Here is a 115594-nt window from a genome sequence, read left to right as displayed (position 1 = left end):
GAGCTGCTGTTGACATAGTTGCACCTGAAAAGACAGTTAAAAAATCTTCTAGCATTGGTATACCATGGAAGACCAAAAGAGTGTCTGATTTAAAGAGAACATGCCGCAGAGCTGAGCGTCAATGGAGGAAGACTAAACTTACTATCCACCATGAAATATTAAAAGTCAAAATAACAGAATACAATAACACTGTCCGTCTTGAGAGACGCTGCTATTTCTCCAAGATTATAAATAACAATGCTAGTAATCCCAGAGTCTTATTTTCTACAATTGGTCGCCCACTAAACCCAGGTAACTCAAAGGAATGCCTCCAAAGTTCTTCCAGTAAAACCTGTGAGGCTATCACTGTATTTTTCAATCAAAAAATGAATGATATTAGAAATAACATAGTATATCCCTCCAACACTAAGGATCCTCCTATACCCCAGCATCCTGTTATAAACAAATTAAACTCTTTCACTAGGATAGATTTACCTGATTTACAAAAAATAATCTCTCAATTAAAACCCTCCACCTGCGTCCTTGACCCGATACCAACCATGTTTTCAAAGAAGTATCAGGTGTGCTAATTAAAAATATTCTGGACATAATTAATTCGTCATTAGATACGGGGGTCTTCCCAGACATGCCTTAAGACTACTGTAGTTAAACCCCTTCTTAAGAAACATAATCTTGACCCCTCGGCTCTTGAAAATCTTAGACCCATCTCTAACCTGCCTTTCTTAAGTAAAGTTCTAGAGAAGGCAGTCATTATGCAGTTAAATGACCACCTCAATAAACCTGCTATTCTTGATAAATTTCAGTCGGGTTTTAGAACAAATCACAGCACAGAAACTGCACTCGTTAAAGTAGTAAATGATTTGCGAGTGAATGCAGACAGAGGCCATTTATCTGTTCTCATCCTCTTAGATCTGAGTGCCGCATTTGACACCATTGATCACAATATTCGTAGAAATCGCCTTAGTCAATGGGTGGGCCTCTCTGGCAGGGTCTTAAATTGGTTTGAATCCTACCTGACAGGGAGAAAATTCTTTGTTAGTTGTGGTAATTACAACTCGAAGACACATGATATCCGATATGGTGTTCCACAAGGCTCTATCCTGGGTCCGCTGTTATTCTCAATCTACATGCTTCCGTTAGGTCAGATTATCTCAGGTTACAACGTGAGCTACCACAGCTATGCTGATGACACACAGCTGTACTTATCAATAGCACCTGATGACCCCGATTCTCTTGATTCACTAACACAATGTCTGACTTGTATCTCAGAATGGATGAATAGTAACTTTCTCAAGTTAAATAAAGAGAAAACTGAAATCTTAGTGATTAGCAATAATGGATACAATGAGGCTGTTATGAAGAAAGGCAGAAGGCAGACTTGCAATACGCTGTAGTCGCTGTGGTGTGTCGGTTAGAACCAGGAACTAATCCAACCATTTCAGGAACATCACTTTAATGTTGAGATGCCAAAATTTCACATGAAGTAGAACAACTGTACAGGTAGGTGAGTAGGTGTATGTGTGGTTATTTGGTCAACAACGCACAAACTTAAACTTTCTCTAGTGGCTCCAGTAGTTCCGGCTCTCACGAGGTACATCTAACAAACGCACATGCTCACTGCACACGCCACGGTTTTCACGTGATCATGCTTCAGTGCCTTAAAGGCACAGGAGCCTTTTTTACAGCCGCCCCCAAATTTGGTATACCAAATTTGACCTCTTACGTCATTCTGAAGGTTTGTCACTGGAAGGCTCATCGTCAGATATTTCTGGAAGTTCTATAAGTCGGGTCACAGGTCGAGTATACACTCTTCCATTAATCCTTACTTCAGCTGTTCGAACTCGTCCATCAGCTCCTGGTATGACGCGCAGCACTCTACCTACAGGCCATGAAGCTCTGGGTAACTGTGGATCAAGAAGCATTACTACCTTTCCATCAGCTAGATTAGCTGCCTCTTTCTGCCACTTCTGACATGTTTAAAATTCGTAGGTAATACTTAAGAAAGCATGACCAAAACGATCTGCCAGCACCTGGCTGTGTCTCCATCTCCTTCTAGTCAAGAGATCTGATTCAGGATAGACAACCTGAGGAAGAGATGAGTCAGGCCACCCCATAAGCAGATAGTTGGGGGTCACTGGGTCAAGATCAGCTAAATTGGAAGAAACGTACCCCAAAGGTTTTGCGTTTAAGATCCCTTCTACTTCCACTAGAATTGTCCTCAGCACCTCTTCAGTAACTGTTTGGGACCCCAAGGTTATGTTAAGTGCAGTCTTTATCGAACGAATCTCCCGCTCCCAAGCACCACCAAAATGTGGTGCACCTGGTGGATTGAACTGGAACCTAATTTTTTGTTTGGCCAGAAGCAACTTAAGATCATTTGTTAAACTTGCAAAGGCCTCACACAACTTTCGATTACTTCCACGGAAATTTGTACCTTGATCACAAAGCAGTTCATAGGGTTTTCCCCGTCGTGGAATAAAGCGTCGAAGGGTCATTAAGAAAGAGTCTGCATCCATGCTATTAAATATGTCCAAATAGACACACCTGGTTGTAAGACATTTAAATACTACTCCCCATCTCTTTTCATTACGACGGCCGACCTTCACAATAAAAGGCCCAAAGCAATCCACTCCAGTACTATAGAATGCTGGCTTAAATAAACGGAGCCGGGCTAGTGGCAGATCGGCCATCTTAGGCATTTGAGGTTTAGCTCGCCATCTTTGACACTCTCTGCAAACATGCTGATGTTTCCTAATTGCCTCTCTTCCTCTCAGGATCCAGTATGTGCGCCTAATTTCAGCAAATAAACGTTCTGGTCCTGGGTGACTAAGTTGTTCATCATATCTTTGAATCAGCAATTTTGTCACAGGGTGAGTAGGATCCAATATAATAGGATGCATTGCATCACATTCCAACAGCTCAGCTCGTCGCAGCCTACCACCAACTCTGATAATTTCACTGGAATGGTCAAATTCTGGAGATAAGGTTATCAGTCTGCTACTAGAAGAAACAGGTTTACCTTCTTGTAGTTGATTGAACTCATCAGGAAAACTATCTATTTGAGCCCTTCGTACAAGTAGCAATTCAGCCTTTTGGTAATCAGAGGCACAAGGTTGATGATCTTGCTCAGCTCCTTTAACTAATCTCACAGTGGCTTCCAACAACTCACCATAGGTGCGAAACTGACTAATATCTGGAATAGCTGGTACTAAAAGTAGGAGGACTGTACAGGGTTTAGGAGGCTTTAATTCAGCTATATCTTCAGCAACATTGGTGCAAGTCATTTCAGGCCAATCCCTTTGGTGCTGTAGGAGAAAGGGTGGTCCAAATCGCCAGTAACCTGGTTTTGCTATCTCTATTAAGGTCTTTCCTCTAGTAATGTAATCGGCAGGGTTATTAACGGAGTCTACATAGCCCAGTTATCATGTTCTGTTAGCTCTTGAATCTCAGCTACTCTGGTGCCCACAAATACCTTAAACCGGCATGAATTAGAATGAAGCCAATTAAGAACAGTTGTTGAGTCTGTCCACAAAGTGACACTGCTGATCGGTATGGATATTTCTGTTTTGAGTAGCTTGGAAACTTGAGCCCCTGTCAAAGCGGCACAAAGTTCTAACCTTGGGATTGAAAGCTGCGCTTTGGGGCTACTCTGGATCTAGCCATTACAAAGGAAACCTGCCGGTTGCCTTTACCGTCTTCCATTCTAAGATAGGCCACTGAACCATAGGCCCGTTCTGAGGCATCACAGAATATATGCAACTCCCGTCTGGTTTCTGGGACATCCATATCAGTTGTTTGGTAGCACCGGGGTAATGTAATCTTTGACAAGTGAATTAGCTCTGCCTCCCATGAGTTCCAGGCCTGAAGTAAATCTTCAGGGAAGAGAGGGTCATCCCAATGCGCTCCTTTTGCCAGAGCTGCTGAACTAATACCTTTGCCCGAGTAGTGAATGGAATAAGGAACCCAAGTGGGTCATACTGACTTGCTAGAACTTTATAAATATTCCTTAGTGTGGGCCTGTCATACTTAATTTCCCGATGCCTGTAGCCTAGAGTGTCAGAAGAGCAATACCAGCATAAACCCAGCGTAGGCTCTGGAGAATGTATTCGATCCTGAGTTAGCCACAGTTCACTCATTTCAGACTGTGCTTCTTTTGGTAAGTGACCTATCACAGTAGGATTGTTACTAGCCCACTGTCGTAACTGAAAACCTCCTAAATTAAGAAGATTTATTAATTTATCCACCATGTCCTTCGCCTCTTTAAATGTGGAGAAACTCTGTAGAAAATTGTCAACATAAAAATGCCTCTCAACTGCTAATCTTATATCATCACCAGGTTCACTATGATTATGAACATGAGTTTGCAGGGCAAATGTAGCACAGCACGGGCTACAAGTCGTGCCAAATGGCAAAACTTGCCACTCATAGATGTCAGGATCCATCCTTTGTCTAATATTTCGCCAAATGAATCGAAGGAGGACCTTATCCCTTTCTAACAGGCGTACCTGGTGGAACATAGCCTTAATGTCTCCACTAACAGCCACAGTATGCTCTCTAAACCGAATTAACACTCCTAATAGTGACGGGCCTAAAGTAGGGCCAGGTAACAAGTATTCATTTAGCGTTGATCCTCTGAACTGAAATGAGCAGTTGAAAACTAGCCTGTTCTTACCATTATGATGAACCATATGGTGAGGGATGTACCATGATTCCTGACTAGCTACTGCTTCCCTTGGTATTTTAGCGATATAGCCTGCTTTCTCCAGTTTCTCTACTTCCACAGTGTAGATGGCTGCAAGTTGTGGATTTTTTGCTAGTCTTTTCTCTGTACTTCTGAGACTTGGCATCACTGCTTCTAATGAAGAACTCAGGCAGGGCATGTCACTTCTTCGTAACAAAGGGGTTGCGTTTCGCTGAATTCCGTCCACTTTTATTCGAGAAGTTTGACTTTGAAGAAGAAGTATGGTGTATTTATCCTGCTTGGATCGAGTGACTAATTCAACATTCCTATAGGGCAAACAATCTAGTTGCCAAAGTCTTTCCACATTTTTAAACAGTTCAGTATCTGGGGACTGGAAGGAGGAAAACAAGCACTGCGTGGAAGACATCTGATGTTTAAGTCCCCTTACAGGTCCTAGCAATGTCCATCCCAAAGAAGTCTTGATTGCTGCTGGCCCTCCTGGTGGGCCAAGGCGTACAGGCTCGAGTGGGTTGAGTAAGTGGGGATGGTCAGCTCCAATGAGTAGAAGGGGCGCATTTTCAAAATGAGGAATATTCAAGCCTTTAAGGTGTTGATACTTCTCCTGAAGAGTAGTCATCTGGTAGGAATGTTCACCCAATGCTAGCCGTGTTGCAGTAAAGGCATGCTGGATCTTAAATTTCCTTTGTGGCTCTGTTGCAGGAGTTAGCATAAATGAAACTGATGCTCCCTCCAATGTCTCAATGTCATGTCTAACTGTCCTTAACATCATCTTTTCAGATTCTCCCTCTAAGCCAAGCTCTTTAGCTGCTGCTGAAAGCAAAAGAGTCCGTTCGGAGCCGTCGTCTAACACTGCGTAGGTTTCTAAGGCTCTGTTGCCATTATAAAGCATTACCTTAACTACCTTAAGCAATACATAACTGCCATCAGTGGGTCTGTCGCCATAAAGAGTCTCAGTAGATGAACTCAGCACACAGGTATCCTGTTTTGGGGGGAGAGTGTTAACTTCATGCAAGACCTTAAGATGTTTCCCTTTACATATATTGCAGGGTTTTTTGAGATTACACTGAGCTGCTTGATGCGAACGTCCACACCTCCAGCATCGTTTCTTGGTTTTGATCCAGTCTATAATTTGCTCTTTCGTGAACTGCTGGAATGTGGGACATTGACTAAGGAAGTGCTCTGTATTTTCACAATATGGGCAGTAAGGTTTAGGCTTTTCTTTCTTCTTCTCTGATGGCTCATCTATAGAAGGGTTGGAAGTCTCAGTCGCAGAGCTTTGGTTTGCTCCAAGTAAGACCGTAGTTGGTTTTGGTCCACGTTTAGGTTCTCTGTATTTCTCCACTTGTCTGGGCTGTCCTCCTGAATCGTGACACCACACTTCAAATTTTAACCACGTTGAGAGATCAAGTAAAGTATAGGTTGCTCCTGGTCTATGCAGCATGTGTCTGCGGAAGTTCGCCCGAAGGTCTGGTGGAAGCTTTGTCAACAGACGAGCTACATGAGATCCACATCGGAGTTCAATGTCACCCTCAGGCCCTATGGTTCCCAACATACCTACTAATGCTTGCACATTTAAAGCAAACTTCTCAAAAGCTTCTGTATCCCCACTACGAATTGCTGGAGAGTTCATGACTGCTGAAATTTTCTTCAAAGCCAATTGATGAGGTTGTCCATATTTCTCAGTAAGAGCTGCCATGGTATCAGTATACGGGTAAAGAGAGTTCAGGTATGCATCAGCTATTAAACGGGCTTCCTCTAACTTCAGGTGCTCAACCAAAATCTGGTACTTGAATAGCTCTGTACTGCTTGCAGGGAGAAGGTTAATTAGAGCTATCTTAAGCCGTGCAAACTCACTGGGATCTTTATGGATGAAGTCTGGGATTGAAGGTTTAGGTCCCCTATAGAAGGTCTCTTGTGCCTGTGGAAAGTACTCCCGCTGGGGATGATCAAGAGTGTACTGATCACATTCTGTGGATGTAGGAGGTTGCAGGATATACTGGTGAAATGGCTGCGGAGGAGGCTGGTGAGGCAGACGAGGAAGGTGAGGAAGAGGAGTAGGAGCAGGTGTGTTAGGATCTACACAGTACTGATGTAAGGGTGGATGTTGCCTGGCTGGTGTCCTTTGGGAAGTGCATCATGATTCAAATGGGAAAGGGAATCTGGTCTAGGTGGAGAAGAGTAGGACGGAATTCTGGCTTGTCTACTTTGGGCTCTCATTTCACGTATCCGTGCCACCATCTCTTCCATTATGTCAAGCATCGCATCAGACTCCTGGCTAGGTTGAGGATCCTCCTGCTCGTGGACAGGTGATAAAGGTGCACTAAAACTGTTATTACTTACATTATCTCCTTCCCACTGTTTCTGCATTCTTGGCAGGTCCTCATTGTAGTTGTAGTTACAAGGGGCATTTGAAGTCCTAGGAGATGGCACTGGTGTTCGATAGACAGTCCGTGGTGCAGGAACTGGTCCAGCCCTTCTTAATGAGTCAGGACTAATATTAGAAAGGCTAGCTGTCTTTGATTGTGAGTGTTCATAGTCTCTCTCAAGCTGTAGCTTTCTATGAGAATTATTCAGTGTTCCTGGTGAAGTTATCGCTAGTTCTCTACGATTTGGTGTTGCTTGAGCTTGCAGAGTTTGAGGTAACAACATTCTGCTGGCATCATAATCCTCCTCTTGGTAAATTGTGTGCAGTACTCCTGGCCGCAGTGAAGATGATGCTTCTAGAACCCTGTAGCCTGCATAGCTTAAATCATAATCCTCTAAGTAACGCGGAGGGCGCGACTGTCTTCTTGGATAGTTCGCTCCGGCTTGCTGGTTGGAGTAAGGATACATGTTCCACAGTAACCACTGCGATTCCGGCTCGAAGGACCAAAACTGTTATGAAGAAAGGCAGAAGGCAGACGCAATATGCTGTAGTCGCTGTGGTGTGTCGTTTAGAACACAGGAACTAATCCAACCATTTCAGGAACATCACTTTAATGTTGAGATGCCAAAATTTCACATGAAGTAGAACAACTGTACAGGTAGGTGAGTAGGTGTATGTGTGGTTATTTGGTCAACAACGCACAAACTTAAACTTTCTCTAGTGGCTCCAGTAGTTCTGGCTTTCACGAGGTACATCTAACAAACGCACATGCTCACTGCACACGCCACAGTTTTCACGTGATCATGCCTCAGTGCCTTAAAGGCACAGGAGCCTTTTTTACAGAGGCTATTAGAAATAAACTGGATACATTAGGATTAAAAGTCAAGACGGAGGTAAAAAGCTTAGGGATAATTGTTGACTGTAATCTGAATTTTAAATCGCAAATTAATCAGATCATTAGGACAGCATTTTTTCACTTAAGAAACATAACAAAAGTTAGACCTCTTATATCACTGAAAGATGCTGAGAAATTAGTTCACGCGTTTATTTTCAGTCGACTAGATTACTGTAACGCACTCCTCTCAGGACTACCCAAAAAAGACATAAATCATTTACAACGAGTGCAGAATGCAGTTGCTAGAATCCTAACTAGGAAAAGAAAATCCGAACACATTTCTCCAGTTTTAATGTCACTACACTGGTTACCTGTGTCATTCAGGATTGACTTTAAAATTCTGCTTATGGTTTATAAAGCCTTAAATAATCTCGCCCCATCTTATATATCGGAATGTCTGACACCTTATATTCCAAATCAAACCTCAGATCCTCAAATGAGTGTCTCCTTAGAATTCCAAGTTATCATTATATTTCTGAAGGAAAATGGCTCCCAAACCTGTTTGAGATGCATCAGATGAAATTGTAATTGGTATTGCCGGATCATAAAATTTCAGCACTGGTTCTTTTGTTAGTACTTTCTTTAAATGTTGTCATGTCATTTCTTGCTCGTGATTCCATTCCAACTCATTTTTTTTCAGTTAGCCTTTTTAGTGGAGCTATTTCTTCAGAAAGGTTGGGTATGAATTTTCCCATATAATTAATCATTCCGATAAACCTCTGAACATCTTTTTTACTTTGTGTTTTTTGCATAATTTCAATAGCTGACAATTTCATTAGAGCAGGATGGACACCCCTACTGCTGATTGTATTGCCTAGAAATGTCAGTTCAGACACCCCTATTTTACATTTGCTTTTATTCAGCTCTAAATTGACTCTACGTGTAGCTTCAAATAATTTCTGAGTCTCTCATCATGTTCTTCTTTGTTAGCTCATCCCATATAATTATATCATCCATGGGAGTATCAAACCTTCAATGTGCTCATAGATCATATGTATAGTTTTATGGTATACCTCTGGTGCAGAAGCAATCCCAAAAGGAAGTCTCAAAAACCGGTATCTGGCAAAAGGGCTATTAAAAGTACACAGATTAACACTGGCATCATCCAATTTTAGCTGCCAATATCCTGTAGATGCATCCAGTTTACTAAAATAGCTGGCATTTGCAAATTGAGACATTATTTCTTCACGTGTAGGGAATTTAAAATGCTCTCTCTTAATTTCTCTATTCAGACAAATTCTTAAATTTCCATTTTTCTTGTCTACAATTACTAAAGAATTAACCCATTCAGTTGGAGTATCTACTTTCTCAATTACTTCTAGGTGTTCCATTCTGTCAAGCTCATCCTTTAGAGGTTCTTTCATAGAAATATGAACTTTTCTGCATGGATGGGATATCAGCGTCTGCATAACCTTTTACTTTCACATGTGCATTATCTAGTTTTGGTTTTGGCCTCAAGGCATTTAATACATTCTCTGAAATAACATTTGTGCTCCAGTGTCCAGCTTAAACAAAACAGTTGCACCATTCACCTGCCAAGGAATAGCCCAATCTTTTCCATTTTGTCCTTTCTCTGACAAGACATTTACAAAAAAATTCTTCTATACCAGTTTCTGTAACACTATTTGCTTTACTTTGCTGTTCTTGTTTTCTACAGCATCGTGCAAAATGGTTATTCTTGCCACAGTTATTGCAGGTCTTACCATAGTCTGGGGACTTCTTTGGTTTATGCAACATTCCACATCGTTTATACATTGTTGAACGATACTTTCTGTCTGCCTTGTTTCTGGAACTTTCTGTTCGTGTCGCTTTCTTCTCTTCGGGCGCCTTTTGTTTATCATGCTTTTCGAGAACATCTACAGTGCAACTTTCACTTATCAGTTCTCTGGCTTGTGACTTTACCGTTCCAGCAGCCCTGCGTAGCACTAAAGCTTTGCCTAAATCTAGGTCTTGTTCTCTAAGCAACTTCTCTCTTAGCGTGTTATCAGGTATTCCACATACAATTCTATCTTTGATCAAAGAGTCTGTAAGCTCACCAAATTCGTATGTTTTGCTGTGGTTTCTCAGCTCCGTCACATATTCATCAATTGTTTCCCCAGGCCTCTGTATGCACGTAAAAAATCAATGTCTTTCGTATGTCACATTTCTTTTAGGTATACAGTATTCCTCAAACTTTTCCATAATTGGTTTTAGTTTTATTTCGCCCCCATCTTCAAAGACAAAATGATTATAAATTTGAAGCGCTTCATCCCCGACAACATGTAAAAATGACGAAGCTTTCATTTTTTCCACTTTATGATCTGCGTCAATTGCAGACAAGTAGAGTTCAAAGCGCTGTTTGAATCTCCTCCAGTTTTCAGCTATATTACCGGCCAACTGGAGCTTTGGAGGAGGCTGCAGATCTTCCATTTCTTCTTTATTATTTTATTTATTGTTTTTGTTAGTGTTTTTTTTTTTCAATTCCTTGTCTCAAACTATCTTGTCCAAACTCACACTCCTGATACCATGTATTGTTTTTACTGCGGGTTCCAATAACTCAGTGACACGTTGTTTGGAAAAGATTAACTCTTTACTTGAACAGTCCAAAACATGTACAACAACTTCTGCCAAAACACCAAATCCTCTTCCTGTAAGTAACTTAAGACATTACTATTAGCTGTCAAGTTCAGAGATCAACATCAACTATCATTATACCATACGGAATCGAATTTGAGTGAGAATTATAGAAGCTGCTAAATGAGTGATACACTTAGGCTTTTCCAGAGCCTTACTTCTTTTCTGGTTCTACTCTTTGATGTAAATAGTAACTTGCGCCCTTTCATTCATGTGGGAAAACGGTGCATTTGGTTGTTTTATGTTGAGAAAATAATAATAAAAAAAGCCTGAAAGCATATTTTTATATATCCCTGTCCACTCTGTGTGCCGTTTTAAATTACATAAACAAATATTTTTATTCACAAATTAATTCAAAATACAATCAAGTCTTGTTTGATTATTCTGAGACTAGATTTCCAAGATTACTTTGCCCTCTTTTGCTGGAGCCTTTCCTAGCAATTATCATGCACAAGGCAGGAACAATACAATACAATACAATTATTTTTTTTTGTATAGCCCAAAATCACACAAGAAGTGCCACAATAGGCTTGAGCCTCTTGACAGATGCCTTGACTCTCTATAAAGACAAGGAAAAACTCCCCATAAACCCCTTGTAGGGACAAAAAAGTAAAAGACACCTTGGGAAAGGCCCCTTTCCAGGTTGGTTAGGCGTGCAGTGGTTGTTAAAAAGAAGGGGGTCAATACATTACAATACAATACAGTACAGAGAACAGAACAGAAGTAATCCTCAATACAGTATAAAAATAAAAAATGATTAGTAACAAATTATAACTATCATGTTACTTATGTTTTAGTGCTAATGACTAACAACAGAGATGCCTTTTGTACAGTTAATCAGCAGCTCTATCCAGGGTGTGCTAAACTGAAGTCGTGAGTCTTCAGTCGTGATTTAAAAGCTGAGACAGAAGGGGCATCTCTTATAGTAGCAGGCAGACCACTCCACAGTTTAGGGGCCCGGTAAGTAAAAGCTCGACTCCCACTTTTATTTTATTAACTCCTGCCCACTTTTATTTTATTAACTCTTGGAATCATAAGCAGACCAGCACCTTAAGATCTTAATGTGCACTCTGGTTTTTTAGTCACGATAAGTTCAAACAAGTAAGCCAGACCTTGGCAATTTAAGGCTTTATATGTTAAAAGGAGGATTTTCAAATCTGCCCTAAACTTAACTGGCAGCTCAGTGTGAGGATTTAAGAACTGGAGTTATGTGTTCATACTTTCTTGTTCTTGTAATAATTCTTGTAGCAGCATTTTGGATTAACTGGTGGCTGTATAAATAACAATTTGAACATCCAGTGAACGCCGCATTGCAGTAGTCAATCCTACTAGAAATAAATGCATGAAATAATTACTCAGAATCCTATTTATTTAGAAAGTGCCTTAATTTCCCAACATTTTTAAGGTGGAAGAAACGTGATTTGGACAACTTTGTAATGCGCGGTTTAAATGACATGCTAGAGTCAAAGATAACTCATAGATTGTGGGGTGATTCAATAAAATTAATTGTGATTCCAACTGAGTTAAATGAAGACAAAATATTGTTGAGATCAACATCACTCCCTCCAATAATTAACATCTCTGTTTTATCTGTGTTTAAAGATAAGTAGTTATCATCCATCCACTCCTTTAATTCACTAACACAACTAATTAAAGACAACATTGGAGAAACTTCCTTTGATCTAAATGAAAGGTATAAATGGGTACATGGATGTCATCTGCATACAAGTGAATATTAACATTATGTTCTCTAATGATAGATCCCAGTGGAAGCATGTAAAGTGAAAACAGTAAAGGTCCCAGTACTGAGCCCTGCGGGACACCATATCTCACTGCTGTGTATAATGATGGAGTCCTGTCAGCACATTTCTGTACATATTGGAATCGATTTGATAAATAAGAACTAAACCAAGTGTGCACAGTGCCTATAAGCCCAACATCATTTTCTAGCCTGTGCAGTAAAATAGAATGGTCAATGGTGTCAAATGCTGCAATTAAGTCTTACAACATAACGACAGTGGAGTTTCCTTTATCAGATGATATCAGAGTGTTGTTTACAACCTATGTTAGTGCCATTTCTGTACTATGACCAGTGTGGAAACCAGACTGGAATTTCTCAAATAAATTGTAATACATAAGGAGTGACTGAAGCTGATTGGCAAATACTTTTTCTAGTATTTTAGAGAGAAAGGCTAAATTTGAAATAGGTCTATAATTATTAAGTATGCGTGGGTATGACTTTTTAAGTAATGATGAATGACACATTTAGTGCATCAGGTACTGTGCTATGCAATAATGAACTATTGATAATGTTTAGAATAGGCGCTGCAAGAAAATCCATTGCACTTTTTACTAGTTTTGTTGGCACTGGATCTAGGGAAGAATTAGTGGGTTTCATTTTAGAAATTAGAGAAGACTTCCTGCTCAATTACAGGATTATAATTACTAAAGTGTTGAATGCAATGTGAGACAGGGCCTGCTAAGCTAGTATGTGTTTTGTACTGTGATGCTGTGATCTGGGATCTTATATTTTTAATTTTCTCATTGAAGAAGTTCATAAAGTCTGTACTGCTAATATCTGTTGGTATTTTGCACTGTAGATCTGAATTCCCATTTGTTAATTTAGCCAATGTTCTAAACAGTACCTGAGAATTTTTATTATTGTTATCCTTTATTGTAGAATAGTATTTTGTGCATGTTTTAAAGAGAGCTTTTTATATTTTTTAACACTCTCTGTCCATGCAATTTGAAAGACATGTAGCTTTGTTGTTCTCAATCTGTGCTCCAGTTTTCAACGCTCTAATTTAAGAGCTCGGATGTTTTCATTAAACCACGGAGAGTTTCTATGTGCTTTGATCACTTTTGTTTTAAGGGGAGCCATTGCGTTCAGAGCATGTCTCAAGGTCACATTATAGTGTAATGTTCGCTGATCTAAGTTGTTTTCCACATTTACATTTGATGTTAACTGATCTAAATGGTTCTCCACAATTACACTCGACTTACTCAAAGTATCTAGTGAAAAGTCAAGCAAAATTACCCATTTTATTGGCAAACTAAAAAGATTACAATATGCAAGCTTTCGAGGCAACTCAGGCCCCTTTTCAGGCAAGATGTAATACAGAAAATGGAATTCCCTGTGTTTATATACACACTAGGACAAGAAACAACATTGGTAAATCTTTAAGTGAGAAATCTTAAATGTAAAAAATTAATAGATTCCTTCAGGCTAGGGTTCATTTAACAAGAGAGAAGAACAATGTATGGTCAAGATCTTTAGATAAGATAACTGTCCAACAAAGTCTTCTGAAGTTTCTAATGAGTTTTTCAAAACAATGTGGATCTGTAGTCAGGTTGTCTGTGTCAGTCTGAGAGATGCAAACAATCCTCATATCCGGCCATAAAACATTTGTCTCTGTTCAAACCATGTTGTAATGTACTCAATTTTAGCAGGAGTTTAACTTCCCATTATTTTTTTCTTGCTGTATTTTGAAGATGCCCATAAGCCCTGTGACTTTAAAGTCCCTCTCACAGTGTCCATGGCTGTTGAAGTGGGTTGCAACAGTAGCATCTGTGTTGCCACATTTAATGTGGAACCTGTGTAAATTCATTCTCTGGCAGAGTGTTTGTCCAGTTTCTCCCACACAGAGTGCAGTGTCGGGACATTACATACAGAGAATGAGGTAGACCATGTTAGATGATCTGCAGGAAAATGATCCCTTTATGTGATGTTCTAGTTGGCAGTGTGGTATAACTATACGGTCTGTATTATAAATGTGGGCACACATTTTACATTTTTTCTGTAGGCAGGGAGATGTGCCATTTTCTGTTGGTTCACTTAGGGAGCTTTTTTTCAATTAGTTGCTGAATGTTTGGCGGTTGTCTGTATGCCAGGAGGGGAGGTTCACGAAATGCATTTTTCAGTGTTTGGTCATTGTTTAGCATTGGCTGAAGTTCTTTTATAATTTTTCAAAGTGCTTCAAGATGTGGGTTGTAGGTGACAACAAGGGGGATGTGGTTCTTGTTGTCTTTTTTTTTTATATTCCAGAAGGTTGTCTCTGGGTATGGCAGTAGCTCTTCTTATTTGAGTGTTTGTTGTTTTGGGGGAATAACCTTGTCTGAGCTCCTTCAGTTTTTTAAACTTGAAAAACAAAATTCTCTGGTCTAATGAGACAAAGATTGAACTCTCTGGTGTGAATGCCAGGCGTCATGTTTGGAGGAAACCAGGCACCGCTCATCATCAGGCCTATACCATCCCTACAGTGAAGCAAGGTGGTGGCAGCATCATGCTGTGGGGGGCAGGAACTGGGAGACTAGTCAGGATCAAGGGAAAGATGACTGCAGCAATGTACAGAAACATCCTGGATGAAAACCTGCTCCAGAGTGCTCTTGACCTCAGACTGGGGCGACAGTTCATCTTTCAGCAGGACAAAGACCCTAAGCACACATCCAAGATATCAAAGGAGTGGCTTCAGGACAACTCTGTGAATGTCCTTGAGTGGCCCAGCCAGAGCCCAGACTTGAATCCGATTGAACATCTCTGGAGAGATCTTAAAATGGCTGTGCACCGACGCTTCCCATCCAACCTGATGGAGCTTGAGAGGTGCTGCAAAGAGGAATGGGTGAAACTGGCCAAGGATAGGTGTGCCAAGTTTGTGGCATCATATTCAAAAAGATTTGAGGCTGTAATTGCTGCCAAAGGTGAATTGACAAAGTATTGAGCAAAGGCTGTGAATACTTATGTACATGTGATTTCTCAGTTTTTTTTATTTTTAATAAATTTGCAAAAACCTCAAGTAAACTTTTTTTATGCTGTCATTATGGGGTGTTGTGTGTTTAATTCCGAGGAAAAAAATGAATTTAATCAATTTTGGAATAAGGCTGTAACATAACAAAATGTGGAAAGAGTGATGCGCTGTGAATACTTTCCTGATGCACTGTATGCTCTAATCTCACTTATCCCGGGCATTGGGAGCTGGAGCACATCATCGCAAGCAACGGACACTTGCAGGAATAACCCCTAGTCCATCCCAGGTCTAACATGAACACACATACATTTATTCAGGCAAATTCAGCAACACTAATTCATGTAAACTGTTTGTCTATCTATCTATCTATCTATCTATCTATCTATCTATCTATCTATCTATCTATCTATCTATCTATCTATATATATATATATATATATATATATATATATATATATATATATATATATATATATATATATATATATATATATATATATATATATATATATATAGTAAAATAAATAGCCTCGACACGCAGATAAAAGGTTCTGGACAGCCACCTGTATACTTGAAGCCTGGCTGCAAAAAGGCAAAATAAGTTGCACAGATATATTGAGTTGAGTCCAAAACAGAAATGAAGTTACAGAGGAAGTTGTCTTGTCTTTAAGGCAGCCAGGTGGAAGTGATGTCATTGAGGCCCAGAACCTGAAGTGATGATCTTGGGGGAGGACGTCTCTCTTCCAGCTGAGAACAAGGCATGGAGGTAGCTGAGGACGCGGTTTCAGTGTCCATAAGTAGACGCACTGTTAGTTTGGGAGTAGCAAGTGTTACACTGCTTTTTTATTCGACAAATCTCTATAACCGGGAATGAGGAATTTAGAGTACCACCACCATCAGCTTTTTTATAGACCCATTGTGGCTGATATAGGAGGCGGTGGACTTATAATGACAGAAGTCCCCATGTATACAGGTTTGGTTGGTCTTAATTTTAAGCCAATGTCACGGCAATACCAGCTGGCGAGCAACGGTGGAGATTTTACTGCGAGAACTGAATAAGGTTGAAAACTTGTAGCCAGTTTACTATTGCAACTCCTGTATGAGGGAAGGCCAGAGGATTAGCTGGAGCACACACCAAACCCATGTGTCTCTCCGCGGACCCCTTTGTCACTTTGCAGAGATCGTTGCAGTGTATCAGGATTCTCAGGCATTTGTTCTGTAACGTGGAGATACTGCTGATCCAGTAAGATGCACGGAAAGCTAAAGGCAGCGACACTGTTGGTGTGCTATAATTCATTAGTGCTATTACATACTTCCTTTGTGGTTGCTATTAATAAGGCAGACACCCCTTATGCACTACTCTTGTCAGTGAAAGCAATCTACAACAAGGAGTAGAACAAGAAAAGAAGTAAGGTTACCAATAAAGCACGATTTGATTTTCAAAACGCTGACATTTTTCTTTCACCATCAATGATGGAGGATTTCATGAAAAAAGCTTATTATAACCTAAAAAATCCTGGAAGCTTTTGGGGAAGAGACTCTTTGAAAAGAGCTCTTGAGGTTTCGGGTCAGAAAAGTAAGGACCATCAAGTGTTGGATTGGTTATCTGGTCAATATTCTTATACAATTCATAAACCTGCTAGAATACATTTTAAGAGAAATAAAGTTTATGTATCTGATATAGACTCGCAATGGCAGATGGATTTAGCAGACATGACAAATGTGTCCAAGAATAGCCGGAGTTATAAATATTTCTTGACCTGTATCGATGTACTTTCTGAGTACACATGAGTACGGCCCCTGAAGAACAAAATGGGAAAAGAAGTGACAAGAGCCTTCCAACACATTCAGAGCGGTGGTAGAACTCCAAAGAAGGTCCAAACTGATAAGGGGAAAAAGTCTTTCAAACGAGATTTTCAAAAGATACTAAAGAAGATTAGAAAAAAACATTTCATCACAGGAAATGAGTTAAAGGCATGTATGGTGGAGAGATTTAATCTCACATTAAAATCTAAAATGTGGAAATATTTCAGTATGTGCAATATGAGAACCTACATCGATAAACCGTCGGATCTAGTATATTCTTACAACAAAAGTTATCATCGAAGCATATGAATGGCTCCTTATAATGTATACACGTTAAAGTCCTGAAGTTTTCAAAAACTTATATGACGTCGCTAACCCCCCGGGGTCTACCTTTGTTTAAGTTTAAAGTAGGAGATACAGTTAGGGTTTCGAAAACCAGACATCCTTTTGTGAAACCTAGGTCAACTGCTATGTACAAACTGAAAAATTACGATGATGATTAGTCAAATGGCTCAGGTGGCCAGAAAAATGTAATAGCCGGATACCAGAGAGGCAAGCCCAAGATGTGAAATAAAATCCAGACCACCCCTAATCTGATCATCATTCTCTAGCAGAATACGATGGAGTGCAAAATTTTTTTTTGTGACTTGCCTAGCAGCGCTTCCTCAGACATTTTCCCTAACAATACAATTTCCAATTTCACGATAAAGCTTGCTAAACCCATAGAACTAGAAGGTTCTTGGGAAATCATATGTGGAATCCGATAGGCAAACCATATAACAATATCTACGTTTCAGCTCAGGGATAAAAAAATATTACTACTTTTCCTTGCGGGTTTTATGAAGGTATTCACAACATATTGTCTTTTATGAATTCGACAACCTTAAGCCTGCACCCTTTGACAGATGTTGCCATGGGAACTATCCCTTCTGATAAATTCAGTTATAATGCTGTGGAAAGAAGAGTCTACGTGGATACAGAAGACGAAAAGGATGAAACTATACACTTAAAAAGTCACCTGTGTCGAATACTAGGAGTGCATACTGATCAGACTCGAGAGCTAACTTACAAGGCTCCTTTCCCCACTGACATCAGGGCTGGCTGTTACACTTTGTACATGTATGGTGACATGGTTTCTCATCAGGGAGTCGGAGACAGCTATGTGCCCTTTTTGAGGTGCGTTCATATAGTTGATCAAGCAAATAAAATTACTACTATCACATATGACAAACCTCATTATGCACCAGTTAGCAAGAACAATTTTGATACCGTAAGTATTGAAATAAAGATGGACCAGAACAAAAACGTGCCATTTCAGTTTGGTAAGGTGATAGTGAAATTGCATTTCAGACCCATCAGGTATTGTATGCACGACTGAAATAATGTGTTCTTACCAGGATCCAACACTCTACATCCAATATTACCATACCCAAGCGGGTAGTGGTTTACCTGGATTCTCTTGATACCCTGTAATGTATGGTGGGGATAAATGAAGGTAAATTTCGGGGGTTGTTTAGAAGTGCTTTACCTCTCTTGAAAAAAGCAAAACCACATAACAAATTCGTTGCTAAAAATATTGTAAAAGATGTGATCACCGGGACAACATCAAATGTGGCTGGTGGCGTCTGAGAGAAGCAGGAGGGGTCGGGCTTGTTGCTGATGAGAATGAAAAAATGCAAGAGACCACCAGGGTCATATGAGGGCCCATCAGTCAACAATGCAAGGTGCACTGTTTTTACTGCATTTTCTAAATGTCGTCATCAGAAGAAGAACAAGACTAAAGCTAGCAAAAGAAAAAGAGAGACATTTTTTAAGAGAAGATGACTTTCGTACACAGAATGTCCAAAAAGTGTGTCAAATCTGAACTGGACCTGTTTACTGTGCCTTTCACTCATAAAAAGTGTAGGTAAAAGTATATACGTTGAAGTCCCGCCTCTCTCAGCCCTTTCTGAAGTAGTACCGCTAGAATTTCTCATAGCTGGAAATGGGTTGGATTACCTTGACTTGATTAACACTCTTCTACACCTAAGGTGCAAAATAGTGAATGCTGATGGTACTAATATAGCGGCGGGTGAAAAGGTCGGATTTGTCAACTACCCTATAGCCAGTTTGTTTTCGCAAGCTGATGCTACCCTGGGGGACCGCCTAATATAACAAATTTCAATTTGTTATCCTTACAGAGCTGTTTTAGAAGGCCTGCTAAATTACAGACAGGAGACTCTTCATTCTCAGTTTGCTACAGGACTTTTTTACAAAGATACATTGGAAGAGACAGACCCTAATGGAGAAAACACAGGTTTTAATAGAAGAAGGGCCTATACGACCAGGAGCTGGACTGTTGAACTTCTGGGTCACATACATTCCGATATCTTTTTTATCAGGAAAAATGAATATTGAACGGCCTGGATGTGAAGATTAAAAAAAAAAGATGAATTCTGCTTAATGTCTGGTGATGCTGATCATGACAACGTAAACATAACGGCAGCTTCCCTGTTTGTAAAAAAATTAAAGTTTCACTGGCTGTGAAATTAGGGTACGCTCATACCCTTACATAAGTAAATGCTAAATATTCTGTGGAAAGGGTGAATATGAAAGTATTCAGTATACCGGTGGGTATTCATGGATGCAATCAATAAAACCTGCTTCAGGGGAAACTACCAAAGTATGTGGTGAATGGCATGATGGATAATGAGGCTTTTTCAGGTTCTTATAGAAGGCATCCATTCAATTTCAAACATACGATGTAGAGCTCCTGGCTCTGTACTTGGACGGTGAACAGATTCCTGCCAAATTTTTTCAACCAGACTTTACAAGCGGCAACAGTGCCAGAGACTACTATTACCTGGTGTTTTCCACTGGAAAGCATTTGAAGGATCAAGCTCTGTCTATCGCTCATTCAGAGTTCTCGCAAGGATATACTCTTTTTGCTTTTGATCTAACCCCCGATCAAGAATGCTGTGATCATTTTTCCTCAGTCAAAACTGGAAACAAGAGATTTGAATTACGCTTCTGCGTCCCTCTCCCTCAGACCATCAATCTAATAGTATATGCCGTCTTTGACAACATCATTGAAATCAACCAGAGATGTAATGTGCTGCATAACTACTAATAAACACCATGAATACAAAACAATTAACAGAACTGCTGTCCAAAGATTCCTACACTGATAGATATTTCCTGGGGTGCTGGCATGTGATCAGCTACTCGAAAAAAATATCACAGTGCCAGCCATGTTCGTAGGGAATATTCACCCTCAAACCCAACCTGGAGAACACTGGTTGGGAATTTACCTCACTGAAGACAGAAATGGAGAGTTTTTTGATTCCTATGGAAATCCTCTGGACTTTACTTACTTCCCAAATGACATTTACCGTTTCTTAAACAAAAACTGTAAGCAAATCATTTAAAAACAACAGGCAGCTTGAAAGTTGGTTCTCAGACACAGGCGGTCAACATTGCCTCTTCTTCGTGCATCAGTGAGGAAAAGGACTTCTGTACGCCTCTGTGGTAAAAAGTATTCTGATGATGTAAACAATAATGATGCAATGGTATCTAAATTTGTTTGTTCAATGACTTCCTTCACCAGGACATTGCTTTTATCTGTACCCTTGCAGCCCTTTATAATGCCCCGGATGAGCCCCAGGTGTTTCCGGCATCTGCTCTCTGGCCACGCCCCAGCGTGGCGGAAGTGTCGGTTGCCTTCCTGGCAGCTCTCCGGGCGCCACATAAAGTCTTCCCCCCGGCACTTCCTGGTGTGGCGGAAGGGCCGGGCTCCGGGATATAGGCCCTGGGCGCCGCCTGGCGGTGGCCACGGGTCCCTGCAGGGCTGGGCTTCCATGCCCTGTACCCGAGGCCCCCTGCCTAACCAGGACGGACGCCCCCACTCCGTCTGGAGGAGGCACTTGCCCTCCTCTTGTCCTCCAAGCCCCCGCCGGGCTCCAGCCCCAGCCGCGGACCCTACGGGGTAAACCGGCATCGGAGCGCCGCCTGGCGGTAACCACGGGCCCCTACAGGGTAGGGCTTCCATGCCCTCGACCCGTGGCTCCCAACAAAACCAGGACGGACGCCCTCGCGGTGTGGAGGAGGCACAAGCCCTCCTCTCGTCCTCCTGGCCCTGGCGGGCCTTGCATGCAAAGAGACCTATGAATATTTAAATAGACAGTTAAAGGATGACAACACTATGTAATGACATAAAATTGTATTTAATAAACAAACTTCTTCTTCTTCTTTCGGCTGCTCCTGTTAGGGGTTGCCACAGTGGATCATCTTCTTCCATTCCGTCCTGTCTTCTGTATCTTGCTATGTGACACCCAGCACCTGCATGTCCTCTCTCACCACATCCATAAACCTTCTCTTAGGCCTTCCTCTTTTCCTCTTTCCTGGCAGCTCTGTCTTTACATCCTATATACCAATATACCCAGCATCTCTCCTCTGCACATGTTCAAACCAATGTAATCTCACCTCTCAGACTTTGTCTCCCAACCTTCCAACCTGAGCTGACCCTATAATGTACTCGTTTCTAATACTGTCCATCCCTGTCACACCCAATGCAAATCTTTACATCTTTAACTCTGCCACCTCTAGCTCTGTCTCCTGCTTTCTGGTCAGTGCCACCATCTCCAACCCATATAACATAGCTGGTCTCACTACCGTCCTGTAGACCTTCCCTTTCACTCTTGCTGATACCCGTCTGTCACAAATCACTCCTGACACTCTTCTCCTCCCACTCCACTCTGCCTGCACTCTCTTCTTCACCTCTCTTCCACAATCTTCATTACTCTGTACTGTTGATCCCAGGTATTTAAACTCATCCACCTTTGCCAACTCCACTCCCTACCTCCTCACCATTCCACTGACATTCCTCTCATTCACACACATGTATTCTGTTTTGTTCTTACTGGCCTTCATTCCTCTCCCCTCTAGAGCAAATCTCCAACTCTCCAGGGTCTCCTCGGCCTGCTCCCTACTGTCGCTACAGATCACAATGTCATCAGCAAACATCATAGTCCACGGGGGCTCCTGTCAAATCTTGTCTATTAACCTGTCCATCACCACTGCAAATAAGAAAGGGCTCAGAGCCAATTCCTAATGTAATCCCAAATTCACGTTGAACGCATCCGTCACTCCTACTGCAGTTCTCACTATTGTTACACATCCCTCGTACATCTCCTGTACAATTCTTACATATTCTCTGCCACTCCCAAATTCCTCATACAATACCACAACTCCTCTCGAGGCACCCTGTCATATGCTTTCTCCAGGTCCACAAAGACGCAATGCAACTCCTTCTGGGCTTCTCTCTACTTCTCCATCAACACCCTCAGAGCAATCATTGCATCTGTGGTGTTCTTTCTGGGCATGAAACCATAATACTGCTCACTAATCATCACCTCCTTTCTTAATCTAGCTTCCACTACTCTTTCTCATAATTTCATGCTATGGCTCATCAATTTTATCCCTCTGCAGTTACTACATCTCTGCACATACCTCTTATTCTTAAAAATCGGTACCAGTACACGTCTTCTCCACTCCTCAGGCATCCTCTCACATTTCAAGATTCCATTAAACAATCTGGTTAAAAACTCCACTGCCATCTCTCCTAAACACCTCCATGCTTCCACAGGTATATCATCTGGCCCAACGGCCTTCCCATTCTTCATCCTCTTCATAGCTATCCTTACTTCCTCCTTGCTAATCCTTTTGCATTTCCTGATTTACTATCTCCACATCATCCAACCTTCTCTCTCCGATTCTCTTCATTCATCAGCCTCTCAAAGTATTATTTCCATCTGCTCAACACACCCTCTTCATTTGTGACTATGTTTCCATCTTTACCCTTTATTACCCTAACCTTCTGCACTTCTTTCCCAGCTTGGTCCTTCTGTCTAGCCAATCGATACAGGTCCTTTTGTCCATCTTAGTGTCCAGCCCCTCATTATACATCTTTTCTTTACCCTTTGCCACATCACTCTTCTGCATAGGATGTAATGTACCTGTGTGCATCTTCCTCCACTCTTGTACATCACCCTATGTTCCTCCCTCTTCTTAAAATATGTATTCACCACAGCCATGCCCATTCTTTTTGCAAAATCCACTATCCTCTGACCTTCTTCATTCCTCTCCTTGACACCATACTTACCCATCAACTCCTCATCTCCTCTGTTCTCTTCACCAACATGTCCATTGAAATCAGCTCCAATTACAACCTTCTGTTCCTTGGGTACAATGTCCATCACTTCATCCAACTCACTCCAGAAATCTTCTTTCTCATCCATCGAACACCCAACTTGTGGTGCATATGCACTAACAACATTCATCATCACACCTTCAGTTTCCAGTCTCATAATCATTACTTTGTCTGACACTCCTTTCACCTCCAAAACACTCTTGACATGCTGTTCCTTCAGAATAACTCCTACCCCATTTCTCCTCCCATCCAGACCATGATAGAAAAATTTTAATCCACCTCCGATCCACTTGGCTTTACTCCCCTTCCATTTAGTCTATTGTACGTTCAATTCATCAGCCTTCCTTCTCTCCATCATATCAGCTAACTCTTTTCCCTTACCAGTCATACTGACATCATTCAAAGTTCCTACCCTCAGTCCCACTCTCTTTATCTTCATGTTGGAACCGACCAAAGGTTTACCTTCTAACAGCAGCAGCTCTTCACGGTTATTCCAAAACGTGTTTTTGGGATTGACAGACATTTTATGCAAAACAAGTTCAACATTTTTCTTTGCTTTTGCAGGTGCACTTCTCAAAACCTCTTGCCAAACCTGGTCCTCAGTCATGTTAACTGTTCTAACTTCCCCCTCTGTATTTTCTTCTTTTGATAACTTAAGTGTCAGACTGTAAGCTTCTTCATCTGCCTTTAAAACTAACGCTAGAAATCTCTGCAATACAGAAGTGTAAAGCTTCACCTTCTCGTCAGCCTCTAAATCACAACATTGCAGGATATTTCTCATTTCCTTGTCCAATTCAGTTTCAGTGGCGCTCAAGAGATCATCTGGATTAGAGCTCTTTTGCTGTAAAAGAGACATTTGATGCTGCGGTATAAAATACAATTTCTAAGCGTATTCCATGTTTATGCTCTAAAAGCTAATAAACTGGATATGAAGGCAACGGCTACATTTAAAAGAGCCCCCAAAAACCCTCCTTTCTGGTTCAAAATAGCTTTCTTCTTTTTTAAGCATTGTTTTCTATCACTTATTTTCTGACATGTTTTATGTTTCTTCTGTTGTTTACCATGCTTGGGTGAAAGACGTATATTGCCTTTTAAAGTATCTCAGGTAATTTCGGACAAAGCTTTAATTAAATCTTCAGAAAACTCGTTTATAAAATATTTACGGCTATGCGTCATATTAAAGTCTTCAACAGAATTCTACTCTCCAAATGTTTTAATTGATATGCCACTGGAATGCCAAGTATTCCGGCACAAATAGTCAAAGCTATTTAGTTTTCCCTCCTGAAGTGCACTCTGATCCTGTACTCGGCTGTGCTATTTTAATACAAATCGAGCTGAATTAACAATTAAAACAATTGTGCGCATTGCAACAATTTCAGGATCAAAGCATGTGCATTTGCCAAAGTGGAATTTATGCATTCCTTTCTTAGTTTACTGTTACTGCAACTCCCCATATATTCTTTTTCAGTGAAATCCATATAGAGATTGTGTGGGCAGGACTTTATGCCACCAGCCCTGGTCAGGATCAGACATTTTATGTATGGGTGGAATGTGAGCGGCTCAGAAATGATGTAATAAAAAAAAAAAGTTGAATTAAAACATATATTTGACTTGAATAATTATTTAAAAAAAATTTCAATAATTGTGGGTGAGCTTTTTCTGGGCAAAAGAGAGCAAAGTAAATATAAAATGTATAGTAATCATGAGAAAAAATCTTGGAAATCTAGTCTCAGAATAATCAAACAAGAATTGATTGTATTTTGAATTAATTTGTGCATAAATAATATTTGTTTATGGCACACGGAGTGGACGGGGATATATAAGAATATGCTTTCGGGCTTTTTTAATCATTATTTTCTCAACAAAAAACAACCAAATGCACCGTTTTCCCACATAAATGAAAAGGTGCGAGTTACAGTTTACACCAAGGAGTAAAACCTGAATAAGAAGTATGGTTCTAAAAGGCTTAAGTGTATCACTCATTTAGCAGCTTCTATAACTCTCACTCAAATTCGATTCCATATGGCGGGCTAGCTTCTTTGTTCGTGAGACTTGTGCTCGGCAGCGAAAGAGAAAAATTCAAAGCGTGATTTCCCGAAAGCCCGCGCAAACATTTCCTGTGCTGTGTTCGAGCAGGTCGTCTTTTTACTTATATCAGGCGAGGATTGGAAATTTGTTCTGTTAATTAGCTGAAGTCTAAAACGAGCTAAACATGTCTGGTCGTGGTAAAGGTGGAAAAGGACTTGGTAAGGGTGGTGCAAAGCGTCATCGTAAAGTTCTGCGAGATAACATTCAAGGTATTACAAAGCCTGCTATCCGTCGTTTGGCTCGTAGAGGTGGAGTGAAGCGAATTTCTGGGTTGATCTATGAAGAAACCCGTGGAGTGCTGAAAGTGTTCTTGGAGAATGTCATTCGGGATGCTGTCACCTATACTGAGCATGCCAAGAGAAAAACTGTCACTGCCATGGATGTGGTATACGCTTTGAAGAGGCAGGGTCGTACTCTGTATGGCTTCGGAGGTTAAGCAATAATCGAGATGTAAAAGAAATAATCTAAAGGCTCTTTTCAGAGCCGCCCACTTTTTCTATTTGGAGAGCTTTCCTTCTGCTGTTATCGAGTATTGTGAAGTAGCAGGTAAGGTCCTTTCCACAGTAGTAAGAATGTTGTGACACTACTTGGCAAAGGTGTCCTGTTATCGAAGGAAGTTGATACTTTGCGAGCTTTTCAGTTGGTTTGTAGTAGCCCGGCCGTTTTAGACGTCTTAGATACTTTATTAATCCCAAGTGGCAATTCATTATCGGGGGGTGGAGTTTTCCCTAGCAATTAAGTTTAATTTTAGCAACTTTTTTCCGAATTTTTTGTACTTGAGCAATCGATTTTTTTTTACCCAGTCCTTGTGTCGATTTATCCTGCCTTTTAACCATTCCTACTCTGCGAGAGTGATGGGTCGTTCTTGAACGAATCTTTAATGTGACTCGAAGAACGAGTCGTCTCGTGGGAGTGATTCGTTCATTTGCGCAATTTCCTAGTTTCTGTATTGGATTCACTTGTTTCGAGTCGTTCGTTCATCACGTGACAGCCCCATAAGCTTAACCTATGCAGTCTGAGTCGGAAACAGGCTGCGGCGTTTTGGCACCTATCGGTTTTACTAACATTTGTATTCGTCCACTTACATAATGTTGCAATAAAAGGGACGGTGGTTCCGAGTCACTAGAAAATGCAAACCAGCGGGCACAGGAAAAGCATGCTGAAGCGTAGGGGAAATATACAATGCATCAACCTCACAATTCTGTACAGGCTAATGGAGCTCTTTTGAGAAAAAGGTGGGTGGCTCTGAAAAGAGCCGTTGGTTTTAAGCAGAAATCAGGCAGTTTACTTGGAGCTGGTATACTTAGTAACTGCTTTGGTGCCCTCGGACACCGCGTGCTTGGCCAACTCTCCAGGTAACAGGAGCCTCACAGCAGTTTGGATCTCCCGGGAAGAAATAGTTGAGCGCTTGTTATAATGAGCCAACCGAGAAGCCTCTCCGGCAATGCGCTCGAAGATGTCGTTCACAAACGAATTCATAATTCCCATTGCCTTAGAAGAAATGCCCGTATCGGGATGAACTTGCTTCAGTACCTTGTACACATAGATGGAATAACTTTCCTTCCTGGACTTTCTGCGTTTCTTTCCTCCCTTCGCCTGGCTCTTGGAAACTGCTTTCTTAGAGCCCTTCTTAGGAGCAGGAGCGGCTTTCGGCTCAGGCATTATTGTTAAAGCGTAGCGATGAGAAACTAAACAGCGAAACTCCCCGGGTTCCTCATTTTAAAGGCGGCCATGCAAATAGCAAGCGCCGCAGAGTTAAGGCGTGGCCACCAACGACATACGAGCCGCTGTTTCCTTCATTTCAGACACGACCGTTAAGTTATGAATGAGTCAAAATTTGCGCGCACTTTTTTATTGGGCTCTGTGTTTTAAAAAGTAGGCTACATGTTAAGTTTGTTCTTTCTATTTTTTTCTTTTCTATAACTTTTCAGTATCCCAGATTTACAGCAATCGTGGCAGGTAACAATATATGTTGTAAACCCATCAGAAGATACGAAACAAAGTAACTTTAACGTAATCGCGAGGCATACAATTAGTAGAGATGAAGGGAAAAGGGTCAATAGCTCGGTAATCCGTACGCGAATGGGGTTCCTGGCAATTGAAACAACGATTTTGTGTTTAACAATTTAGGAAACAACTTTTTTACATACTAAAGTAATATGTGCCCTCTTTTACCGTTTCAACAATAGTTGTGTAGCTCTACTCATCTATTTATATTTGCGCCCTGAGAAATCGCGAAAATCGTTCACGTGGGGACTTCGTAAGTGCAGAATAAGGCAATGTGCATACAGCCCTTCGTGTGTTATGTTTCACTGTATACCGCCTTGAACAATACATATTTTGTCATTTATACATTTAAAATTTATCAGTTTAATAAAATCCACATTATGAGAGACATAAGGTGTTAAAGAAAATTTGTATGTACATATGTAGAACACATGTATGATCAAAACAATAAAAAGGGCACGATGTACTCTTTGAACTGAGATGTTATTTTTGCACTGGAGGCGCAACCAAATGACGTAAGAGCAAATGCAAATCAGCAGTCCGTTTGTTCAGCTCGTCGCGCCCAAAGGAAGCCTTAATAAAAGCGCAGCGTTGGCTACTGTGACCATTCTGTTGTAAGTAATTACTGTGTGCATTTCAAGATGTCTGGAAGAGGAAAGACTGGCGGTAAGGCACGTGCTAAGGCTAAGACTCGATCCTCTCGAGCTGGTTTGCAGTTCCCTGTCGGCCGTGTTCACAGGCTCCTGCGGAAAGGCAACTATGCTGAGCGGGTGGGCGCTGGTGCTCCCGTTTACTTGGCTGCTGTGCTCGAGTATCTGACCGCTGAAATTCTTGAGTTGGCCGGGAATGCTGCCCGCGATAACAAGAAAACCAGAATCATTCCTCGCCATCTTCAGCTGGCCGTGCGTAACGATGAGGAGCTCAATAAGTTGTTAGGTGGCGTGACCATCGCTCAGGGTGGTGTGCTGCCCAACATTCAGGCCGTGCTTCTGCCCAAGAAGACCGAGAAACCAGTTAAGAGCAAGTAGATGAGGGCGACTCGTTCATTAACACCAACGGCTCTTTTCAGAGCCACCTATCCGTTCAGACTGGAGCCTTTTCCATTCAGATTGTTTCTTGGTCGTCCAGCACTTATTATTATTTTTTTTTTTTTATAATGGGCTGTATATTGTAATCACTGGTATTTTATTTTATATTTATCTAAAGGGTTTCTTTAGCAAGTAGGTACTTGCCTTGTACTGTAACTCCAATTTATGTTTCGAGAATAAATCCACATCATCCATCTGTTCATGCTGGAGCCCTCTCCGTTAAGATTACTTAATGTAACAGCAACTTTTTATAGACTGTTCTCACTGGTAGTTTATTATGGACGTGGGCGCCCGTTACTCTGTCTCTCTTGTTAATTGCTGTGTAAAACAGTATTACAGTAGTGTGGCTTGGACAAATGCTTGTAAATTTCCGGAGATGCCAGTTATGGGAGTAATCTGTTAGATTTTTCTACTGCACTATACCTATTTACAGCTTTTCGGGACAAATGTTTTCTGGAGCCATGATGCATGTGCAGAAAAAGCAGCATTAATAGTTAATAAATGATGATTATGTCGGCTCTGATTCTACTGCACACCGTTGCTTTTTCTAAAGAGACACGGCTCACATTTATTAATTTATGTGTCAGATTTTCAATACCAATACTGATATTTCTAAAAAAGCATAGGAATTTGTTTTCAAATGATCATATTGTTTAGAATGGCTAACATTAATGGGCCAGTTTGTATTTAAATGAACTAATATCACAACACAGTATTAAGGTCACCATAACAAATATATTACAAAAATTATATTAATAGAATGAACATGGCATGTCATTTTCAAACCTGCTTACTCCAGACCAGGATTATGGGAGGGTGCCAGAGCCTGTCCCAGAGGCCATAAGGGTACAAGTCAGGAGTAAACTCTGGACAGGACGCCCATCCATTACAAGGCAAGCACACACTATGGCCAAGTTAGCATTGCTAGTTCACCTAACCTACGCATCTTTGGACTGTGGGAGGAAACTTACACAGCCATAGGGACAACATGCAAACTCCATGCAGGAAGGACAGGGTAGCAAAGAAGGAAAATACAACAATTAAGATAATATTAATATTTGTTTTGATAAAGATTGTTATTCACTAATGTACTTAAACTGATCCCCTTAGAACAGTAACACAAAAAAAAATATTCCCACATTTGCACTTTCTATTCTCTATCTATCTATCTATCTATCTATCTAAAATCTAAAAGATTTTGCCATATTAGCTTAACATTTAGTTAAGTTTCAAATTTTTATTTAGATAAAAGAATGCTGACATTTTTACACTTAATCCTATTTTGCCTCTGCAGTTGCATGGCAGGAACAATCCCTGGACAGGGCGAGAGGCCATCACAGAGTGAACACACACAAACACACACACACACACACACACACAAGGTGCCAATTTAATATCATCAATCCACCTAACCTGCCTGTCTTTGAACTGTGGGAGGAAACAGAAGCTCAAAACAATTTTAACAATACAGAATTAATCAGAAAAAATATATTGTATTACACCTGATGCTGTTAATTAATGCAATTAAAGTACTTTTAAAACCACTAAACTTAGAAAATTATGTTTTATTAGCATTTAGTCAGACACTTATTTTTAGGAAAGTAAAACCACTTTTAGTGAAAGTTTTCATCTTCAAATTAGGCATAGTTAGTGTGTATTTTGCATAGTGTTAAGACTATTTAACATTCTTATTTATGTATGTTCGTTGCACTGTACCCTTCGTTATAATTAGAAAAACAAAACGGACAGAAACTGACAAAATGCTATGGGAGTTATGCTTCACTATTTTGTCCCCCACCCCCCGCTAACACCGGAATTTACGTTTCAAAAGTATTAATAAGTGATAAACGGTAAAATATTTTATTCAACTGAAAAGCCTTCAGTAAATCCACTTCTACATAATCCTGCTAGCGGCAGAGTTACCTGAATAACGTGTCGTGCATCTTTGAAAAGTCTCCTGCAACCTCCCTTATCTGGCACTGATTGCAGCCAAATCGCCAGACTTCAAATTTGCATCGCTTTAATGATTTACAAACGTCTTTCTGCTGAATAGCATGTGTGCTTTTTAACTGAATAAATGGGTTGATTGTTTTGCCACTATACTGCTGATTCCTGATTCTTCTCACAAATATTTCATCGGGCGGCTGCATTCTTTTCCATCTTCACAAAGTAGCAGCATGCAACTAACTTCTCAGTCAGCCATTGGTGTAGAGTCTTGCGCATGTGCAAGGGGCGTGTGTTTATGGCGCTCTTGCGTCACAGCGCGTCTGCTCATTTCAGTACGTGTGAGCGGAAGGTGTGTTAATGCATTGTACGCCTTTTGCATGAACCTTACTACTGTATCTTATAGAAAAAAGTAGTAATTAATATTGTTGAATGGTACTCGATACCAAATGAGTACAGTTTGAGTATCGATCTTCCCATCCCTAATGACTGACTGACATCCCTGACTGAGATGGGAGTAGACTCACACCTGGTGACATGGATCGTGGACTATCTTACAGACAGACCTCAGTTTGTGCGTCTTGGGAACTGCAGGTCTGACATTGTGGTCAGCAACACAGGAGCGCCGCAGAGGACTGGACTTTCTCCGGTCCTGTTCAGCCAACATACATCAGACTTCCACTGACACTGCTATCGTGGGCAGCATCAGGAGTGGGCAGGAGGAGAAGTACAGTAAGCTAATCAAAGACTTTGTTAAATGGTGTAATTCAAACCACTTACACCTGAACACCAGCACGACCATGGAACTGGTGGTGGATTTTAGGAGGCTCAGCCCCTCCTGGACCCCGTGATCATCAGAGGTGACTGTGCAGAGGGTACAGACCTATAAATACCTGGGAGTGCAGCTGGATGACAAATTGGACTGGACTGCCAATACTGATGCTCTGTGGAGGAGAGGACAGAGCTGATTATTCTTTCTTATAAGGTTGGTGTCCTTCAACATCTGCAATAAGATGCTCCAGATGTTCTACCAGATGGTTGAGGCGAGTGGCCTCTTCTACGCGGTGGTGTGCTGGGGAGGCAGCATAAAGAAGAAGGACATCTCACACCTGGACAAACTTGTTAGGAAGGCAGGCTCTATTGTAGGAATAAAGCTGGACAGTTTAACAGTTGTGGCAGAGTGACGGGCATCAAGCAAACTCCTGCCAATCACGAAGAATCCACTGCATCCACTGAACAATGTCATCTCCAGGCAGAGGAGTAGCTTCAGCGACAGACTGAGGAGATCGTTCCTCCCCCACACTATGCGACTCTTCAATTCCACCCGGGGAGGAAATACTAACATTATTATTATTATTATTATTATTATTATTATTATTATTATTATTATTAGTCTGTTTTTACATGCATTTTTATTACTCTTTAATTTAATATTGTTTTTGTATCAGTATACTGCTGCTGGATTATGTGAATTTCCCCTTGGGATTAATAAAGTATCTATCTATCTATCTATCTATCTATCTATCTATCTATCTATCTATCTATCTATCTATCTATCTATCTATCTAATGTTCAAAAAGCTACAGAGATGCACGTGTACTACAGAAGTCATTTCTGCATAGAGACAGTGGCGTAGCTGGGGTTTTCAGCACATGGGGACAACTGAAGATTTCACGCCCACTCCTGTTTGCCACAATGCAATGGGGAAGGGAATGAAAATTTTAAAAAATGTATTTAAAATAATAGTATTTTAAGAAAAAAAAAATTCATATAAGGCTCCGAAAATGATCACGCCGCCTCGTGTTCTTAAAATCGAAATCCGTCATTAGTTCTTTTAAGAAAAAATTAATTTTCTGCATTTAAAAATGATTTTAAAGAAAGTATATAGCAAAGTGAAAAGCAAAATAATTATATATTTATAAAAACTGTATTACTTACAATTTAGTTGTACGAAAATAGGATGGGGAAACATCTAGACTTTTGCAGCCGTCTGCTAGAATTCTTCACCACAGCCCAATCAATTTTCTATCAAACACATAAACACAAATCACTTGGCACACAGAAATGGCGTTTGCAGCAACTTGGACAGACAACAATACACTAATGCCTCATGTCAGTCGCGCGACCTGTTTAATAACATCAAAAAGGTTTCTGGGTGGGAGTCGAGCATGTTAGAGTTGTGGAGGGGATAAATTATTGTCTGTTGGGTATATAGAACTAATACTTGCTTCGAAATCAGAAAGAGACAAAAAACAACGGAAAAAGATATTCTCATACAGATGGAGTGATGGGCTGAGTATGCCAATGTTTTTTATTTACTTTATTGGGCATTTAAAAATGGAGAAAATTTCATTTTAAAATTTCGTAACATCAGTTTGGCGCCCCCTGGATGCTGTGCCCGGAGACAGATGTTCCCCATTGTCCCCTCTACTTATGCCACTGTAGAAAAATATTTGTTTGTAATAACAAAGAGTTTGTAAACTCCTGAATTAATAAGAAGTGTGCGTTAATGACCAGAGGTGGGTTCATTTGCGTTTAACTTGTATGTTTTTTATACGTTATGAAGCAAAGTTGTTTAAAGTGTACTGTTTAGCGTTTATATGTTGGGAATGTGCCTTAGTGTTTTTTACAAGCAGGAATATTATTTAATAATAGTTTATGGTATTAAATCAATGTACTTTACTATAAGTTTGTTAATACTGTTTACTGATACTTTATTGATTTGATTTTCATACTGCTGATAAGCTAGTGTCTAATGTGAGTAATACTGACATCTAGTGGACTTTTGGGTAATTTACCAATAAGTTTTAAATATTCTTTTTATTGTAGACCACACACACACACACACACACACATATATATATATATACTGCTCAAAAGAATTAAAGGAACACTTTTTAATCAGAGTATAGCATAAAGTCAATGAAACTTATGGGATATTAATCTGGTCAGTTAAGTAGCAGAGGGGGTTGTTAATCAGTTTCAGCTGCTGTGGTGTTAATGAAATTAACAACAGATGTACTAGAGGGGCAACAATGAGATGACCCTCAAAACAGGAATGGTTTCACAGGTGGAGGCCACTGACATTTTTCCCTCCTCATCTTTTCTGACTGTTTCTTCACTAGTTTTGCATTTGGCTACAGTCAGTGTCACTACTGGTAGCATGAGGCGATACCTGGACCCTACAGAGTTTGCACAGGTAGTCCAACTTCTCCAGGATGGCACATCAATACGTGTCATTGCCAGAAGGTTTGCTGTGTCTCCCTGCACAGTCTCAAGGGCATGGAGGAGATTCTAGGAGACAAGCAGTTACTCTAGGAGAGCTGGAGAGGGCCATAGAAGGTCCATAACCCATCAGCAGGACCAGTATCTGTTCCTTTGGGCAAGGAGGAACAGGATGAGCACTGCCAGAGCCGTACAAAATGACCTCCATCAGGCCACTGGTGTGAATGTCTCTGACCAAACAACCAGAAAGACTTCATGAGGGTGACCCAAGGGCCCCATGTCCTCTAATGGGCCCTGAGCTCACTGCCCAGCAGCATGCAGCTCGATTGGCATTCGCCATAGAATACCAGAGTTGGCAGATGCACCACTGGTGCCCTGTGCAGTTGTTTATATATAAACTGCTCAAAAAAATTAAGGGAACACTTTGAAAACACATCAGATCTCAATGGGAAAAAGAAATCCTCCTGGATATCTATACTGATATAGACTGGGTAATGTGTTAGGAACGAAAGGATGCCACATCGTTTGATGGAAATGAAAATGATCAACCTACAGAGCCCTGAATTCAAAGACGCCCCAAAAATCAGAGTGAAAAAATGATGTGGCAGGCTGGTCCATTTTGCCAAAATTGAATTGCAGCAACTCCAAATTGTACGCAGCACTTTGTATGGCCCCTGTGTTCTTCTAATGAGATGACAGATGGTGTTGTGGGGGATCTCCTCCCAGATCTGGACCAGGGCATCACTGAGCTCCTGGACAGTCTGAGGTGCAACCTGGTGGCATTGGATGGACCAAAACATAATGTCCCAGAGGTGTTCTATTGGATTTAGGTCAGGAAAGTGTGGTGGCCAGTCAATGGTATCAATTCCTTCATCCTCCAGGAACTGCCTGCATACTCTCACCACATGAGGCCAGGAATTGTTGTGCACCAGGAGCCACTGTACCAGCATAGGGTCTGACAATGGGTCCAAGGATTTTATCCTGATACCTAATGGCAGCCAAGGTGCCTTTGTCAAGCCTGTAGCGGTCTGTGTGACCCTCCATGGATATGCCTCCCCAGACAATCATTAACCCACCACCAAACTGCTCATGCGGAATGATGTTACAGGCAGCATAATGTTCTCCATGGCTTCTCCAGACCCTTTCACTTCTGTCACATGCTCAGGGTGAACCTGCTCTCACCTGTAAAAAGCACAGGGCACCAGTGGTGCATCTGCCAATTCTGGTATTCTATGGCGAATGCCAATCGAGCTGCATGCTGCTGGGCAGTGAGCTCAGGGCCCATTAGAGGACATGGGGCCCTTGGGTCACCCTCATGAAGTCTTTCTGGTTGTTTGGTCAGAGACATTCACACCAGTGGCCTGCTGGAGGTCATTTTGTAGGGCTCTTGCAGTGCTCATCCTGTTCCTCCTTGCCCAAAGGAGCAGATACTGGTCCTGCTAATGGGTTATGGACCTTCTATGGCCCTCTCCAGCTCTCCTAGAGTAACTGCTCGTCTCCTAGAATCTCCTCCATGCCCTTGAGACTGTGCAGGGAGAAACAGCAAACCTACTGGCAATGACACGTATTGATGTGCCATCCTGGAGAAGTTGGACTACCTGTGCAAACTCTGTAGGGTCCAGGTATCACCTCGTGCTACCAGTAGTGACACTGACTGTAGCCAAATGCAAAACTAGTGAAGAAACAGTCAGAAAAGATGAGGAGGGAAAAAAAAAAGTGGTCTCCACCTGTTACACTATTCCTGTTTTGGGGGTCATCTCATTGTTGCCCCTCTAGTGCATCTGTTGTTAATTTCATTAACACCACAGCAGCTGAAACTGATTAACAACCCCCTCTGCTACTTAACTGGCCAGATTAATATCCCATAAGTTTCATTGACTTTATGCTATACTCTGATTAAAAAGTGTTCCTTTAATTCTTTTGAGCAGTATATATATATATATATATATATATATATATATATATATATATATATATATATATATATATATATATATATATATATAGATTCAAATACAGGTGTTTATCTTCAAATAAATAAGTCAATTTCATTCTGGGCTGCTGTGTGGAATTCTCCGGATCGACACTCCAGAGTGAACACTTTAAGTCCTTAACACATTAAGGATACAGTTGTCCTTTACTATTGCGTTGTTCCACTTGTTTGGAACACTTGTCTTTAAAACAGATCTAAATGAAAGGTAAGTCTTTCATTCAGTTGTTTGCAGTGAAAGGTAACCATTGTGGGATAAATGGCTGGCTGAGTTCCTAGAAGTGGATGTTTTTTCATGTTTTGGTGTGGAAGTGATTTTAATGTAATTTCCATTTTGTAGAAAACATACTTTGCCAAAGACAAAGACTCCTGCTGTCCTCAGTCATGGATTGCAGTCTTCCTAGTCATTAGCTGTGTTTTCTCTTCGGCCTTTGGACAAAAGGAGCAGGGCCATATAGACTGGGACTTTCTAGCCCTAAAACAGATCTACTGAAAATATGTTGATTAGCTACAATATCTGACATTTTTGGTATATGGGAATGTCATGCTGCGGGTTGGCTTTACGATTCCACTTATCTTTTGGAAGCCTCTTCAACCCGCCACCTTTGATAACGTAACCAAGATGAGCAGGGCAAATGAGGACACGTACATCCATGTGATGAGATGTATATATATATATATATATATATATATTGTATATAATTAGATGATTAGCACTACAGTATCCATGATGCTGACCAAGGTGGCATGACAATGCAAGACTGCATAACTGATTTAACTGATTAGCCAGACTGGGAACAGCAGAACAGTTTGATGTAAGTTTCTTGTAGTTAGTGACCTGTTTAAGGCTTCTCCAGAATGATGCATTGCATTTGCTGACAATTGTTCTTGCAGATGATCAGAGGACTTTCTTTTGGCACATTTGATCTCTTTGTCTACAATATACTTGTGATGATCACAGTTATCTTTCCAACTGTCCATCCATCAATTTTCCTAAGCTTCTTACTCAAATCAGGGAAGCAGGGCAGCTTGTGCTTATCCCAGCAGCCTTGGGTGACAAGGCACGAACAAGTCTTGGACTGGGTTCCAGTCCATTGCAGGGCAAACACAGACATTCTCCCAGTCAGAAGACCAATTAAACCTCTAAAATTAACTGAAACAGCACGCCTTTGCATTGTAAGAGGAAACCGGAGCACCCATGAAGAAACAGAAAGAAAATGAAAACTCTGGTCGGGGAACAAGAACAACTAGGGTTAGAACTTCCAGAAAAACAGCCTAAAAAGGAAAAATGTCTGCTCTGTCCTTGCATATACGGTTCCTCTGTATTATGAGACCAGTCCACCATGCCATTAATGTGAATACACAAGTGTTTGTAGCTTTGTAGCACCCCCTCATACACTTCCTAAATAGTGCTCTGGTCGTTCAGCCTTTTTGATGCAACCAACGTCAATAAACTGTTCCTTGGTTTTGTTGATGTTAAGTTAAAAAATAAAATTCTCTTTGTCTGAAGAAATATAAACTGGCATTACATGTGTAGTCCAAGGTGTCCACGGGGAAGAGATAAGGACACAGGACTGTTCCTCCTGCGACCCCACTGATGCTCTCATCCGCATCAGTGACACTGATCCTCGTTGTCACTAACTGTATTCTGTCAGACAGATAATCCATTTTCCAGGACCTTCTGTAGAGAAATACAGGTTTGGAGATGTAGATCATTGTCTTACACACAGTCAAAATTTCCCATGTGTACAATTGAAACAAATTATACTTTCACATTGTTTTCTTTTTTCCCTTTAACTGTATTTCAGAGGAGCAATACAATATTCAGTATTGCAAAACAACACCTGCTACTTTATTCCAATTCATGCAATAATCCCATGCCGAACTGCAAGAGTGTGGAGCAGTACAGTGATATATACTTCTACGGTACATGGTTCAAATGTTGCTCCAAACACAGTCAGTACAGAGGTGACACAAGTCCTTCATGTCTTATTAATTTTTTGGTCCTAGTTTTCAGGTGGGCCCAGCATGTCAATCTGAGTGTGGCTTACAACTGAGTATCTTCTGGCAAAGTTTCTATTATCACCTTATGCTTGAAGCTCCAGGACACAGCCTCTGTCTTTAGTTTCTCCATAACCGTCAAATTGCACTAAAGGTGGTCAGGAAACTGAAGTTTAGATTATAATTGATCTCCAAGGTAATTGGATTATGTGACTGTCTTCAATCCCATCTTTACACTTTCTTATTTTAAGTTAAGACAGATAGATAGATAGATAGATAGATAGATAGATAGATAGATAGATAGATAGATAGATAGATAGATAGATAGATAGATAGATAGATAGATAGATAGATAGATGGACCTATCTATCTATTTAATGGAAAAGCTGAACATGGAAGCAGGGCCTGAAATGAATTTAGTCATCTAAAATTTGGAGATGTCTTTCATTTTAAAAATGCAATTGTCATTTTCAGTAATCAAAGCTAAATTATGGTTATCTGTAGCTGACGGGATCAGTCTAAAGATAAAATTTTCTATACGCTATTTTATTATCAGAAGTGTAATACAGTTTTATGCCCAGGAATTTTAAAAGGAAGTTATTTTCTTTACAAGTGTCTGAAATAAGCCTGACAAAAATTAGGTAAACTGTTGGTGTGTTAATTTGATCTTCTAAAGACCTCGGATTTTAAGTGGATTAATGGATAAATTACATAAACACTTCTCGACATCAACATTAGATCTCTCTATTTTCAATCCAGTGCGCTTCCAGTTTGAAAGAACGTGCAGTCACCGAGTATTCGAAAGGAAATCATTGTTTGTCTTGTAAAGAGTGACAGCTCGTCCTTTACGCGGTGCCTTTTCTCCTTCTGACCGTTTAGCGGTACCTTCTTTTTAAATGATAGCACCAGATCTGGTAACAACATGTTTCCCTCGACATCTCGTGGTCTCGGGGTTGATCTATCCGATTTTTTCCTCCTAAATTAGGAGGATTTTGTGAAAACAGAAAGCACACTCGTCAGGTCTCTTGTTACGTGTAGCGCGCTGCTTGAGTCTGCACGGTTCTCACCAGTCTAATATGAGCGGCTGAGACGCGTCTCACTGGAGACTTTTACAGAGAAATCCTAGTGTGTTTGTTCGAAATGGCAGAAACCGCACCAGCAGCACCCGCTCCGGCTAAAGCGCCCAAGAAGAAAGCGAGCTCGAAGCCTAAAAAGACCGGCCCTGGCGTCTCTGATTTGATCGTCAAGGCTGTGTCGGCTTCAAAAGAGCGTCACGGTCTCTCGTTGGCTGGACTCAAGAAGGCTCTTGTCGCCGGTGGCTACGATGTGGAGAAAAATAACGCTCGCGTGAAACTGTCCGTTAAAAGCCTTGTGAGTAAAGGCTCTCTCGTGCAGACAAGCGGCACCGGGGCTTCCGGATCCTTTAAAATCAATAAGAAACAGTCGGAACCCAAGGTGAAGTCCACCAAGAAAAAGGCGACACCGAAAAAGAAGCCAGCGGCGAAAAAGCCCGCCGCCGCCAAGAAAGTGAAGAAACCGGCAGCGAAGAAACCCGCGGCAGCCAAGAAAACTAAGAAGCCTGCAGCAGCAAAGAAAGTCACCAAGAGCCCTAAAAAAGCGAAACCGGCAGCAAAGCCCAAAAAGGCTGTTAAGAGCCCGAAGAAGGCAAAAGCGGCAAAGCCTAAGGTGGCCAAAGCGAAGACTGCAAAGAAGGCAGCACCCAAAAAGAAGTGATCCGTTTGCATGGCCCGATAGTTGTACACAAACGGCTCTTTTAAGAGCCCCCACACTTTCGAGAAGAGCAGATCTATTTTTAATGCGTTTTTGATCCATTTTAAAGTTCTGATGGCGTTTTTGCCGTTCTTGTGAAATGTCTGTAGCTTTTTTAGGGTTTGATTATTCTTCACTTGCACTAGCGTCGAGACGGCAGGTTTCAGCGTTTCAAATAGTTGCATACAGTTTACGTAAAACGCCGAGAATGCGCATAAGGCAAGGAGTGTGGATGGTGGGGTTCCTTTAACACTAAAGCAGGCTTTATCACTTGTATGTAGAAATACTCCCATCTTGCGTGTGCACTAAAAGCAGGGCCTCTCTATTACTTGGTAGTTATACATGCAACTTGCTTGTGCAATGCAAGAATGGCAGGTTTACCGTAGGGCACATTAAGAGGACTTTGTCTCTTAGTAAAGAGCTTGTGGTGGCTCTTAAAAGAGCCTTTGTTGTTTGTGGACTTCTGTAAATAGATGTTCATATTTAAGCGCGTTCTCCGCGAATGCGGCGAGCCAGCTGGATGTCCTTCGGCATTATGGTCACCCTCTTGGCGTGGATGGCACACAAGTTGGTGTCTTCGAACAGACCGACCAAGTAAGCCTCACTGGCCTCCTGTAGAGCCATGACGGCGGAGCTCTGGAAACGGAGATCAGTCTTGAAATCCTGAGCGATTTCTCTTACCAATCTCTGGAAAGGCAGCTTGCGGATAAGCAACTCAGTGGACTTCTGGTAGCGACGAATCTCTCTCAGCGCAACCGTGCCAGGCCTGTAACGGTGAGGCTTCTTCACGCCACCGGTAGCAGGAGCGCTCTTGCGAGCTGCTTTAGTGGCGAGCTGTTTTCGGGGAGCTTTACCTCCGGTAGATTTACGGGCTGTCTGCTTCGTTCTTGCCATTTCGACAACTTGAACAAAATTACGCACTCAGTAGAAACAGAAAATGAATACAGAAACACTTGCACGAAGCGCTTTATATTAAGATCCTCTCGCCTTCTGATTGGGTGAAACGTATGCGGGGCGGGTTCTCTTTTAGGCTCTGCCCAGAAGTCTCCTTTCGACAGTCCATTTTAAAAGCTCGGCGCACATTTTGAACGGTGCTTTTGTTTCCGTCTCTTCATCTTTTAACGGCTTCAGCTGTCAGCTCTCCATAGAAAGCCAGCGTATTGAATGCCTTTTACTCGCCTTTATCACTGTGATGTTTTCTTGCCAGCCAACCTTAATTGCAATGTATTCCTATACATTTTGCTACGGATATAACTAAGATGACCATCCGTCCCCGTTTTCAAACAACTGTCCCCACTCAGAAACATGTCCCCCCGTTTTGTCCCCGGTTTCAGCTGGTTCACTTTTTGAATGTACAGTAACTCATCACCAGATTAATTTGAACTCGGCGCGCATGCGCGGTGTTTTGACGGAGGTTATGCTTTTACCGCATCCTGCAACTTTATCGACAAATCACGTGATAAGCTTTCGCTTTGTATGTAGTCTGCGCTCCTCTAGCTCCCAGCACCCCATGTCCCCGGATTGGCCCAAAAAGTTCTGGTCAACTTAATATAACGCATTCAAATAGCGCAGTCGAGAGAGAAAGTGAACACAATTGAGTACAGTTGTTAGATTAGTAATAATTTCTGAATATGAATTTAGGAAAGATCTTTGGAAAGGAATGTGGAAACGATTCAGAAATACGCAAAGTACACAGTGTTCTCCTATAATGCTGGAGCATGGGAAAGGCGCTATATGAATAACATGTATTATTAAGAAAAGGACAATCTGAAGCTTAAATCAATGTTGTATTAAAAAAAAGAAAGTGTTTGAAACTTTTTCTTCTTAATCCTTTCACATTACGAGTACTAGAAACTATTTTCAACATCACTTTCAATAAGGGGAAGAACATCCATCCATTTTTCAAACCCTCTTAATAAGGGCAGGGTGTAGCCATAGGCTAGAGCCTATCCCAGCAGTCCTCAGGCACAAGTCAGGAAAAACACCTGGGGCCTCAGGTACAGAACCTGGTCACACTTGGGAGTGTGCATATAATGGGCTTTATAAAACATGGATTTGGGATTGAAATTGCCTACATAAGTTACAGAAAGTTTCAACCAGCCTTATGTCCTACATGAACTTGATTTTGGCATTTTAGTGACTCCAGGCTGTAGGACGATGAAGTTAATTGAATATCTAATTTCACTGCATTTCAATGACACATCAGTCACATTCTGATGTCTGTCCATCCATCCATCCATCCTAGGGTTGCCAGATTAGAAAATTAGAAATATGGGACACTCTTAAAATCTTTCTCTATATTACACACCCAGGCCAATATTATATTGTCCCTGAAAGGTCAGTATGGGACAGGGGACAAAATGATCAAATATGGGACATGTCCCGTAGATAAGGGACATCTGGCCACCCTAATCCATCTGTCACATTTTCTAAACCTTGTTGGTAAAACCTGAAAGGGACCAGCGATTGTGTGATTTCTTCATAATGTACTTTGTAATATCAGCTCAGTTTCAACAAACAACTCCAAGTGGGCAGCTGTAGGATTTCTAAATTGGTGTATAAAACAGTCATCCTTATGAAAAATGAAACAAATCCCTTTAATAATATTCAACTGACAGATAACATTGTGTTTTTAAGTGTGTTTGTCTGCATATTTAATTGTGGCAAAATAAGGACTTTCTTATTTTTAAGAACTGAGTTGTACCCAAATGCAATGCTTTGTGTACATTTCCTAATTTCAGAGTTAGCAAGTTTTCTATTATTTATTTCCTTCATCAAAGAGACAGATATCACGTTTGTTTTTTAAATATTTATTAAGGAGGATATGTGTGACGTGAAGGAGGTTTGCTCAATCTGCCAAACACGCCGCAGCCATGTGCACTGCCGTTTAGAATCGCTCATTGCAATACTGACGATCTGTTTGCTGACAGGAGCTTCGTTCATGTGTGTAACAGAGGAGAATACCTTACACCAGTGTTACTCAGCCCTGTTGGTGTCGCTACCCATCAAGTTCTGCCTTGGTGAATTGTGCACCACCGTCAGAGCAGGGGGGGTTGATCGAGCACGAATATTGAAGTGATGATCCTCCTCAATCCACTACAACCTAATTCCATTATAAACAACAGCAACTTGTGACCTGTCGGCGGTAGAGAAACATAGCTGTACTGTAGACAACATAATCAAGTTGAAATATCCTATTTCATGCTAAATCTGAAACAGTGAACTAACCTGTATTTGAAATTGTTTAGAGTATTCCTGCATCTGTTTAAAGGACTGACAACGTGCAAGTGAGAATTGTTTTGAGAAAACAGATTATAGCGTTTGTGGATTTATCCATCCATCCATCCTCTAAGCCCACTTATCCAGGGCAGCGAGTTTCAGGAGCCTAACCTAGAAAGAAAATGGACATAAGCAGGAACATCCCCTGGACAGGGTGCCATTCCATCACAGGACAAACACACACATTCATTTGGGCTAATTTAGCAATGTCACTTCACCTAAACCGCATGTCTTTGGTTTGTGGTAACAAGCCCGCACCAACATGGTGATCACCCGGTACACTCTGCCACCCCAGGGATAGAGCAGCTGATTGTTCCTGTTGTGGAGGACACAGTGGTTAGTGTTTGCTGACTTACAGCTACAGGCTTATGGGTGTGCTCGAAACCAAGACAGGAGGGAATTACTTGAATGGAGTTGCATCTTTTTCTCTGAGTGTACTACATATTTTTATTTTATTTCTCCATTCAAAAGTCATGTGTGTTAGGTTCATCGAAAACTCCAAACTGGAAGAACTTACAACCCGTCCAGGGATCACATCTTCTGACCAGCGCTGCCAGGCTACTGTCTGGCACTCAATGACCACAAACTGGATTAAAGGTTGTAAAGTGAATGGAAAGATTAGCAATGAGAAATATTTTTATTATGGAGATAATGTACAATCATCTGAAGTGTCTTTCATCTTCCATCCCTTAAATTGGAGCAGCACATAGGCTACATCATTTGAGAGATAGCCAATTAGAGACAGGAGATAATTAAATTGACCTTTTATTATAATTGACGTTCCTGACCAAGGCTCTTCTTGCCTGGTTACTCAATATGACCAGGCAGCCAACTGGTGGAAGAGTCCTGGTGGTTCCAAACTTTCCCCATCATCCTCTTTAATAAAACCCTTGTGTGCGTCCAGTGTCAATGTGTGTGTCTTCTGGTGAAGTGCGCATGTGCGGGGCCACACAGCAAGTGTTCAGTCTCTTCCTATGCATTCCCTGCGTGTGCAGAGAGAGAGAGACACACACGCACGCACACACACACACACACACACACACACACGTGCGCAGGCAGGCCCACACAAGAGATGGACAGACACACACGCACGCACACACACACACACACACACACACACACGTGCGCAGGCAGGCAGGCCCACGCAAGAGACGGACAGGCACGCCCGCCCGCCCGACAGACAGAGAGACACACTCACACACACACAGGCAATCCCGCTTGGGGGAAAGACACGTACGTACACACACACACACACACACACACACACACACACACACAGGCCCGCGACAGAGACAGACAGACACGCATGCACGCAACCACACACACACACATGCATTGTTGTAATGTTACTTTTCTTGGTTGTTTATTAAATTACAGATTTTTCAAATGTTCATTTTTTTCCCTGTGCTTAAAACTCATTAAAAAAGGTGTTTATAGCGAGCGGGTCGTAAGGCTATAGCGCGAACTGTTGCAGTGTTAGGTTTCTCAGTTGTTCAAGGTTTTCTCAGTGTTATTCAGTGTTTTTACATTTAGTTTACTATTACGCTGTGCATTCTATGGTGTAATTAACTATAGTTGTGCTTAAAATCTTTAATATATATATATATATATATATATATATATATATATATATATATATATATATATATATATATATATATACACACACATACAGTTCATACGGTCTGTAACAGATTAATTGGATTTACATACAATCCTATGGGGGAAATTACTTCGGTTCTACTCTATTACTTTCCAGCAAAATTACAGGCATTTTACGGAAATACAAACCAGTATTACTGATAGTAAATTAAAGGCACACAATACAGTGACACATATTACAGCCACATACAAGGTCCCTTGCCATTTAATATAGACTGTTCATACAAATGTTTATGCACTACTGTTCTAGCGCCCGTTATTGTAACGGGCTTAATGTCTAGTTTCATAATAATAGAGGCCACTGTGCCCCAGAGAATACTCAAAGCTTTAGAAATGGTTTTATCCCCTTGTCCAGGTTTTTGCCTCACCATAATTTCATCACAGTGGTCTACAGAGAGTTCCTTGGACTTCATGGCTTGGTTTTTGTCCTGACATGCAGTGAGAATTGTGGGACCTTCTATACACTGGGACACCACATGTGCCTTTCTAAATGGCATGCAATTGGCAACAGATGGACTCCAATCAAGTTCTAGAAACACCTCAAGGAGAATTAAAGCAAACAGGAGGCATCTGAGCACAATTTGGAGGGCCACAGCAAACATTCTTAATACTTTTAGGAATGACAGATTTCAGTTTTTGATTAATAAATTTGCAAACCTTTCCACAAACATGTTCTCATTTTGTCATTATGGGTTACTGACTGTAATGTCACAAGAACAACAAAAAGACATGAAGGTTTGGGGCTGTCACCCGTATAATATGCCTTGGCTGCAAAAAGGGTTGAAAATAATTGAGAGTTGTTCTCAAGACCGAGTCCAAAACAGAACTGTTGGTATGGAAACAAGATGGTGGCTTTAAAGACCACGGGCCTCATGTATAACACCGTGCGTAGAATTCACACTATAATATGGCGTACAGACAAAAGCGGAAATGTTCGTACGCACAAAAAAATCCAGATGCATAAATCTGTGCGTACGCCAACTTCCACGTTCTTCCGCTACATAAATACCGGTCAGCGTGAAAAGTAACGTATGTACAAGCGCTTGCTGTCCCGCATCAACTCCTCCTAGCATTACGCCTCTTTGAATATGCAAATCAATATAAATAGCCCTTAAGCGTAGCCTTCTGTGAAAAGACACTGGCAAAAGCACAGGGGAAAATAGAAGAATTTCAGCGAATACCATGTGGAGGCAAAAAAAAAACGTACTATTTGTTGGCTTAAACAGTGATATAATCAACAAAAGGAAGTTAATTGAGTGACATAGAGTGTCTGAGAAACTTGAAAGCTCAAGTTCACAAAGTCGCACAGTGCCCGAAATAAAAAAAGAAGCAGTCAGATATCAAAGTTACCATGAAAAGGCAAGTTGTGGCCCAAGGTTATTATAGTTAACGAAAACTAAAATCAAAACTTAAACTATTATTAAAAAATCATTTTTGTAAATTGAAATAAAATTAACAAAACCAAAATGAAAAACTAAAACTAAACGAAACTATTAGTAGTAGCTGGAAAGACTAACTGCAATACTGTAAAATAACAATTTACTAAAATATTTTTAGTTTTTGAATGAATATTCTTGCCGTTAGTCTTTAACCCTTGTAAGTTTTAACTCTAAAACAGAAAGTCATCCACCACGAGCTGCCTGCACATATTCATCCAGTGAACGGCAGCTGGTGACGGAGAGCGGCTGTTCACACAGCATTTGAGGTGACAGAGCGAGCCGAGTTCGGGTGTGTAAAGCGTGAGAAATAGAAAGCGATTTGAGTTACGGCTTTCTTTGTGCTTGTTGTATCTCAAGATGTAATTCAAAACGGCTGAAATCAGAATGTGCTGGTCAACAAAACGTTTACTCACTCGTGATTTTTCTGTCCATATGGTAAAGTTTCAGTTTATTTCTCAGTTGTGTGCCTTTTGTTGACAGCAATTCACCTGCCACTTCGCACAGGAGAAATCGTTTTTACTTTCTCATATACGAAGCATAGAGAAATTATAGTAATCATGAAAAAATTTGATCTCGATATTTTCTTGAATCTTGACGTCATAAACCTCCCAGACTCCAACAATACAGTTTTTTGGAATTGTGTGTGTATGCACGCGCGTGTGTTTGTGTGTATATATATATAAAAACACGATAACTCAAAAGCACAACTAGATAGATGGATGAAATTCGGCATGTGGTTGTAAAGCCACAATTGTAGATCTGTACTAACTTTTGGGCCAAATCCATCACCTGGAAGTGGTACTTTACCTGAACACATACTGAAGAGGTCATCATACAAGATCAGCATATTGTTACTGACCAACCAGTTTTGCTTTAAAAACATCGTTTAATAACAAAGCGATACAAACTAAGGTAGAGAGTCTGACAAGTGATGAAAAACTACTAATGGGTTTTTGTATTTATTCCATATTTATTAATTTATCTTTTTTAGTTCATATTCACAACTCAAAATACCCGATATTGTGAAAGTAATCCATTAGCAGAATTATATTTTAAAATATTTGTCTCCCTTTTTTCAATGTTTTTTTTTTCTCTCTCTCAAAATAGGTAGCTGAAATATATTCTTTTTGTTGTTAACATCAGCCTTATCATACATACCAGGGATTTTTCCTGCCTTGCATCCAAACCTGCAGCGTTAGGCTCCAGGTTTCCTGCAATCCTACTCTGGATAAACAGGTTTAGATAATGTATATGCTGTTCTTAATCTCAGACATTGTCTCTGTTGTTTTGTGCCTGTTCATACTCTTATTCGGCCTTCTGCTGTTATGCACCTAAAATCTGGAATAGCTTGCCAATAGGAATTCGCCAGGCTGATACGGTGGAGAACTTTAAAACACTGCTGAAAACACATTACTTTAACATGGCCTTCTCCTAACTTAATTTTAGTTTAATCCTGATGCTCTGCATATTCAATTAATTATCATAACTATTCATGGTGGCTCCAAAATCTGTACTAACCCCTACTCTCTCTTCTGTTTCTTTTCCCGGTTTTCTGTGGTGGCAACCTGCGCCACCACCACCTAATCAAAGCGCCGTGATATTCCTACATTGATGGATTAAAGGCCAGAAGTCCACGTGACCGTCATCATCAAGTCCTTCCAAGAGAACCCTGAATACAATGAGGACTGATTGAGGTCATTTATGTGAGGTAGAATGCCCAGAGGGGACTGGGCAGTCTCATGGCCTGGAACCCCTGCTGATTTTATTTTTTCTCCAGCCATCTGGAGTTTTGTTGTTTTTTCTGTCCTCTCTGCCCATCGGACCTTACTCTTATTCTATGTTAATTAGTGTTGTCTTATTTTAATTCTTACTTTGTCTTTTTTTCTTCATCATGTAAAGCACTTTGAGCTACATTATTTGTATGAAAATGTGCAACAGTAAAGGTTGTTGTTGTTATTACCTGCTCTTGCCCTGCTCATTATGGGTTTACTGTTCTTATGGTGGGCTTTCAAGACTCACCACCCCTAACCTTGACACTACATGCTTGTTGTTCTTTGTTTCCCTCAATACAACTAAGTGGGGTCTGCACACTGATTCAAGTCTAAGAGGCCTGTTCTTCCTAAGCCCCTGTGATTTTCATGAGAAAATATTTTAAAAACTAAACAAATTGTGCAAAATTGTTCATATTCAGTGTCTAGTTTTGATTATGCTTGTTTTTATCTGACAAAAACAAAACCAGATAGGAAACCAGGCAGAATAGTAAGCTTCCACTAACATTAAACTCGTATCCAAATCTGTTAAGTGTACAGTTCTGTCGGATTGTGACACAAAACTAACTATGTAGGTGCTCCTTGCCATAATTACTAACTAAAACTGAAACTAATAGATATAAAAATAAAATAGAAATGTCTTTGCAAAATAAAAACTAAAAATACACGATGAAGGAAAACTAAAACTAAACTGAATTTCCAAGTAAGGTCAGAAAAAATATACAGGTGCCGGTCATAAAATTAGAATATCATGACAAAGTTGATTTATTTCAGTAATTCCATTCAAAAAGTAAAACGTGTATATTAGATTCATTCATTACACACAGACTGATGTATTTCAAATGTTTATTTCTTTTAATTTTGAGGATTATAAAACAACTAATGAAAGTCCCAAATTCAGTATCTCGGAGAATTAGAATATCACTTAAGACCAATGCAAAAAAAGGATTTTTAGAAATGTTGGCCAACTGAAAGGTATGAACATGAAAAGTATGAGCAGGTACAGCACTCAATATTTAGTTGGCGCTCCTTTGGCCTGGATTACTGCAGCAAAGCGGCGTGGCATGGAGTCGATCAGTCTGTGGCACTGCTCAGGTGTTATGAGAGCCCATGTTGCTCTGATAGTGGCCTTCAGCTCTTCTGAATTGTTGGGTCTGGCGTATTGCATCTTCCTCTTCACAATACCCCATAGATTTTCTATGGGGTTAAGGTCAGGCAAGTTTGCTGGCCAATCAAGAACAGGGATACCATGGTCCTTAAACCAGGTACTGGTAGCTTTGGCACGGTGTGCAGGTGCCAGGTCCTGTTGGAAAATGAAATCTGCATCCCCATAAAGTTCTCCAGCAGCAGGAAGCATGAAGTGCTCTAAAACTTCCTGGTAGACGGCTGCGTTGACCTTGGACCTCAGAAAACACAATGGACCAAAACCAGCAGATGACAGGGCACCCCAAATCATCACTGACTGTCGAAACTTTACACTGGACCTCAAGCAATGTGGATTCTGTGCCTCTCCTCTCTTCCTCCAGACTCTGGGACCTTGATTTTCAAAGGAAATGCAAAATTTACTTTCATCAGAGAACATAACTTTGGACCACTCAGCAGCAGTCCAGTCGAGACGCTTCTGAAGCTGTCTCTTGTTCAAGAGTGGCTTGACACAAGGAATGCGACAGCTGAAGCCCATGTCTTGCATACGTCTGTGTGTGGTGGTTCTTGAAGCTCTGACTCCAGCTGCAGTCCACTCTTTGTGAATCTCCCCCACAGTTCTGTTTCACAATCCTCTCCAGGGTGCGGTGATCTCTATTGCTTGTACACTTTTTTCTACCACATCTTGTCCTTCCCTTCGCCTCTCTATTAATGTGCTTCTACACAGAGCTCTGTGAACATCCAGCCTCTTTAGCAATGACCTCTTGTGTCTTGACCTTCTTGTGCAAGGTGTCAATGGTCGTCTTTTGGACAACTGTCAAGTCAGCAGTCTTCCCTATGATTGTGTAGCCTACAGAACTCGACTGAGAGACCATTTAAAGGCTTCTGCAGGCGTTTTGAGTTAATTAGCTGATTAGAGTGTGGCACCAGGTGTCGTCAATATTGAACCTTTTCACAATATTCAAATTTTCCTGAGATACTGAATTTGGGACTTTCATTAGTTGTCAGTTATAATCATCAAAATTAAAAGAAATAAACATTTGAAATACATCAGTCTGTGTGTAATGAATGAATCTAATATACAAGTTTCACTTTTTGAATGGAATTACTGAAATAAATCAACTTTGTCATGATATTATAATTTTATGACCGGCACCTGTAGAAGTAAAAACTAATATAAATAGGCAAAACTATAATAACCTTGTTTTGGCCCACCGTCTGAGTGTCACATGAAAGCTTATTAGGGTACAGAGAAAAGAAAGAAAGAAAGAAAAAAAAAAAAAAAAAGACAGAAAAAAAGCTTGAAATGCCAACTTTAATCTTGAAATTTCAACTTCAATCACATAGTTTATTTTGTCATTAAAGTAGAACATCATAAACTTCGTCTCAAAATCGTTTAATTACAATGGGATTTGAGAAACTAGTAAATTAAAGTAGCATGTTAAATGCTTTGTTTTGTATTTTATCTTCTATGTTCTTTTTGTGTGTGTGTGTGTGAATCACTACATGCCTCTTCTTAAACGGGCTTTCTCTTCCTCCGACAGGACACAGAATTTATTACATTTGTGATATTACAACTCTCTGAATAATTAAAATACTGAGAAGTATACGTGATATCATTTTCATGATGATAGGAGTTAAAGCATGTTATTAAACATGGGAATATGGTGGCGCAGGGATAGTGATGAACTGGCGCTCCGTCCATAGATTGTTCATGTCTCACGCAAGATGCTTGCTGCATCATGCGCGACCTTCGATGAAATAAACTTATTGCAGCAGTACTGTGTTTCTCAAACGTACTAACCTCCAATTCCTGTCCTTCCTTTTCCTTTTCCCAAGTACCCAATCGCCACACAATCAGCTCTGTAATAGACGTTAAGCCATCTGTAAGCTTAGAACGGCGATTCTTCAAAACTTTTAAGGAACATTGAAATATCTTAACAGTACAAGTTTAATTATTTTATCCATCCAGGGTCACAACAGTCCCAGCAAGAATACAGCGCAAGGCAGGAACAATCCCTCAACGGGGCGGCAGCTCCTTGCTAGCACTGCGCCACGGTATCCTCACGTTTAATTATTAACAATATAATTACTTAAATGTTAATATTTTATCTGTATAATACATAATTTGCTGCAATTCATCTTAAAAATCATAGAGTCATCATATGTAAATACACGCTTTATAAAGTGGCTCAGGTTGTGCAATATTATAACTATCGCAAGTTCACAGTGAGGTGATTGGACTTATAAGTCCAGACAGTTCTACAAGGAGCAATTGATTGAGTGCATTTAAAGTTCTTGGGATGAAACGGTTTGTGAACCGCGAGGTCAATACAGGAAAGGCTCTGAAGCGTTTGCCAAATGGGAGCAGTTTAAAAAGACAGCATGGCTGAGGCAGTGTGTACTTGATGCTGTATACCGATAATTCTCTTTCTGATCAGCTGTTCTACAGCTGTGATTCCACACTTTGATACAGTGATATAAATACTTGAGAGTAACAACGCTAAAGCAGCTATGGTATTTGGAATAGTTTGGCCATTCCGTGGACCATTATATTGTTACAGATTAATTACAATCAGATGCCTTAAACTAATAAACGATATGCGATTAATTTCAGTGCATTTGATAAAGTCAAGTTAGGGATGTGGATCTAAAAAAGAAAGGGAAACCACACAGGAACAAAAACACTGCTATGACGGTGGGTGCTGCCAGTTTGCAAAACTGAGCAGAGAACTTGCGTACACCAAGGATTTAGTGAACGTGAAAATGTGCGTGGCTTTACGCCAATTTTAGTTTTTATACATCACAATCTGAGCGTGGACATGAGCGTACGCAACATTTTTGTGTGTATGCACCGTTTATACATGAGGCCCCTTGTTTTCTCTCTCTCTCTAAAGGGTTTGTTTTCTTTTCTCACCCTAATGATAGGCAGCTCTTTGGACCACATATTGAGAGGTGACAGTGACAGCTTCCAAATGCAAATTCCACAGTTGGAATCAAATCCAGACCGTTTAGCTATGGAATAGCTTGTCAGTAAAATATCCACATACTTTGGAGCCCCTGGAAAATGGGGGTTCATGTATAACAACGGTCATTTCTAAATGGCTCAGAAGATTTTTGGTAAAACCTCTGAATTAACCCTGAAAGTCTACACTTCAAATCACATGATGATTGCTTCATTTCAAATCCATTGTGGATGTATACAGAGCCAAAATTATGAAAACTGTGTTACTGTCCCAGTACTCATGGACCTAACGATGTGCTTTGAGCGATACACTTTGAAACCATCACCAACACACATGGGCACTAGTCAAGCAAGTTCCGAAAGATTTTTTTTTTGTAATGTTTCTGATGTACCCAGAGCATGTAGAACTCGACACCCGTTCGTGCCTGTTTTGATCCAATGTACTGTATTCACAAAAGCCTTCCCTTATAACCCGTAAGACTTTGGGCAGTACTTACGCCACAATTAGGAACATCTAAGGACCCATGCTGGTATCTGGAAGGTCGCCAGTTCAAGTCCCATTACTGCCAGAAGGGATCCTTCTCCATTGGGCCCTTCAGCAAGGCCCTTAACCTGAAAATTGCTCTTGGGGCACCGTACATAAAATCAAAAATCTTCCTTCTTCATATTTATGATCCCATGATACACATCCCACAGCTTGTACAGTTTTGGTGCTGAGTGATTGGCTTCATCATAGTCAATGTTATTGGTGAAATGCAGGTATTTCGTAACGAGTGAAAAATGACACTAACTCATAACTTTTGTCGAAAAAGGGTGTCTGCAACAACCGGTTTGTAAACCAGTTCCCTCTCTAGATGGGTGTAGCCACTATACCCTCCAGTGTCAGGAGACTGAAAAAAAAAAATCACTCAGAGGTAGTCATGAGGGACAGGCGGACAGCGACAAGCAAATAAATGGTTTTACTGCGACTTTTCAAACTCTGTTCAGCATAGCCACTCATTTCAATAACTATGTTCTCCACCAGATTAACAAATCATAAATAGTCCAGATAATCATTATCAACAGACATTTTTAGAATGAGGTTAAACATAAATGGACAATGAGGAGGTGCAGGATTGTCAATATTGTGAAAACTTGGTCGCTATCTACTGATTTCACTGTCCATGTCAACATCTGATGAACAACTCCAATAGTCATCACTATTGCATGATTCAAGCAATGGCTGAGCTTGTTTGTCCCAAAACTGATGGCCATACAAGCTTAAACACTGTAAAGCTGATCATTACACATCAACCCAAGCCAGACTGAAAAATTCCAAGCTTGAGTTACTCCGGGTTAATGTCCATTTCCATTACCACGTAGTTGGTACATGGGACACACTAGCTGTGCTATGACTCGGCTGGTTCTAACAAGTTAGATTTTGCATAAATTATTGCAAACGAATGCCATCATCAGGTGTCATTCATCAAGATATGTACAACAATCACCATATGAATATGTCAATTTCTGTGAAAAATGTTACCCAGAAGATGGCTAAGATAAAATAAAATTAAGTGAAATATTCTGTTCTGTGATACCACACTGATTTTTCATTCTTATTTCAAACGGCCAATGTCCTCTATTGACAGTTGTGACCCACAAGTGTGCTGGTATTTGGTACTACAGACAACTTGTTGGGGGTTATATTTATAGGTGCCCTTCTACAAGTTAACTCTTATTTAGTACAACATGTTAAGAACACAATTTTAAATGCCTTTGAGTCACTTCCAAATGTGACTATATCAGTGCATCTCAATAAATTAGAATATCATTGAAAAGTTAATTTCAGTAATTCAATTCAAAGAGTGAAACTCATATTATATAGATTCATTAGACACAGAGTGATATATTTCAAACATCCTGGGCTTTCAGAACACCTCAGCAGTGCCACAGGCCGATTACCTCCATGCCACACTGCATTGATGCAGTAATTCATGCAAAAGGAGCCCTGAGCAGGTACTGAGAGTGTACATGAACACAATTTTTCAGTAGGCTAATATTTCTATATTAAAATCTTTTTTTCTTATCGGTCTTATGTAATGTTCTAATTTTCTGAGATACTGAATTTTGAGTTTTCATTACCTGTAGGCCATAATCAGCAAAATGAAAAGAAAAATGCTTGAAATATATCACTCTGTGTGTAATGATCTATAGGAGTTTCACTCTTTAAATTAAATGACTGAAATTAACTTTTCGATTATATTCTAATTTATAGAGTTGCACCTGTACACACACACACACACACACACACACACACACTGCATTAAGTCAGACTTCGCCAGTTCCCCAAACTATAAAAATTTCAACGACAATATAAAAACAAAGTTAATTCTTTATGCACTTTAAGAAACACAAAACACACCTCACTCATTGAGCAGATTGCAGTTTATTTTTATTTAGCTTTGTTGGTTTTAGCTAACAAGTAGACAAATTATGCGTTTTTCAAAGCAACAAGATGAACAAAATACCAATATGTCAGGATTAGAAACTTGGAACGGAACTAATTAGTAAGTACTTAAAGTGCATTGGAAGCATTCAGATGTCAGTTCTGCTTAGACAAAAGCAGCTCTCATTATTAAGAGTTAGTGTATCATGGAAGCAGTAAGTTCACTCAACAGAACGGTGAAAAATTCACAACTTAAATGGACATGTGTATAATGTTGTTTGGAAATATTTTTTATTTTTTTTTTAAGACTGAAGATTTTTCTGAAATTGGAGAAAAGGCACTTGGAAAGATATTCTTAACAGTTTCAGGACTGGAAATGGAAGTGTTATTCCCTAATGCAACCTTAGAAAGTTTCTTCATGAAGAGGAGTTAAGAGAGCAAAAAGGTCAGGATAACAGACTCAACAGAAGGAACCCCACAATCCGTCTCAGCAAATGCAGTTCAAGAATAGATTCACCTCACTTAGAAAGCACACTGCACGTCTCCCATCTCGACCGTAACAGTCTTCAGCTGAGTGTAATACTCAATGGTCACCTGGCCATTCTCTCTGCCAATTCCTGGGGAAAGGAAGACAAAGAGGGTTAAATGAACAGCAGCAAAGACCACCTACTGTAAATTCTGGTCATAAAGGCTGGGTCATAAAGTAGAAATATGACAACATCAGAATTTCAAGTATAAAATCAGAACCAAAAGGACAAGGCAACAATTTTTAGAAGTCTAGACTTTGAAAGACTGCTCCTTAAATCAGTTCAACTCTAGCCTTTGAGATTATTTCAAGTTTTAAATGGATATTTTTAAATACAGGTCAGTACTTCTCCCTAACAGCAGAGGGTAGGAAATAGCCATCTTTGGGACCATGTTTAGCAAAGGTAACATAAGGGGAGCTAAAATACTGAATATTTCTGCATTTTTGTATCATTTCCACAACCAGTAACAAACTGACGAGTCACTAGTTTGGAAAAAGAACACATGGAGTCACCATAAAAACAAAACTCAGCTAGACTGCACAATGATTTTGGCATAATTTACTACCTACGGTTATTGACCTCTGTTTGTCAGAGAGTCTTTGACCAAGTGTGTCTCTATATGTCCACAAAACCGGGGATAAGGTAAGTAACCTGGTTAGGTCAGAAACCTGGTTCCTTAAAAATCTGTTTACATGCACCAAGTGCACTTATTGAGCTCCCCTTTGACAAAACACATCATTAAAAATTTTGCTGAAAATAGTTAAAACATCAATGGCCACCAGGAGTCCAAAAACAGCCATGAAGCCTGTGATATCATTATAATACATTTAGTCCTTCATGTACTGTGATATAAATTACATCCTTCCAATTTTCATTTCCATGACATGAGCCCCCTAAGTTTTGATGCATGTACCCTAACCACTGCATTACCAGATCACATTGTCTCCAATATATCTAACACAAACAGCTGGAAGAAAGTAAACTTACAGCACACATCCTTTTTTTTTTTTTTTAAACTTTGCTGTGTAACTTGAGCTCTTCAAAAGGAGCAGCATACCTGTACATTTGTTTCTTACCTTAATCCAGTGGTACAGGAGTAACAATGCAGGTAATTTTACTTCAATAAAAGCGCTCAGTTACTTACTTATCACTAGTAATATTATTACATAATACACATTACTTTTAAAGTATTACACTCAACACTGATCCTAAGATTATGATGCAGAACTGTACATTCAACTCATCAACATAAATTTTATCAATTTCTGATCTACTGAGAAGGCTGAGACAACCAAGAGAAGGAATAATGTGATCAGTAATGTGAGGTACCAACCAGGTACCTTAGGAAACTGATCTTGGTAGACTTTTCCAAGGTTTTCTACCCTTGGCTGCTGGACAGGAGTGCAGAATGTGAAGCAAACACATGTGCAGTCTAACAAAGTGCAACAGACAAGCTCTCAAACTATGAAATCCATAACTGCAGCCCGGTTAATGGTTTTAAAATGGCCACATAACTGGTTTACTCAAGGAGAAATCTATGCGTGTTAACCTGGCTTTGCCGAGAACAATAACCAGAATATGCATTTACATGGTATATTAGAAACCAGGTTATAAAAGCATGTGTACAATTCTTTCACTTGTCAAGGAGTACAACATTGACATTACCAGAATTAAATTTAAAAAGTGTTATAATGTGGGATTAAAATTACTCAAGAATGAAGATAACCTTAACTTTGTAAGGAGTGCAGAAAATGTATTTGTGAAGTCCTTATTTGCGGTTTATCTGTTTTCTGAAACACTGCTTTAAATGTTTGGTTTTTGGTTGAAATTTTTCCACTGTGAATATGTAATATGTAGTATTTATAATAGCTGTCAATAAAAGTATTTTTAAAGGAAGAGTTTGAATTTCTTGTATAAAAAGGAAGCAGTCTTCAGACATTATGCATAACCTCTTTTACAGTTATCCATGGGTATAATCTTAGATGAGAACAAATAAATAGTAATGGGAACTGAAAAAACTTGCTCTACTCACTACATTCTACGTAGATTGAAACCAGTAAAAAAAATAAATAAATAAAAATAAAATACAGGGAGGAAGGGAGGAACTGAGACCAGTTCCTTCAACTTGCTCCGTTTGCTTATAAAGATGTTCCCCAAGCCTCAAAGGGTTTCTCATCATTTGAATTGTTAGATGGGCGACAACCCCGTGGCATACTGAATATTCTCAAGGAAGGACAGGAGGAGGAGGCACTCCCCTTCACAAACATACTAGAATATATCACACAGTTATATGTTAGATTTGTAAAATTTTGACCTATTTTAAAAAGTCACATGGAAAAGGCACAAGCAGCACAGGTCCAATTATTATGGCCATGGCACGTCAATTCAGAAGTTCCGCCTGGGAGATTGCATCGTGGTCCTCATGCTCACTCCAAATTACTGGTCCATTGGCAAGGCCCTTATGAAATTAAGGCGAGGAAAGGGCATGTTTATTATTTGGTGAAGCAACCCAATCAACCAAGCACAAGGATATACCATGTAAACCTGCTAAAATCGTGGAAGGAAGGGATCTTGATCCCTTCTCTGGGCAGCCCCATTCACTCTGTGCTCACAAAACAACACCGGAACTGGAAGAAGTTATCCTGTCTGTCCCGGATATGGCGAGAGAGAAACCCAGATGGACCTCTCTGACTGAACAGGACACTGTGACAGAGCCCGGGTTGATTGTTAGAGAACGCCCGTACGGACTTCCTGAGGCAAAAAGAGGTGGAACTAGAAATCAAGAGCATGCTGGAACCAAGCGTTATAGAGATTAAGTCATAGTTACTGGTCCAGTCCTATTGTCTTGGTCCTGCAGCCTGACGGGAGTTGGAATTTTTGCAATGACTTCCGCTGGCATAATCAAGTTTCACAGTTTGATGCCTATCTGATCCCATGAGTGGGCAACCTCCTTGTGCAGCTAACACAGGTAGAATTCAGGACCACACTTGACATGATGAAAGGGTACTGGCAGGCCCCTTTAAAAGACTCCACAAAAGGCAAATACTGCGTTTAGAAGCCTAGTGGTCATTGAAAGAATCGTGTCCTTCCATTTGGGTTACATGGGGTACCAGCAACCTTCCAGTATCTAGTGGATAAAATGCTATGTCTTCATAACTCAGAGTGCTGCCTACGTGAATGATGTTGTCATCTATTCCGGCACAGGGAAGGAATACCTACAGCAGGCCCAAGCGGGGCAACAGATACTAAGTAAAGTCAATCTTCAAATTAATTCAAAAAAATTATTCTTTCGATTACCCAAAGCCAAATATCTTGGCTACCTGTTTGGCCAGGGTACTGCGAAGCCACAGTGTACCAGAGTAGATGTCATTTGGAAACGACCCTGTATGATAACCAAGAGGCAAGTTGGTTTAGTGGGTTACTACAACCAGTTTCTGCCTTGATTTTCTGAAGAAAAAAAAAAACACGGCACCCTTGACAGATCTTCCAAACAAGAGGGTCCCAAATGCTGTGGTGTGGAATGATAAAGCAGAAGCTGCAATTAGTGACCTAAAGGAGGCCAGAATGTTAGTAGTTCCCATAACTGGTGCTAACTTTTTTCCTTTTCATTCTCCAGAAGGACGCTTCCGACACAGGTCTTGGTGTTGTGTTGAGCCAGAGCATTGATCGTGTTAAACACACCTTGTCATTTTCCTAACCCAGAAACTGCTAGACCGGGACGCCACTTAGGCGGCATTGAAGCGGGAAACTTTGGCGATCAAATGGCCGAAATAGTAATTCCAGGCTGGACCAGAGGTGGCAGCGTACACTAACCCTTTCTTTCTCCTGCAGACCACCAGAGGGAAATTCCAGTTATGGCCCCGGCAACATCACTTCCTCAGCCCAGACTATAAAAATGCCACCTTCATAGAAAATGAATTTCCCTCTTCTCCAGTAAAACAACATGTAAATTCAACATACCTGCTACCTTGCAATACAGTACATATTGCTGACCATAGATAGCAACATATACAGTCATGTATTAATGCAGTAATTTAAAGAACCAAAAAATGTAAAACCCTGAATCATAAGAAATCTGCATGCTTTGTAATTGTTCCATTTGTGTGCATGAACTAGTACTAAAAACCATAGTGCACAACTTGTGACATTTGTATTACATGTCATGGTCTGTGTTTGATTTTTACAAAATTCTGCAGGTACTGATGTATTTTGAATCATTCCCATAATTACAATATCTAAAAACGAGACTTAAACTAAACCTGTATTTTTGTGTGTTTATATGATTTGTAAACACACAATAAAAGTAAAGCAATTTCAACCTCATTTATGTGAAAGGATCCTAAATACATGCTGATTAATAGTTAACATAAACAGTGAATTACAAAAAGTACCTGTCCTATTGAGCAAAAACCCATCTACCTACACACAAAATAAAAAATGCTGTCACAAATGTCAGCATTCCTCAGTATATTAAACAGAGTGAAACTTTTTAAACCTCCGATTATAAACGCACACTTCATCTAGTACTGTACAACTTTAAAACAAATCTACTCGTCAATTACCTACTTTGTTCCTCATGCCATGTTTTTGTACTCACCAGACATCTTGTAGCCACCAAAAGGAACTTCAACTGGACTCACATTGTAGTTATTGATGAAAACGGTTCCTGCCTGAAGACTGGCAGCAACACGATGAGCACGGGAAATGTCCCTGTAGATAAAGAATTCAACAATTAATCAGCTGGACTAAATACATTTTTAAATTATGCCACCATATGATAATTAGTATGTGCACATGTGCCATCACAAACCCAGGTGCAAACCTGGTGCTTGGGCAATTTTGGAAAAAAATAACACAATGGTGTAGGAAATAATGGGGTGCCATGATAAGAAGATAAACAAGAATTTAGTTTACAGTAACAGGCTGTCAAACCTGGCTTATCAAAAAGAGCAACAAAGGCTTTTCATATTTATGTTTTTCGACCTTTGCATTTCCTTTGTATAGACATTGTGTATTTTATACTACTTATCTCGGAAAATTAGAATATAAATTAAGACCAATGCAAAAAAAGGATTTTTAGAAATGTTGGCCAACTGAAAGGTATGAACATGAAAAGTATGAGCATGTACAGCACTCAATATTTAGTTGGGGCTCCTTTGGCCTGGATTACTGCAGCAATGCGGTGTGGCATGGAGTCGATCAGTCTGTGGCACTGCTCCGGTGTTATGAGAGCCCATGTTGCTCCGATAGTGGCCTTCAGCTCTTCTGAATTGTTGGGTCTGGTGTATTGCATCTTCCTCTTCACAATACCCCATAGATTGTCTATTGGGTTAAAGTCAGGCGAGATTGCTGGCCAATCAAGTACAGGGATACGGTGGTCCTTAAACCAGGAACTGGTAGCTTTGGCACAGTGTGCAGGTGCCAGGTCCTGTTGGAAAATTAAATCTGCATCTCCATAATGTTCGCCAGCAGCAGGAAGCATGAAGTGCTCTAAAACATCCTGGTAGACGGCTGCGTTGACCTTGGACCTCAGAAAACACAATGGACCAACACCAGCAGATGACAGGGCACCCCAAACCATCACTGACTGTGGAAACTTTACATTGGACCTCAAGCAATGTGGATTCTGTACCTCTACTCTCTTCCTCCAGACTCTGGGACCTTGATTTCCAAAGGAAATGCAAAATTTACTTTCATCAGAGAAAATAACTTTGGACCACACAGCAGCAGTCCAGTAGAGATGCTTCTGATGCGGTCTCTTGTTCAAGAGTGGCTTGACACAAGGAATGTGACAGCTGAAACCCATGTCTTGCAGACGTCTGTGCCTGGTGGTTCTTGAAGCACTGACTCCAGCTGCAGTCCACTCTTTGTGAATCTCCCCCACAGTTTTGTTTCACAATCCTCTCCAGGGTACAAGCGGTTATCTCTATTGCTTGTACACTTTTCTACCACATCTTGTCGTTCCCTTCGCCTCTCTATTAATGTGCTTGGACACAGAGCTCTGTGAACAGCCAGCCTCTTTAGCAAGGACCTTTTGTGTCTTGCGCTTCTTGTGCAAGGTGTCAATGGTCGTCTTTTGGACAACTGTCAAGTCAGCAGTCTTCCCCATGATTGTGTAATCTACAGAACTGGACTGAGAGACCATTTAAAGGCTTTTGCAGGTGTTTTGAGTTAATTAGCTGATTGTGTGGCATCAGGTGTCTTCAATATTGAACCTTTTCACAATATTCTAATTTTCCGAGATACTGAATTTGGGACTTTCATTAGTTAACAGTTATGATCATCAAAATTAAAAGAAATAAACATTTGAAATACATCAGTCTGTGTGTAATGAATGAATCTAATATACAAGTTTCACTTTTTGAATGGAATTACTGAAAAATCAACTTTGTCATGATATTCTAATTTTAATGACCGGCACCTGTATAATTCATTAAATAAATAAATAAATAAATAAATAAAATATAAATAATAAATTATTATATATATAAAAAACCTATAGACACATTGACCGCAACATTAAGTGAAAAGTGCCGACCCACATTCCACAGCCAGGATGGATTCTGAACCGTTTCTCATAAATCAAACTGGTGTCATCCCATCTCTCTACTTGCAAGCATTAATGGTCCCCCCCCCCCAAAAAAAGAACACAGAGGAGGCATTATTTTTCCCTTACTGAAGCTCATCAATTCCAGGGGCCATCTCCTAATTAACATGCTACACAACACAAAGTCTGTTCAGTGATTTTACAATACAGTGAGGAGTGCAAAAATCATTCATAACACCACTGCACAGCTGCAAGAAAATTCCAATAAGTTGTGTATATTTCCTACCTTGTAAAAACACCAGCTGCCAATCCATATGTGGTGTCATTCGCCCGCTTCAGTGCTTCCTCTTCCGTATCAAAGGACAAAACAGACATGACTGGCCCAAAAATCTCCTCCTTAACACAAGTCATGTTATCACTGCAGTTATCTGCAGTGTTAGATACAAGATGTACACTCAGTTAAGTAAAATTAAAACAACGGAACAACATTAAATCATCCAGTAATGACTTTCTGCAAATGGTATGATCACATACCCAGAATACAAGGGGTCATGAAGTATCCATTCTTTAATTTGGGGTCATCTGGAACAAAGGGTTCTCCTCCACATAACACTTTGGCTCCCTAAGAGGAAACAGAACAAAAAAAATCCAAACACAAATAATAAAAAAAAATGAATGGAGGACTGCAAGCTCATTAAATCACCAAACACTATACTCTTCCTCACCTACTAATGTTGGGCAACATTCTAACCACTCTAAAACAGAACGGGAACTGACTTTGGCCCATCAATACCTGGTGGAGCGGGTCTACTACACAGACAACTGGTTTTCTGGATAGTCTATTAGCATAATAAAGAAATAAAAACCTGCTCTTTAGCCTGGCGCACATATCCAAGAACTTTATCAAGCTGCTGTTTGGTGATTAGGGCACCCATGCGAGTATTTTCCTGAAGAGGGTCTCCAATCTTGATGGCTTTGGTCCGTTCCAACACTTTCTGCACAAAGGTTGACAAAATGTTCTTCTGCACAAACACTCTAGTTCCATTACAGCAAACCTGTAGTATGTGGGGAAAAATATTTAATTCAAATCATTTCTATAAAATCACTTCAACATAACCCATCCTAGTAAAACAATACAATCTCCATAAATAACTAAGCCTGCAGAATGTATATTTGATGTACTCCATAAATAAAGGGACATAGGATTTAATAATCCATCACTAGTCATCGGTTTCTGTGAGGGCAGACATTCACACTGTCCAGTTTTATATAGAAAATGTCCACATTATTATTGCAGAGTATACCAGTACTGGGATTTACCAAAAAACTATTTTTAAAACGCTACTATAGCAGTATTACACAAATTTCCATCCTGGAAATAAATGGCAGCGTACAGGACTCTTGGTTCTGTCATTTACTAGTAGAATTAAAACTCCTATGGATTTTCAACAGACTTAACACGAAGGGAACCAACTTTAACCTTGAAGCAAAAGGTTTATACTAACATGCTGCTTTTGTTTCATGTTTGTTTCTAGTATAGCAGGTTTCTATGTTAGTATCAAGTACCCAAACACGTGTTCACCATTACCAAATATGAACTCATCTACATTACTCTTATTTAAATAAAAGGCTGTCCAGATTAGAAAAAACCTGTTTTACTGAGAGAGACTGGGAGAGCTGTAGAGAATTGTGTGCAAACATTCTGCAAACTGTTCGAGATGCCACCGTCGTGTAGTGACGAGGCACATTTCCATTTGAATGGTTGCGGTCCACGGCTTCCAACAAACAAGGCCAGGTTATAAATCCGTATAGCCGTGCTATTCTCCACGAGTGCAAATGCACAACCGTGAGAAGTTAATGAGGTAGCGGGAGCAAGTCGCACCTGCACGTGCGGTCGTTCTTGATTGCCTCATTGGCTTCCTGCGGTGTGTAATTAAGGTGTTTGTGCCCATGGAGGTGCGTGGAAATATGTATATATACAGGTCGACACCAGGAAAGAGGAGGAGGGAGATAAAAATGGAAGGAGAGAGATCGATCGAGGAGAAAGGAGGTTAAAGGACATGAGAAAGGCAGTCTAAGCAGGAGGATCTGGCCACCTGTAAGGAGGAGACAAACAAGCTGGGGTCCCGCGGAGGAGCGTTTGTTGGTGGCGCTCTGGGGGCTAGTTCGTCCCACTGAAAGTTTGAATGAGTAGAGTGAGCAAGGCAGGTGTCCTCCTGAGGGATCCAAGGAGCGACTTCGGGAGCACGAATGGTGAACGGAGGTCTGGCAGCGACATCCGAAAGGAGGCCAAGACGGAAGTTGGCAGAAGGAGCTCGTGGCTGTTGGGTCTCCGCTGGCTGCAAGAGCAATGGGTGAGCCGGGGAGAAAGAAAGATAGAGATGGGCCAGAGAGTACTGAGTGAGAGAGTCTGTGTATTAACCTCATTTTAAAGGATTTATTGATTGTTTTATCCCCACTGGACACTAGTTTTAAGGAATATTTATTGAATTTGATGCACCGCACTTTTTTGCTTTAAAAATAAAAGCACTTTTGGATATATCCCCTGGCTTCATGCGAGATTTGTCCTCACTTGTCAGCTCAACTCAGTGACATTATCGACTGCGTTGGGTTCAGGGCTCCCATAGGGACGTTGGGAGCGTGGAGCGTCACAAAGGCCTTAAGTATTGTAGGGAAACAAAACTGTACAAATATACATACCCACTGGTAACACTACTATTGAGCAAGTCAATTTATTTTAATTTCAAACTTTAGAAAATTTTCTAAGCAAATGTTTTGGTGTAGAATCATATTAAAAGCTGCAAGCTTCATTATTACACAGAAGGAAGGCAGAGTGGAAAGAAAGGAAGACCAGCTCAACCACAAGAGCCTACACCAAAATAAATTCTATAACTACCTTATTCAGACCAAACGGGGTAATCATTTGAACTGATGAGACAATTAACAGGCAAGATGAAGAACCTGAAATTGATTTTACAGAAAGTAGAAAATATCACTTGCTGTAGGTAGCTACTAAGACAGGAAGGTATGGAATCACAGTAGAATACCTGGCCTTGGGTTAGGAAATTGGCATTGAGTGCCCCCTTAACTGCATTGTCCATGTCACAGTCTGAAAAGATAATCAAAGGAGACTTCCCTCCAAGCTCCAGAGTAACAGGCTTCACAAGCTTTGATGCCATTTCCATGACCTAGAAAACAGAAGGGAGAAGAAAGGAAAAAAAATAACATAACTCATGGCTGAAATTTCTCTTATCATCTGTATGAACTTTAAAGGTCTACACCACATCAGGGAAAAAATACACACTTTTTAAGAATGCAACTAAAGAGAGTTTACGGGACTTGGCTGAAAATGCACATGGATCTTTGAACGTCAAGAAATAGGCCAGCATCTTGTTCAAATAGAAATTAATTTTTGACTATGAGCAGATAACTAGATTCAAAACAACTGAAGCATATTCCGATATTGACTTACTGAATCAGCAGCATAATACAAAACCCAACATTCAATTACAGAACCAAAATAAAACAGGAGGGTGGGCTGGAGAAGAACAACTTCAGAAAGAGCTTAGGAGTCTTTATCAGAACTGGGGTATATTTTTTATACTATAGCACTATACACTTTAGTACTCAGGCAATCCATCACTTTTAATGCTTTACCCAGGATAAAACATTTAAGTGACCTACTCCAAACCAATCTGTAAAGTCTCAATGTTTGTAAAGGGAGTTACATACTAAGAATATTTCCCAAAGTGCCACAAATGTTCCAGGAAAATATTTGTAGAAAACTGCGATATTGCTTGTGTCAAATAATTAACTATCAATGAGGTACAGAGAAAAAAAAGCACACGCACCCCTTTTAGGAAATGACCATACAAGAAGTCACCACAAGTGACAGTCAGTAAGGATGAATTAAGTCCCTGGCTGTGACTTGCCTAACACCAATGTGTGGATGGGGACTGCAGGGGTTAGTTGGGTGGTGGGAAATTCACTTTTCTTGTATGGTCAAATTCAGGCTTTACCTTCCTTTCACCATGGCAGCATCAGTAACTGATGCAAAACAGATACTACAATTCCCATCCCCATCCGTCCCCCAATGCCAGAGCTGTTTGAACAGACCTTCTATCCTGTCTGGCTTCACTTTCTAGAGGGGATGCCAGAACTAAGAAGCCATCTGTGCAATTCTTTCATAAAGTTATTTAATGTAGACCTTTGACCATTTCACTTTCAACTGGTATTGACAGACTATTTTGTAACCACTTAACATGCACACGTACCGGTCCCGGTACAGAACGACGATTGGACGACGTCACAATCATGTCACAGCCATGTGTGCATGCCCCTCTGTCATGCACCTCGACATACTACACATCAAATGAAAATTCTGAGTCTCGTCTTTCCGATGATATAAACCATTTTGACACACAACCACAGCACTGACACTAAATCCTTTTTTACAGAGAAGTAAATACTTTAAGAGTTGACTTTTCCTACCTTTGAAGGCTCTCTGCAAGTCAAACATCAATATTTCCGAGCAATACTGATCTCATTCTGTCCGTAAGGCTCCAGGGAATATAATCCAGTAAAACGATTAGCTCCAAAACACACGATAGATCCTCAAAGGAACAAAAACTCCAGAAAACGTTTAACTTGAGACTAGCTCCGACATTTTTTTTCATTTCTATTGGTCATATCAGACGTAATTTGTTTCTGTCTGCAATAACCATGCTAAAGCATGTTACATGGAAGTGTTAGCTTCTGATTGACACCTAAGTTGGCCAATTACGAGGGGTCTGGGGGGTGACTGGCACCTCGTATAGCCAACGAGTGTCCCAGACAGCTGAACGATGACGCACAACTCCAAACCCTGGTAGAATCTACCAGTTTGATTGGATGCTGTGAGTGACACTCCAAACTTACAGCCAATGAGCAGCTGAGCACGCCGATAAGTAACTTGCCATGCTAACTTGTAAACAAAACCGATCGGAGCTGCGCGAAGCTGGCATTTGTGCCAGTCTGCAGAGTTGGTGCGTGGTTGTTTATTGTGATTTCACCAAGTTTTTTCACATTTTAAATATGGATAAAAGTACAGATAAACGTAAATACACTCTCGATTAAGTAATAGAGGCATGTACGCGGCGTGACAGTGATCAATCGGACCAGGAGACGTCTGAGGCAGAGAGCGACATGTGACACGCCCTTGTGCTTTCTGCCTGCTAGGGATTGCTACAATCAGTGGCACATGGAAAAACGCTGAGCTGTGTTGTAACAGTTTGTAAAAAATGTATATAGTTTGTGTGCATTTTATTAAAAAAAAAGTAAAAAATATATATATTTTTGGCCCATAAGACTTGTTTTGACTATTTTTATATTGAAATGTGTATTTATTGTTTTTATTATGGAATATGAATTTCCATAACTAATAGAGTGACACTGTGTGTAGATATAGATTCCTTTAGGTGTAAGCTTTCAGTAGAGCCCTCATTGATATATGTGGGTTGAAGCATTCAAAAGTTATTACACTTTTTCCATACGTTCCAAAATGTGGATAATGGATAAACCAGAGGTCCCTCTAAAAAGCACCTGGACATGCCCACATAAAAACTGGTGTAAAATGTCATTTTACAGGTATGCTTTTCAAATGTGAAATGTGAGTAGTTAACAAGTTATTCTGTTGGTACATAGTGTGTTTCTGTCCCCACCTACCTACTGCAGCTATAGAGGCCTTTATTTTCAAAAAAACTTAGCCAAGAACAAAAAAATTCATTTTTTCTGCGAGTTCTAATATGCATAACTTTTGATCAGTCACACCTACAGTGATTCTGAACTAGAGAATGTTACCTTTACAAAGAGACCAAACGTGTTTATACTCCAGATAGTTCAATAACAGCAATTTAGCAAAAATGACCCCGCTTGATATTAACAAATAACCTGAACACACTTACTGCAATAAACCAAAAACACTTTATTTGTAACAGAAGGCTAAAAGATGATAAGGCATATGCAAGCATATGCAGGGAAACAAAAACAATGCAACCCAACTATATGCCTACTTAGTCCAATTTTTCTCTCTCTCCTATAGAAAAAGACACATAGATAAGAATTAAGGAAACGGAATTCATAATTTAAGTAATTACTCAGGAAACAACATGCACCATCTTTAAATTGTTCTAGTCAGAATTCTGGTCTTTCAGCTGGTTAGATGGATACGTTCTTAGCTAGTTTAAGTTTCTACTGTTTGCACTGTGACGGCGGTGTTGATACCTTCATAAACTATTTTGCACTGGTTTACCAAACTCCAACCAAATTCCTCTGTGTGCATTATGTTTCTCTGATCTTTACTACTGAATTTAGGAAGAGAAACATGTAACAGTCAAATCTTATTGTTCATACATTATTTTTCAGTTACAGTAATGACAAATTAGCTGGCTCTATCCTAACTACTAAGTTACGTTCAACAACTGTCAGAGTCAAAAGCTGGTGTACTTATTTGGTTCTTGTTGACTAACAATGCACATGATGGATTGTCCGGCTTTCTTCAGTTGTCTGCTTTTTCTAGCACATATGGAAGCATGCTTTCTGTCTTTGTTCAGAAGCTCATCTCCTTCGCTTGGTGGAACCTTGTAGTTGGCGGAGGTACTGCAGTTTTATTTGAGCTTTCACACACCGTGATCTTCTTTTGCTAGCATAAAATTATATCTGCTGGGCAGTCAATGATCCGGAGACTTCAGCGAGACAGATGCATTGCTTTATGTACGGATGGTCTCTCCATCTTGTGCATCTTGCTTTACCATAGCAAGATTTGGGCTTTGGTCTTCCATTCAGACAGTCCAGCACTAATTTAACTTGGTAAAAGGGATCACTTGAGCCTTTGCTACAGCCACACCCTAGTTGAACAGGGAACCTGCTAACTAGCAGAAGTTACAGCCAGGCTGACAGCACTGAAAACAAAGTACAAAATTAACAGTAGTGCTTGTAACACATTTATAAAGGGAAGGAGTGGACAATTTGCCATTGTTTTCTTGGGTACAAATAAGCCCAACCTTTTGATTGATAACTTGTGCAAAGTTTGGTAAGGTTGGCAATCACTGAGTTAAGGCTCTTAATTCACTGACTAAGTGTTTTAATGGTGTATCATGAAGACAACACTGGATGTCATTTGCCTATTACCTATCAGTCTTACCAGATGACACCAGGAATTTGCATTCCAAAGAGAGGTAGACACTGTAAGGAAAACCTGACACTTTTTCTTTGAGGCAGCTGCCAGACACTCTCTCACAATTTAAGCTTAAGACTTGCGTGCCACAGTAAAGCAAAATGGTAATGCCAGTTTGTTCTAGACTAGTTTGAGTCCCACAGAATATGATCACCACTAGTTTCAAAATCCTAAAGATGTAGAGATAAAAATTAAAACATTTACAGTATGTATTTTTTGACTTCAGAAATTTTCCAGTCAGGCACAGAATATTTACCTTAAAAAAGTAGGCATGTTTTCTTCACAGTAAACTGGACTTTATTTTTGGTCTCCTGAACTCCGCAAGAACTTGTTTCATTCTAACGTACACATCTATGTGGTAAAACCAAATTACGTTATCATGTCTGAAACTTCACCTTTGCAAGCTCATCGTTATTAAGAACCAGCTCATGATGGAGACAAATTTAAGGAAAAGTAAATTTACAGATGAAACTCCAGTATAGACCACAACTGAGGGTATGAGGCTAGTCAGTGTCACCTAAGTTACATTAGAGGTATAAATAAATGAAAATGGTCATGTACCTTTTTACCAGTAGGAACACTGCCTGTGAATGAGACCTTGGCTACCCCTGGATGATGGCAGAGAAGACTGCCCGTTTCTGCACCCCCTTGGACTACGTTGAACAGTCCTTCTGGCACTCCTGCCTGGGTATAGATCTCTGCCAGCATTACAGCAGTCACTGGAGTAAAAGGGGATGGCTTGAACACCATGGCATTTCCTACAGCAAAGGACAAAACAGGATTTAGACCAACCAAGAAATAGAAATTTTATATAAACATTTCAATGGACATTACCAACTAGTACTTGCATGATGAGAAATAAAATGTGCAAAAAGCATGGAGTTCTTACAGTCAGAGTGTACTAATCATGAATTGCAAAAACTATGAAAGACACCATTAAACAAAATGGGTCTTGTCAATTTTTGGGCGATGCAATGTGATGAGACCAGCTGCCGATTAAGGTACAGCTACAATATAACAAGATGTACAATAGAAAAGTAAAGAACTTCTCTATGACTTGGCAATAGAGTCACCATATCTGCATGAGCAGTATTCATCTAACCCATCCCATTAAAGGTATGACTGCTCCAAAGCATTAAATTTAGTGAATTTTCTCCACACAATGTCACTTAATATACGTGTACTTTTCAAAATCATTTTGCTCTTAGGAGAGAAAAAGAAAAACGGGGGGGGGAAAAAAAAAAAAAACCACACACCACCACCTAGCAAGTTGCAGAATCCAAATTACAGGCTATACCCTATAAATTCTGAATTAAGACAATCATTTACAAATGGGGCTGATCATTGGACCCCATAGAAACATACTTTAATCATATTTTGAAAATAGGTTGGGACTAAAGAGAAGGATTGTCATGGTGCAGAAAGAATCATCAGCCTTGAAACATGTAAATGTACAGTCAACTCCAGCCCTGCAATTGAAAAGGACTTCAATCAAGGAAAATGTAAATCCTGAGGCCATGAAGCAGGTTTACTCCAGGACATCACAATACCCAAACTGCCTAATCCAGTTCAATGTTGCAAAAGGTCTGCATGGACCCCAAACCTACTAGTCCACTGCGGAGCCCACTGACAAGCTTCATACCCGCACACTAAAGCTTATACATGTTGAGCTGCTGAACCCAGGGAGGAGGAGATATGACACAGATAATTATCTAATACTGTAAAGCCATCTTTATCAAAAAATGACTAACATGACTTAAGGTCTTTTCAGTCTGCACATACTTGCGGGCAAGTTCTCCCGCTGATAAGTCGGGACTTGATTTTTATCGTATAAATTTCTGGTATCTTATAATGTCGGTTGTACAAGTTGAATACAGAAAACTCTATTGGTCCAAGAGATTATGATATGCTAATGCCCAACGTAAAAGAGTAACCACGGAGCACATGGCCTTTTTTTTCCCCTATGTGGGTGCGGCAATGCGCTGTATAAGCGTGTGCTCCTAACCGCTCTCTCTATTGTGTCTACGTGAGCACACGGTAATACCCAAACTATTCCAAAGAGACATTAACATTGGATTTGTGCTTTTTGTATCTCACACCCTCATACAACTTTATCATAAGAGCATCCCTTATCTACAATGCAGTGTTCGATCAGAAGAAAATATGAAGCTGGTTTTAACATAAACATCATTGAAGTAGCGAAAGAAATTGGTAACTGCACTGCTGCAACAAAATTTGATGTGTCTGATTAACTGATATGAGATTGGAGGAGGAAAGAAGAAGCAAAAAAATAAATAAATAAAAAATTAATGTAATTGTCGCATTTTTGAACAGGCATATATGTCGGGGTCTAATTTTATAACAGATTTTTTGGGTTTTAAGACCAGACTTATACGCAAGTATATACGGTACTTCAGTCCCACCAACAGAACCAGCGTTACTCATCACGCTGGGAGAAATTAAGTGGAGCTTTGCAAGACACCGGCAGAGTATGTGCATGTGTTAACCAAATGCTGCAGAAACTCAGGAAAATGATTTGCTAGAAACATCCATCCATCCTCTTCTGCTTATCCGAGGTCGGGTCGCGGGGGCAGCAGCTTGAGCAGAGATACCCTCCCTGGCCACTTTTAGCTCTTCCGGGGGAATCCCGAGGAGTTCCCAGGCCAGCCGAGAGACATAGTCCCTCCATTGTGTCCTGGGTCTTCCCCGGGGCCTCCTCCCGGTTGGACGTGCCCGGAACACCTCAGCAGGGAGGCGTCCAGGAGGCATCCTGATCAGATGCCCGAGCCACCTCATCTGACTCCTCTCGATAAGGAGGAGCAACGGCTCTACTCTGAGCCCCCCCCAGATCACTGAGCTTCTCACCCTATCTAAGGGAAAGCCCAGACACCCTGTGGAGGAAATTCATTTCAGCCGCTTGTATTCTCAATCTCATTCTTTCGGTCACTACCCATAGCTCAGGACCATAGGTGAGGGTAGGAACGTAGATCGACTGGTAAATTGAGAGCTTTGCCTTACGGCTCAGCTCCTCTTTCACCACGACAGACTGATGCAGAGCCCGCATCATTGTGGACGCCGCACTGATCCGCCTGTCGATCTCATGCTCCATTCTTCCCTCACTCGTGAACAAGACCCCGAGATACTTGAAGTCCTCCACTTTGGGTAGGATTTCGCTCTCAACCCTGAGAGGACACTCCACCCTTTTCCGGTTGAGGACTATGGTCTCGGATTTGGAGTTGCGGATTCCCCTCGCCCGGATGCGGGTCACCGGGGCCCCCTTTCTGGAGCCAGGCCTGGAGGTGGTGCTCGATGGCAACCCATGGAGCTCTGCCGGGCACAGCCTGAAGAAGCAACATGGGTCCCCCTTCCAATGGGCTCACCACCTATGGGAGGGGCCAAGGAGGTCGGGTGTAGTGCGAGTTGGCTGGTGGCCGAAGGCGGGGACCTTGACGGTCCGATCCTCGGCTACAGAAGCTGCTAGAAACATTTACTGCTATATATGGTCCAATATCTTCGCATATAAAACACATAAAATAATAAAAAAAAGATTGTCACCTATCATTTTTATGATCATTGTTCAAATGTAAGCTAAATTTACATTTATAATAGGGTGGGAGTTTGGTAACTTGCTTTACAGGTTATTGCAGCCAAAAAAACAAAAGCATACCTTACAAGAGTCTGGACTATATTAGAGACCACAATTCAATCTTTCTTACACAGCCTGCTTGCTTGCTCAGATAGGGTACATTTAGGGCTGGGCAGAATATCAATATAACATTTTTGCTGATATTTTCCCCCTTTTTATTTGATATCAAAACTTGTACTGATTTCATGATGTTCAATTTTAAATTTGAATGCACAATAAGTCAAAAGGTTTATTATTACAAGTTAACTCTAGTGAGTACAAGTATAAATTTGTATTTTATTATAATCCCAATTACAAAAATGTTGGGAGGCGGTGTAAAACGTAAATAAAAATGGAATGCAATGACTGGCAAATCTCATCAGCCCATATGTTATTCACAATAGAACACATTAAAATGTCTTACTTTCAACATTTGATTTCATGAAAAATATTGGCTCATTTTAAATTTTATGGTAGCCACACTTTCCAAAAAAGTTGGTAGGGGGGCAACAAAAGGCTAGAAAAGTAAGTGGTACTAAAAAGAAACACCTGGGGGAACATTTTGCAACTAATTAGGTGAATTGGCAACAGGTCAGTGTGGTGTTATGGGTCCACAGCTCGTTGAGCAAAGGCCATTCATTTTAAATAAATAATCGACGCGCTCGCGGCTTAGCGAGGAGCCAGAACCCACATCGTCACATTTGGTGGCAGCGGTGGGATGAGCTAGCAGTGGAGGCCAGAAGAGGAGACAGAGCAGCAAGCGGGATTGGTGACTAACTTTTTGTGGAACCCACGTACCCAAGCCGGTGGAGCACATTTTTAAGAGACTGAGCTTTTTAAGGAAATTTATTTATTGCTGAGATTTTTAGTTGTCTTTTAAGGTTCTTATTCTTTTAATGTCCTGTTTTTATGAAGGGGGCTGGGGTTAGTTTGTTTTAGTGGGATTGTTTTAGTGCAGTGTAGAGTGGCCGAGCTGTGGACCTGAGCTCCAGATGCATTGGGTTGGCAGTGGTGTGGAGCCTTCCCATGCAACTGGAGTTTTATGGGGGGTGGAATGTGGTGTTATGGGTCCACAGCTCGTTGAGCAAAGGCCATTCATTTTAAATAAATCGACGCGCTCGCGGCTTAGAGAGGAGCCAGAACCCACATCGTCACAGTCAGTAACATGACTAGGTATAAAGAGAGTATCTTAGAGAATCAGAGCCTCACATTAGTAAAGATGAGAAGAGGTTCACCAATCTGCAAAAGACTGCATCTACAAACTGTGGAACCATTTCAGAATAATGCTCCTCAATATAACTAGGCAAAAATTTTAAATATCTCCTCATCTACAGTACATTATATCATTAAAAGATTCGAAGAATCTGGAAAAATCTCTGTATGCATGGAACAAGGCTGAAAATCAGTACTGGATGCCCATGATCTTTGGGCCCACAGGCAGAACTGCATTAAAAACAGGCACAATTCTGTCATGGAAATCACTGCACTGGCTCAGGAACACTTCCAGAAATTACTGTCTGTGAACACAGTTTGCTGTTCCATCCACAAATGCAGGTTAAAGCTCTATCATGCAAAGAAGCAGCCATATGTGAACATGATCCAGAAACACTGCTATCTTCTCTAGAACAAAGCTAATTTAAAATGGACTGAGGTGAGGTGGAAAACTGTTTTGTGGTCAGAAGAATCAAAAGTTGAAATTCTTTTTGGAAAACATGGACACTGCATCCTCTAGACTAAAAAGGAGAGAGAGAGACCATCTGGCTTGTTATCAGTGTTCAGTTCAAAAGCCTGAATATGTGATGGTATGGCGGTACATTAGTTCCTATGGAACTGAAAGTGTGCACATTAGGAAAGGTACCATCAATGCTGAAAGGTATACACTTGTTTTAGGTGCTTTCATCCAGATAACTTTTTTCAGGGAAGGCCTTGCATATTTCAGCACGATAATGCTAAACAGCATACTGCATCCATTACAACAGCATGGCTTTGTCTCAGAGTCCATGTGCTGAACTGGCGCATCATGAAACAAAAAATACAACAAAGATGGCCCAGGACTGTTGAGCAGCTAGAATCCTAGATCAGACAAGAGTGGGATGACATTTCCATCCATTTTCCAACCCGCTGAATCCGAACACAGGGTCACGGGGGTCTGCTGGAGCCAATCCCAGCCAACACAGGGCACAAGGCAGGAATCAATCCCAGGCAGGGTGCCAACCCACCACAGGACACACACACACACACACACAAACACACACTAGGGCCAATTTAGAATCGCCAATCCACCTAGCCTGCATGTCTTTGGACTGTGGGAGGAAACCGGAGCACCCAGAGGAAACCCACACAGACACGGGGAGAACATGCAAACTCCATGCAGGGAGGACCCGGGAAGTGAACCTGGGTCTCCTAACTGCGAGGCTGGGATGACATTGCTCACCCAAAAGTCTAGCAACTGGTCTTCTCATTTCCCCAGACGTTTACGAACTGTTGTTAAAAAGATGATGGGATGCTACACAGAGGTAAACATAACCCTGTCCCAACTTTTTAAAGATGTGTTGCTGCCCTAAAAATTCAAATTGACCTTATTCTTTCCTTAAAATTGTACATATTCTCAGTTTAAACATTTTATATGTTTTCTGTTGAGTAAAATATAGGTTTATGAGATTTGCAAATCATTGCATTCTGTTTTTATTTACATTTTATGCAGGGTCCCAAGTTTTTTGGAATTGGGGATGTACGTATAAACGAAACGAAAATTAATACACATATATGCAAATAATATCAGAGCACTTTATTAATTTTTCATATGTTTACATAATTGTCCTTGGTCATATTTATGTTGACATTTCCAGTAAAAAGCTTGAATGCAATGTGGTGAAATTTATAAAGTACTATTACTTTATTTTCAACTGACTTATTGTGCCAAAATGACAGAATATTAATTGGCTTGCCTCTTTAATTATCTGATACACTATTACATTTAACCTTGCCTTCAGCTCCTAGCCAAAAGGAGCATGTCCAACATATCAGCTCTTTATTTTTTGAGTGGACTGCAATTATGGCCAGGTAGTTCTGGTGATATTTAATGGCTCTTAAGAGAATAATTTTTATTTTTTTATTTTATTAAATACAATTCCAAATACTGTTACATCTGAAGATGTATAAACCAATTGTGTATGGTGGATGCTACTGTCAAAATGCAGTGAGCAGCACATCAAAGCGGCAGCTTCAGCTATCTGCACACAAGGTAAACTGGACATAATCCAATATTAAATCCAGGAGTCTAGGAAGGAGAAGGACTCCGCTTATTAGCCAATTTTTCATATTTTACACTCAGTCTTCCCTAAACAAACCTTCACTTCATGTTTGATTGTCCACCACTGAGACATTAATCAAGTCCTGCCAACACAAAAATAAAAAAGCCTCTGGAAGGATGAGCTGAGCCCTATACAGAAACACCTACCTGGCAAGCAGTGAATGAAGATTCAGAAAAACCTACTAATTGTTTGAATGAACTGTAAAGGCAGCTGAATGTTTTGCTTCAAAACTCAGCGCAACTATATTTAAAGATGGTGCCTAAACGAGAAATCAATATTTAAATAAAAGCATAAAGCAGGTTTGTGCATGGGCCTCTCTGAAAAAACTCGCAAACACAAAACTGCAAGAAGGAGCTTTGCGAAACAAATTATACCATTCTATGGTTTAAAAATGGCTGGAGCAATTGGCCATTCACTTTTGAAATGTATTAAAGATAAAGGGGATTACCAGAGAAGGACTTGAACAGAAAATATCACTATATGCAGAAGATATGGTGCTGTATATATTAGACCTACACACTTCCATGCCAGCAGTCCTCTATGTATGAGCAGAAATTCAAATAAGATCTGGACTCAAAATTAATTTGAATAAAAGTGTGTGTCTTTTCCAGTGAAACTCTCTAGCACACATTATTAGAATGGACACCTTCCAATTTATTTTAGCTAATCCGTTCAAATACCTATGGGTATACATCAAAAGTAAATATAAACGTCTTTTTCAACAAAATTTTCCTATCTGCATGGGGTAAATTAAAACAACATGTGAACAGGTGGTCCATGTCACATTAACAGCGAGAATCAATACGGCCAAGATGAACATCCTTCCTAAGCTTCTATTTCTATTTCAGAGCATCCCCATATACTAGTAGTACATTAACAAATTATTCTTTAAGAAATTTGATTAAAATTATAGCCCAACTTATTTGGAATTCGAAACATCCATGTATCCAAAGAGTGACCCTACACACGACCTAAAGCAGATATGATAATCACCTTTTTCTATCCTCTCAAAACTACATAGTATTTAATGTTTGGAAAACATTCAGGATTAAAAGACTTAAGAGATGTATATATAGAGAGTATCTTTGTATCTTATAAACAATTAAACTTTAAAATTTAACTTCACATCAACAAAATTTTTTCACTACTTTCAAATCAGAAAATTAGGTAAAAGGAGCCTTCCCAATTTTCCTCACTTCCCACTCATTTCTATTGCAGAGGCAATACAGTTTTGTCTTGAAGACTCAGACACCATCTCAACAATACACTGGTACCTTGAGATACGAGTGCCTCAACATATGAGTTTTGAGATAAGAGCCGTCACAAGGTTGATTTTTTGCCTTGAGTTACGAGCCAAAATTTGAAATACAAGCCATCAAAGAGCGTTTTGCCGCACATTCCGAGGAAGACGACGGAGGAGTTGACGGAACTACAGAAGCAGCAACATCCTGGGGTTCTGCAGGAGATCAAGGAAGTGTTGGCAATGTGGGAAAAAGTTTTGGAATTTACTGAAAAAGAAACACCCTGAAAAAGTTGTAACTGATCATGCAGAGGCGCTATTTAATGACACTTGCCTAACATTTCAGAAACATTCTAAAGGGGAGGAAGAAACAAAGCTCCTTGGACAGGTTTCTATTGAAACGCCCCGAGAATGAAAGTGACGAAAGCATGGGAAAGAAAAAAAAACACACACACCAGAGAAGAAGAAAATTAAGTTAAGCAAAAGTGAAGTGCAAGAAAAAAACATTACAATATGCTAATCGGCTCTGCCAACATCTGTTTATTTCTTTAGATTCTCCTTTATGTATTAGGTTTTATTTTGTTTGTATACAATATTTGTTCATTCTAAATACATTTTTCTTATGTTGAAAACATTTAACAAAAAACTTTTTTGGGGGGGGCTAGCATGAATTAATCTCATTTCAATTAATTTCAATGGGGAAAATCAATTTGAGATACAAGCATTTTGACTTACGAGCTCGGTCACGGAATGAATTAAACTTGCATCTCAAGATACCACTGTATATGGGGGGGAAAAAAAAAATTGTTAAAATCTCTTCCTTTCAAAAGATCCTAGGATATGTTGAGATGTTCACTTAACTCCTGGATGGCCTTAAAGTGGAGAAGGAGAAACTGATTGTAATTGCTTATACCACACTACTAGCACATAGACTTATCTTGCCGGTGGGTAACTGATGTTCTATACTATTTGAAACAGAAAAAAAGGAAATTCTCACTTAGAGGATCTGTTAAAAGCTTTTTAAAATATGGCAAGATCTTTGAATAAGCATCTATAGCATGAAAGGGACATTCTCTTTTGTTGCCATATTATATGGAACTGAAAAAGTGAGTGTATTGTTTTGTGTTTTATGTTACAACTGAACAATGTTGAGAGTTATTGTGAATGAGTTGAATAGTTTGACTTATCTGACAGTTTTGTTTCGCTGAATGTGCTTTATAATCCGATGCGCCTTATGGTCCGAAAAATACGGTACTTATTTTTGCTGCTGTTATCAACCTTCACAGCAACAAACCGGCTATATGTCCAGTTACTACTCAGAGAGTGGATGTAGAGAGTTCTTGAGGTTGATGAGAGAGATAGAGATAGAGAGATAGAGAGATAGATATAAATAAAAGTTGCTCATGTTGTACTTTCTCCTTTCTCTCACAGGCAGGAGTTGAATTATGCTTTTTTAAGTTTGACATGATTGTATGTAATGTTTTTTTTTCCAAATAATATCAATACAATTAAATAAAAATAAATAAAAACTAAAAATGGCTGGACTAAAGTTTCACACATGGTTACGATTATTATCCTAATTAGAAAAAACTCAATATTAAAACCCAAACAGAAACAGAATGTGTAGATTACAATGACTGGGCAAGGAACTAAAAGAACGTCCGAGGAAACAGGAAACCATGTTTACCTTTATAAAAATAAAAAAAAAATCTAACCAAAATGGTTCAATCCCATGTTTAAAAAGTACTGCATATCAATTTTTAAAGCAAAGAACATTTGTTTTTCATTCTTTTCAAACTGCTTTGTCTGGTTAAGAGTCACAGTGGAATCACATGGAAAGATCCCAACAAGTTTTCCAGGATTTCTAGATGCCCCAAACCAATCAAAAGATATAAACCCTTCTCCATTTGCTGTAGTCTGCTCCCATTGGCAGCACATCATGTACATGTCCAAAGCAATTTAATGGACTCCCCTTGAGATGAAGGAGCAGCTGTTCTAATCAGTGGTTCTCCCATATGTCACTGTATCAAACGCATGAACACAAATTAAAGAACATTGGGGAAAAATAACATGAAGCTGTAATGATGGATTAATACTATTAACCTGAAAAGTAAATTGCAAAGGAAGCTGCTTGCATACAAACTTACCACAAGCAAGGGCAGGTGCAGACTTCCATACTGCAAGCTGGAATGGATAATTCCAGGCTCCAATGCCAGCACAGACACCCAATGGTTCCCGGCGAGTATAGGCAAATGAGCCCCCAGGTAGCTGCACATGTTGACCTGAAGGGATGAAGCAAAACAAATGTTAGCTATACACTACATAGGCCTAAAAGGAAAAAAGCCCAAAATGGAATGGGTCCGCTAGGGCTGTCAGAATGAACATTATTCGAACACAATTATGTATGTAAAAAATCTTATTCAAAGAAATATACGGACATGATTGTAAAATTATGGATTAAAAAAAAAACACACCACCAATTTTGGCATTATGTTACTCTAGACACACTGTGGAAATACTTCTGCATTTGTTATATGTTTTGCACATCACTTGCATGATCAGGGTTTTGAAAAGGTTTAATTGTTAGTGTGTATCGTCATTTATAAAATCGGCAGATTTTTTCCTACTGCACTGCTCTGCTTTCTGATTAAAAGGCCATTGCTTGCTGCTTGCTACTCACATGAGCATAGGGAATCTTGGTCAAACTACTGAAACTAACTTTCTTCCTAGCAAACAGCGCCCAACACACACAACAGCAGATTTTGTCTCTGTTTACAGTTGATTACCACCGTCAACGCCTCCTGTTGACAAAAGTCAACATCCGCCCTGAAAGAGTTAAGTACAAATGTACCTCTAGTGGCACTTCAAGCATATTCAAATACTTAACTTTTTTTAATATGAGAATTCATATTCTGATTTTTGTATAATTTGACATACCAAGTGTCCACTCATTTTAGTGAAGGTGCTTGGTGTGCAGTGGTTTCTATAGCATACATGTGAAATATCTTTTAACATATTTGGATGGGGGGGATTACAAGGAGATAACTGCTAGCACAAAACATTAAAAATATCAGCTATCAAAAAAACACGGTCAATAAGATACCAGGAGTTTAAAAAAAAAAAATGGGAATAATCATGTCAAATTGATTAACTTATCATAACATTTGCCCTAATAATGGGGTAAATTGGGTGGGGAAGAATGAGGCAGCTGTGACAAATTTAAAACAAGTAATAACTATGTGAAAAAATGGAGAACTCACCAATAGACTTTAACCCACACACCATGCCCTTGACAGCAAACAGAAGGTAGGGAACAAGAAGCTTTTTATCTACAAGAACTATTCAGTTCTCTTCTATGACCAACAGTGCTTCACTTTGTGCATTTGGCTCAACCGGAGTACTGTGCAATATACATTGTTTAAAATAAACAGAAGTGTTAAAAGTGGTTAAAAAAATTAATAGACTTCTTTGGTGACAATGTAAGCCTTGCCTCAAATAGGACTGATCTACTCAATTTGGTATTTTTACCAGAGAAATAATCACCTTCTGGCCAAAACCAAGAACAAAAGTCTTCAAATTGGCAAGCAAATATAACAAGGGACTGACACACAGACACACAAACCCCACTTTAGTTGGGTTGAATTTCTGTTAATTCTGCTGGACCGACACATAATGTCATGCTCTTTTTGAATGCAATATATGTGATCTACAAAACGCATCAGCATAGAGCAGCATTTCTTGCAAAATGTATCAAGTACAGCCTTTACAAAAGTAGTTTTCTGTGTAATGCACTTTTGGTCTACTTAATGTCATACATGCTCCATTCTGACAAGGTGATGAATAAGTTAGATTCATATATTACACAGGAAAAAGAAAAAAATTCCAACAAAGAATATTCATTCATTTAAATAAGCTTTCCCAATAAACATTCAGATATCAATATAAGAAAACTGTAATGAGAATTACACACATTTAGATCTGGCAAACCTTATCTTGAATATGTCCCCACATACACCCCTACCCCCGTTCAAATGGCATGACTGTACTGTGATCGCTAATTTATTAGAAGTAAACAAAATTATCAGACAAAGATTATGTAAGTGTCATTATGTGAGCACCAACAGTTAGTCCATGCTGGATTACAGTCTGCCGGCTTTCCTTAAATTGTTTGGAAATCTGTGACAAAAATAGGCAATGCTTCCAGGGCTCTTGGATCTTTCCTAAAAGAATTTTTCTTAATGCTGTAAGCAGTGAAGATATATCTATCTTCCTCCAGCCTTCAAGTTATAGCTGATGAAAGCCTCCAAAGTCTACATCTGTCAATCCACAATTTAGCTGATATATGAACTATTAACAAAAGGTTATGACACTACACGTTATTGATTATGTCCTCACCTCTATTTCACTGCAGTATCCCAAACTAGGCCCTTTACCTCCCTGTTACAAATGCATTAACCAGCTTATTTGGGTAATAGCTGCTTATGCAGTTGATCATTCCTCCAGAAAACTAAAATCTTAAACTGGTCACTATTCAGCCTGACCTCTTACTTACACAGATTTTCTCTAGTCAAGTCAAGTTGGGGAGCATGCAATGGTTCAGTGCGTTGCTGCACCCACTACATGACGAAACATCTTAGGATCCTGGTTGCCCCCCCCCCGGCAGACATGCGGTCCAATCCCACCCTCCGGAAGTGACCCTCTATCTGCCACAGCCAGGCGTTACGTGGGCAACCTCTGGGCCTGGTCCAGCCACAAGGGTCCCCAACAACGAGGATCTCGCAAGCTGGATCACCCTCAGGGAAACGTACCACAAGGCCGTAGTGCCGTAACTGACGCTCCCTCACAATGCAGGTCATGTGCCTCATTCGGGACTCCATGAGCAACCGCTCAAAGTCTAACCAACGGTACCCAAGGATTTTTCGGAGAGACACAGTACCAAATGAGTCCAGTCTTCATCTCAGGTCACTGGATAGTGTCCATGTCTCGCAACCATATAGCAAGACAGGAAGCACCAGGACTCTAAAAACTTGGACCTTTGTCCTTTTGCAGAGATATCTGGAGCGGCACACACCCATTTCCAGCAACCTCATGACCCCCCATGCTCTCCCAATCCATCTACTGACTTCATAGGAAGAGTCACCAGAGACATGAATGTCACTGGCAAGGTAAGTAAACCTCTCAACAAGGTCAACACTCTCTCCACAGACAGACACACTGCTGATGGCTGTGCCCAAGATTTCATTAAAGGCCTAGTTTACTCTAGGTACTACATCTTTTTATTCCTCCCACCTTCTAAAATTATGGAATCAGTAAGCATAAGTAGGATGTGGAGGTCTGCCCTCCAGATAGTTTGTGTTGCTCTCAATTCATCTCTCAAACTTTAGAGCTGGAAAATCAGCATAAAAAGCCTTTTGAACTGGAAGTAAAAACACATTTCCTTTTCTATGGAGAAACCATCATTACATCTATATGGAAAAAGAGACACTTTCACAATGGGGAGATTTTTCAATGAAAAGAATAAATCTCTATTTTACATACATGCATACACACACACACACACACACACACACGCTTTAAAATGGGTGGGCAAAAGTGGGTTTACAGAAAAACAGAGTTAATTCTTACTATTGTATTATTTATCTTCTTATTAGTATTATTATTGTGGTGTGCTTGAGTGTAGCAATCATAACCTGCATGTCTTTTTCCATACTATAAACCCACTTTTGCCCGCTCCATGTGTGTGATATAGATAATTAATTAAAAACCACACACTTTAGCTGAACCCACAAGATTAAAATCTGACATTTAAGCTGTATTTAGATTCCCTTGAAGCAGTCTTCACTTACCAGAGAGCCCTCCAGCTAAACCGGCATAGTATTCAATGGTCAACCAGGAGACCTCTATGTCTCCCCTTGCTTCCAAAATGGACTTGCCGTTATTGATGACTTCTACTTTAGCAATTTCTTCACAATGTTCCTGTTTATTAGGTAGGGAAAGGAAAACAAGGTTTAGAAAAGAAACTTGGGTATAGAAACACCTGGAAAAGACCAATACACTTGTTATGGAATTTACTTTTGGAAATTATCTACGGATCTTGAAATAAAGAAGTGTAAAAATGAACAGATAGCCACTCCATGCTACAACTCCAATAGCAAACCACCTTATATAAGAATATCAAAGTGAAAGGATTAAGCGATTCCATCATCATGTCGCAAAAAGAAGTTAGCAGCCCAGGCCAGGAGCTAAGTTGTTACAGGATATCGGTTTTAAAAAATGAAATGCCCCAGAATCGGTGCCAATCAAACATTATAAGTGAACTCCTCAGCCCACCTCACCTTCTCCAGGCTTTATTAGTTTTTTTTCCTAACTTCTCAGTCATCTGACCTTACCTTGTTTTGCTGAACTGATCTTAATTGTTTCTCTTTTCTTGTAATTTTCTTTTTTGTCATCTTGTAAAGCACTTTGAGCTACATTGTTGTACGACAATGTGCTATATAAATAAATGCTGTTGTTCTTAGACTCCTCAGCTTTAGCATATACTGTATTATTCTAAGCATTCAGGTAAACCTTTGAAAACAGCCAACTGAAAGTATAAAGCCTAGCTCTCTTACACAACCTTTACACTTCTCTATCAGCCGGTAGCCTTAAAATACACCAAAACTTGCCAAAATATATTGAACTAGCCATGTGCGCCCAACTACGTTGCGCGTGTTAAAGTTGTCTGTGAAGGGCTCCCTGTTTAAACGCGGCTGCCAGTCATGAACTGGGCCCTTCTTCGCACAGCATTATGATTTTTTATAAGAGAAACAAAATTACAAAAGAAAACCCTTGGACATTGATTCGATAGGAACGGCCTACTCGGAATCACTGTCCGAATAGTAATTAGGTGGTGGTGTAGGAGCATTTCTGCTTCTGTCCATTCACAGTCCGTCTCATTTTCACTACGCTATTGTTTCCTCTCACGAGGTCTTCTCAACCTTTCTCCAATCTCGCAGGTTGCTTTGTGGCAATCCAAAGAGTAAGGCAATATACACGGAGCAATGGTTATAAAAGGGGGACACATAGGTATTCAGGCTTTTTAAAGCATAAAAAGGGATCACTTCACTGACATGTGAGCAAGCCACGGTACAACTGTGAGACGCGCAGCACTCGCCGGCTACAAAGTAACAGTAATATTTTCCAGAACGTGCCGTTACGTTGTCATTCATTTTACCCACTGTCTTTCTTTCATTCATATGTTACGTAGGCACGTACCTTTTATCTTCGGCAATCTCATTCTCTAACCAGGCCTCAGGGGCTAACCAGTGTAACACTGTCCACCAACCCTTTCGTTATTCCGGCACATTGTTAACATCCGTGAGTAACAACAATGTACTAAACTGGAAGGTGGTCTATGCATGCATGGAATTCACGGACAAACAAAGATCAAGATGTAAATGAAGATCTCTTTAGTTAATTTAAAGCACAACAATTTGTTTAGTTTGAATGTCTGTGTTTTGAGGTGTGACTGGCTTACTACAGTCTTCAGTAGTATAAGCCTGGAGGAGATTCTTAATGCAATGCCTATGTTTTTAGCTGTCTCTCTACTGCCATCTAGTGCTTTTTCTTCTAATTCATTCGTGGACAAACAAAGATCAAGATCCAAATGAAGATTATATATAGAGATACCTAAGACAGGCTCTATAACATGACATTCAGATATGAAACATAAACGTGTCTGAACACAGGACTTTGGAGGTATGATACCAGTTAACATTTATTCCTTATTTCTTCCATACCCTAATAAGCCTGGCAGCTTCCATCAATACATGTTGCCTCTCCATGCCGGACATTGCACTCCATTTCTGGAAGGCAGCCCGAGCACTCTGTATGGCCTGGTCCACTTCGCGGGCCCCAGCAGGCACAAGCTCACAAAGCAAACGACCTGAAAATAATAAATAAAATAATAAAGGTTATTTAAACAGATTTATCCATTTATCCTTGAACTTCTTCCTTTACCCTTACAGATAAGTCATTTTTTTATTATTCTTATCTTTCTTATCTGTAGTAAAAAGATAAAAAAAAAAACATGATGAGTCAGTGTATATTTAATTAGTTAAAAGGACATGTTGCACTTATATACGGCACAAAAATGGGGTCACTTCAAAGCATTTAACAGTGGTTCAACCCAACAGTTTGATTCTTTCATCATGATAAGATAGCAGGTTTAGCAAATCTTTGGATTGCACAATTAAGCCACTCACACTACCATTGCTCAATCTGTAATCCTCTTCTGCCAAGTTTTCGATATGAAGGATTTAGCCAACAGGGTTTAGCAATCACCAGTACTAGCACAGAATTGTCAATTTTATCTACTATGTATTTGCACACACTTTAAGAAACATAATATACATTATATATAACCTGGACTCTTAGTTCTGGTCATATTGTGTCTACTTTAACTTCCTATACAGGAAATTAAAAACTTAGTAGAGCCACAAGAAGGCTACATCTGACTAAATACATCCTAAAGGGATGACATGGCACAATAGTGGAAGACAGGCATATGTGTCGCAGGATATCTTTTTAAGCTGTGATCTTGTTACTAAACACTTCAGTACTGAATGTGTTCCAAATCTCTGATGGCGGATGGTTGTTGCCACATCACTCTTTGAATAAATACAGTTTGTTGCACTGCATGCAAAGCCAACTGAAAAGCAGTTTGTTTAGTGAGGTTTGCAGAATTGCATACATGTGCCAAAAAATGACTAGTGTTTGTTCTCCACGAATTTGTGTAAATGCAGAGCAGTTTTGAAACACAGTAAACAAACTGGGCAATTCAGCAAGATATCGGTCACCTGATTGGACCGTCTCAAATCAAGGACAAAAGCCTGAGGCTGAGAAATATTAAGTTTGCAAATACGTGTTTAGAATAAACATTTTTTAGAAGTTTTTAAAATTACAAACTTCACACCAGACTGCTACCCTGAAACAATGGTATGGGGAGTTCAAAATTGCTCTTTCAGCCATGTAACCAAGTGTCCTACTTTTGACCTCATGCCCAGTCTAGGTCCATGTGGAGCTTACATAGTCACCCCCAGGTTTACGTAGGTACCCCTCAAACACCCTCAAAAATGTATGTTAACTGGATATTCAAAATTTGCAGTGTGTCAGTGGGATAAATTATGGATCAGATATTTGTCAATGGCTGGTTCCTGTATTGTACCCAAGCTGCTAGAACAGGCAGAGTTACACCAACTCTACTGAATTTCCTACAAAAGCCCCACAGAATGTGTTGTATCATTTTCTAACCAGATCAAATAAATGTCAAGGGTTGCTTGACATTTCTGACAAGAGGGGTGGAATTAGATACAATACCTGTCTTGTTCACTGTAACGAAGAATGAGCTCCCTATGCATTCTTTGCATATTTTAATTGGTTTTTATTTATATATATGTATTTAATGTGTGTATATATATATATATATATATATATATATATATTTTATGTGTGTGTGGAATGATTTTATGCCACTTTTTTGTCATGCTTTAAATCGGCTTATTTTAAAACCTACATATATATGTTTGGTATCAGTCGTTTCATAATTTATTGAACTTTAATGTGATGTTATTAGATTTTTGATTCTTATTCAGTTTTTGAATTAAACTAAAGTATCAAGAAAGTCATTTGTATTTAGGTGATTTAGTTAGCTGAAGGTCGAGTTATGATGACCCAGTGCATACCACTTTAGTTTTCATGTGATTTTTCCTGTTATTTAAAGGAGTAATTTAAAAAAAAAAAAAGTTTATCATCTATAAGAATGTCAGTTAAAACAAATGGATCATTTATTAGTCTCTCATCAAGCGAGCATAATGGGCCTCAGTTTAACGGGAATACTCCAATCGGTACGAAAGTAAATATTTTATTCTTATTGCACGATTTTTAGTTCGCTAAATAATCATTTTTCTTTTCCATATTTATAGAATTTTGTGATTTTGGCTGCAAGTGGGGTGGCGACAGGGGGCTTGCACCCCCCCAGTAAAAAAATAAATAAACAAATAAAAGTTTTGCACTGCAATGATGCCCCAAAAGCAGAACACAAGTCCCTTGGGATTTTAGTCCAAGCATGCAGTCAGTGATGGGGCTTAGTGAGAAAAAGGTGTTAGACAAACTTAATAAATTTTATTTACATATAGAGCCTTTCCCAACTTCGTGCGTTGGTAAAGTGAAAAGTTCAGATCCTTATGAAATTAATTTCGGCCTTGAGTCCGGTGTTATTGTCAATGAGTTAAAGATTTGACCAGTTGGCTCAACCTTAAACATTGTCTCGCCAGTGCTATGCTCCCATACACTGATTGATCTTTAAGGGATTCGGTGTATGAAGCAAGCATTGCTGACGGATTACACACATCATTTTATAGGAATGCAATCCCTGCAGAATAGAATAATAATTTGCATGTGTTAATAGTATTAATTATGAAATAAGAGATGAATTAGGAGTTTTGCAACATAAGAAAAGCTCAACATGCTACAGTTAAAGTGGTGGCACTAGGTTGGGGGGTGTCATTGTTACGAAACCATGGATGATCAAATTGAGATTTCAGACTCTGTTTTGGACCGTTACATGCCCAGTATACGGGTGAAATTGGGGATAAATTATTTCTCAAATTTGTTGTGTTACAATATTTAATTTCTGAGCTGCACAGCTTACATACACCTTTGCTTTTATTCAGTTGTTATTTACTGACGCACTGTTTGAATCCATAACAATTCCACACATCTGATTTATGTGCTGAAGGAGAAGATTTCAGTTGAGGGACGACACACCATTTCACAGTCCTACACTACTATCTGTAGCCAGACCCTTTGCATTCTATGTGAGGTAGTAAAGTGCTTTTTCCATAGAAAGCCTTAACAGGAGACATCTACTGGATCAAACACCAAAAACGAAGACAAGCAAAAATCTACATTGAGTTATTGACCAGGACAGAGAATTGATTTTGAGGCTTTTGAGAATTTATATTCAACCACTTAAACAATAAATATCCATAACTCAGGAAAAAAAAAAAAAAAAAGGTTATACCCCCAAAACAATAGACACTCAAATAAGAGGAGCTACTGCCATACCCAGAGACAACAACTTGATCTCAGTGTGGCATTTGACACAGTGGACCATGGGGTTCTGCTTGAGGATGAAGTAGACATTCAAGGCTGTGCATTGAAATGGTTTGAGTCCTACCTCAAAATGGAGATCTAAGTCTGTTAACATATATGAGAATTTCTCTAAGCCAGCTCCTCTTACGCAAGGCATCCCACAAGGTTCTATCTGCTCCCCATGAGGGCCATCTTTTACAAACATGCTGTCACACATCGTTATGCTGATAACCAGCTGTATCTCAAAATTAGTTCTTACATCACTTCATCTGTAGAAAGAAAAGCTGTTGAAATGCTTTGAGGACATTAAATATTGGATGGCACAACATTTCTTACAATTAAAGAAAAATAAAACAGAGGTCATTATTTTTGGTCCCAATACATCTACAGATTAAATCGGCATTCAGTTAGGCTCCTTGGCAGCAATGATTCATAATGACGCCAGGAAACTAGGTATCATCTTCAAGTCATCACTAAGTTTTGAAAAACAAATCTCCACGGTAGTAAAGTCTGCTTTTACCAACTGAGGCAAATTTCTAAACTAAAATCCTGTTTTTTTTTAAAAATCACAGAAGGATTAGGAAACAGTCATTTATGCCTTTATTACATTTCACCTAGATTTCAGTAATTCTTTATATGTGGGTCTGCCAAAATCTGCTCTATCATGCCTTCAGCTGGTTCAAAACGCTGCAGCAAGATTCTTAATGGGGTCAAGAAAAAAAAGGATCATGTCTCTCCCATTTTAGCCCCTCTCTTTACTGGTGATAAGTGAGGTGTCGCATTTATTTTAAAATTTTGTTGTTTGGTTTTAAGGCCTTGCATGGTCTTGCTCCAAAATGTTTTCTCAGTTGTTGCTTTGGAATGACTTGCCTTTTCACATCAGGTCTTCATCCTCCAAGTTTTTTTAAAAATCAGCTCAAGGCCTGCTTGTTTTCTTCCGTCTTTCACTATGCATAATCAATGGGATTGTGGTGGAGGTTACAATTGGTTGTCTTATTGATCTGCTTCTGCATCATTGTTTGCATTGTGTTTACTTTAATGCTTCTTTGTACAACAGTTTGGTGCAACTTCTGTTTTAAATGTGCTTTTATAAATAAAAAATTAAAATAATTACTGCTTGAGGATTTCTAGTTAGTATTAAATGTAAAGGAAAGGCAGAAAAGAGGACAGAAATATGTTGGTGCAGGTCAGATTTGCCCAACAAAGAACTACAAACAAATGGAGTAAGTTACAAAGTAAGGCGGTAGACAGCAGGACTCTGGTGAAGTTTCTCCCTTGAACTATGGACTGACATGTATGTGGTGGGTGGCCATGATTGGGTAGTAAAATTGCAGAGCTCACACAAGTGTGAATTCTCTGCCAACTGATAAGCAACCAGCTATTTACCATACAATTTATTGCCAGACTGACATGTCACAGATAGATTAACATATCCTGATTTCCATTTAACAATTGAAATCAACCTATTTGCAACCTAAATCAGAAAAATATATTTTTAATGGCGGGGCTTGTTTGATAAGCCTTCTTTTAAAATAAAAATAAAAAAAAAGTTTATTTAACACAGTGTAAATAAGCTGCTTAAATTAATTTAACAACTTAACTTGTTTCATAAGTGGTACAACAAGTCAGGTGACTAAGCGACCTTTCATACTATCCTATCAAACAAAATCACATTGTCACACTGTCTGTACCCCCCAAGAATTTCTCTCCCAGGTTTACTAAACCTTTTAATAAGCATTTCCACTGGCAGCGGTATATCCTAGGAATCTATTCCTGTTTTGAATGACAACTGTTTTAGGTTCGAGCCACAAAGGCTCCTAGCTACGGGTTTGCATGTTTATCCGGTGTCTACTTAAGGTGCTCCAGCTTCTTTCCATAGTTCAAAGATATTCAGGCTAGGAGGATTGGCAACGCTAAACTGACCTATGTGTGTTCACCCTGCCATAAACTGGCACCATTTTCAGGGACTTTCGTGCCTTGCACTCTATGTGTGCTGGAACAGATTCCAACTGTCCCCATGACACTGCTTGGATAGCTAGGTTTTAACAATACACTTATTTCCCACTTTTTTTTATTCATCTGTAATATTTGCCTGAAAGGAAACAAATGGCATTTACTTTTTTCTTATATACCAAGTTTTGTCACAGTACGACTCCACAGTTATAATAATAATACATATAATAATAATCCTTGTTGTGGGATCCCGTACAATATAGTTTTTTTTTTTTTTTAATTTGGGTACTCAGATTAAAAATAAAATTAAGAACTACTGCTATAGAGTCTCTCAAAACTGGGCTTGAAGTTATTTTTGAGCAATTAGGTGGATAAGACTGGCCAGCTATGTTCTGCTGAAAGGCTTGTTGTCATCAAAATACGTCTAATGTTCTGCACAGCACAATACTCGTGCACTTGGCAGGCGAATGCATTAAAAAAACTAACCATCCGCAAAAGACCACGATGAAGATTTTGTAACATGAGTAACTACCTTAAGCGTAGTGTAATGCAACCAACGAAAACAGTTTTAAGATATTTTTTTTTTTTACCTGTTGCGGGCTCATACACTGGCTCCGCAGCCTTCTTGTCCTGTTCCGGAATCTTCACCCGGGACCCACACCAGTAGTTGAGGGCCTCCCTGGGAGCCAGCTGAAGGCTCCCCGTGGATGCCCCCTTGATTGTAGCAGCGGGCAGCAAGCGAGTCCGAATGAGCTCGCATCCATCCGTGGGCGAGGAGCAGCTGCTGTGATGCATCTTCTTGAGAAGGGTGAATGTGCGTCGCAAACAGAATCTAGAATTACACAAATACAGATAAAACGCTAGATGTGAGGAGAAAGGATAGAATAACAATGTCAAGCGTCTGCCCGGAGTTCAAAGCCAGCCGCTCCGCTCAAGCGCATTCTCATATAAGAAGGAATAGGAGACACCCCTTAATCGGCGCGAAGGAAGCCTTGGAGAAACGCGTGCGCAGTACGCCTCAACAAAACGGCACGTGACATTCCCGCCCCCAAACTGAGCCTCAGTTATTAAAAAGCTGCTGACTGGCAGTCTAAACCTATACTACAGTGAGTGCTCAGGACATTGTTACTGTAGAAGTTGGAATTTTAACTGCACGAGAAACATTCCATTTCTTATAAACTGCGTAGACGTGTACACACTGCAATTGACAACATATCTGCTACACGAGTTATTTTTGTATATGAATGATCGTTCATTCTTGCGGAACAGCAATGAACTCGATCTGCACGCACTCAGACGTTGGTGGCGGCGGTAGATCGCTTCAAGGGCGAGACATTGGAAGTTCAAGTTTACTATCATGTGTACGTAGTACAACGAAACTCTTACTTGAATGTGTGTACTTGCAAAAAAAAAACACCCTTTAAAATTTCATATTATCGTAAGCGCGCACGTAAAGGCTCACCATTAGCCTTAGTGAAATAATACGTTGTTAGTCGACGCGCTTCCATTTGCGGCGAACCCACACGATCACCGAGCTTCTCCTGCATTCCTGTCTCCGCGCTCTCCCGACTCCAGATCCCGTCTCCTTATTCAAATGCGCACCCCTAAAACACACTCGCTCGCTAAAACGCCTCACAATCGTTTCGTACCTAAAAAGCATTGTAACTTGCAGCGCGTTCCAAGAAGAAGTGCGAAGGTTGGAGATCACAAAGTCCGCATGGAATGCCTGCCTGCCACTCACTGGCTGCCAATCACGCTATTCATGTTATTCCCAGCCCCTTTATATCAACCTGCTTTTTTAAATTCATCTTTCATACCGATCCATCTTACCTTTTACTGCAGCCACTGGTGCAATATTTTTTGTGTCTGTTGTTTCTTATATAACTGCCGTCGTAAGTTTTTTTTTTTAAACTCCACCCAAAGTTGGCTGCTGAGGTTAGGGGCCGCTTTTAAAATGTACTTCATAAAACGAACCGAAGTTGATCGCAAACACGTACTTATTTAAAAGAAAAAAAAGGACATCATACATAAGTAATTTTTGTACACTATTAAAAGAAAAACCAATTTAAAAAAGTGACATTTTGTGCATCGGTTTTCTTTGTAAACGCAAGTAAATTTTGAAACGTATTTATCGAAGGTCCCTAAGAACAAATCGGGGGCCCATTAGGTCAAGGTCTGCCAGTGGCTAAATTACTGATGGGCCTCATTTCAAAGATAAACCTGTTTTGTTCCGTGCATTTTTAAAATGGTTGCCCAACAAGTCACCTATGGTCCTCATTTAAAGGCGGCAGTCAACAGACTCTTTAAAGAACTGCATGATCCTGTGCCTGGCAGGGCTCTGCATCTGTTCATGCTCCACCATCTGTTTTTCTATCTCATAGCCAAATTCACTTTTTTATTGTTACTTGGGGCTTGTTACATGGTTTGCACTAGTAGTATTTAGTTAAGGGATTTTTTTTTCAATTTAATATACAGTGGATTCATAAAGTATTCAGACCTCTTCACTTTCTGTGCACTTTGTTGTGTTGTACATTTAATTTTAAATGGATACATCTGCCAATAATTTGCCCATCAAGCTACACTCAATAAACCATAATAACAAAGTGAAAGCATTCTTTCAGAAATGGTTGTAGAATTATTAAAAGTTGAAAACTGAAATCACTCATTCATAGAACTATTCAGACCCTTAATTCAGTACTTTGTAGACGCTCCTTTGAATACTCTTGGTAAGTCTCTACAAGCTTTGTACACTTGGAATTGGGCAGTTAACATAAAAACATAAGACATTTGACCAATGAGAGGAAACCATTCAGTCCACTTGTCGCTTGTTTGTTTAGCTCGCAGGTGTCAAACTCCAGGCCTGGAGGGCCGCAGTGGGTGCAGGTTTTCTTTCTAACTCTTTTCCTAATCAGTGCCCAGTTTTCACTGCTAATTAACTTCTTTTCCTTCTATTTTAATAGCCCTGTTTTTAAGGATTAAGTCTTCTGAATTGATTCTTTTCTTCATTAAATGACAGCCAAACAGAAATGTGACATGAAACAAGCCAACAGATGACCAGCTAAATTGGGGCTTCAAACTCCAACCAGTTCCTTAACGAGAAGCCGATTCCTGTTGTTAATTAAACCCGTTATTCAATTCCATGGCTTGTGGCTGCTCTCGTTTTGCCACAGGAGACATTTCCAAAACTGTTGATATTCTGCTTTTTTCTAAGAACTCCTAAAATGTTTTGGTAACCTGAGGGATCAACCTTACTGAGACCTTCATCTTTATTTTCAGATTTTGTTCGATGAGTACAGGTGAGCTGGTCATGTCCTGCTTGTTTTATGTCTCATTACTGTCCGGCTGCTAATTAAGGAAAAAACAACTAAGGTTAAGCTAATTAAAGCTAAGGCTAAAGAAGTTAATTAGCATCAAAAACTGGTCACTAATTAAGAAGATGGTTAGAATGAAAACCTGCAGCCACTGCGGCCCTCCAGGACTGGAGTTTGACACCCCTGGTTTAGCTCAGTGCTTCACAAACTCGATCCTGGGGACACACTGTGGCTGAAGGTTTTTGTTCCAACCACATTCACAATTGGTGATAATAATCAATAACAACTGATCTCATTTAATTAGCTGGCCTTTTTTTTACTCTTCTCATTATTCTGCATTCAGAAAAACACAACAGTATGGTTTTTACATTTACAAGACATGTAGACTGCTTTTTGCAGATGATGTTGTCCTGTTTGCTTCATCAGGCCGTGATCTTCAGCTCTCTCGGAATCGGTTCACAGCTGAGTGTGAAGCGGCTGGGATGGGAATCAGCACCTCCAAATCCAAGACCATGGTCCTCAGCCGGAAAAGGGTGGAGTGCCCTCTCAGGGTTGGGAGCGAGATCCTGTCCCAAGTGGAGGAGTTTAAGTATCTTGGGGTCTTGTTCACGAGTGATGGAAGAATGGAGCGTGAGATCGACAGGCGGATCGGTGCGGCGTCCACGGTGTTGCGGGCTCTGCATCGGTCTGTCATGATGAAAAAGGAGCTGAGCCGTAAGGCAAAGCTCTTAATTTACCAGTCGATCTACGTTCCTACCCTCACCTATGGTCCTGAGCTATGGGTAGTGACCGAAAGAATGAGATTGTGAATACAAGCGGCTGAAATGAGTTTCCTCCGCAGGGTGTCTGGGCTTTCCCTTAAAGATAAGGTGAGAAGCTGAGTCATCCGGGAGGAGCTCAGAGTAGAGCCGCTGCTCCTCCGCATCGAGAGGAGTCCGATGAGGTGGCTCGTGCATCTGATCAGGGTGCCTCCTGGACGCCTCCCTGGTGAGGTGTTCTGGACACATCCAACCGGGAGGATGCCCCCAAGGAAGACCCAGGACATGCTGGAGAGACTATGTCTCCCAGCTGGCCTGGGAACGCCTTGGAATTCTCCCGGAAGAGCTAGAAGAAGTGGCTGGGGAGAGGGAAGTCCAGGCCTCTCTGCTCAAGCTGCTGCCCCCGCGACCCGACCTCAAATAAGCGGAAGAGGATGGATGGATGGATGAAGACATTTAGAAATATTTCTATTTTTTTCTAAAGCTATAAATGCTTATCTCTCTTTTGTTGTTTTCCTATTATTTTCCCATTTTCCTGTGCAGTTTGCTCCCTTCTTTTAACCCTAATAGTGACAATTAACAACCAACATAGCAAACACCCAGGATGATGAAAGCTGCAACGACTTAGTGTCAGGCTCACTAATTAGTGAATAATCAATTGAATAACCATAACACCTGGAAAAGCAGAATGAAAATTAGGTTGAAAATACTATTAAATGACTTAAAGAAAAAAAAAATTACATATTACCCATATAACTATAACTTCCTCATATAACTGCTTATAATATTTTAATAAAAATCTAGCAAACTTAGTTTGTAATTTCTATATTGACTCCAAAACACAGAAACTGGGAAATAAGGACTCACTTAATTAGGGTAAGAGTCCAATGAAAAACGGAAGTTGGTTGGAACAAAAACCTGCAGCCACAGAGGGGTCCTCAGGACCGAGTTTGGGAACCACTGTCCCAATATCTCATCCAGATACTTCTTAAAGGTTGTCAAGTTTTTTGCTTGATCTCCATGACTCAGTACTTTGTTCCAGATTCCCAAAACTCTTTGTGTGAAGAAGTGCTTTTTGGCTTCAGTCCTACATGGACTTCTTTTTAATTTCTACTGGTTTCCTCAAGTACATGATTCATGTTTAAGTTCAAAGAATTCTGCTGGATCTTCTTTATGTCTTTGAGGATTTCAAAGACCAAGATTGGGTCATTAGGCAGTCTACTCTGCTGAGACTTCACAGATTTAACTCTCTGAGGCTGTCACAGTTTGCCATGTACTTAAACCCTTGGATGCACCCGACTGCTCTCCCTTGTATGACTTCAAGTGCTGCTATGCCTTTCTTGTAGTGTGTAGACCAGAACTACACAAAATAGTTCAGATGTGGTCTCACTAGTGTGTTATATAGGATGAGCATAATGTCCCTTAATTCATATTTGACAGTTTTTTTAATATAACCTAACATTTTATTTGCCCTTTTAATCGCTTCTGAACATTGCTTAGTTGATGAAAATGTCGTGTCAGCATAAACCCTGAAATGCTTTTCAAAGGTTGCCTTATGTTGGTATTTATAACTGACATTCCTTTTGCCCACATGTAGCACTTTGCACTTTTCTACTTTGGCGGACGGCCGGGGTCATTGCCTGGCTGAGATGTCTTCACGCTGGGAGGACCAGAGGAGCAAGTGAGCATTACCTCCCCTGGAGCACTAGATGGCAACCTCCCTGGGTTGTTGTGGTGCCTAGGATTCCATGGGAGTTGGAGTTTAGTGCAGCCCTGTTGGGATCTGTGGGCACTGCCAGGGGGTGCTGTAGCTGCTGCTGGGCCCTGGAGAGCAGCTCTTTCACAACACCTGGAAATGCTGCCGGAAATAGGCCATCAAGCACCTGGAGCACTTCCGGTGCTGGAGCCAGCAGCCACCACCATTTGCCGAGAAAAAGTGGAGGAGAAAAGAATAGAGAAAAGGAGTACTGCATTGTGCTTGTGCTTTGGGACTGTGTTGTGCCTGTGGGAAACGGGGAAGGCATTTCCCACAAGAGGAGGAAAAATGGTATGCCCGCTGCTGGAGTCCGACCACCTTAAATTCCATTTTCCGAGTGTTCACTCAGTTCTGAAGCTTGCCCAGGTCTTTCTGAAATGTTTTTGCTGTCTCCTCAGTGTCTTCCATTCCTCCAATTTCAGTGTCATGTGAAAATGTCACAAGTTTATTAACTACACCAGAATCAACATCATTGTTATAAATCAGAAAAAGTAAGGAGCTGAGGAGAGACCCCGAGGGACTCTCCTGATGGCCTCATTCTTCTCTTATCTGTACTCTTTAAGCGCTTTTCCACTGCATAGTACGGCACGACACGGTTCAGTTCAGCTCACTTTTGGGGGGGTTTCCACTGGGAACAGTACCTGGTACCTGGTCCTTTTTTTAGTACCACCTCAGCCGAGGTTCCAAGCGCGCCGAACCGTTACCAAAATGTGACGTGTTAACTCTACTGGTCACTGATTGGCCGGAGAAAATCGTCATTACTGCGTCACTGAACTTGCGACACGAGACACAACAGACCCGCTAGATTTTTAGCACAGCCAGCGAAGGTTCGGACGCACCATTTTGTTTTAACCAAAAATGGCTGTTTCGTGGTTTATTGAGGAAGTACAGATGTTCCTCTCGTTGGTAGCCGAGGAGCGGATCCAGCGAGAGCTGGATGGGGGGACGCGGAATGAAAAAGTTTTTCAGGAGGTCGCTAAGCTCTTGGGCGCACATGGCTACCATCGGACTTACAAACAGTGTAGGGACAAGTTAAAAAAAATGAAGAGCGAGCAGTAGAGGCGCGCAACTATAACGACACGTGAATAATCCGCCCACTCTAAAGCGGTACTAAACTGCAGTCGAAACGCAAACCGAGCCGAACTGAGCCGAACCAAGGTGAGCTGTACTGAACCGTGCTGTGCCGTACTATGCAGTGGAAAAGCACCATTTGACTCCTTCCTGTGACAAAAATCCATCCATCCATCCATTTTCTAACCCGCTGAATCCGAATACAGGGTCACGGGGGTCTGCTGGAGCCAATCCCAGCCAACACAGGGCACAAGGCAGGAACCAATCCTGGGCAGGGTGCCAACCCACCGCAGCTGTGACAAAAATACCCTGGATAAATAAGTCATCAATGAACCAGGCAGGAGGAAGCTTGTCCTGATGCATTTATTTCTCTTTTTATGAAAATGGACCCCGCACAGCAAGCAGTGCAAGAGAAAGTCACAGAGCAAAGATACACACACTTATTTATACTCAACTTGTTTACATAGTCTTCTCCTTCCAGAACCTTCATAACACATTTGACATTTACATCGATTTATTCAATGGTGACATTCATAGAAATTTCGGGAACCCAAACATTTCTGCTTATTTTCTGATTGGTTTAAAGTCATTCCATTCCATATACAGATATTTCTGTGAAGGTGCAGACTGTCAGCTAGAATCTTCTATGCACTTACACATTTCATAACTTGAACATTCCAAGACTTTCTTTCATGACCTTCTCTGTCATACAACCACAGTTTGCACATACACTCACCAGCCACTTTATTAGGTACGCCTTGCTAGTACCCGGTTGGACCCCCTTTTTCCTTCAGAACTTCCATAATTTTTCAGGTCACAGATTCAACAAGGTGCAGGAAACATTCCTCAGGAATTTTGCTCCATATTGACATGATGCCATCATGCAGTTGCTGCAGATTTGACAACTGCACATCCATGATGCCAATCTACGATTCCACCACATCCCAAAGGTGCTCTATTGGATTGAGATCTGGTGACTATGGAGGCCATTTGAGTCCAGAGAACTCCTTGTCATGTTCAAGAAACCAGTTTGAGATGATCTGAGCTTTGTGACATGGCATGTCATCCTGCTGGAAGTAGCCATCAGAAGATGGGGACACTGCGGTCATAAAGGGATGGACATGGTCAGCACAAATACTCAGGTAGGCTGTGGCATTTAAATGATACTTAATTGGTACTTCTTCTTCCTTCTTTCGGCTGCTCCCATTAGGGGTCGCCACAGTGGATTATCTACTTACATATCTTTCTGTCCTCTCCATCTTGCTCTGTTACACCCATCACCTGCAAGTCCTCTCTCACCATATCCATAAAGCTTTTCTTAGGTCTTCCTCTTTTCCTCTTACCTGACAGGTCTATCCTTAGCACCCTTCTCCCAAGATACCCAGCATCTCTCCTCTGCACATGTCCAAACCAACACAATCTCGCCTCTCTGACTTTGTCTCCAAACTGTCCAACCTGAGCTGACCCTCTAATGTCCTCATTTCTAATCCTGTCCATCCTCGTCACACCCAATGCAAATCTTAGCATCTTTAACGCAATGTCCCCGACATCTCCATTTATTACTCTGTTTTTATTGCTTGTGAAGATGAGATCTGGACAGCAGTTCCCACATGTTGGACTTAAAACAAACTGGGTGAGGAAACGGTCATTTGCAATTAGCCCCGTCAGTTTCCTCTTTTGTATTTCCACTAGGAGCTTCTCAATCAATGTTTGCAAAGTTAAAGTCGCCTGTGATCGCTATGTGCTCTTTATTGCACATGTACATTACAAATTTGGCAACCTAAAGTTACCTCTAATAGCCACATTTCTGACTTTCTTCATTCTTAGCTTAATCTACTGTGATTCTAACGAGTTCTCTTCTTCCATTTTAAATTTCTGGGCCTTAATATCATCTTTCACATATAGTGTCACACTTCCTCCTTTCCTTCCTTGTCTGTCACTCCTGAAGCATGCCTAACCACTAATATTATATTCCTGTCCATCACTCTCCTTTAGCCATGACTGAGTAATCCCCATAATATCCAATTCTTCCTGGCAGATCCAGTCAAACTCTATTAGATTGAATGGGAATTGTCTCTAAACTGCCATCTTCATGTACCTCCTCAGATATACGGTTTAAGTCTGGGCCACTCAAGGACAGTCCGAGAATTGTCCTGAAGCCACTCCTGTCTTCTCTACACTGTATTCTGTTGGTCATTGTCCTGCTGAAAGGTGAAATGCCACCCCAGTCTGAGTTGCTGTGCACCCTCAACAGACATATTGCTTGGTGTTCTGCCCAAAGAATTACATTTTTATTCTCATCAGATGAAAGAATGTTTATCCTCATACTTTTAAAGTCCAAGTGGGCTGCCATATATCATTAAATCCTGGGTGCCTTCTGTCTTACTACTCTACCATAAACACCTGATTGATATGAATGCTGTTAACATGGCTATCCTTCCAACATGCTCTTCCATTTGGCAGAGGACTTCTGATGGTCTGTTACAGTGGCCACTGGGTTCCTAGTTGCCTCCCTGACCAATGCTCGTTTTGCCTGGTTACTCAGTATGACCAGGCGCCCAACTTTTGGAAGAGTCCTGGTGGTTCCAAACTTCTCCATTTCACAATAATAGAGGCCACTGTGCCCTTGGGAACACTCAAACCTTTAGAAATGGTTTTATCTCCTCCCCCTTGTCTTTGCCTCACCACGATTTCATCACAGCTGTCTACAGAGAATTCCTTGGACTTCCTAGCTTGGTTTATGTCCTGACATGCAGGTCTTTTTGGACCTGGAGAAAGCATTTGACAGGGTGCCTCGAGAGGAGCTGTGGTACTGTATGAGGAAGTCGGGAGCAGCAGAGAAGTACGTAAGAGTTGTACAGGATATGTACGAGAGAAGTGTGACTGTGGTGAGGTCTGTGGTAGAAGTGACGGAGGTGGGATTACATCAGGGATCGGCTCTGAGCCCTTTCTTATTAGCAATGGTCATGGACAGGTTGACAGACGAGATTAAACAGGAGTCCCCGTTTACTGTGGTGTTTGCTGATGACATTGTGATCTGTAGCGAGAATAGGGAGCAGGTTGAGGAGACCCTGGAGAGGTGGAGATATGAGGGGAGAGGAATGAAGGTCAGTAGGAACAGAATAACTGTGTGTGAATGAGAGGGAGGTCAATGGAATGGTGAGGATGCAAGGAGTAGAGTTGGCGAAGGTGGAGGAGTTTAAATACTTGGGATCAGCAGTACAGAGTAACAGGGATTGTGGAAGAGAGGTGCAAAGGAGAGTGCAGGAGTAATTTGTGACAATTTGTGGTTATCGGTAAGAGTGAAAGAGAAGGTTTACAGGATGGAGTTAGACCAGCTATATTACATGGGTTGGAGACGGTGGCACTGACCAGAAAGCAGGAGAGAGAGCTGGAGGTGGCAGAGCTAAAGATGTTAAGATTTGCATTGGGTGTAACGAGGATGGACAGGATTAGAAATGAGGACATTAGAGGGTCAGCTCAGGTTGGACGGGTGGGAGACAAAGTCAGAGAGGTGAGATTGCATTGGTTTGGACATGTGCAGAAGAGAGATGCTGAGTATACTGGGAGAAGGGTGTTAAGGATAGAACTGCCCGGGAAGAAGAGAAGAGGAAGACCTAAGATGAGGTTTATGGATGTGGTGAGAGAGGACATGTAGGTGGTGTGTGTGACAGAGCAAGATGGGGAGGACAGGAAGATATTGAACAAGATGATCCACTGTGGCAAACCTGTAACAGGAGCAGCCGAAAGAAGAAGTGGGACTTTCTATACACAGGAAAACACGTGTACCATTCTAAATGATGTCAAGTCAGTTCAATTGGCAACAGGTGGACACCAATCAAGTTCTAGAAACATCTCAAGGAGAATTAAAGCAAACAGGAGGCACCTTAGCACAATCTAGTGTGCCAGAGCAAATGTTCTGAACTTTTAAGAATGAGAGATTTCAGTTTTTGATTTTTAGTAAATTTGCAACCTTTTCTGTAAAAATGTTCTCACTTTGTACTTATCGGTTATTGATTGCAGATTAATGGAAAAAATGTCAAATCTATTCATTTAAAAGTAAATCCACAACACAATAAAGTGCACAGAAAGTGAAGGGGTCTGAGTATTTTCTGAATCCACAGTATGTTCATGTGACAAAAATCCAGCCAAAGACATAACCTTAATCTATGTGGCATTTGTACTTTAAGGCTTTTTAAAAAGAAAGTCTTTAAGAATGTTTTTAGATTTGATTTAGGTGTTGTAATGTGGATTTTTTACACAATATGCATAAGGTCTTTCAGTTCTTTACAACTTTTTTCTCCCTGAGGCAGGTTTGTTGGAGATGGTCAATAGATGAATTGATTTAGTAGATTAGGGTTATGCAATTGACAGACTGATAAAAATTACTGATAGTGCCAAGAAGACTACATACTTTGTGAAAATCAACTTGCCTCCAGGGTCTTCTTTTGAACCAAAGACAGGCTGCAATGTTTTGTAAGTATCATTATGAGCATGTTTTGTACACACTTTAATTACTAAAAAGTATGTTTTACCTTGGGGGTGGTGACAGATGACCAGCTATCCTTCAGGGAAAACATTACAATGGTTTCTTGGTCTTACAGATTCATTACACCAATGTTTCTCAACCTTTTTCCATGTGTGCCCCATATTTTCATATTAGTTTTTGTGGCGCCTCCCTAAAGTTTTTAGGCACATTTTCAGATTTTTGATTATATTGAGATTCACCCAACAACACTACATTTTAACTTGGGAATGCACTTTTGGCACAAATGCTCAAGTCTGGATCAGACTGGGGCATCGCTAATATTTTTTTATCATCAAAATATACAGTCACACATGTGACACATTTAAAATTAAAATCCATGTGATAAAATATATGTAAAATTCAAACATTTCTTCGGTTTCATTAAATTTCATGACATTTTTTAGTAATTTTAATAATTCCACAATTTAAATTATTTAATTCTATAATAATAAAAATTAAATTACAGTACAAATATTATAAATAGTCATAAGAATGCTATCACTTCTTATTTCTAAAAACAATAACTGACATATTAACGATTATAGAAGTTACGTCTAACGGTATGAGTTGTAACTTGAATTCTGAAGTTTGCTTACGGGCAGACAGGCCTCAGTCTGGAAATGACAAGTGACGCCACTAATCGTAGCAGCCCCTGATTTAATTAGATTGACACGCAGAGAGTCGCAGACCGGTGCCTTTGTCTTTATTCACGTCTCAAACTTTACATTCTTTATTAACGTTGTTATACTGTCACAAGCACCGTGAAAACTATAAACAAAAAATGTAAACATAAATTGTTTAACATTTTACAGATAAACAGAATAAATGAATAAATGAAACAACACATAATCAATTGTGTTCCTCGCTCCATTTGCCAAGGGTGCAACAATTTTAACTCTTTGAGGGCTGAATATTTTCTGAAAAGCACACAAAACAATGGTTTCACACATAAGTCAATGTAAAACATCTGTTGCTATGTGCTGTGGCTGCTGTTGGTGCATGTTTGGCATCTCTGGTGGCAGTGACTTCGTGGGGGCACCTTGATGGTCAGCAGGAATGCATGGTGGGCCAGCTCCCTGGCTGTCTTCACACAGCAAGTGCGTGGCGGTTGCAGTGTGACAAAATATGGTTTGTACCTCTTCTCATCATAAGTGATGGTCCTCCTAGGCAAACACTGCTGCAGGCACATCAGCTACACGAAAGTGTTCAGCACCATGATCAGCTGGGGACCAATCAGATGATGCTGGTACCTCACTTTCATTTTTGATATCCATCTCCAGATCACTTGCTTCAAACTCAGTGTCCGACGAGTCAGAGTCCTATTCAACGAATTTACGTAAAATGTCCATGGAGTATTTTGCTTTGCACATTCACTTTAGTCTCTCGCCAGATGTCGGTGCCATTTTAGAGGTTGTTTGCTCTCCGCTACTCAAGAACGCTTAGTGAATCGAGGTTAAATCAACAAAGCCATGTAACTTTCCTTCTAGCAAAGAGAGTTGAACTAAAATGTAAGCATTTTGTTGCAGTTAACAGCTGGTTACCATCCTCTACTCCTGAATTTTGACAAAAGTTGACATCAGACATGAAAGAGTTAAAGATTACATTTTTAGAGAACAGCATTTGCCTTCCGTTATTTCCTCACAGTTTCTCCACACTTCAGGAATTCTACGTCATTACATCCCCCACGTGCAGAATGATATTGCGGTCATTTACACGAATACCACAGAGCCAATAGTCAACATACTCTGTGTGATGTTTCTACCATAAACAGTTGCAAAAAATTAGATTGTTTCAATAAATAGCTTCTACTTCGATTTCCACAGGTTAGGAAACGCCGCATTAGACCACTGGAACAATCTAGAACAGGTCATTCAGCCCAACTAAGCTCGCCAGACCTATCTACTTAATTCTTCTAAAATAACATCAAGTTGAGTTTTGAAAGTCGCTGAAGTCCTGCTGTTTACCAAACTACTCGGTCACTCATTCCAAGTGTCTGTGGTTCTCTGTGTAAAGAATAACTTCCTAATATTTATGCAAAATTTACCCTTAGCAAATCTTCAGCTGTGCGCCCATTTTCTTGATCTTCTTCTTCTCCCTCTTTCTGCTGCTCCTGTTAGGGGTCACCACAGTGGATCATCTTGTTCCATATCTTCTTGCCCTCCCCATCTTGCTGTGTTACACTCATCACCTGCATGTCCTCTCTCACCACATCCATAAACCTTCTCTTAGGCCTTCCTCTTTTCCTCTTCCCTGGCAGCTCTATCCTTAACATCCTTTTCCCAATATACCCAGCATCTGTTCTCTGCACATGTCCAAACAAACACAATCTCTGACTTTGTCTCCAAAACATCCAACTTGAGCTGACCCTCTAATGTCCTCATTTCTAATCCTATCCATCCTCGTCTCACCCAATGCAAATATTAGCATCTTTAACTCTACCACCTCTAGCTCTGTCTCCTGTTTTTTTGGTCAGCGCCACTGTCTCCAACCCATGTAACATTCTGAATTTTTGATGTTATTTTGTAGTCTTAACCGAAAGTGAGACAGCTTTGGCCTTAATTTCCAATTTTCCCAGGGGTTATTGCCATGCAGTCTATTGTTATGTTGGTAATTTTAATTATAAGGATTCAAAGGATAGATTAGAGATAGCTAGCTCTCTTTCTCTCCCATGCTTGTCCCCCCACTCCCACATTTTGCCTCCCCACATGAGGCTGGACCCCACTTCACAAAGTCCCAGTCCTCTGACATACCTAGAGACACAGCACGTCCAAAACAAAACAAGCCCACCAGCAGCGGTGTATGAGGATTAAAATTGAGATATCTATTGTTGATACAGTCTAAATACTATAAGCATAAAATATAATCTTTAACAGTCTTGAAATATTAAGACTGTAAACCCAGGGAATGGTGTTAAAAAGTGGCCCTGGATAAGCATAGTAAACCCTAATACAATAATAACTACAACAATAAATCAAGGGAATGATGTTTAACAGTCTCCTTTAGAAAAGTAAAAAAAGAAAAAAAAATTACTAATTAATTTTTTTCCACACATACATACAAAAACATGTATAATTGTAATTAAAACATAAACAGATGCGCATATTGAGCTCGAGTAAATTCTGTGTATTTCTACCTACCACTCCTTTTCCGAGATGTTGAGTGAGAGATCCTTTACCCACTGTTCTCTTGGATCTTTGAAAGGGAAGGACTGTAAAATGGTTTTATATATTGCAGAAATGCTGTCTGAGTCCTCGAAACTGAGCAATATTTTTTCCAGCATAGAGGAGGGTGCAAGATGAGGAAAATCGGGCAGGTTCCGTTTAAAAAAGTTTATAATTTGAAGGTAGTGAAACAAATGTGTTGCTGGAAAGTTAAATTTAGAATGTAATTGTTCGTAGGATTCAAAGACGTTGTCTATGTACAGATCTCTAAGTGATTTAATCCCAAATGTTTTCCAGACATTAAAAACTGTATATGTTTGCGAGGGTGGAAAAAGGTGGTTCTTGGTTCTTGTGCAGAGGTGCAGCTTCTCTATCTTAAAATACTTCCTACATTGGTTCCATATTCTGAGTCAGTGAAGCACAATTGGGTTGTTAGTATATTGGCGATAACTTGCATTTATTGGGGCACAAAGCAAGGAATATAAAGAAGTACTGCAGGATTTTATTTCTATTATGGACCAAGCTTGTGTATGTTCATCTATTTGTGTCCATGTCCAGGTTTTTATAGTTTGTATGTTTGCTGCCCAGTAATAAAACTGAAAGTTAGGTAGAGCCATGCCACCTTCTGTCTTAGGTCTTTGTAGGGTCGCACTTTGGATACGTGGATGTTTTGAATTCCAAATAAATGAGATAAAAATGATTTATTGACGTATATTGGAATGTTTTGAAATAAAAAGAGAAGCTTAGGAAGGATATTCATCTTAACAATGTTAATTCTTCCAGCTGAAGTGAGATGAAGGGTTGACCATCTATGCAAGTCTTGCCTATTTTTTTCCATACAGATGGCGAAATTTTGTTGATAAAGAGCTTTATGTTTACTTGTGATGTTTACCTCGAGGTATTTAAACTGATTTGTGATGATAAAAAGGAAGGTCTCAAATCTAATATTGTGTGCTTCAGAATTCAATGGAAGAGTAAACTTTAATTCAAATTGATTCGGAGAGCAGAAATCTTTTGAAATTCTGTTAGTGCTTTTAGGACTGCAGGCACAGTATTTTGTGGGTCTGATATATACAGTACCATATCATTTGCATCTAGGGAAACTTTTTGTTCCTGTCCTTCTCTCATAATCCCCTTTATCTCATAAGCATTTCAACAGTGAACTGCCAGTGGCTCAATGGCGATTGCAAAAAGTAGTGGTGACAAGGGGCATCCTTGTCTGGTACCACGTTCTAGTTTAAAGTATTCTGAATTAATGGTGTTAATACAAACTGGAGCTTCTGGACTGGTATACAGTAGTTTGATCCATGCACACATGTTTGGGCCAAACCCAAATTTCTCCAATGTAGTGAAAAGGTAGTTCCATTCAATCATGACAAATGCTTTTTCTGCATTCAAGGATAATAATATCTCTGGGATGTTTGACTTTGCAGGTGAATATATTACATTAAACAGACGTTGAAGATTGGAAGCTAAGTGTCTGCCATTAATAAATCCAGTTTGATCTTGTGATGTTACCGAAGACAGCACTTTCTCCATCCTTCTAGCTTTGGAGAGTATCTTAACATCATTATTCAGAAGTGAAATTGGTCTGTTAGATGCAAATCGCAATACGTCCTTATTTTGTTTAGGAAAGACGGTGATTAATGCTTGGCGAAAAGTTTGAGGTAGAATTTTATTGTCTCTACCTTCTGTAAATGTTGCTAATAAAAGGGGAGCTAGCAGAGTGGAGAACTTCTTATAAAATTTGGCAGGTTAGCCATCAGGGCCTGCTGCTTTCCCACTCTGAAGTGACTTTATAGCATCTAGTAATTCTGATAATGCCAGAGGTTTATCCAATTCCTCTGCACTAAGAGTATCTATTTGTGGTGTCTCTAATGCATCCAGAAATACATTAGATTGTGTGCTGTCTTCTTTAAACTCAGTAGAATATAAGGATTTATAGTAGTCTCTAAATGTGTGCATTATATTTTAATGGTCAATGATTTTATCTCCGTTCGTGTTGGTGATTGCTGGGATTGCATTGTCAACTTCTTGCTTGAGGATTTGTTGACCTAAGAGCTTATTAGCTTTCTCTCCATGTTCATAGTAATGATATCTTGATTTAAAAATGAGTTGTTCAGTTTCTTTAGTTGTTAAGAGTTGAGTTCTGAATGCAGAGCCTGCCTTTTCCCACGAAGAACCTCCCTTGGACACTTGGCATGTTCTTGGTCTATTCTAGTAATTTTGTTGATTAGCTCTGAAACCTTCTTGGTTTCCAATTTATTTCTGTGGGAAAGATATGAGATAATCTGTCCTCTTCAGAAGACCTTCAGGGTTTCCCTGAAGTTGCAAGATTTACAAGATTTAATCGTAGGCAAGAAATAGTTATCTACAAAGAAATAGTCATTTCTTGAGTAGAGTGAGTAGAAGGAATATTCTTTTGAGTTTGGGTTTAGAAATCTCCAGGGGTCTAATAAGTTGTGGTCAGTTACAAACTGTGCAATTGTCTTTGCAGTGTTAGATGTCACCACCCCTGTGACAGGAGATCTATCTAGGTCTGGATTTAAAACACAATTAAAGTCCCCAGCCATTATAATTGTATGAATGTTCACATTGGGAATGGATGCAAATACATTTTGGATGAAGTCCCTATCATCCACATTGGGAGCATAAAGAATTCCCACAGCTCTAGTTTTCTTTGTAAAGCTGGAATGGAACATTTGGCCAGTCCAGTCTTTTTCCAGCCGGAACTGTTTCTTGCTTAATAAGTGGGTCACTTGTAAAAATACTATTTTAGCGTTTAGACCTGTTAGGTAAGACAATACTTTCTAGGCCCCTGAATCAGCCTAGTCGCTCTTCTCTGGACCTTTTCTGCTGTCTTTTTTTTCTAGCCTGGAGACCAAAAATGCACACAATACTCCAGATGAGGAGTACTCCAGTGCATCATAAAGCTTGAGCATAACCTCCACACACCAGGGCACTATATAACCTAACATTCTGTTAGCCTTCTAAATTGCTTCTTCACACTGTCTCTATAAGATCAGACCCTTTCTGACAGAGCACGCACCATAACTCCTGGGGCAGGCTTTGGTCTGTCATGTCTGGCGTACTGCATCTCTCTACTGACAGAAGTACCGGCATGTGTCACCAAGCCACTGCAGATGTTTCAAAATGGAGTAGCACTCCTGGTGATCAACCAGCCAAGGTGAGCACATGTGTTGTGGCAAAGGACAGAGGACAGAAACTCTTGATCCCTTGTGAATTCAGGTCATATTTAATGACACACAACAAAGCCGTACTGATTCATGAATTCTCAGGGGGTCTTTTAGGAAGCCTTTGGGATTCTCCCACTTACATTCTAAAACACAGTTAGCTTGTTCACATATTTCGTTACACAGTATTTTGTCATGTCCTACCAAGATTGCTTATCCTCCTCTGTCAGCTCCCTGAGTGCAACTCGGCTACTGCATGACTCAGACTTCTTCCCATTGCCTTGTTTACTTCAGCCTCAGTCTGACTTTAGTGAGTGCATCTTATCCTTCATGTTTTATCCAGCTTCTGTTATCTCAGCAGACTCTGTGTACAAGTCTTCTTTTACTATTACCCTTTTTATTAGGAAGCATGTTAGTATTTGTTATTCATTATTCTCTATATATACTGCTCGAAAAAATTAAAGGAAAACTTTTTAATCCGAGTGTAACATTAAGTCAATGAAACTTCTGGCCTATTCATTTGGTCAGTTAAGTAGCAGAGGGGCTTGTTAATCAGTTTCAGCTGCTTTGGTGCACTAGAGGGGCAACAATGAGATGACCCCCAAAACAGGAATAGTTTTACAGGTTGAGGCCATTGACATCTTTCCCTCCTTATCTGTTTGTTCCCTCGTTTTGCATTTGGCTACAGTCAGCATCACTACTGGTAGCATGAGCCAATACCTGGACCCCACAGAGATGGCACAGGTAATCCAACTTCTCCAGGATGGCAGGCACATTAATACGTGCCAGTGCCAGAAGGTTTGCTCTGTCTCCCAACACAGTCTCAAAGGCATGGAGGAGATTCCAGGAGACATGCAGTTACTCTAGGAGAGCTGGACAGGGCCCATCGTAGAAGGTCCTTAACCCATCAGTAGGACCCACCAGTATCTGCTCCTTTGGGCAAAGAGGAACAGGATGAGCACTGGCAGAGCCTACAAAATGACCTCCAGCAGGTCACTGGGGAGGAGAGATGGTGCGCTGACTGCTCATTTGACCTTTGGATTATTTTTGTTTCTTTTTTAAATAACTTCCAGGATATTCTTTGATATTCTGGCGAGAACAAAAATAGTTTCTTTTTGGTTTTTCACTGCATAAATCCTGGAAGGTGCAAATGTATATATTAAAGATAGTCCTTATTTTTGCACCTCAGATCTCATCTACGTGTCTCACTTCCTGTTGGTCATGAATGGTGCGAGAGTTCAGGGCGTCACAAACCACATAATAAGAATTGGTTGGCAATTCAAATTCTTTAAGAGAGCCAGGACTTTTGCTTTTTTATTTGACCTGTGATTTTTGGGGTAAACTTTGACACAGGTAGCTTTGGCTTTTCTCCTAAGTTTGGATTTGATGGTTAATGATTTAGACATGGTGTTGCAAGTGGTAGCACTGCTGCCTCGCAGTTAGGAGATCTGGGTTCGCGGGGAGTTTGCATGTTCTCTCCATGTCTGCACACATGCAGGTTAGGTGCACTGGCGATCCTAAATTGTCCCTAGTATGTGTGCTTGATGTGTTTGTGCCCTGCGGTGGGCTGGCGCCCTGCCCGGGGTTTGTTCGTGCCTTGCACCCTGTGCTGGCTGGGATTGGCTCCAGCAGACCCCTGTGACCCTGTAGTTAGGATATAGCGGGTTGGACAATGGATGGATGGGTTAATGATTTCTGGTGTTTTTTTCCATTTCCTGGTTCTTTTTATTTTTGCCTTGTTTTGTTACTTTTTACACTGTGGTATTACAGGCTTGTGTAGTGAGGAGTGAAACAGGTAGGATCTGAATCTCTTAAAAGTTTTACAAAACTGACACTAAAATGTTTTGCAGGTAATTATGCAATTGGCAAACTCAAGACTTAGTTAAAAATAAGTGTGTTTGACCTGTTTTTTGGAGAAGAAAACAAGAAATACTGCTCCCTAAAAACTCATTCACAACTCCACAGCTACACAGGATAGATAGATAGATAGATAGATAGATAGATAGATAGATAGATAGATAGATAGATAGATAGATATGAAAGGCACTATATAATAGATAGATAGAATCCGGAAAGTATTCACAGCGCATCACTTTCTCCACATTTTGTTAAGTTACAGCCTTATTCCAAAATGGATTCAATTCATTTTTCTCCTCAGAATTCTACACACAACACCCCATAATGACAAAGTGAAAAAAGTTTATTTGAGATATTTGAAAATTTATTAAAATTAAAAAAACTGAGAAATCCCATGTCCATAAGTATTCACAGCCTTTGCTCAATACTTTGTCGATGCAACTTTGGCAGCAATTCCAGCCTCAAGTCTTTCTGAATATGATGCCACAAGCTTGGCACACCTATCCTTGGCCAGTTTCGCCCATTCCTCTTTGCAGCACCTCTCAAGCTCCGTCAGGTTGGATGGGAAGCGTCGGTGCACAGCCATTTTAAGATCTCTCCAGAGATGTTCAATCGGATTCAAGTCTGGCCACTCAAGGACATTCACAGAGTTGTCCTGAAGCCACTCCTTTGATATCTTGGCTGTGTGCTTAGGGTCGTTGTCCTGCTGAAAGATGAACCGTCGCCCCAGTCTGAGGTCAAGAGCGCTCTGGAGCAGGTTTTCATCCAGGATGTCTCTGTACGTTGCTGCAGTCATCTTTTCCTTTATCCTGACTAGTCTCCCAGTTCCTGCCCCCCACAGCATGATGCTGCCACCACCATGCTTTACTGTAGAGATGGTATTGGCCTGGTGTTGTGCGGTGCCTGGTTTCCTCCAAACGTGATGCCTGGCATTCACACCAAAGAGTTCAATCTTTGTCAAATCAGACCAGAGAATTTTGTTTTTCATGTTCTGAGAGTCCTTCAGGTGCCTTTTGGCAAACTCTAGGAGGGCTGCCATGTGCCTTTTACTAAGTAATGGCTTCCGTCTGGCCACTCTACTATACAGGCCTGATTGGTGGATTGCTGCAGAGATGGTTGTCCTTCTGGTAGGTTCTCCTCTCTCCACAGAGGACCTCTGGAGCTCTGACAGAGTGACCATTGGGGTTCTTGGTCACCTCCCTGACTAAGGCCCTTCTCCCCCGATCGCTCAGTTTAGATGGCCAGCCAGCTCTAGGAGGAGTCCTGGTGGTTTCGAACTTCTTTCACTTACAGATGATGGAGGCCACTGTGCTCATTGGGACCTTGAAAGCAGCAGAAATTTTTCTGTAACCTTCCCCAGATTTGTGCCTCAAGACAATCCTGTCTCGGAGGTCTACAGACAATTCCTTTGACTTCATGCTTGGTTTGTGCTCTGACATGAACTGTCAACTGTGGGACCTTCTATAGACAGGTGTGTGCCTTTCCAAATCAGGTCACATCAACTGAATTTACCACAAGTGGACTCCAATGAAACATCTCAAGGATGATCAGGGGAAACAGGATGCACCTGAGCTCAATTTGGAGCTTCATGGCAAAGGCTGTGAATACTTATGTACATGTGCTTACTCAGGTTTTTTATTTTAATAAATTTGCAAAAATCTCAAGTAAACTTTTTTCACGTTGTCATTATGGGGTGTTGTGTGTAGAATTCTGAGGAAAAAAATGAATTGTATTCATTTTGGAATAAGGCTGTAACATAAAATGTGGAAAAAGTGATGAAGCGCTGTGAATACTTTCCAGATGCACTGTAGATAGATAGACAGACATGAAAGGTACTACATAAAAGACAGAACGACAGATAAAAAGAGATATGAAATGAACTACTGTATATAAAAGACAAACAGACAGACAGATAGATATGAAAGGCACTATATTTATAGATTGATAGACAGATTGTTACTTGTTCACAGGGGGAAAGCAGGCTTTTTACAGAACCTTTTTAAATAAATAAATATATAAAACTAGCTGTGTAAGCCCATACTGTAAAAAGCCTGGGGTCCTAGAAACTATTGAAATCGTCAGAAAAAAGATTGAAATGTAGAGATGTCAGGTAATTGAAAAGAACTACTCTGGCTGTCTCCCTCCTAGTAGGTTTCGTTTTGGCTATTTGCTCGCATCACTTCTGTATTAGCGGCTATGCAACTTTTTCTTTCTTCTGAGGTTTTGTTTTGCCACCGTGCTGGCCTCGCTTGTGTATCCTTGGAGGTGCAGGCCTTACCCCAACTCCACCTCTCACTTCCAGACCGGACAGACAGACAGACAAACATCCATGTGTAGACATTTACATATAAGACAGGTAGATAAATAAATACATACTCACTCACACTTTGGTCTAAAAACACAACAAAATGACTAGAAAGCAAAAGTAATAAGACAAATCTTCGAACTTCATGGTCCCATTCCAAGTAAGGCACTATATATGCACATTGCTGTTGGTATATAGGAGCTCCCATCACATTTCTTGACCCACTTCTGAATAATTTACTGTCTGAAAGTCCTCAGTGTAGAGGATGTGCAGCAGTGTTCATAATGGCACTCAGTTTTGTTTGAATTCTCTTGTCCTTGTCCTCTATGACCTCCAGGGGGTCCAGGATGCATCGCATAACCAAGCCTGCCCTTTTAATTCACTTGTTGATCCGATGGGCCTCACCTGAAATGATCTCATATGCAATGGAAAAACCTAGTAAGTGCCATTTTCTTTTGAGCTTTTGGAGTTACTAGGTCTCTCCTGGTGTTACAAGGTACTGGTGATGGCCAAATATGTCATCATTCTGGTCACAGCAATGATGGAAGAAGCTAGTATGTACACATTATTTTACATATTGCAAGACAAAAACCTAGTAACTCCACTGAGCAATGAGGAAAGACCACCTGCCATTGAAAACATTGGATTATGATTACGTGATTTAAATGGCAAATGAAAAAAACAATATTGTGTAAGTGAAGCTCAAGACAAATGAAATCTAGAGATTGTTAATTTTACGGGTGACATCATTCTCTCAATTTGCAGAAAAACTTGAAAAATGTGACATACGAGGTTTTCCATAATTGGCGAGTGATGTAACCAACCCAGCACACCACAGTGGCCATCAAAGAGATGTAGAAAATGTGAAGGATGTCACTTAAAGTGATCTGCTTTTTCTCATATAGCTCCTCCATGTCCCAAGATCAGTCCAACCGGTCACTCATGTGGATCCCCAGGCACTTGAAGAAGTGGACCACCTCAACATTCATGCCCTGAATAGGGACTGGGCATTGAGGCTCTTTGGGGCAGTGAATGTCAATGAGCAGTTTCTTGGTTTTGCTGATGTTAAGTTGCAGACAATTGTCAAAGTTCTCCAGTGACACCTCTCGTCTCTCTGATCCCCCTTTACCAATACAGCCCATAAGTGCAGAATCATCTCAGAATATCTACAAGTGACGTGACCTGCTGTTATATTTACAGTGAGTATAGAAGAGAATCCCCCCCCTCGAAATATTCCCATTTTTTTGCTTTATAGCCTTAAATGAAAACACAAACCAATATTTTTTCCAGCTTTACTTACTCAATGCAATCAATAACATCCAAGTGAAAGATATCACAGCTACAGTGCAGAAGAATTAAAAAAAAAATCAAAAACAAGAAATCCTGAGATTAATAAAGGATCACCGCTCATAAACTCAATCAGGTGTCAGTGCCCTCCATTTCCATTGCAGACCATGGTTACTGGCGGTGATCAGTTGTAATGAGCGTGATTAGTGAAGCTGTTCCTGGACCATTCATGCCCTTGTTTGGAAGTGCAACTGACAGCAAACAACTGACTTTGGGTGGCAGGCCACTTTTAAAAGATCTCAGGGACAGAGTTGTGGACAGACAGAAGGCAGAAGCTGGATACAAAAAAAAAATCCCAAAGGTTTTAACAATGCCAAGGAGCTCAGTAAAGTCCATAATAAAGAAGTGGAGAGTGTTTGGCACTACTAGGACCCTCCCTGGATCTGGCCATCCCTCCAAACTGGATGGAAGAGCAAAGAGGAAACTGGTAAGAGAGGCTACCAAGAGACCAATGGCCACATTGAAGGCAAAGAGTGGTCATTAATGGTGTGCAGGTGACAATAATTTCACAAGCGCTCAACAATTGCGTCTTGTTCGGGAGGGTTACAAGCAAAAAGCCACATGCACCGTGAAGATTCTGATGTCAAGTGGAAAAAGTTCTTATGGTCAGATGAGACCAAAATTGAACTATTTGGCCTCAATACCAGACAGTCCACCAATGCACCCCACCATCCACAACACACCATACCTACAGTAAAGCATGGAAGTGGCAGCATCCGGTTGTGGGGGTCTGGGGTTAGGGTAGAAGGAAAAATGGATGGGGCAAAATACTGTCAAATTCTTGAGGAAAACCTGCTACCCTCTGCCAGAAAGTTGAAGATGGGCAGAATGTTCACCTTTCAACATGACAACAACCTGAAGCACACAGTAAAATTGACCACACAGTGGCTGTAAGAGAAAAAGGTGAATGTCCTGGTGTGGCCGAGTCAGAGCCCAGACCTAAATCACACTGAAAATCTGTGGAAATATTGGAAGATAGCAGACCACCAACACTCACCATCCAATTTGACTGAACATCAATAGAAAATAGGGGGCAAATTTTACTCAATCTAGATGTTCAAAGCTCATAGAGAAGAATCCCAACAGACCCAAGACTGCCATTAAAGCAAAAGGGGGGGAATCAACAAAATGACACTGACATGGGGGGTGATCCTTTATTAATCTCAGTAGGTCTTGTTTTTGATTTTTTATAATTTGTCTGAACTGTAGCTTTAATATTTTTCACTTGGATGTTAGAGGTTGCATTGAGTAAGTAAAGCTGGGAAGAAATATTTTTTTGTGTGTGTTTTCATTTAAGGCTGTAAAGCAAAAAAATGGGAATATTTCAAAGGGGGTTCTTTTCTATACCCACTGTATAGTCGGTGGTGTACAGAGTGAAGAGAAGACAGGACTGTTCATGTGGTGCTCCAGTGTTGCTCACTCAGTCCTTCAGTCTCACAAACTGGGGTCTGTCTGACAGATAGTCCATTGTCCAGGACACCACAGGCTTATCCACCTGCATATCTCAGTTTACCCCTTCACAGGGAGGCCAAGATGGTACTGAAGGCACTGAATTCTCACAGTGCTGTCAGCTTTGCCCAGGTGAGGATAACCCTAGTGGAGACAGACAGAGAATTGAAACTTCTCCTCCAATCTTTGTCCGATAGGCAAATCAGTTCTGTTTGTGCCTCTTATTCACATCACTGCCGAGGTTTTACACACAATGATATTCCAAAATGCAGACCATTGGGTTTTTGCCATTGGCAAAATCTCACGATACTAAAAGCAGACCGAACCACCCAACTCCTAGCACCTTACTAGTTTGATTCCTGCAGGTTGAGGGCTTGCACAATGCATGCACCATGGAGCTTCAAGTTTCATTTCTTTCAGACTGCAATTGCCCAGACTGTCAACATGATTGGAATATCAGGCGCCATCATCCTCTGGCCAGTACATTAGAACACTCTAGACGAGAACAGGCCATTCAGCCCAACAAGGCTGGCCAGTCCTATCCACTTGTTTCCTCCAAGAAAACATCAAGTCGAGATGTTTAGAATACATACCTGATGACTCAACAAAACGCCTACATGAGACAGGCAATAAGTTGGAATAGTCCACCCCCCCAAAATGAAGGGTGACCAATCAGGATGTGACATATTGTAACAAACAGGATCCAATCAAGGAAAGGCCTGGTAATAAGCATAAACAAATCAGAATGTGAGTAGAGTGATTAGAGCACATCACTTCCACGATAAACATTTTTAGAAATTTTCAAAGCTCTCCAATTTCTACTTTCTGAAGTATACGGCTCTAATGAACACGGTCACAAGTCTGTTTTCAGTGGTTAAAAACACTGGGGTAGTGCGGATGAAAACAGAGTAGCGTGTCTGAGTTTTTAACCAAAACATAGTGGTGTGGATATCATGAGCAAGATATTACTAGAATAAAAGTCAGATAGAAATAAATCAAATCTGAGTTTTATTTATTTGCCAACATTTTAAAAAATAGCATGATGATGGAAAACGATTGACAACTTTGTGTCCATAAATTATGCATAATGTTAGATAAAATAATACTATTTTTAAAATTAATACAGTTTTTCAAATTTCTATTGTTTCATGGCTGAGGATTATATGGCAGTGACACACAGCCTCCAATATGCAGGGA

General features: G+C 40.3%; 6 protein-coding genes across 7 annotated transcripts; 3 read left to right on the top strand and 3 right to left on the bottom strand.

Moving 5' to 3' along the window:
* Positions 1–25510: 25510 nt before the first annotated feature.
* Positions 25511–25889, top strand: LOC120543527 (histone H4). Its single transcript, XM_039776628.1, has one exon. It carries the CDS (start codon positions 25526–25528, stop codon positions 25835–25837), a length of 312 nt encoding a protein of 103 aa, XP_039632562.1. The 5' UTR covers positions 25511–25525; the 3' UTR covers positions 25838–25889.
* Positions 25890–26639: 750 nt separating this feature from the next.
* On the bottom strand, positions 26640–27245 carry LOC120514680 (histone H2B 5-like). Its single transcript, XM_039735180.1, has one exon. It carries the CDS (start codon positions 27061–27063, stop codon positions 26686–26688), a length of 378 nt encoding a protein of 125 aa, XP_039591114.1. The 5' UTR covers positions 27064–27245; the 3' UTR covers positions 26640–26685.
* Positions 27246–27959: 714 nt separating this feature from the next.
* On the top strand, positions 27960–29872 carry LOC120515105 (histone H2A-like). The gene has a single exon (XM_039735834.1). It carries the CDS (start codon positions 28050–28052, stop codon positions 28434–28436), a length of 387 nt encoding a protein of 128 aa, XP_039591768.1. The 5' UTR covers positions 27960–28049; the 3' UTR covers positions 28437–29872.
* Positions 29873–38776: 8904 nt separating this feature from the next.
* LOC120514996 (histone H1-like) lies at positions 38777–39441 on the top strand. The gene has a single exon (XM_039735669.1). It carries the CDS (start codon positions 38797–38799, stop codon positions 39388–39390), a length of 594 nt encoding a protein of 197 aa, XP_039591603.1. The 5' UTR covers positions 38777–38796; the 3' UTR covers positions 39391–39441.
* Positions 39442–39851: 410 nt separating this feature from the next.
* On the bottom strand, positions 39852–40382 carry LOC120514998 (histone H3). The gene has a single exon (XM_039735670.1). It carries the CDS (start codon positions 40318–40320, stop codon positions 39910–39912), a length of 411 nt encoding a protein of 136 aa, XP_039591604.1. The 5' UTR covers positions 40321–40382; the 3' UTR covers positions 39852–39909.
* Positions 40383–54089: 13707 nt separating this feature from the next.
* Positions 54090–91597, bottom strand: aldh9a1a.1 (aldehyde dehydrogenase 9 family, member A1a, tandem duplicate 1). Of its 2 annotated transcripts, none has more exons than XM_039736034.1 (12): positions 91491–91597; positions 90251–90492; positions 84353–84498; positions 82421–82550; positions 78722–78856; positions 68957–69153; positions 64230–64370; positions 62049–62237; positions 61717–61804; positions 61469–61610; positions 59233–59345; positions 54090–54725 (listed from the first exon to the last, which is right to left on the bottom strand). In XM_039736034.1, the coding sequence occupies exons 2-12, from the start codon at positions 90453–90455 to the stop codon at positions 54631–54633; spliced, it is 1581 nt and encodes a 526-aa protein (XP_039591968.1). In that variant the 5' UTR covers positions 90456–90492; positions 91491–91597; the 3' UTR covers positions 54090–54630. The 2 variants fall into 2 exon arrangements, with proteins under 2 accessions (XP_039591968.1, XP_039591967.1); XM_039736033.1 differs by lacking the exon at positions 91491–91597 and adding an exon at positions 91310–91422.
* Positions 91598–115594: the final 23997 nt, after the last annotated feature.

The sequence above is a fragment of the Polypterus senegalus genome, chromosome 14, assembly GCF_016835505.1.
Source record: "Polypterus senegalus isolate Bchr_013 chromosome 14, ASM1683550v1, whole genome shotgun sequence".
Taxonomy (NCBI): domain Eukaryota; kingdom Metazoa; phylum Chordata; class Cladistia; order Polypteriformes; family Polypteridae; genus Polypterus; species Polypterus senegalus.
Note: the sequence above shows the minus strand (reverse complement) of the source record. Positions and strands in the feature narration are given on the sequence as shown.

Excerpts from the sequence above, each read along its gene's own strand:
- LOC120515105 (XM_039735834.1), top strand. The coding sequence starts at position 28,050 with ATGTCTGGAAGAGGAAAGACTGGCGGTAAGGCACGTGCTAAGGCTAAG.
- aldh9a1a.1 (XM_039736033.1), bottom strand. Across the intron at positions 64,371-68,956 it reads GTGTTCCTACTGGTAAAAAG|GTCATGGAAATGGCATCAAA; the intron begins GTACATGACCAT and ends TCTGTTTTCTAG. Across the intron at positions 62,238-64,229 it reads ATTTCCTAACCCAAGGCCAG|GTTTGCTGTAATGGAACTAG; the intron begins GTATTCTACTGT and ends CACATACTACAG.
- LOC120543527 (XM_039776628.1), top strand. The coding sequence starts at position 25,526 with ATGTCTGGTCGTGGTAAAGGTGGAAAAGGACTTGGTAAGGGTGGTGCA.
- LOC120514996 (XM_039735669.1), top strand. The coding sequence starts at position 38,797 with ATGGCAGAAACCGCACCAGCAGCACCCGCTCCGGCTAAAGCGCCCAAG.
- LOC120514680 (XM_039735180.1), bottom strand. The coding sequence starts at position 27,063 with ATGCCTGAGCCGAAAGCCGCTCCTGCTCCTAAGAAGGGCTCTAAGAAA.
- LOC120514998 (XM_039735670.1), bottom strand. The coding sequence starts at position 40,320 with ATGGCAAGAACGAAGCAGACAGCCCGTAAATCTACCGGAGGTAAAGCT.